The following is a 144179-nucleotide window of genomic DNA, read 5'->3' as shown; positions in this document are numbered from 1 at the left end:
GGATGTGTGTATCACCCTCATTTGCAGGGCATGGTAGAAAGAATTAACGGGACTCTAAAAACCAAACTGAATAAAATTTGTGCGGGTACTAAACTCAACTGGATCAACGCGCTGCCATTAGCGTTAATGAGTTACCGCATGCAAACTAATCAAGTGACGTGTCTAACACCGCATGAAATGCTAACCGGAAGGCCCATGCCAGTGCCCCAGTGGAGAGGACCATACAAAGGGCCTAGCTTGGATCAATTGGAAGTAGAACTAAAACAATACGTGCAGTAACTAACCATGATACATTAGTCTATCTATGCACAGGAAAAACAGAAAGAGCCGGAGATCGTGCAAAGGGAAGGACCAATCAATCCAGGAGATCAGGTCTATGTGCCAGCTTTTCGAAGAAAGTGGAACGAACCAAGAAGGGAAGGACCTTTTACGGTAACCAAGGCGTCACCCACTGCAGTTCAGGTAGAGGGACGCTCCACCTGGTACCATCTCAATCACTGCACCAGAGCAGTCTCACAGGTACAGCCAGGTGTGGAGCCCGAGGTAAGTGGTGAAGAGGAACGGATAGCAGGGGATAGACAAGAAGAACAAGAAGTTGTCACTACACCACAGGAGTGTGATCAGATGATAAGGGAAGTTTTTGGTTTTGAGAACAGGTCAGATGACCCTAAGGATGGGGTTGTGGATAGTAGTATTCCTTCAGACAGTGTGGATGACTTGGGAGCGACCAGTTTTGCCCCTTGGGATGATACACCCACAAACCCCAGTATGGACTTGGAAACCATTAATTTGGCCGATATGGCATAGGAATGTTCGGACTCCGCAAACCTTAAAAGAAAGGAGTAAGCGGAGCGCAACAGTTACCTCTTTGCAGTGACAACAGACACGTACTAGCCAGTGGTACCAATGGGCACAATACACAGCAGGAATGATGGGGAGACAGAATTGTTATCTGTGCTCCAGGGCGAAGCCTGTGCAACACGTAGCCCCCATGCCTTATAACCCCTCCACCTGCACGCAATGGTGAAAGGAGCGGAGGGGGCAGTGTGTGCGGCAGTGTCCAAGTGTAGTCAAGACTTGCAGCATGGGAATTTGTAGCAGGGCAGATCCTTGTTATCAGAAATGTATTGATAACACCCCATATTGCCCTTATTGGTGTATGCTATCCCAAGCCTCCTTGCAATTCGATCGAAATGTGCTCGCCCATAAATATAATTATAGCAGACCTTGGGCCATTAGTGAAAGAAGTCAGACCCCCGTAGTGCGAAAATTGATAATGCAGGATCATTTGAATAATGAATGCTTTACACGGACAGGTGCTTTTGTGGTTGGCCATTTTAGGGGTAACTGCATGCAGACTTGGGATGTAACCCCAGGCCGAAGATACATAGTAGGTACCCCTCCACCCGAAGGTGCGTTGGATGTCCAGAACATTCCATTAGCGGACACTTGGTGGTTGTGCGGAATGGAGGGAGGCCTGAGATCCACACTTCCCCTTAGTTGGGCAGGTACATGTACACGGGTTATGCTGATTCAAGAAGTTGTACTATCCCCTGAAGTACAATTTGATGCTCCGAAGCAGCAGACACTGTGGCGGAAGAGGGGAAAATATGAACCTGACCCAACGATCCGAATCGATAGTATAGGACAGCCGAGAGGTATACCTAACGAGTTTGGCAATAAATGAGATTGCTGCTGGCTGGGAAGCGATTATACCTATAGTAGGGGTTAGCAAAAACGTTGAGTGGATAAATTATATATATTATAATCAACAGAGATTCGTTAACTACACCGATGTTGCGCTGGAGGCACTAGGACAACAGCTGGATGCAACTAGTAGAGTGGTGTGGCAGAATAGACAGGTGTTAGACTGGCTGTTAGCAGAAAAAGGAGGAGTTTGTGTAATGTTTGGAGAACAGTGCTGTACTTTTATACCAAATAACACTAGTCCAGAGGGATCATTTACCAGAGCAATGAACAAATTGAAAAGTCTAAGAAGAGAAGTTAGACAGAATGCAGGGTTTGGACGTCAGTTATTTGACTGGTTAGATAGTAAACTAGGGGGATGGGGAGCATGGCTAACCAAGATAGCGATAACTGTAGGTATTGTGTTGGTAAGCTGTGCGATTGTTTTGTGCTGTTTTCTTCCGTGTCTCAAGTCTCTTATAGTGCGGGCCGCAACAAAATGCTTTCCGATGCTCCTGGAAATTGCTGAATCAAGCCCAGTGGAAAGAGAAACACCGATGATGTATTGTTACAGCTTACACGACATGCAAGATGTACGGGATGGAAATGATAATGTGGCAGTAGACTGTAAAGGCTCCTGGGTCTTTTTTCCTGTCTCAGACATGAAGGGACAGGTTTTTGGCTCAGTGGCCTAGGAAGGTAGAGAACGAACACTTCGAGTTCTAAGCACAAGAAATTATAGTTTGACCCAGATTTAGGAGTAAACTCTGGAGTTTATTTGAGCTTTTGTATGTGGACTTGTAGTTTCCTCTCTCTATGTGAGACTTTGGAAGTCTCAAAGGAGGGATTATATTGGAAAACATTTTAACTCTGTTTTCTAAGTGTTTATTTTAAGTGTGGTTTTATTGCACATCAAGTGTTTATTCAGATGTTGACCATGCCTTTACTATGCATTAAGTGTCTGTTACTGAGTGCGTGCGATTACTATGGTATTTGGGATGTAACCATTGAATGAAACCTGTGTACTTTTAAACCCTCGAGAAAAATGAATGTAGCCAGGTAAGAGAGATAAGAGTAATTGATTTATTAGCTAGATTGAAATTTACAGAGATATGTTAATGCTGTTAACCCAGAAGGGGTGCTATAAAGAATGCTGTGTGAAAACATCGGGCATTCAGTGGCAGACTTACAGAGCCTAGTTCTTTGTCTGTCTCAGCTTTACTTTGCAAATTAAAGTTTAAAATTTCTTGGAGAATCTTCTGCTCTTCCTTGTCATTTATAAAACCAGGACAGTGGCAGAGGAGTGCCAGGAACAGGGGGTGGTGCGGGTGCAGACACACCCAGCCCTGAGACACCAGGCAAGGTCATTTGATTCCAAACACTTGGTTTATTGATCATTACAGAATATCTCTCTGGTGTTCCCCATTCCCTCCCCTCTCCCTTCCCCTTTTCCCAACCATGATTCCCCTCTCAGTCCACAATAGAGACCCATAACAGAATCAGGTTTATCAGCACTCACTTGTGTCATGAAATTTATTTTTGTTTCGTGGCAGCAGTACAGTGCAATACATAAAATTACTACAGTACTGTGCAAATCTCTAGCTATGTATAAATGCCTAAGACTTCTACACACTACTGTAACTCAGTGTGGTCACACGCCCCTACAGTCTCACACTGTCGCCAGTGCAACTCAGTGCGGCCACACGCCCCTACAGCCTCACACTGTCGCCAGTGCAACTCAGTGCGGCCACACGCCCCTACAGTCTCACACTGTCGCCAGTGTAACTCAGTGGGGTCACACGCCCCTACAGTCTCACACTGTCGCCAGTGTAACTCAGTGCGGCCACACACCCCTACAGTCTCACACTGTCGCCAGTGTAACTCAGTGCGGCCACACACCCCTACAGTCTCACACTGTCGCCAGTGTAACTCAGTGCGGCCACACACCCCTACAGTCTCACACTGTCGCCAGTGTAACTCAGTGCGGCCACACACCCCGACAGTCTCACACTGTCGCCAGTGTAACTCAGTGCGGCCACACACCCCTACAGTCTCACACTGTCGCCAGTGTAACTCAGTGCGGCCACACACCCCTACAGTCTCACACTGTCGCCAGTGTAACTCAGTGCGGCCACACACCCCTACAGCCTCACACTGTCGCCAGTGTAACTCAGTGCGGCCACACACCCCTACAGTCTCACACTGTCGCCAGTGTAACTCAGTGCGGCCACACACCCCTACAGTCTCACACTGTCGCCAGTGTAACTCAGTGCGGCCACACACCCCTACAGCCTCACACTGTCGCCAGTGTAACTCAGTGCGGCCACACACCCCTACAGTCTCACACTGTCGCCAGTGTAACTCAGTGCGGCCACACACCCCTACAGTCTCACACTGTCGCCAGTGTAACTCAGTGCGGCCACACACCCCTACAGTCTCACACTGTCGCCAGTGTAACTCAGTGCGGCCACACACCCCTACAGTCTCACACTGTCGCCAGTGTAACTCAGTGCGGCCACACACCCCTACAGTCTCACACTGTCGCCAGTGTAACTCAGTGCGGTCACACACCCCTACAGTCTCACACTGTCGCCAGTGTAACTCAGTGCGGCCACACACCCCTACAGTCTCACACTGTCGCCAGTGTAACTCAGTGCGGTCACACACTTCCACAGTCTCACACTGTCGCCAGTGTAACTCAGTGCGGTCACACACTTCCACAGTCTCACACTGTCGCCAGTGTAACTCAGTGCGGTCACACACTTCCACAGTCTCACACTGTCGCCAGTGTAACTCAGTGCGGCCACACCACCCCTACAGTCTCACACTGTCGCCAGTGTAACTCAGTGCGGCCACACACCCCTACAGTCTCACACTGTCGCCAGTGTAACTCAGTGCGGCCACACACCCCTACAGTCTCACACTGTCGCCAGTGTAACTCAGTGCGGCCACACACCCCTACAGTCTCACACTGTCGCCAGTGTAACTCAGTGCGGCCACACACCCCTACAGTCTCACACTGTCGCCAGTGTAACTCAGTGCGGCCACACACCCCTACAGTCTCACACTGTCGCCAGTGTAACTCAGTGCGGCCACACACCCCTACAGTCTCACACTGTCGCCAGTGTAACTCAGTGCGGCCACACACCCCTACAGTCTCACACTGTCGCCAGTGTAACTCAGTGCGGCCACACACCCCTACAGTCTCACACTGTCGCCAGTGTAACTCAGTGCGGCCACACACCCCTACAGTCTCACACTGTCGCCAGTGTAACTCAGTGCGGCCACACACCCCTACAGTCTCACACTGTCGCCAGTGTAACTCAGTGCGGCCACACACCCCTACAGCCTCACACTGTCGCCAGTGTAACTCAGTGCGGCCACACACCCCTACAGTCTCACACTGTCGCCAGTGTAACTCAGTGCGGCCACACACCCCTACAGCCTCACACTGTCGCCAGTGTAACTCAGTGCGGCCACACACCCCTACAGTCTCACACTGTCGCCAGTGTAACTCAGTGCGGTCACACACTTCCACAGTCTCACACTGTCGCCAGTGTAACTCAGTGCGGTCACACACTTCCACAGTCTCACACTGTCGCCAGTGTAACTCAGTGCGGTCACACACTTCCACAGTCTCACACTGTCGCCAGTGTAACTCAGTGCGGCCACACACCCCTACAGTCTCACACTGTCGCCAGTGTAACTCAGTGCGGCCACACACCCCTACAGTCTCACACTGTCGCCAGTGTAACTCAGTGCGGCCACACACCCCTACAGTCTCACACTGTCGCCAGTGTAACTCAGTGCGGCCACACACCCCTACAGTCTCACACTGTCGCCAGTGTAACTCAGTGCGGCCACACACCCCTACAGTCTCACACTGTCGCCAGTGTAACTCAGTGCGGCCACACACTGCTACAGTCTCACACTGTCGCCAGTGTAACTCAGTGCGGCCACACACCCCGACAGTCTCACACTGTCGCCAGTGTAACTCAGTGCAGTCACACGCCCCTACAGTCTCACACTGTCGCCAGTGTAACTCAGTGTGGTCACACGCCCCTACAGCCTCACACTGTCGCCAGTGTAACTCAGTGCGGTCACACACTTCCACAGTCTCACACTGTCGCCAGTGTAACTCAGTGCGGCCACACACCCCTACAGTCTCACACTGTCGCCAGTGTAACTCAGTGCGGCCACACACTTCCACAGTCTCACACTGTCGCCAGTGTAACTCAGTGCGGCCACACACCCCTACAGTCTCACACTGTCGCCAGTGTAACTCAGTGCGGCCACACACCCCTACAGTCTCACACTGTCGCCAGTGTAACTCAGTGCGGCCACACACCCCTACAGCCTCACACTGTCGCCAGTGTAACTCAGTGCGGCCACACACCCCTACAGTCTCACACTGTCGCCAGTGTAACTCAGTGCGGCCACACACCCCTACAGTCTCACACTGTCGCCAGTGTAACTCAGTGCGGCCACACACCCCTACAGCCTCACACTGTCGCCAGTGTAACTCAGTGCGGCCACACACCCCTACAGTCTCACACTGTCGCCAGTACAACTCAGTGCGGCCACACACCCCTACAGTCTCACACTGTCGCCAGTGTAACTCAGTGCGGCCACACACCCCGACAGTCTCACACTGTCGCCAGTGTAACTCAGTGCGGCCACACACCCCTACAGTCTCACACTGTCGCCAGTGTAACTCAGTGCGGCCACACACCCCGACAGTCTCACACTGTCGCCAGTGTAACTCAGTGCGGCCACACACCCCTACAGTCTCACACTGTCGCCAGTGTAACTCAGTGCGGCCACACACCCCGACAGTCTCACACTGTCGCCAGTGTAACTCAGTGCGGCCACACACCCCTACAGTCTCACACTGTCGCCAGTGTAACTCAGTGCGGCCACACACCCCGACAGTCTCACACTGTCGCCAGTGTAACTCAGTGCGGCCACACACCCCTACAGTCTCACACTGTCGCCAGTGTAACTCAGTGCGGCCACACACCCCGACAGTCTCACACTGTCGCCAGTGTAACTCAGTGCGGCCACACACCCCTACAGTCTCACACTGTCGCCAGTGTAACTCAGTGCGGCCACACACCCCTACAGTCTCACACTGTCGCCAGTGTAACTCAGTGCGGCCACACACCCCTACAGTCTCACACTGTCGCCAGTGTAACTCAGTGCGGCCACACACCCCTACAGTCTCACACTGTCGCCAGTGAAACTCAGTGCGGCCACACACCCCTACAGTCTCACACTGTCGCCAGTGTAACTCAGTGCGGCCACACACCCCTACAGTCTCACACTGTCGCCAGTGTAACTCAGTGCGGCCACACACCCCTACAGCCTCACACTGTCGCCAGTGTAACTCAGTGCGGCCACACACCCCTACAGTCTCACACTGTCGCCAGTGTAACTCAGTGCGGCCACACACCCCTACAGTCTCACACTGTCGCCAGTGTAACTCAGTGCGGCCACACACTTCCACAGTCTCACACTGTCGCCAGTGTAACTCAGTGCGGTCACACACTTCCACAGTCTCACACTGTCGCCAGTGTAACTCAGTGCGGTCACACACTTCCACAGTCTCACACTGTCGCCAGTGTAACTCAGTGCGGTCACACAATTCCACAGTCTCACACTGTCGCCAGTGTAACTCAGTGCGGCCACACCGCCCCTACAGTCTCACACTGTCGCCAGTGTAACTCAGTGCGGCCACACACCCCTACAGTCTCACACTGTCGCCAGTGTAACTCAGTGCGGCCACACACCCCTACAGCCTCACACTGTCGCCAGTGTAACTCAGTGCGGCCACACACCCCTACAGTCTCACACTGTCGCCAGTGTAACTCAGTGCGGCCACACACCCCTACAGTCTCACACTGTCGCCAGTGTAACTCAGTGCGGCCACACACCCCGACAGTCTCACACTGTCGCCAGTGTAACTCAGTGCGGCCACACACCCCGACAGTCTCACACTGTCGCCAGTGTAACTCAGTGCGGCCACACACCCCTACAGTCTCACACTGTCGCCAGTGTAACTCAGTGCGGCCACACACCCCTACAGTCTCACACTGTCGCCAGTGTAACTCAGTGCGGCCACACACCCCTACAGTCTCACACTGTCGCCAGTGTAACTCAGTGCGGCCACACACCCCGACAGTCTCACACTGTCGCCAGTGTAACTCAGTGCGGCCACACACCCCTACAGTCTCACACTGTCGCCAGTGTAACTCAGTGCGGCCACACACCCCTACAGTCTCACACTGTCGCCAGTGTAACTCAGTGCGGCCACACACCCCTACAGTCTCACACTGTCGCCAGTGTAACTCAGTGCGGTCACACACTTCCACAGTCTCACACTGTCGCCAGTGTAACTCAGTGCGGTCACACACTTCCACAGTCTCACACTGTCGCCAGTGTAACTCAGTGCGGTCACACACTTCCACAGTCTCACACTGTCGCCAGTGTAACTCAGTGCGGTCACACAATTCCACAGTCTCACACTGTCGCCAGTGTAACTCAGTGCGGCCACACCGCCCCTACAGTCTCACACTGTCGCCAGTGTAACTCAGTGCGGCCACACACCCCTACAGTCTCACACTGTCGCCAGTGTAACTCAGTGCGGCCACACACCCCTACAGTCTCACACTGTCGCCAGTACAACTCAGTGCGGCCACACACCCCTACAGCCTCACACTGTCGCCAGTGTAACTCAGTGCGGTCACACACCCCTACAGTCTCACACTGTCGCCAGTGTAACTCAGTGCGGCCACACACCCCTACAGTCTCACACTGTCGCCAGTGTAACTCAGTGCGGTCACACACTTCCACAGTCTCACACTGTCGCCAGTGTAACTCAGTGCGGTCACACACTTCCACAGTCTCACACTGTCGCCAGTGTAACTCAGTGCGGTCACACACTTCCACAGTCTCACACTGTCGCCAGTGTAACTCAGTGCGGTCACACACTTCCACAGTCTCACACTGTCGCCAGTGTAACTCAGTGCGGCCACACCGCCCCTACAGTCTCACACTGTCGCCAGTGTAACTCAGTGTGGCCACACACCCCGACAGTCTCACACTGTCGCCAGTGTAACTCAGTGCGGCCACACACCCCTACAGCCTCACACTGTCGCCAGTGTAACTCAGTGCGGCCACACGCCCCTACAGCCTCACACTGTCGCCAGTGTAACTCAGTGTGGCCACACACCCCTACAGCCTCACACTGTCGCCAGTGTAACTCAGTGCGGCCACACGCCCCTACAGTCTCACACTGTCGCCAGTGTAACTCAGTGCGGCCACACGCCCCTACAGCCTCACACTGTCGCCAGTACAACTCAGTGCGGCCACACGCCCCTACAGTCTCACACTGTCGCCAGTGTAACTCAGTGGGGTCACACGCCCCTACAGTCTCACACTGTCACCAGTATAACTCAGTGCGGCCACACACCCCGACAGTCTCACACTGTCGCCAGTGTAACTCAGTGGGGTCACACGCCCCTACAGTCTCACACTGTCGCCAGTGTAACTCAGTGCGGCCACACACCCCGACAGTCTCACACTGTCGCCAGTACAACTCAGTGGGGTCACACGCCCCTACAGTCTCACACTGTCGCCAGTGTAACTCAGTGTGGCCACACACCCCTACAGTCTCACACTGTCACCAGTACAACTCAGTGCGGCCACACGCCCGTACAGTCTCACACTGTCGCCAGTACAACTCAGTGCGGCCACACACCCCTACAGCCTCACACTGTCGCCAGTGTAACTCAGTGCGGCCACACACCCCTACAGTCTCACACTGTCGCCAGTGTAACTCAGTGCGGCCACACGCCCCCACAGTCTCACACTGTCGCCAGTGTAACTCAGTGCGGCCACACACCCCTACAGTCTCACACTGTCACCAGTATAACTCAGTGCGGCCACACACCCCTACAGTCTCACACTGTCGCCAGTGTAACTCAGTGCGGCCACACACCCCTACAGTCTCACACTGTCGCCAGTGTAACTCAGTGCGGCCACACACCCCTACAGTCTCACACTGTCACCAGTATAACTCAGTGCGGCCACACGCCCCTACAGTCTCACACTGTCGCCAGTGTAACTCAGTGCGGCCACACGCCCCTACAGTCTCACACTGTCGCCAGTGTAACTCAGTGCGGCCACACGCCCCTACAGTCTCACACTGTCACCAGTGTAACTCAGTGCGGCCACACACCCCTACAGCCTCACACTGTCGCCAGTATAACTCATTGTCAAATCACACTCCCATCCAGTCTCATACTGTGACTGGTACATCACGATGACCAACTAGGCCGCAGTGTGAGCTCACTCCCACCAGCATAACCCAGCGTCGGTCACCGGTGCGCAGCATTTAAGTTGAAGAAATTTAAATGTTTCAGGTAATTGTACTATAAAGGCAGTCTTGTGTTCTTTATGTTCCTCAGGATGATCTGGAACGTGGAACAGAATGCTGGAAGAATTTAGTGAGTGAGCAGAATCCACGGAGGCAGGAGGTGAAAGTCGACATTTTGGGTCAGATAAAATTACAGTACTGTACAAAAGTCTTAGGTTTCCTGGCTTTGTATAGGTGCCTAAGACTTTTGCACAGTCCTGTATAATACATAGTACATAATTTATTTGTTAAATATAACAGTATATAACATATGATAAAGGATAGTGGAGGATGCATTGCTGAGTAATTTCAAGACATATATAGATACTTGTCTGGATATTGACAATTAAGTAATATATGGTTGAAGTACAGTGCCGCTGACGTAAACAATCAGTTAATATTGACTGGCAGAGGAGGCAAGTGGGACTGAATAACCTTCTCCTGCTTCTATTTTTGATCCACTAAAACTAATGCCTGTAAAAGGAATTAGTGTAGACACCGCAGTGGTGGGGCTCATCACCAACGGCAATACAACGGCCTGCAGAGAGGAGGTGGAAGAGTTTAAGGCCTGGTGCCAGGAAAATAACTTTTTCCTCAACGTCAAAAGGCAAAGGAGATGGTTATTGACTTCAGGAGAAGCCGCACCATTCACACCCCTCTTTACATCAGCATCACAGCAGTGGAAACTGCGAGCAGTTTCCAACTCCTGGGAGTGCTCATCTCGCACAACCTCTCATGTTCCCAGGACACAGCCTACACAATCAGGAAAGCTCACCGACACCTCTACTTTCTGAGGAGACCGAGGAGAGCTGGGCTTTGCACATCTATGCTCACATCATTCTACAGATGCACAGTGGAGAGCATCCCAACAAGCTGCATCACTGCATGGTATGGAAAATGCCCTGCGGCGGGCAGGAAGGCTCCCCAACGGGTAGTCAAAACTGCCCAACACATCACTGGCATCAGTCCATCTGCCATCAGGGACATAAAGATGCCAGAAAAGGGACAGTAACATCATGAACGATCCACCCACCCTGCTCATGGACTGTTTGTCCCACTCCCATCAGGGAGGAGGCTACATACCATCCGTGCCAAGACCACCAGACTCAAAAACAGTTATTTTAAGATAGTAAGGCTGATCAACCTTTGTCCCACTAACCCAGCAAAACCACTAGTTTATCATTTACTGTCAGGGTCATCTTGTGTATAGGCACTCCTGTACCTAGCATCACTTTATGGATGTACAATCAATCTACTTATATAAACTATCATATCTATTTATGTTTTTTATTGCATTTAAAAAAAATTATTTTGTTCTTTATCTTATTGTGGTTTTGTTTTTTGGTACTGTATCATCTGATCCGGCTAACAATTACTTTGTTCTCCTTTACATGTGTGTATTGGCAATGACATTAAATAATCTTGAATCTTTCTCACACACAACATATTAGGTCAAAAACTCTCTTGGATACACTCTTTATGAATTTGCCACCTTTTAATCCTCTCACACTAAGGCACTTCCAGTCAATATTGGGGAAGTTAAAATCCCCAACAACTATAACCTCACTGTTCTAAAATATTTCTTCGTCTTGAAGTGCGAGGTTTTGCACTTTGGTAGTACCAGCCAGGGTAGGTCTTACACAGTGAACAGTAGGGCGCTGAGGAGTGTGGTAGAACAAAGGGATCTGGGAATACAGGTCCATAATTCATTGAAATTAGCGTCACAGGTAGATGGGGTTGTAAAGAAAGCTTTTGACACATTGGCCTTCAAGAATCAATGTATTGAGTACCGGAGATAAGATGTTATGTTGAAGTTGTGTAAGATGTTGGTGAGGTGTAATTTGGAGTGTTGTGTGCAGGACAATCTACAGGAAAGATGTAAAGAAATTTGAAAGAGTACAGAGAAAATTTACAAGGATGTTGCCGGGTCTGGAGGACCTGAACTATAAGGAAAGTTTGAATAGGATAGGACTGTATTGGTTATTATTTAGAAGGTTGAGAGGAGATTTGATGGAGGTATACAAAATTATGAGGGGTATAGATAGGGTAAATGCAAGAAGATTTTTTCTACTGAGGTTGGGAGGGTCTACAACCAGAGGTCACAGGTTAAGTGTGAAAGGTGAAATGTTTAAGAGGACCGTAAGGGGAAACTTCTTCACTCAGAGGGTCGTGAGATTGTGAGATGAGCTGCCAGCACAAGTGGTGCATGTGAGCTCGATTTCAATGTTTAAGAGAAGTTTGGATAGGTACATGGATGGTAGGGGTATGGAGGGCTATGGCCCTGGTGCTGGTTGATAGAATTAGGCAGTTTAAATGGTTTTGGCATGGATTAGATGGGCAGAAGGGCCTGTGTCTGTGCTGTATGCCTCTATGACACTGACTCTATTGTCTGTATCACAAACAGGAGAAAATCTATAGATGCTGGAAATTCAAGCAGTGCACACGCAAATTGCTGGAGGAACTCAGAAGGCCAGGCAGCATCTATGGAAAAGAGTAAACAGTCAACATTTCAGGCCGAGACCCTTCAGCAGGACTGGAGAAAAAAAAGATGAGAAGTCAGGGTAAGAAGGTGGAGCTCTGACTTCTCGTGTTTGTTTCTCCAGTCCTGATGAAGTGTCTTGGCCTAAAACATAGAACATAGAAACCTACAGCACATTACAGGCCCTTCAGCCCACAATGTCTTGCCAACCATGTAACCTACTTTAGAAACTGTCTAGAATTTCCCTAGCACATGGCCCTCTATTTTTCTATGCTCCATGTACCTATCTAAGAGTCTCAAAAGAGAAACAGTGACTCTTTTCCACAGATGCTGTCTGGCCTGCTGAGTTCCTCCAGCATTTTCTGTCTATTCTCTGTATATCTGGCGTCCTGTCCGGGGGTGGGGGGGTGGGGGAGTCTCGTACTCTCAGTCGCTTCATGCCACAGAAACTGGCATAAGCACCGGTGGTTGGCTTGTGCTGTAACCTCTAAACTGCTGTATCTCAGTTCTGCCTCTCAACCCCAGCCAGGCGTGGTCTCATCATTGCCCTATTTAACTGAAGCAGAGCTACCATCCCAGCGATAAACATCCTGTTATCCTCCTTCATTACATGCTGTATCTGCACAGTCCCCTTCTGCAAATCGTGCACATCCCTCTGTATCGCCGGGCTCTGCAGTCTCTTAGTTAGAGAGCACGTTCCTTTCTTATTTTTCTTGTCAAAACGGACAGTATCTTATTTTCCTACATATTTGCCCATTGCAGATCTTTGCCATCGCATTCAATCGCCTTACCCATTTAAAGCTTCCTTTTCACAACTTCAAGATTCAAGATCGCCTATTGTCATTTTTGAGTACACAAGTGTAATGGAGAACAAAATGATTGCTACAACGCAAAAGTACACAATAAGCGTAAAGAACACAATAAAAAGCACAATAATCATAAATACGTAAGATTAATTTATATACATTGATTGTACGTGCATAAAGTGATGCTAGGCACAGGAGTGTCTGTACGTAAGGTACAGGAAATGATTAAGGGATTGATCAGCCTGACAGCTTGGGGGATTTAATTGTTTTCGAGTCTTGTGGTCCTGGCGTGGATGATGTGTAGCCTCCTCCCTGATGGCGGTGGGACAAACAGTCCGTGAGCAGGGAGGGTCAGAGGATCAGGTTGAATATCAGCGGCATACGTCGTAAAATCTGTCTTCGCGGCAGCAGAAGATTGCAATACGTAATAATAATAGAGAAAAAAACTGTGAATTGCAGTAAGTGTATTAAATAGTTAAAGTGAATAAGTAGTGCACAAACAGAAATAAAAAAGTGGTGAGGTAGCGTTCAATGTCCATTCAGAAATCAGACGGCAGAGGGGAAGAAGCTGTTCCTGAATCATTGAGTGTGTGCCTTCGGCTCCTGTACCTCCTTCCCGATGGTAACAATGAGAACAGGGCGTAACCTGGGTGATGGGGGTTCTTAATGATGGACGCCACCTTTTTAAGATATCATTCCTTGAAGATGTCCTGGATATTATGGAGGCGGGTGTCCATAATGGAGCTGACTGAGTTTACAATGTACTCTATCCTGTACAGTAACCCCCCACCCCCAACCCAACCCCATACCAGATGGCCATGCAGCCATTTAGAATGCGTTCCACGGCACACCTGTAGAAATTTTCAAGTGGGATCCTGCATGATATTCCTGGCCCTTTGCCAGAACCTTTCTGTGCGGTATATACTGTATGTCCTTGGCGGTGGGTAGGATGGTGCTGGCGATGTGTTGGACAGTTTTAACTACTTTCCTTCCTATCACAGTGTCTCGGCAAACTTACCAAGTGTGCCTTCGGTGTGTTTATCCCTTCATAAATGTTGTAAAGTGCTTGGGTTCCAGCACCAATCCTGATTTTGATGCACTCATTACATCTTGATAACCAGATTAACAATAATCTTAATTAGTAACACATTAGCTTACGTTAACAACACAATGACCACTTTGAACTAACTCAGAATTTTTTGTTCTAATTGTAAAAATTTGTATTATTTACATTTAATTGATGCTTTTCTCGTATACACTACTTATCCTATGCTTCATGCCTGCAACTAAGTTCTTCACTATAACGCACACAAAATTCCGGCAGAAATCCACAGCTCAGGCAGCTTCTATGGAGAGGAATAAACAGTCAATATTTCATGCCCAGACCCTTCATGATTTCGGATCAAGGGTCTCGGCCTGAAACATCAACTGTTCCTCTCCGCAGGTGCTGCCTGACCTGTTGAGTTCCTCCAGCATTTTGTGTGTGTTGCTCTGGATTTCCAGCACTTGCAGGATCTCTTGTGTGTAACGTTGTCGACAGGCTTGATAACGGGTGCCTCTTGGTGTGCGGAGTGAGTTCAGAAGGGAATAGGTTTGAGCGAGCGAGGGAAGTAGAGAAACCCGGGCAGTTGATGTTCTGTCGGCTGTCAACAATGAATAGGTACTGTGATAGGAAAAGCCCAGAGACAGGGTTCCTGATGGATCAGGTTCACAGTCAGGAATGAACAGGGACAAAGAAGTGGGTAGATTGGTGGATGTGGTGGAAGAAAGTTTCAACGGCTATTCGGCTAACATAAGGATGATGATGTTGCAGCTGAGCCCCTGCTGAGGGTCAGAGAGGCTGACAAACACACATGATGGGGTGGGGGAGCATGGGGAAAGAAGGGACTAGAGATAAGCGAAGGGAAGAAAGATCAGGAGGGCTTCTGGAACTCATTAGCTGCAGAAGTTTCCAACCTCTGACCACAGAAAGGAAGGAAAATGTGTTGGCGTGTTTCAGCTTTAAAAGCAGCAGAGAATAGTGTGGAAGTGCAGACCGCAACAGCTTTCAGTAAGAAATGGAACGGGGTCATGAGCTGTGAGAGTGCGCTGATAGGTGGATGTGAAGAGAACAAGCTGCCTCAGGAAACACCGGAGAGCCCGAACCATTCCTCTGGTCCAGGTGGGAGAATTGTGAAGGGTGAACTTTCAGCAGGCATCCATGCATGATGGGTTGGGGCCCGTAACATTTGCTAGAAAGGGAGGGGGTTGAAGAAGCAAATTTTGGTCTGCAACGTATCAAGGTTGAGAGTGAAACAGAAACCACAAATGTGCATTAAACTCCATTGGAGACCAGAGGGGAAACTAGCAAATCCTTTTGAAAAAAGGAGTAGCACTGATTTGGCAGAGGACACAAATTTTCATATGAAACAAAAATTGTGAAGTTGTGGACAGTGCAGAGGGCTATCAAAGGACACAGCAGAGTATGGATCAGTTACTGATATGGGCAGAGAAATGCCAGGTGGATTTTAATCTGGGCAAGTGTGAGCTGCTGCACTTCGGGAGGTCAGAGGTAAGAGGAAAGTACACAAGGTTGATGTACAGAGGGATTTTGGGAACCAAGTCTATAGCTATCTGATAATGGCAATGCAAGTGTATAGGGTGATAACACAGACATATGGCACGCTTGCACTCATTGGTAGGGACACTGAATAAAGAGTAAGGAAGCCCTGTTGCAACTATATAAAACTTTGGGTTGGAGTATTGTGTGTAATTTTGCTGAGTTGTAGGAAGGATGGGACATCTGTCAGGCCTGTACAGGCAGACACTTCTCTGTCTCCACCCAGCTAACAGGAGTCACTCATTTCCAACTCACCTGCAACCTACTTAAACCCAGCTCTCATTCACAATCCTTGTTCACTCATACGAACCAGCCAGCCTCAACCAGTTGCTCCTAGTCTTCAGATACCTTGTCGTGTTAAGGGTCTGTCCTCTCTTGTTTTGTGGCGTTATTTTGCAGGTTATTAGTAAAATATTGTTTACTGCTAAGTCATCTCCACTGCCCTGCTTTTGTGTCAAGTCTTCTCTACATTTCCTGACAGGAAGATTGAACCAATGATTGACCCAGCAGAATATGCTCAACTAAAGGAAATTGTCCGTTGACAGGAGCACACGATCCCAAAGCTGGAGGAAACCACTGACCAGCTGCTCGCCACTTTCAACCAACTCTCCGTCTCGACACTGCAACCCCAAACTAGTCAACTACTTCCCTCAGAGCCCCAGGTTCCAGTGCTCAAACATTTTGGGGCGCTGCCAGCATCCCCAACCCAATGCCACACCTTCCTGTCTCAGAGTGTCTTTCACTTCAGGCTCCAGCCATCTCCGTATTCTATGGACTGAGTAAAAATTGCCTTCGTCATCTCTCCTTTGAGAGCGTGAGCTCTGATCTGGGCCACCTCTAACTGCGCCAATAAAACCACCATTTGCAATAAGTATGAAGATTTTACTGCTGAGATGCGCCAGGTTTTCAACCATCCGGGAGGTGGATGGGAGGCAGTAGATTGGATACTTCGCCTGCCTGCAGGTTCATAGTCGGTCCAGGATTACACAGGGGAATTCAGGATCCTCAAGGCAGAGTATGGCTGGAATGTGGACCGTTACCATCGCAGCCTCTCAGAGTTTTTGAGAAGATGAGCCGTCTACCTGGGGATGCCCAACGACCTCAAAAGCCTCATCACTCTGACCCTCCGAATTGACAAGTGTTTTATAGAATGACCCTCCAGCCAGAACCCCAGTTCTGTTCCCAGAACCATTTCAGGCTGCAGGACCCTCATTACAAACACCTCCAGAGCCCAGGGAGTTAGGGACACCTGAACACCCCCCCCCCACTCAAGAGCACGGGGGTCGGAGAGTGGAGAAACAACGTGTGCTTACTGTGGAGCTGCCGATCACCCTCCCCATCAACTGCCCACTGCATCTAGGAAAACAGCACCGTCAGGTAGAGACGAGGGGCTTTCTATCTGGTAGGCACCCCAGGTCCCTCGTTCCAGCACCACAGCCTGACTCACTCTCCTTGTCGTCTTTTGCCGCCCCCCCCCCCCCCCACCACGACTGCTCTACGCACACAGGAGGCTCTGGAGGATTCCTTTCTGAATCGGGCTCTGTGTTTGTGTGAGTGTGCGCGGCTTGGACTCCCTATGAGGCCGATGTCACACTCCTTCTGCATCATGGCCATTAATGGGTGGGGTCTGGGATGGTCCGAGCTCGCACACGACAATTGGGGGAGCACCGCAAGCCATCCAATTCCCCCTGATCGACTTGCCCAACTCTCCTCTCCTGGGTTACCCCGGTTCTCCATTGCTGACCCTCACTTCTGGTTCACTGCTGAGTTGGGGACGCACCTACTGGACTGCCTGCCTGCAACCTCAGTCAACTTCACCCGGTAACTCCATGGAAATGGAGGAAACCCGCACCCTCGCCAAACTCCCACATGACATAGTCGTCGCCTTCAGTGAAAGGGAAGCCAGCACCCTCCCACCTCACAGAGTGCATCAATACACGATCGACTGCCTCCGGGCATCACCCTTCCCCAAGGTCGTCTGTTCTCCATCTCCCAAGCCACGAATGACTACGGTACGGCTTCATTGGATTATCCCAGTCTTCATCAAAAAGAAAGATGGAAGTCTTGGTCCTTGCATCGATTACCATGGACTCAGTGTGATCACCATTAAGAATCACTATCCTCTCATCTTGATGGGTGACTTGTTGAAAGCACTCCAGATCTTCACCAAACTGGATCTACAGAGCAGGTGCAACCTGATGTGCATATGCTGGAGGATGAGTGGAGGGCAATGTTCATCACACCCACTGGCCACTACGAATACCTGTTGATGCTTTTTGGACTTTCAAACAGTCCAGCCCTTTTCCAAGCCTTCATCGATGAGATCCTCCGAGATATGCTAGGCAAGTAGGTATTCATCTGTCTCAGTGACATCCTCATCTTCATCATGGACCCCCAGGTCCATTCAGTCCTTTACCATCTCCTCGAAAATCAGCTGCAAGTTAGAAAAATGCCAGTTACTACCTCTTGTGCAAGTTCAACTCTATACAGCACCGTTATGAAGTAGAAGACAGGAAGCTACTCGCCATTAATGGGCCTTGGAGGGATAGAGACACTGGCTGATGGGAAACACCGAGTCCTTTCTAATCCAGACTGACCACTAGAACCTCATATCCACCAACTCAACCCAAGTCAAGTTTGCGGGGCCCTCTTCTTCGAACAGTTCAATTTCACCATCTCCTACCGATCCGGCTTCAAGAACGCTAGGGTGGACTCCCTGTCACAACAGTTCAACCCAGCTGAAACAGAATTTGACCCTCAGCCCATCTTTCCATCCTCCCAGATCCTTGCCCCGATCATCTGGGACCTTGAACCAGACCTGTTAGGCCCTACAGCACGAGCCTGCTCCGGCCGACACATCATACAACTGCCTTGTATGTGCCGGCGGCCGTGCCTCTGAAGCACTCCAGTTGGCCCACTCCTCGCTCTTTTCTGACCCATCTAGGTGCACAATGGACCCTGGATTACCTGCTACACTGAGTCAGGTGGCCCATCATGATCGATGAAGTACATCAATTCATTGCTGCCTACCCTCGATGTGCCCAGTCCAATACCTCCAACCAGTGGCCCTCTGGCCCTTACTGTTCCCTTGACGACCATGGTTCCACATTGCCATGGATTTCCCTAGGGGCTTGCCAGCTTCCGATGGGCCCCTGGTGATCATCACAGCGGAGGACCTGTTCTCCAAGACGGCCCACTTCATTGCCCTCCCCGAGCCTGTCAGCTGTTGAAACAGCAGATCTGGTCCTCCAATATATAGTTTGGCTTCACGATTTCCCTCAGGACATTATGCCAGACCAGTGTCCACAATTCATCTCCTGCTTCTGGTGAGCCTTCTGCTCCATCCTCTGAATCTCAGTGAGTTTGTCCTCTGGATATCATCTGCAGACCAATGGACATTTAGAAAGAGCGAGTCAGAGAGTGGAGAAGCTCCTGCAATGCTTTGCTGCCTCTAACCCTTCCAAATGGAAGAAGCATCAGCTCCTGACAGAGCTGCCCCACAATCTACACACCTCCTCTGCCAACCTCTATCACCCTTTGAAGTGCTTCATAGCTACCAGTCCCCGTTGTTCCCCACACAGGAGCCAATGGTGGAGGTCCTACCCGCCAGGACCCGGATTCACTGAGGCCAGAATGCTTGGAAGAGGGCACAGATGGCCATCCTAGCTGCCAACCACACTTACTGGCACCAGGCTATCCAGCCTGAGAACAGTGCCTGGCTGTCCACTCGAACTCTGCCCCTGCGCACTGACTCCCACAAGCTCTCACCCTGGTTCAGCAGTCTCTTTAGATTAGATTAGATTAGACTATGAGAACACTCAGTCCTTGTTTATTGTCATTTAGAAATGCATGCACGCATTAAGAAATGATACAATGTTCCTCCAGAGTGATATCACAGAAAAGCAGGACAAACCAAAGACTAACACTAACACTGACTAACACTGACTAATCATAACATATAGTTACAGCAGTGCAAAGCAATACCATAATTTGATAAAGAGCGGACCATGGGCATGGTAAAAAAAAAGTCTCAAAGTCCCAATCGACTCCCGAGTCCCCGATAGCAGGCGGCAAAGGGAGAAACTCCCTGCCATAAACCTCCAGGCACCGACAACTGCCGATGCATTGGAAGCACCCGACCACAGCCGACACTGAGTCCGTCCGTCTGAAAACTTTGAGCCTTCATCCAGCCCTTCCGATACAGCCTTCCGAGCGCCATCCTCTGCTGAGCGCCTTCGACCTCGCCCCGGCTGCTGAAATTTGGGGCCTTCTCCTCCGGAGATTCCGGACCACACAGTAGCAGCGGCAGCGAAGTGGGCATTTCAGAAGTTTCTCCAGTTGTTCCTCCGCACTCTCATGTCTGTCTCCATCGAATCAGAATTGTGCACGGTCCCCTCCTTGACAAATAACAGACATCACCACCAGAGTGGCCACTGTGAGCTGTGTCACACCGCCATCTTCTCCTGCTCCCCCAAATTAAGAATACCCATCGCATCAGCCCAGCCACTTACCGTCTCCAGCTGCCGTTGTCCCTCAGGATCAAACCTACTGACCTTCCACATGTTCTGCATCAAGCCCATTGTCCATGGACCACTCAACCCTCCTGACCCGCCATATCTGGAAGCAAGGATGGTGGCAGGTGGTCCAGTGTATACCGTTCACCAGTTGATGGATTCACGTTTTGTAATACATGTGCGCTTCGCTTAAAGTGAACATGAAGTTAGACTCACAGTTCGGACTCCCGTGTCTTCCTTTGAATTACTTTAATGTATAACTTCACCAGGTTTGTATGTTCTGTGCTTTCCGTCATCCAGTGTGCAGGCTTCATTGTATTGTACTGTATTAGAATTGGTTTATTATTGTCACATGTACTGAGTTACAGTGAAAACCTTGTCCTGCATACTGTTCATACAGATCAGATCAAATCATTACACAGTGTCTGTCTGAAGTCTGAGGCCTCCATTGGTCAGGGTCAACCATGGATGTTGTGTCCTAGCTGTCTAGATACGCAAGCCGGGGCAGTACCATATGGAGAGCAAGCTGTTGCCCATGTAGCAACCTCTCCCTCTCCACGCAACTGATGAACCCAAAGGAACAGCAGTGACCAATACAGTTTGATACAGGCAGCATCGCAGGAGTTGCCAGCCAGCATTGAACTCAATGTAGGATTGCCTTAGGGACTCCAGCTCCGGATCTTTCCCTCGGGGTTTACTCCCAAAGCCTTCGCCATGAGTGGGTCTGGCCGCGAGGCAGCAGAGGTTTGAGATCAGAGTTTTCCTTCTCTTAGATGAGCTGCTGACCACGGCTGACGAGCCCCGTCTACCCGAAGTGACTGGTTTTAAGGTGCCTGTAACCTGCCCTTGTCCCTCCTCCTGTCAGTAGAAACGGTCCCACCGGGCTTAGAAGCTAAGCCACACGTGAAGGCCGGGAGCTGGACTTGGTTGTTGGAGGCTATTTGAGGCGCACACCATTGGGAGCATTTAATGGGTAGTGGGAGCTTGTCCCCATTACCACCCCCAGCTATAACAACCTTAAGGAACCAAACATAATGTGTTGATCTAGAAGTAAACCAAAAACAATGCAGAATAAAGTATTAAAGCCACAGAGAATCTGTGGTCCAGGTCAACAATAAAGTGCAAGATCATAGTGAGGTAGATGATTAGGTCAAGAGTCCATCTTATTGTACCAGGGAACCATTCAATAGTCTTATAACAGCAAGATTTAAACAATCTTGTGCCTGGTGGTACATGCTTTCAGGCTTTTGTATCTTCTGCCTGATGGGAAAGGGGCGAGTCGGGTCTTTGATTATACTGACTGCTTTCCTGAGGCCATGAGAAGTGTAAGTGGAGTCTGTGGAGGAGAGGCTGGTCTCGTGTGACGTGCTGAGCCGTGTCCACAACTCGCACAGCAGTTGCGGTACCAAGCCATAATGCATCCAGGTGGGATGCAGGGAAGTTGTGGAAATGCAAGGGTTAACATAATGTCCAGGCAAAGGATAGATTGAATCTAGAGTCCAGACAGTCTAGCCAAGAAAGGTCTTTGAAGAACATAGCTTTCCTTTACACCGTAGGGGATGCTGGAGACAAACGAGTTGGGAATAATGGAAGGACGTGAAATACAATTGCTTTACTAACTGCAAAGTATCATCACTTGCCAGCTTGTCATTTCTATTGACTTTTAACACCTCGATTGTGAATGGCAATTGATCTCACAAATAAGGAATTCAAACATATGTAACACTGCAGGAAATGTTTCACTGCTAACGTTATTATGTTAGTAGCAAAACCTTTCCCAGGGTGTTACATATTCATGCATTACTAAGTGATCAATATCTGTAACTGCTAAGCCAATTCTGTATAAAAATAGCACTTTTCTGTCCTGGTTGCAGAACCGTGACAGGGGCCATGCTGTCCTCCTTGTGCACAAGTGGAATAAAGTAGAATTGAGTCGTATGTGTGTGTGTGTTCTGGGTCCATTTATTAGCAGTGACAATGTTTTCTATCACGCATCAATAAAAATTAGTACGGGTCAGCGGGGACATGCCAAGCTTTTAGGAAGAAGAGCTGCTGGTGGGCTTTCTTGGCTGTAACATCAATATCCTCCTGATTTTCCCTTATGGGAAAATTACGTAGATTGTGGAGTCACAGAGTGGCATGGCAAAGACACTGACACTTTGACCCACCATATCCATCATGTATCCATCTACCGTGATCCTACTTACCAGCACTTGGTCTGTAACCTTGTACACGCTGGCAATTCATGTACTGGGTAAGATGACTTTCAGATATTGTGTGGGTACCTGCCTCCACCTCCTATGCAGCCAGAGCCTTTTAGATTGCAACCACTCTCTGGGTGCAAAAACTTCCTTCCAATCTTCTCGCATCCTCACCTTAAATCTATGTCCTCTGATCTCAGACGTCTCCATGTGCAACATTGTTCTTGTTATTTATGCCTGTCATAACTTTGTACCCTCTCAGCCTCATCAACCCCAAGGAAAACAACCCCAGACTCTCTGGTCTTTCCTTGCAACTGAAACAATAAGACTATAAGATATTGGAGCAGAATTCGCCCATTTGGCTCATCATGGCTGGTCCAATTTTCCTCTCAGCCCCAATCCCCCGCCTTCTCCTCGTATCCCTTCATGCGCTGACCAATCAAGAATCTATTAAACTTTGCCTTAAATATACATAAAGATTTGGCCTCCACAGCTGCCTGTGGCAACGAATTCCACAGATTCACCATTCTCTGGCTAAAGAAATTCCTCCTCATCTCCGTTCTAAAAGATCACTCTTCTATTCTAAAGCTGTGTCCTCTGGTCTTAGGAAATACCCTCTCCACATCTACTCTATCGAGGCCTTTCACCTTTCGATAGGTTTCAATGAGGTCACCCCTCATTCTTCTGAATTCTAGTGAATACTGGCTCATAGCCATCGAACATTCTTCATATGACGTCATTCAGTCCTGGAATCATTTTTGTGAACCTCCTTTGAACCCTCTGCAGTTTCAGAATTCCCTTTCTAGGATAAGGGGCTCAAACCTGCTCACAATACTCCAAGTGAGGCCTCACCAGTGCTTTATAAAGTCTGAACATTACATCCTTCCCTTTATATTCTAGTCCTTTTGAAATGAATGCTAACATTGCATTTGCCTTCCTTCTCCACAGACAGACCCTGCAAATTAACCTTTAGGGAATCCTACACAAGGACTTCCTTTGCATCTCATTTTTTTTGTATTTTCTCTCCATTTGGAAAACAGTCTACCCTTTCATTTCTTCTACCAAAGTGCATGACTATACACTGCCCAACGCTGTATTCCATCTGCCACTTCTTTGTCCATTCTCCTAATCTGTCTAAGTCCTTCTGTAGCCCCTTTACTTCCTCAAAACTACCTGCCCCTCCACCTATCCTCATATCATCTGCAAACTTTGAAACAAAGCCATCAATTCAATCATCCAAATCCTTGACATATAATGCAAAAAGAATCAGTCCCAACACAGACCAATGTGGACCATTAGTCACTGGCAGCCAACCAGAAAAGGCTCCCTTTATTTCCTCGAAATGTTCTGTTCGAGGCAACATTCTGGTAAATGCCATTCATACCCTCTCCAATACACACATCCAGTCCACATAGTGCTTCTGCGCTGGCCTAACCAAAGATTTATAAAGTCATATCATGACATCTATATTCTATATCAGAGCTAATAAAAGCCAACTCCCCCTTTTAAATGTCTTATTTACCTACACTGATACTTTTAGTGATCACACTGCGATCCTTCCATTCTGTCAAACTCCTTGGGGTTCCCTGATTTATTGTGTTTGTCCTACCATCATTAGATCTTCTAAAATGCTTTACCTTGCACTTAGCGAGTTTAAAATTCCAGCTGTAGTTGTTCTGGCCAATTTACCAGCTGATTGATATCCTTCTGTAACCCAAGACTACCTTGCTCGCTGTCAACACCACCACCGATTTGCATGTATCTGCAGGCTGGCCTATCGCATCATTCTTTCCTGATTGTTTAATGGTATAACCATTCCACTAATGATCAAACTCCCTCTGTTACATCACTGAGCACCAACAACCACAAAAGCAGCCATCCACCACCACTCTGTCTCCTACTACCAAGCCGAGTTTCATTTGGTAGTTTCAGCTTGCCCTAGATCATAAGGCATAGGAGTAGAATTAGGCTATTTGGCCCATCGAGTCTGCTCTGTCATTCCGTCATAGCTGACTATCCCTCTCAATCCCATTCTCCCTGTAACCTTTGACACCCTTACCATTATCCCATTTAACATTAGACTTGGGGGCCTGTAATTCTCCGTTTTAAATAAAGTTGCTACATTTGCTGTCCGCCAGTCATCTTGTCCCTCACCTGTAACAAGCAAAGTTGAAAAAACATCTTAATTTTTATATTAACCTGCTCCAGAATATTACTGTCCCTCCCTGAAGTCTGTAGCTAATAAGACCAAGGAGCAGAATTAACCCATTCCACCCCATTGAGTCTGCTCTGCAATTCCATCATGGCTGATTTATTTTCTCTCTCAACCCCATTCTCCCATCCTCTCCCCATAACCTCTAATGTATTTATTAATCAAGAACCTATCAGCCTCTGTTTTAAATATACACATTGACTTGGCCTCCACAGCTGTCCATGGCAGTGATCCACCACCTTCTGGCTAAAGAAATTCCTCCTCATCTCTGCTCTAAAAAGGGACATCCTTGTATTCTAAGGCTGTGCCCACTGGTCCTAGACTCTCCGACAAGAGAAAACATTCTCTCCACATTCACTCTATCTCGGCCTTTCAATACTGAGAAGCACAAGAAGGTTTGCAGAAGCTGGAAATCCAATGCAACACGCACAAAGTGCTGGCGGAACTCAGCAGGTCTGGCAGTGTCTGTGGAAATGAATCAACAGTTGATGTTTCGGGCCGAGACCCTTCTTCAAGGAGTCACGTGTACAGTGTATAGCTGGGGTGCCTAAGACTTTTACACGGTATTGTGTTTGTTACTGCGGAGTGGAGAGCGAGGTTGTCAGTCTGGTGGGAGCAAAGGTTGTTGGGAATGGCAGGAGTGGAGCGCTGAGGGAGGGGTGTGGGACAGGTGGCAGAGAAGGAGTGCCGGGGTTGGGAGCTGTGTGGTGTTGGTGCAGACACCCCCAGCCCTGAGACACCAGGCAAGGTCATTTGATTCCGAACAACTGGTTTATTGATCATTACAGAATGTCTCTCTGGTGCTTCCTGCTCCCTTCCCCTTTTCCCTCTCCCTTCCCTCTTCCCAGTTTCAGTCTACAATAGACTCATAACAGAATCAGCTTTATCATCACTCACGTATGTCATAATTTTGTTTTTGCAGCAGTAGGACTGTGCAGTACATAAAATTATTACAGTACTGTGGAAAAGTCTGAGGTACCCTAGCTATACATATGTGCCAAAGACTTTTGCACAGTGCTATATATTCCAGTCCTCTTGAAATGAATGCAAACTTTGCATTTGACTTCCTTACCACTGACTCAACCTTTAAGGAATCCTGCACAAGGTCTCCCAAGTCGCTTTGCCCCTCCGGTTTCTGAATTTGTCCCACTTGGATGTGCACAGGCATACACTGTATTTCATCTGCCGACCCTCTGCCCATTGTTCTGATCTGTTGAACTCTCCGTTCCCTCGAGACTACAGATGATGAAGTATTCATTTAGGCCCTCACTCGCAGTCTCTGCCTCCTTGAAGAGTTAGAACAATCAAATCTACAGGTGAAAGGTGAACAAATGAGGGATAGTTCTGAATACTGACAGCCCCCATAAGGAGGGGAAGTGACGGCAGGGACGTAGGGGGAGTGTGGGGGGGGGTCGCTTAGGGTCAGGGCTCTCAATGTAGTCCTCAGCATCAAACAATTCTTTGATCGTTGCCTTGCTGCCAATGCAGGGTTCAAAGGTCATCACTATGGCTGCCGATGGCGGCTGCTGATAGACCTGCCTTCATACTGGGGTCTCCCATTCGACTCCGGGCAGGAAGACACCACTCTGACCTGAATCAGCACACTTAGCCGGTTCTCTCGCATATTTCACCTCAACACAAAGGGCCATTTTACTTCTGGCCAGCGATGACTGTGAATCTGATTCCATCAGACTTCAGTCTCTTAGTCCACCACTGGGGAGAGCACTATTCAACTTGACCCTGAGCACTTCCCGTCAGTTGAGACAGCGGCAGGATCTGAGGCGTGTGTGTGTGTGTGTGTGTGTGTGTGAGAATGTTTCTCTGTATGTGTGAGTGTGTGTCTGTGTGCATGTATTTGTATGTATGTGTGTTTGTACTGTATGTGTGAGTGTGTATATATATAGTTGTGTGGGCATGAGTGTGTCAGAGTGTGTATGAGCGAGGGTGTGAGTGTGTGTGTGTGTCTATGAATGTGAGTGTCTGTCAGTGTGTGAGTGTGTGTGTGTCTTTATGAATATGTGTGTCTGTCAGTGTGTGAGTGTGTGTGTGTGTGTCTCTATGAATATGTGTATCTGTTAGTGTGTGAGTGTGTGTGTGTCTTTATGAATATGTGTATCTGTCAGTGTGTGAGTGTGTGTGTGTGTGTGTCTCTATGAGTGTGTGTCTGTATACCGCAGCAGATAAATCAACTTGTATAATTCACCCCTCTCCCCTGCTCCATTCAGCACCCAGCTTGCTTTGTCTGGTTGCGCTTTGCCGCCTGGCCTGCGGTGGGCTGCATCCCGGCAAGTTTCTCCAACAGTCTCGCAGATACATCCTGTGCTCCAGCCCAGAGGAAACCACGGCAGCAGCAACAGGCTGAATACGGGAGGAAGAGATAAGGAAACGGAGCTGTGAGGTGTTAGAGCAGGAGCAGCTATTTTCAATGCCCAGTGAGATCATGGCTGACTTATTTATATTTTTATTTCAAGATACAGTGTAGAACAGGCCCTTCCAGGGCAGTGAGCTGCACTGACCAACACCCGACCAGTTCTACCCTAGCCTAATCACAGGACAATTTACCATGACCATTAACCTACTACCTTGTATGTCTTTGAGTTTGTGGGAGGAAATCAGTGCTCCTGCAGGAAATCACACGTTCACGGGGAGAAGGTACTGACTCTTTACCGATGACGCCGGAACTGAATTCAGAACTCCGGAATGCCCCGAGCTGTAATCGCGTCACGCTAACCGCTACGCCCACTTCCCTCTTTCCTTATAAGGAAAATACTCCAATCCTGGGAGCACAGCAGAGAATACCCTCTGCACGTTCTCCAGAACACTTGTCGATTCCTCAGCGTGGTGACCACCCAATTTTCCAGCTGTGGCGGGCCCAAGCTTTATACTTCTATTCTCTGCCCCAGTTAATAATCTTCCCCACCTTCTTCACCATCTTCAAGGACTCTTGGACTTGTATGCCGCTGTACAATGCATGGTAGAGTAGCGGTTAGCCCAGAGTTTTACCGTGCCAGCTGCAAGATCGGGATTCAGAACCCACTGCTGTCTGTAAGGAGTTTGTACATTCTCCCCGTGAACGCATGGGTCTCCTCTGTGTGCCCTGGTTTCCTCCCACATTCCAAAAACGTACCAGTTGGAGTTAGTGAGTTGTCGGCGTCCTCCGTTGGCACCAGAAGCATGGACACATTTGCAGTCTGCTCGGCATAATCCCTGCTGAGCATAATCCAGCAAGGATTCACTGTATGTTGCAATGTCTTAACGTGCATGCAACAAATAAAGTTAATTTTTAACCTCTTTAATCTTTAATCATTTCTTCTTGCATATGTTCTGTTATTAGTCGTCCAAAACGCATCATCTTGCACTTATCTGGATTAAACTCCATCTGGCCTTGCTCTGCCCATCTTAACAATGGACCATTATCTTCCCATAACCTATTATAGGTCTACAAGACTATTGACCTGCCTGTCAATAACAACACCAGTGATTGTGTTCTCATGGTGACCTCCGCGCCCTCTCCACGTGATTGTTGAGCTTCCTATAGTGGCCAGAACTGCACAGAGTACTCCATCTGTGACCGTACATATCATATAACCACAGGCTTCCAATCACAAGCGCAGCCCTCTGCTCTCTGTTGCCAAACCTACTTCAATAGGTTTCAATGGGTACATTTAATGTCAGAGAAATGTATACAATATACATCCTGCAATTCTTTTTCTTCGCAAACGTCCACGAAAACGGGTGCCCCAAAGAATGAATGACAGTTGAATGTTAGACCCCCAAAGCCCCCCAGCTCCCCCCTCCCACTTATAAGCAGCAGCAAAATGATGACCCCCATCTCTCACCAGCAAAAAAGCATCTGCCCTCTCCACTCAGCACTCAAGCGTGCAGCGAAGCATCAATAAAGACACAGACTCGCAGTACCCCAGAGTCTACTCGTTCACCCGGTAATTCAACATACCACAGGCCCTCTCTCTCTCTCCCTAATAAGGGAGAAAGAGGTGTCCCCGTTTCACAGTGAGAGGGGAGACATAACAAAAACAACTTGCCAATTTATGGTGTTAAAAGTCTGTTGTGTCACTTTTTCCAAGCTCTGTGCCCAAAGAACTGGGGTCTCTGGGCACGCGGCCAGCAGCCAGCTTGCTGCCTTCGATCTTCCATGTACTCTCATGACACATTAGGCGATGGCACCGACCTCGAATCCGCCCACCTCCAGGGCCATGGAAATCCGGCACCCTGAAGGCGCGCTATCGAAATACCTTTGGCATATTGAAAAGCAGCCGGTCGTGAGGCTCTGTGGGCGGGTCCCATTTCAGCAAAGAACAGAAGTCAGTGTGTAACTCCAGGTCAGGGTCTTCAAAAGAACCTTGAAATGGAAAAAAAAGAGATATTAAAGATAGAAATAGAGCAGTTTCCGAAGATGCAAGCAGAGGAGTTGCCATCATCCCAAGCTCTGCCCAGTGCTGAGTTTGCCTTGGATCCTGTGCGCTCAAATGGTTCAGTCGCCCAAGTGAGGCCTTGTCAAAGCCCTGACTGAAGACCACGTAATTAACATCAGCCGCACCGCCCTCTTCAACACACTTCATTACTTCTCCAAAAATTTCATCAAATTAGTCAGACAGGATGTTGAAGTCAGAGTCAAGTTTATTGTCATCTGCACAGGTGCAAAGCCCAAGTTGGTGCAGCCTTTCATTAACTCTATTACGACTCAATAGAGTGTGCCTGCAAGGAAATGAATCTCCGGGTTGTACATGGTGGCATATATGTACTTTGACAGTAAATTTACTTTGAACTTTGAGAAATTAACTTGCAGCAGCATCGCAGTCTCATGCAGCAGATAAGCAGCATTCAACTGAGCACCACACATTGAACATAAATTACACAGTTTTTGACAAGATAGCATAATTAGAGCAATAAAAGAATCAAAGTCCATTTTAGTGAAAAGTGGCTGAACTGTGATGATTCGGGTTCAGCAGCTGGTTGAAGAATCGAATGGTTGGAGGGAAGTAGCTGTTCTTGAACCTGGTGGTGTGGGACCCCAGGCTCCTGTACCTTCTGCCTGAGAGCGGTTCTGAGAAGGTGGCATGGGGACCTTTGGTGATGGATGTTGCTCCTTGAGGCCGTGCCTCCTGTAGGTTCTACCGATGGTGGGAAGGGATGTCCCTGTGATGAACTGAGCAGAATTCACTCCTTTCTGCAGCTCTGATCTTCCTGCATATTTGAGTTGCTGTACCAAACCATGATGCATCCGGTCAGGATTTCTTCGACAGTGCATTGTAGAAATTAGTGTTCAGTAACAAGCTGGACTTCCTTAACCTCCTATGAAAGTTGGTACACTTCCCTTGTGCATCAGGACAGGTCACCCGAAATGAGATTGCACAGGGATTTGAAGCTGCTGACTCTCTCCACCAGCGTTCCCAAATGTAAAATGGTGCATGTTTGCCCTCCTCCTCCTTCCTAAAGTCAACAATCAACTCTGATGTTGAGTGAGAGGTTAGCACTCAACCAGGTGTTCTATCGCGTTCCGGTAGGTTGACTCATCGCCTCCCGTGATTCGTCCATCGACTATGGTGTCATCGATGAATTTGAAGGTAGCATTGGAGCTGTGCTTGGCCACATGGCCATGTGTGTATACAGAGTAGAGTGGGGGGACTAAGGCCGCAGCTTTGAGGTGCACTGGTGTTGGTGGTCAGCGAAGAGGAGATGCTGTTACCAATCTTCACTGATTGAGGTCTGCCGTTGAGGATCCAGTTGCAGAGGGGGGTACAGAGGCCCGGGTCCTGAGGCTCGATGATGAGTTTGGATGGGATGATTGTGTTGAATGCTGAGCTGTAGTCTATGAACATCAGCCTGACGTACAGGTGCCTGTCGTATAGATGGACCAGAGCAGAGTGAAGAGGCAGAGAAACCGCATCCGCTGTTGACTTCTTCTGGCCGGTTGGAATTGATCCAGGTTGTTTCTGATTCACACCATAACCAACCTCTCAAAGCACTTCCCTACTTAAAGCAACACACACACAAAATGTCGCAGCAACTCAGCAGGCCAGGCAGCACCAGTGGGAGAGAGTAAACAGTCGACATTTCTGGCCGAGACTCTTCATTAGGACTGGAAAGAATGAAGTTGGGGCGGAGGGGAGGAAGAAGTACAAGGTGGTAGGTGATAGGTGAAACCAGGAGATGGGGGATTGGGTGAAGTACAGAGCTGGGAAGTGGCCAGTCATTCTACTGTTCTCACTGAGCTCTCGGCTGCTGCTTCTGCCTGAACTCAAAGGGTTGGATTGGCTTGACAACCCTCCCCTGGATGGCCCTCCTCCACATGGATTCCCAGGTCAGTGGGGCTGCTACGCATATTTACAGAAGCTTTGTGAACATCCGGGAATCTTTCCATCAGTCCTCCCGGTAACCTTCCTGTGTTGGAAAATAGATTGCACTTGTCTGTTTGGAAGTCCAGTGACAGGTATGTGACCTGATCTGCCCAAAATAGATAAGTGGGGTTAGCCAGTGCCTCAGTGTTGGCCCAGAGCAAGGACGCTGATATTGGTTTGCTTGGCCTTACAGTGAAAGTGGAGGATTTTGTACAAACTACACAGATAATTCTTTTCCTGTGCCCCATTAATATTTAGTCTGGGCAGATGCAGGAACATTTGGGAGGGCAGGAATCACTACTTCCCAGTAGGTTATCTGTGCCAAGATGAAAATCTTGATCCTCAGTATCCTTGTCCCCAGCTAACGAGAGAATGTGGCAGCACAGGAGGGTATATATGCTGGAATATGGTATACATACTGGGGAGCTCCTGGTTCTTCTGGACCGAGGGAACTCAGCAGGTCAAGCAGCATCTATGGAGAGAAATGGACAGGCCAAATGAAGGGGCTCAGCCTGAGCTGTTGTCTTCCCATTTCCCTCCATAGATGCTGCAGGACCGGCTGAGTTCCTTCAGCCAAGAGGGTTGGTGGAAGTAATGGTGAAAATGCCTTTTATCATTGGAAGGTGACCTTTGAGGGATGGGAAGTGGTCCATCTTTGCAGGGTATTATTGTGAGCCTCTGTTGTCTGCGTGAAATGGGGCCACTTGGTCATTTGTTTGTTATGTGCTGTATCGTACAATGTGGGAAATCATGGTCTTTCCATGACCATGATTGTTCTTGGCAAATTTTTCTACAGAAGTGGTTATCCATGACATTCTTCTGGGCAGTGTCTTTATAAGACAGATGACCCCAGCCATTACCAATACTCTTCGGAGGTTGTCTGCCTGGCGTCAGTGGTCGCATAACCAGGACCTGTGATATGCACCAGCTCCTCATATGACCATCCACCACCTGGGAAGGCTTCACCTTCATAGGGGGGGGGGCTAAGCAGGTGCTACACCTTGCCCAAGGGTGACCTGCAGGCTAGCAGAGGGAAGGAGCACCTTACACCTTCTTTGTTAGAGACATATCTCCACCCTGCCACCCCAAAGTAAGGTAGAAGACATATATTTTATGGGCATTGATTATGAGGGCCATCCTCTGATCTGCTTCAGAATATTCACTAGCACAGGTATATTCTGCATATAGAGGTTCAAGTGACTTTGTTTCTGGAGTATGCTGGCTGTAGATTGAGCAGTGGATTTGAGGTGAAAGTCTTTTGCAGGGTTGTCAATATCTGGAACTTGCTACTAGAGGAGATGGTGGAATTAGATGTAATCATGACATTTGGGGGATGTTTCACAAGCACTTGAGTGGGCAAGGCATAGACAGATATGGTTATACAGGCAAATGGGATTAGAGTAGGTGGGCTAAAAAGTTGGCATGGACATTGTGGGCCGAATGGCCTGTGTCTGAGAGTACAACTCTCACCCTGGAAAGGAGGGTTCAATCTGGTATCATTGTCCATTTACAGTCAGGATCACTCACAGTGTAGAGGAGAAAGATTGCTTTATGAGGGTAAGGGTTACCCATTTTATAAAGATATTGTTTTCTGCTTATTTTTATTACATTTATAGTTTCAATGAGGAACAGGACCTTCCAGCCCTTCAAGCAGTGCTGCCCAGTGACCCCCGATTCAACCCTAGCCTAATCATGGGACAATCTACAACGAGCAGTTAACCTGCTGACCAGTACAGCTTTGGACTATGTGAGAAAACCGGAGGACCCAGAGAAAACCCACACATTCCATGGGGAGGATGTACAGACTCCCTACAGGTGATGTCAGATTTGAACTTCGAACCCTGACGCCCCGAACTGCAATAGCGTCGCACTAACCACCACGCTAAAGTGGCGCCTTTATTAAGGGCAAGAGTCGCACACTTCCTAACTGCAGAGCCATTTCTTTAGTTCAGTGTTGAGGAACTTGCTGCAAAATTTTACAGAAGCGCTACCTGATCCAGAGGAAGGGACATTCACTGTGTAACTGTACAGAATCACAGGTCGTCCAGAGCAAGGCGGCTCGCAAGAGAAGCTGTCCAGGGTCGCTCTTTATACAGGGTAATAAAAACTCCCTGGGTGATGGGTGTTCCATTCCCATTTACGGAGACATGTTTACAAAGAGTCAAGATTCAAGATTGTTTATTGTATCCTTCAGTGCACGAGTGTAAAAATGAACAAAATGGTTCTTACTCCAGATCAGAAGCAGCATTAAAAAACACACAAGGAGCATAAAGAACACAATAAAAAAAAGAAACACAATGAAGATTCAAAGATTTATTTATTATCAAAATATGTATGCAGTGTACAACTCTGAGATTCACCTTCTCCAGATAGCCACGAGACAAAGAAAGCCATGGAAGTCAGTTCAGAGAGAAACAGCAATACCCACCAACACGATCATCCCCATCAAATCTCCCTCCCCCTGCACAAAAAGCTAACAGAATAACAACAAGAACATCGACCCCCAAACCCCCACTCCCTTGCACAAAAAAATCTAACAAAAAAGCGACAAGAATATCAGCACTCAAATCTCCCCCCCCACACAAAAAACTAACAAGAATGCAACAAGAAAGTTGGCCCCCCCCAGCCCCACTTCCCCACACGAAACGCAACAACGAATCTCCCTCCCCAGCACAAAAAACAGTGAAAACACAATAGAAAAACCATAAATATTCTGTAAATATGAAAGCCATCCTACAAAACACAATGTTATGGATGAAGACTGTATGTATGTAAAGTCATGCTAGGTGGTGTGTGTGTGTGTGTAGTGGTGGTGGGATGGGCCAATGGGTGAAGGTGTTGATCAGTCCTGATAGCTTGGGTGAAATAACTACTTTTAAGTCTAGTGGTACTGGCGTGGACACCATGTAGCCTCTTCCCTGATGGGAGTGGGACAAACGGTCCATAAGCAGATTGGGCAGGGTCCTTCATGATATTGCTGGCCTTTTCCCGGCACTTTTCTGGATATATGATAATGGGAAGGCTGGCGTCAGTGATGCGCTGCAAAGAAAGCAAAGGTGAGAACTCAGTACTCAGGAATATTGACTTTTAAGAAGGATGATTGGGAAGGAAAAGATGGAGGTGTAGATCTGACAATAACAAGGAAGATGATGTATAATTGCGAGAGGTTTAGACAATGCTGAGTCGATTAGGTTGAAGGTGATCATAGTGTGATAGGAGCTGTGTGTAAGTCTCTGTAACGAGGAAGAAGTTTCATGGGTCTGGAGAGCAGGACTGAAAACACTGACTATAAATAACTATACTAATCATTTATTTACAAAGAGAAAAAATTTGAACAAACTTTTAATGTTCCACCAAGTTACTCAAACTATAAATCTGAACGTTCAACGGACAGATAATTAGTTAAAAAGTGCGGGCGGAGCATATCTTCCCACTGGTTCTGTGCAGCATGGTTCAAAGCTTAATTTATTATCAAAATATGCATGCCGTATACATCTCTGAGATCCACCTTCTCCAGATAGCTACGTGTTACTCTTTATACACCCAAGGTGTTTGAAACTGGACACTAGGTGCTGTGGTGCACAGGCCAACCAGTGGGAAAAGAGCATCACAATCTTCAGATGAACCAATCGGTGACCAGCACGATAGATGCGGCTTTCGACCGGAAATAAACCATGCCTCCATGCAGATCCCAAACAGAACCCCTAGTGCAGAAAAGGGCAAAATTCAATGTATACAAAATGTATGGAGAAAGTTGATAATGTCTCCATACCAGAGCATTAGTATTAGGCGAACTAACAGGTTGGATGGTGATGAGCCTGAAGTGGTTAGAGTGAAGGTGGAATCTTTCAAAATCTCTAGACTCTAGGGAGGGACTGGAGGATCAAAATCTGCCAATGTAAGACCTGAGGAAACTAACTGAGTTCAGGAAGGGGAATAGCAAGTCTCACAGGCTTATTGGTCTTTGAGGAAGTATCATCATATCATGATGATCTGGCAGGAGATAACCCCGTGGCGTGGTTTTGTGATAACAACTTTTCCCTAAGTGTCTGCAGAATAAAAAAGCTGGTGAAGGGGAAGCAGTTCACATGCTTCTGTTTCTTTTATCAATGGAGTTGAGTTTGTGAGGGTTGAAGTTTCAGGTTCCCAAGAGTGAATCTCACCGGTAGCTTGTCCTGGACCAAGCACATGAACCCATGGCCAAGAAAGCTCACCATTTCCTCTACTTCCTCAGGAGGCTAAAGAAATCTGCCACGACCCCTTTGAGCCTCACCAACTTTTATCAATGCAGAATAGAAAGCATCCTACCTGGAGGTGTAACGGCTTTGGTATGGAAATCGCAAGAAATCTCAGGGAGTTGTGGACACAGCTCAGAACATCGCCGAATTCAGCATCTCCTCTGTGGACACTTTCCACATTTCTCACTGCCTCAGTTAAGCAGCCAGCATAGTCGAAGATCCCACCCACCCCAGACATGTTCTCTTCTCCCCTCTCCCATCATGCAGAGGATACATGCAGAGCAAGTGCCACATCTGCCTCTACACCTCCTCCCTCACTACCATTCAGGGCCCCAAAAGTCCTTGCAGATGAGATGACACTTCCCTGTGAGTTTGTTGGGGTTAACTACCGTATTTCGGTGTGGCCTCCTATATTTCGGTGAGATCCGATGTAAATTGGGAGACCGGTTCACTGAGCACCTATGCTCTGCCAGAAAAAGCAGGATCTCCCAGTGGCCACTTATTTTAATTCTACTTCCCGTTCTCATTCCAACATGTCAGTCCATGGCCTCCTCCACTGCTGCAATGAGGCCACACTCAGGTTGGAAGAGCAACACCTTATATTCTGCCTTGGTGGGCTTCAACCTGATGGCATGAACATCGATTTCTCGGACTTGAAACCACACCCCCCCCCCACCTCCCTTCACCATTTCACATTCCGATTTCTCTCTCTCACCTTATCTCCTTACCTGCCCATCACCTCCCTCAGGCGCTCTTCTCCCTTTTCTTTCTTCCATAGCCTTCTGTCCTCTCCTATTAGATTCCTCCTTCTCCAGCCTTTATAAACAATAGGTGCAGGAGTAGGCCAATCAGCCCTTCGAGCCAGCACCACCATTCACTGTGATCATGGCTGATCATCCACAATCAGTACCCTTTTCCTGACTTCTCCCCACTTTACTCCGCTATCTTTAAGAGCTCTATCTAACTCTTTTTTTGAAAGAATCCAGAGAATTGGCCTCCACTGCCTTCTGAGGCAGAGCATTCCACAGAACTACAACCCTCTGTGTGAAAAAGTTTTCCTCAACTGCGTTCTAAGTTGTCTACCCCTTATTCTTAAACTGTGGCCTCTGTGACCTGTCATCTCTTTCACTAAATGACTTCCCAGCTCTTTACTTCACCGTTCCCCCTTCTCCTGGTTTCACCTATCACCTACCCCCTGTACGTTTTCCCCTCCTCCCCCCCACCTTCTTGTTCTAACTTCTCATCTTTTTGTCCGGTCGTGATGTAGGGTCTCAGACTACAATGTTGACTGTTTACTCTTTTCCATCGTTCTACCTGACCTGCTGAGTTCCTCCAGCATTTGTGTGTGTTGCTTTGATTTCCAGTATCTGCAGATTTTCTCTTGTTTGTAGAAGATACAAAATCCTGAAAGAATGTACCATCAGGCTTAAGGACAGCTTCTAGACCACTGTTATAGCATTATTGAACAGTTCCCTTATACAATAAGAATAGACTATTGGCCTCACAATCTACCTGATATGATCTTGTACATTATTGTCTACCTGCATTGCACTTTCCCTGTGACTGTACTCTGCTATTCCTTTACCTTGTACTATCTCAATGCAGTGTTATAATCTGTATGATTTGTAAGCAAGACAACTTTGCTTTATACCTTGGTACATGAGACAATAATGAACCAATTTACTAATCTACCAAGTATCAGTCAGAGCAGATATTCGGGAAGGAGAGATAGATTTTCAAAAGGCATTTAACAGGGATCTACCCAGGAGATGACTTTGCAAGGTAAGTATTCATGTGGTTAGAGGCACTAAAATAAATGGAGAACTGGCTAACTAGCAGGAAGGTCTTGGCAGGCGGGCAACCGTCTGGTTTAATGAGCAGGCTGGCCTTCTGGTAATACGGTGACTCGCTTGGTTGGGGCTGCTTCTCCTGGTCCAACAAATGGTGCAGCTGTGTGTCCGAAACATTTTTTCTGACCCTGTTGGACACTGGCGATGTAAAATACTGCCTGTCTGGTTCATTGGTTGACTGATGAGGGGGAAACTGTGCGGCCTCGGCTGTTGCGTGGACCTGGCCCTCACTCCGTGATGTCATCTGTTACAGCCACCCAGGGGAGAAAGCGTCGGGGGCAGTGTGGGAGAGAACGGAGGCATGGCAGCAACTCTGGGATTCGTGCTGGGGTTGGGGGCTGGCCCCTGCAGACCAGACCTCCCGTCGACGCTGCCCTCCAGTGCTCGCTCCCTCGTAAACAAGCTAGTTTGGGGCGGCACGGTGAGCGCAGTGGTTAGCGCAACACTTTGCAGTGCAGGCGACCCAGGTTCATTTCTCGCCACTGTCTGTGAGGAGTTTGTACGTTCTCCCCGTGACTGCGTGTGTTTCCTCCGGGTGCTTCGGTTTCCTCCCACAGTCCAAAGACGTACTAGTGGGTAGGTTAATTGGTCATTGTAAATTATCCCGTGATTAGGCTTGGATTAAATTGTGGGGATTGCTGGGCTGGGTGGGTTCAGGGGCCAGGAGGGCCAACTCCGCACTGTATCGCAATAAATAAATAGATTGCCTTCATCTGCGGCTGACCTGGAGTGAGATGAGGAACTGCCGTGTGTTTGCTCTTGCAGAAACATGGCTCCAGGACAACATCCCATGTACCGCTGATCTTCAGACTTTATCAAAGTTGCTGGTGAACGCAGCAGGCCAGGTAGCATCTCTAGGAAGAGGTACAGTCAACGTTTCAGGCCGAGACCCTTCGTCAGGACTAACTGAAGGAAGAGTTAGTAAGTTGCGTTCCACCAGCAACTTTGATAAACTGTGTTGCTTGAATTTCCAGCATCTGCAGAATTCCTCTTGTTTGCGTAGCTGAATACATCTGTATGTATGAATGACAATTGAACGAACTTGAGGAAGCAACAAAACAGGATGAAGGGGGTTCCACAGAGGTCAGTGGTGAGCTGCGGCTGATTGGAGCGATTTAGAGCAAGAACACATATACTTCATGTTTGTCATGTCTGTGGATCATTTCGAACATCAGGGAAGTGCAACATGAAGGGGGAACCTGTGAAAGTGTCCACTTTGAAGGGAAACATGATTAAAGAGCATGATTTAAATGGAGGAAGATGGCAAAACGCTGAGGCCGGTGGGGATTTGTGGGTCCTTGTGCACAAAGCACCAGATGCCATCTTGCCGGTGGCCATGGGGTCTCCGGGGAGTCAGGGGGAGGCTAATAGAATGCAGGCTTTTGGCTCAGAGGAGCTGAAGTGTAAAAGTTACTGCAGGGCTCCAGTGAGACCAGATCCAGAGCACTGGAAAGAGCTTTAATCGTGTTACTTAAAGCAAGATACATTACACTGCACTGGTAATTGGTTTACAATTATCACATGTACCGAGGCACAGCGAAAACCTTTGGTTTTGATCCCATTCAGGCAGATAGTTTCACAACAACAATACTTTGAGGTAGTACAAGGGAGAAGCAGTAGCAGACTGGAGAATGTAGTATTACGGTTACAGAACACAGGAAGTGCAGTGTGGATAGGCCAAAAGGTGCAAGGACCATAACAAGGTAGACTGCGAGGTAAAGCGTTTCTGCTTATCACATAAGAGGTCTGTAAAGCTGTCCTTCAGCGTGGCAGTAGTGCACTTTCAAGCTCCTTTTCATTCTGCCGTCTTCCTTCTTCCTTTCCAGTCCTGAAGAAGAGTCTCGGCCCAAAACGTCGACTGCTTATTCATTTCTGTAGTTGCTACCTGACCTGTTGAGCTCCTCCTGCCTTTTGTGTGTGTGTGTGTGTGTGTGTGTGTGTGTGTGTGTGTGTGTGTGTGTGTTGCTTTGGATTTTCTGCCTGACGGAAGGTGGCAGGAGGGAGAAGAGAGAATGTCTGGGGTGAGTGGGGGGGGGTCTTTGATTATGCTGGCTGCTTTTCCGAAGCAGTAGGAGATGTGGACAGAGCCCACGGCGGGGAGTCCGGTTTCTGTGGTGAGCTGAGTTGTGTCCACGGCTCCGTGAAGTTCCTTGCAGTTGCCATACCAAGCCATCGCACATCAAAATAGGATGCTTTCTATAGGGTATCTGCAAAAACTGGCGCGGGTCAGTAGGAAAATATTGAATTTCCTTAGCCTTCTGAGGAAGCAGAGACACAGGTGTGCTTTCTCAGCTGTTGGTCCTGGTGGCTGGATCAGAGCAAATTGCTTATGTTTACACCATAAGACCAGAAGACGTACGAGCAAAATTAGGCCATTTGGCCCATCGAGTCTACTCCGCCATTTCATCATGGCTAATCCATTTCCCTCTCAGCCCCTACACCTAGGAATCTTGAGTTCTCGACCATCTCCACCTCAGCACCATTGACACGGAGAAGGGCATGTGCTCCACCTCACTTCCTGGTCAATGACCAGCTCTCTTGTTTTGGGGTAAGACATATTGTCTCGACACTGTGCCACTGGCTCTCTATCTCCTTCCGGTACTCTGTCCTGTGCTTATTTCAGATCTGGCCCGGTACAGTGGTATCGTCTGTGAACTTGTAAATGGAGCTGGAACAGAACAGTGAGTGGATGGGAAGTAAATTCAAAGGCCGAGAACACTGTCTTGTGGGGTACCAATGTTGGAGATAATTGTGTTGGAGGTGTTGCTGCCTACCTTTACTGATGGTCTATTGGTCAGAAAGCGAAGGATCCAGTTGCAGAAGGTAATGCTGATGCCAGGTCCAGGAATTTGGGGATCAGTTTATCTGGAATGATAGTTCAAAGTAAATTTTATTATCGAAGTACATATATGTCCCCATATACAACCCTTTGCTTCATTTGCTTGTGGGCATACTCAACAAATCTACAGAATAGTAACTATAACAGAATCAATGAAAGACTGTCCTACTAAGGTGCTCAACCAGAGTGCAGAAGACAACAAGTTGTGCAAATGCAAATATAAATAAAGAGAACATGATAAAAATAAATATCAAGAACATGAGATGAAGAGTCCTTGAAAGTGAGTCCATTGGTTGTGGAAACATTTCAGTGATGGGGCAAGTGAAGTTGAGTGAAGTTGAGTGAAGTTATCACCTCTGGTTCAAGAGCCTGATGGTTTAGGGGTAGTAAATGTTCCTGAACTTGGTGGTGCGAGTCCTGAGGCTCTTGTACCTTCTACCTGATGGCAGCAGCGAGAAGAGAGCCTGGTCTGGGTGATGGGGGGCCCTGATGATCAACGCTAGTTTCCTATGATAATGTTTCATGTAGATGTGCTCAATGGTTGGGAGGGCTTTACCCATGATGGTCTGGGTACAATCCACTACTCTTTTAGAATTGTACTGAAGGCAGAGCTTTAGTCAATAAATAGGAATTTGATGTAGCTCCAGATGTTCCAGAGATGAGTGTAGGGAGGCAGTTCACTGGAGGTTCATTGGGATGTCCTGGGAATAGAGGATTCTCTAATGAAGAAAGGTAGAGGTGGTTGGGTCTGTACTCATCTGAGCTTAGAAGATAGATTGTCTTATTAACATAGGAGGTTCTTCATTTTAAAAATAAACTTCATTCGTAAAAATACATAAGAAATCAGGACTGGGAAGGAAGGGAGAAGAAGCCAGAATAAGAAGGTAGACGTACAAGCTGGAAGGTGATAGGTGAGGGGGAAGGAGGGGGGACGCAGTGCCCACTGGCCTACCGCCCCCCTTCCTTTCCAGTCCTGGTGAAGGGTCTTGGTCTGAAACATCAATTTATCCCTCTCCATAGATGTTGCCTGACCTGTTGAATTTCCTCCATCGTTTTGTGTTGCTGCAGATTTCCAGCACCTGCAGAACCTCTTGTGTTTATGAACGCCGCTCATGGAGCACCTTAGAACAATGCATCCTCCCCCGCCCCCCCCCAAATGTTGTGGGGCAGATTGAGTAGATTGAAAGCAGATTGATTAGAGGATGGGAAGGGATAACAGCTACAGAGAAAGTGCAGTGCAGATAATCAATAAAGTGCAAGATCATAACGAGATAGATTGTGAGATCAAGAGTCCATTTTATCATACCAGGGAGCCCCATCTAATAGGCTTATAACAGAAAGAAAGAAGTGCCTGTGACCCTGGTGGTAGGTGCTTTTGTATCTCCTGCCCAATGGAAGAGGGAGGAAGAAAGAACATCATGGTGGGTGGGGTCTTTGATTATGTTGTTGGCTTTACTGAGGCAGTGAGACGTGTGGACAGATTCCATAAAGGGGAGGCTGCTTCCCATCATGTGCTGAGCGGTGTCCATGGCTCTCTGCAGTTCTTGTGGTCACATGCAGAGCTGTTACCATATCAAGCCGTGATACTTCCAGATAAACCCAGAAGGGATGAGGACCACGGCTTCAGTAGACCTCAGCCCTCCCCTGTGCCAAGGGTCTTGTCCATATCTGGAGTCAACGTTCAGTTGGAGAACAGAGCTGGGCTTCAGCTTTGTGCATGGCAGTGAGATCAGCCGTGGAGATGAAGGGTGAGGTTGGGACTTTCTGCTGGACCCAGGGAGATGTGTCTCACACCTCGTGATGCACTCACTGACCACTAAAAATACGTAGCTGTAAGAATAGCGGTGACTTATTCCTTGTTGCCTCAGTTCCTATTGCCACATCCAACCACATCTATCGCAACAACCACCTGATCTGGTGTTACACTTAGGGAGAAGTGGTCTTATGGGTTTAGGGAGTGCTGGGGAGAAAGAGTGGTCCTTTTCGGGCTGTGCTGTTGGAAGAGGCTTGGGGTGAGCTTGGAGACAAGGGCCTTTGTGGGTTAACACCTTGGGAGTGGTTGGGAGAAGGAGACCATGTAGGTTTAGGGCTTATTGGTCAGTGGTTAGACCGTTTTAGTAAAAATGGTAAATTAATAATTGTCACGTGTACCAACGTACAGTGAAAATCTTGTCTTGCATACTGTTCATGCAGATTAATTCCTTACAACGTTGTATCGAGGTAGTACAAGGATCAAGAAAAGAAGAGTCAAAGCTTCATTTATTATCAAAGAATGTATGCAGTATACAACCTTGAGAATTGTCTTCTCCAGATAGCCACAAAACAAAGAAAACCACGGGAATTCAAAGAAAAACATCAACCTCCCCCCCCCAACACACAAAAAAGCACTTACAAATTGCCCCAAATTACATCACGCAACAAGAGCATTAATCCACACCCCCTTCTCCCACACACACAGGCAAACAATTGGGTGAACTGCGAGAACATCAAATCCCGACCCCAAACCCCTACGCACAAAAAAAACTTATAGATCTGGCAAATTAAATCACTCACACTGCAATAAGAACGCAGCACCTCCCCACACAAAAAAATCAGGTCAAAATTATAAGGAGAGACTGTTTCGATTCGCTCGATCTAAAGGTTTCATTGATTTTTCGGATCTTAAGTTCCGATTCGTGGAAGATTTCAGTAAACCAATCTGGGACCAACGGGTCCGTTACAGATCCGTGATGTCGGAATTCTATAAGATGGATTTAAGACCAGCGCTGCTGTACCCTGCACGTCTAAGGATTCGCATGTTAGATGGAGCCCTTCGTTTTTTTGATTCTCCATCGGATGCCCAGAGTTATCTGGATCAACTTTCATCTTCAACATCTTAATTGCCTTTTTTTAATTATCTCCGTTGATCGGAGGCTGTGAGTTGGTTGGTTTTAACTTTTCTGTGCCCTATTTGGGCAGAAAAGTTTACTTTTGATTTCTTAATATGGCTGCTAAACTTTCTTTTTAACTGCGTCATTTCTTTCTTTTCCCAGGGGATTCTGGGTGGTTACTTCCCTTTTGTCATCTTACGTATTTCCTGTGCGGCCTTAAATTTTGTAGTTTTTTTAAAATTTTATTCTGTTTTGCTTTTTATAATCACTTTATGTTAATAATCCTATTTTTTTTGTTGCTGTGTCTATTCATGAGTTTGAGGTTTATTGTGGTTTTTTTTTAATATATATTTTCCGGCTTTTGTTCTGTTCTGTGTGTATTTTAATTGAGCTAACTTTTTTTTACTTATTTTTTTACTGTTTTACAATTAGCTGATCCTTTTCATATTTATACCTTTTTTTTAGGGAGCGTATACCGGAAGTCATGGGGGTAGTTTTAGCGCTTGCTTCTTTCTGGCGGGTCTGCTTTAGATTTTGCCTTGGGGTCTTGGGGTGGGGGGTGGTGGGAGGGGCTTCACGTTTTAGTTTGTTTCTCTTTGGGCTATATACATTATTGAAGTACTGGTTGCGTCCTTTTCCCCGGTATCTTTTGTATGTTCTGTTTCCTCTCCGGGTTTGTGGGTTGCGCCTATTGTCAATCCTCCTTGTTGTGGGTTGACTTTAGGATTTATGGAGTCTATTATTAATTTTGTCTCCTGGAATACTAATGGTCTTAATCATCCTATTAAAAGGAAAAAAGTTTTTAAAGTGTTCCGGAGACTTAAAGCACAAATTTTATTTTTACAAGAGACCCATGTACGGAGGGGGGACAGACTACGTTTTTTCAAATTCTGGAAGGAACAACAATTTCATTCGAACTCCAATGCTAAGATTCGAGGCGTCTCTATTTTTATAGATTCCTCAGTTACTTTTATACAACAGGATATTATCTCTGATCCGAATGGTAGATTTTTATTGGTTAGTGGTTTACTATTTAATAAAAAAGTAGTTTTGGTTAATGTTTATGCTCCTAATATGGATTGTCCGGAATTTTATAAATCATTGTTTGATCAGTTTCCGAATTTGAACGAGTTTTCATTGATTTGGGGCGGAGATCTTAATACCTGTTTATCTCCAGCTTTGGACCGTTCGGCTCCTTTACGGACTTTACCTAATAAATCTGCAAATTTGATTAATTTTTTCCTTTCTGATTCTGGGTCGACGGACATTTGGCGTTTTCTGCATCCTCAGGAAAAAGATTTTTCCTTCTTTTCACATGTTCAATCCATAAATCTAACACCTGTCCTCCGACGGCCACAAGACAGATCTCTCGAACACAGAGTCACAGCAGTGAGGGGGATAGACAAGGTGAAACCACACCAGATTGTAGAATAAATTGTTACAGTGCAGAGACAGTATAGTGCAGGTAATCAATAAGGTGCAAGATGGGGAGTGAGTGGTCAGTGGGGTAGAGACCCCAATGGGGAACGGGGTAGTGGGGGAGAGACCCCAATGGGGAGTGAGTGGTCAGTGGTGACGAGACCCCATTGGGGTGTCGGGGGGGTCAGTGGGGTAGAGACTCCATTGGGGAGTGAGAGGCAGTGGGGGAGAGGCACCAATGGGTAGTGAGTGGTCAGTGGGGTAGAGACCCCGATGGGGTAGTGGGAGAGAGACCCCACAGGGAGTGGGGCAGTGGGGAAGAGACCCCATTAGGGAGTGGAGTCAGTGGGGTAGAGACTCCAAGGGGGAGTGAGACGCAGTGGGGGAGAGGCACCAATGGGGTGTGGGGGAATCAGTGGGGAGAAACCCCAGTGGGGAGTTGGGGCAATGGGGTACTTGTCAAAAAGGCTCTGAGGTTTAGAAGATGCAGACTCTATCCCTCTTCTCTTCACCCCCATTCGTATCTCTCTGCTTATTCCACCTGCATTTGCCTTTCCTTTTCCATCTCCTCCTCCTCCTCCTGTTCCTGTCTTTCTGAAAGCGGCAGGGAAAGAGCTGCTTGCTTTATTAACTTTTGCCATGTCAGTGGTGGGGAGAGGAAAGGCTGCGATCTGGGGAGAAACTCGCGACGGCTGGAGGAGGCTGTGCTGCTAATGGTGTGTGCCCACTGGGACTCCAATGCCCTCAGCGCCTGCTCGTTCCCACAGCCCGCCCTCTCCAGCAGCCAGCGCTCGCCCGCGGGCTCTGCTGAACCAGCTGGCGGCTGGCATCAACCGCGGTCCTCAGCTGCTCGTACTGAAAGAAAGGGAAGGGTGGAGGGAGAGAGGTGGAGTGGAATGGAGTGAAAGCAGGGATCGGTGAGGGAAGGAGGCAGTTCAGCAGGACAGGGTGGAGAGCGAGGGCCGCCCCTGTGGGTGGGGGTGGGCTCGGAGGAGAGCTCAGCTATGTGCAGGGGACTCACTCATGCCCGGTGTGTGAATGGAGTCAGCGTTAGATCAGACACTGGGGCTGGGTCCTTGCCCTGAGCACAGCAGTGAAATCAGCCACTGAGATGGAGTTTGAGATCGGGTCTTCCTGCTTGGCACAGTGAGTTGTGTCTGACTGACTCGCCCATTTACCCGAAAGCAAAGGTTGGGCACAGTAAACAGAACTGCTGTGGCTTATCTCTGGTTACCTCAGTTTTCCCGTTACCACATATCAACCACACGTATTGCAATAACACGTGCATTTGATGTCTCCATCATTATACATGACCTCAGGAGGAAGGAGGATGCAACACTCACAACACGCTGGAGGAACTCAGCAGGCCGGGCAGCATCTGTGGGAAAGATCGGTTGACGTTTCAGGCCGGAACCCTTCGTCAGGACTGAAGAGGGAAGGGGCAGAGGCCCTGTAAAGAAGGTGGGGGAGGGTGGGAAGGAGAAGGCTGGGAGGTTCCAGGTGAAGAACCAGCAAGGGGAAAGATAAAGGGTGGGGGAGGGGAGGCAGGGAGGTGATGGGCAGGAAAGGTGAAGGAGGAACAGGGGAAAACACAATGGGTAGTAGAAGGAGGCGGAAACAAGAGGGAGGTGGTAGGCAGCTGGGGGAGGGGGCAGAGTGAAATAGGGATAGGTGAAGGGAGGGGGAGGGAATTACCGGAAGCTGGAGAATTCTATGTTCAACCACAGGGCTGGAGACTACCTAGACGGTATATGAGGTGTTGCTCCTCCAACCTGAGTTTAGCCTCATCATGGCAGTACAGGAGGCCATGTATGGACATATCTGAATGGGAGTGGGAAGCAGAATGGTCTGATATCACAGCAGACTGTGCCTCATTGCTCCAAAGACCATAAGAGCAGAATTAGGCCATTCAGCCCGTCAAATCTGCTCCACCATTCCATCATGGCTGATTCATTATCCCTCTCAACCCCACTCTCCTGCCTTCTCCCAGTAACCTTTGATGCCCGAACTAATCGAGAACCTATCAACCTCTACTCAGTTTTGATCTGGGGCCATTGGGGTGGCACAGTAGCACAGTGGTGAGCACAACGCTTTACAGTGCAGGCGAACCAGGTTCAGTTCCCGCTGCTGCCTGTAAGGAGTTTGTACGTTCTCCCCGTAACTGCGTGGATTTCCTCCAGGTGCTCTGGTTTCCTCCCACGGTCCAACGATGCACCGGTCGGTAGGTTAATCGTAAATTAAAAAATTCAAAATACACTTACTTTCGAAGAATATTATACAACCTTGAGATTTGTCTGCTTACAGGCAGCCACAAAGCAAGAAACCTGAAATAACCAAATTTAAAAACAGACCAACACCCGATGCACAGGGAAAAAGGGAAAAAAAACACAAATCATGCAAACAGCAGAAGCAAGCAATAGCATTCTGAACCAAATTGATCTGAATCCTCAGAGCAGGCCGGTGTTGGCCCAAGCCTCCGTCTCAATTCATCATATTGGTGGGGCAAATTATCCCGTGATTAGGGTCAGATTAAATTGGGGGATTGCAGGGAGGCACGGTTCGAAAGGCTGGAAGGGCCTGTTCTGTGCTGTATCTCAATAAATAAGTAAATTAATTAATAGACCCAGTGACTTGGCCTCCACAATAAACTCCACAGACTCACGGCCCTCTGGCTAAAGGGAATCCTGGCACTGGGTGTTGGCTGTGCGGAGTCGCCACATTCTCTCTAGGACAGTGTGGGTTTTCTCTGCATGTCCTTTGCCTTCCATATACCAACCGGTCTATTGGCTGCTGTCACTCACATTTTTGTGTGGGTTAACGGAACAGAGTGTCAGGGGAGGTGAGAGAGAATAGGTCGCAGGGGTAGAGGGCAACCAAGCAATGCTGAATGGGACTGGAGGGATTTTTTGCAGGGGCCGGCACGGTCCCAGTGGGCCGAGTGGTAGTCTTCTGTTGCTGTAGTAACAATAAGAGAGCCTGAAGGATGGAGTACCCCAAGTAATAGAGGAAATAGAGCACAAGGGCAAAATGGAAAACGGAGAGATTAGATTATTAGATGATGAGGATACTCAGTCCTCATTTATTGTCATTTAGAAAGGCTTGCAGTAAAAAATGATACAATGTTCCTCCAGAATGATATCGCAAGAAAGCCAGGACAAACCAAGACTAAAACTGACAAAACCACATAATTATAACATATAGTTACAACAGTGCAAAGCAATACCGTAATTTGATAAAGAACAGACCATGGGCACGGTAAAAAAAAGTCTCAAAGTGCCGATAGCCTCATCATCTCACGCAGACGGCAGAAGGGAGAAACTTTTCCTGCCATGAACCTCCAAGCGCTGCGAACTTGCCGATGGAGCACCATTGGAAGCACCTGACCGCAGCGGACTCTGAGTCCATCTGAAAACTTTGAGCCTCCGACCAGCCCTCCGACACTGAGCACCGAGCGCCAACCTCTGCCGAGCACTTCGACTCCACCCCGGCCGCTGAGCAACAAGCAAAGCCGAGGACTCGGGGCCTTCCCCTCCGGAGATTCTGGATCACACAGTAGCAGCGGCAGCGAAGCAGGCATTTCAGAAGTTTTACCAGATGTTCCTCGGTGCTCTCACGTCTGTCTCCATCAAATCAGGATTGTGCACGGCATCCTACTTGACAAATACCAGACATCACCATCAGAGTGGCCGCTGCGAGCTGCGTTGTGCCACCATCTTCTCCTCCCTCCTAAGAGAAGAGGCAACAGACCAACAGCAAGGCAAAGAGACAGTTCGATAGAGCACTAGGCCAAGTGCAAATCAATCTTAATGTGGGCTATGATCGGGCTGCAGCAGACAACATCCACCAGTGTATCACAGGGAATCCTGGGCCAAAGTGATGTGTTCCTAGGACACCTGCCTACAGTACTGTGCAAACAGCGAGGGTGTCTAAAACCTTTGTTCAGTATGGTATCTGTCGTCGTGGAGCGGAGAGAGAGCTTGTAAGTCTGGTGGGAGCAAAACAAGTTGGGAGTGGCAAGGGTGGAGCTTGGCAGGAGGTGTATGGGACAGGTGGCAAGGAAGGGGAGTGCCAGGGATGGGACTGAGCTGGGCGCAGACGATCTCAGCCTGAGACATTGTGCTGGAGACTTTTGCACAGTGCTGTAGTGATTTTATGTGTTGCTCTGTACTGCTGCTGCAAAAAAAAATCATGACATAGGTGAGTGATGATAAATCTGTTCTGATATGGGTCTCTATTGTTGATGGAGAGTGGGAAAGGGGGATCATAGTTGGGAAAAGGGGAAGGGAGAGGGGAGGGAGCTGGAAGCACCAGAGAGGCATTCTGCAATGATCAATAAACCAAGTGTTTGAAGTCAAATTCGTTTGCCTGGTGTCTCAGGCCTGGTGTGTCTGCACCTGCACCATCCCCCGCCCCGGCACTCCTTCTCTTCCACCTGACCCACACCCATCCCGCGGTGCTCCGCCATCACCATTCTCAACATCCTTTGCTCCTGCCAGATTTACAAACTCACTGTCTGCTCCACGTTGACAAATACGTTACTCTGCAAAAGTCTTAGGCACCCTGGCTATAAATACGTGCCGAAGACTTTTGCACAGTTCTGTATGTACTTGTACCACAATGTCTTCCAGGTCTATGGCACTCTCCAGGGCCCTGACATTCACCAAGCATGTTCAAAGGTTCATTTCATTATCAAAGTATGTACACAGAATACAACTCTGAGATTCATCTTCTCCAGATAGCCATGCACTACAGAAAAACCATGACAGTCATTGAAAGAAGATACACCAACCCCTCCCCCTCGTGAAAAAGAAAAAGAAACAGAGCTTGCAAACCCCGAACCCCCCCAACCCCTCCCTCACAGAAAAGCTAACAGATCACCCACCCAGACTTGGCAGCTAAAACCCCTAACCCTCAAGCACCCTCATACAAAAAACCAGCAACAATAACATCAAACCCCCAACCCCTCTCTCACACACAAAAATCTAACAAATTGCTCACAAGAAAAATCACCAACAAAAACATCAGACCCTAAATTCCCAACCCCTCTATCACCCAAAAAAGGTAACATATCACCCACCCGCCAATCAGCAACAAGAAAGAAAACACAGAAAAAGTGAAGGAGACCAATATAAACTGCAGTCCATACTGATAATCGCATACAGTGTGTCTCCAAATTTCGAAAACATCCTCCATCAGCATTAAAGGGAATGACAGCTCGAACTCAGTCCTTCCGTGGGGAGCGACCACCGACCTCTGGCCTGACATGGCCTCCTGATCCATGAAGAGCAACCACTGACCTGCCCTCCTCTGCATTTGCCTCGATGTTTCAATCTTCAACAACATTTCAATCAGCGATAAGTGGAGTCAATCATGGCTCCGCACCCCGTCTCTGGTCTCCTGCTCGAGACAACTTGCGCTCGCGGTCCTCTCCTGAAATTTCTTTTGGGGACAGCACAGTACTAGATCATTTGATCAAACTGTAAGTTGCAGGCTCCAACAGTTTCTGAAACACAATTAAGATAGAAAGAATAAGTAAAAGATGTAGAAAAAGTGAAATAATTGACTATCTGGAAGATGTCACCTGAAGAATCGTTGTTCGCCATCTTGACCAGAATTCTCCTAATGGGATATCCTGCCTGATTGAAATGACCAAAAATGCAACACCTCACTCTTGACGGAGTTAAACTCCATCTGCCATTCCTTGGCCCATTTTCCCAGTTGATCTAGACTCTGTTGAGATCTTAGATAACTGCCTTCACTGTCTATTGTACCACAAATTTTGGTGAGGATGCAGGTAGAGAGGCTGGTGAAGATGGCACTTGGCACATGTGCCTTCATTGGCTAGGGCATTAGCTGCATGAACTGGGACGTCACCAAGATGCTAGTGAGGCCACAGTTGGAATATATAGTGTGTACTGAGGATAACCTTACAGAAGAATGTAAATCATGAGGGGTGTAGAGAAGATGGACGATCGTGGTCTTTCTTGAAGAGTAGGGGAAGGTATAGATTTAGATAGGGAGGGTAACTTACTTAAAGGGGACCTGAGGGGCGACTTTTTCTCACAGAAATGGTGGGTCTATAGAAGGGGATTCAACAGAGGAAGTAGGTCTTTATAGTGTCCATGTATGTGTGCTCAGGGTATGTGTATGTGTGGATGTCCTTGTCTGCTTGACCCTACTGTTACATACCTCATGGATATCTTGTGACTGTCTTATGAGGATGATGTAATGGTCTTGCAAAGGTCACGTGATGACCTGTTCTCACCAGGTATATAAGTGTAGACCCCTGGTGACACAGTTAGTTTTCAGTTAGATCGTCAGTCAGATACTCCGCTACACTGCATATTAGTCACATGATGCAGTAGAGTTTTAAAACGGAGTTTTACTTTCCATTGTAAGGTACAGAAGTGTTGGGTGGGCAGTTTCACCAATAGCTGCCAGATTTGTTGATGTACCTTTTCAGTGGTATTGCAGAGTGAAGACGGGAACCTGAAGGAGTCATTTGGCGGTTTTGGGGAGGATTGGCTATTATTGAATTCGTTCAAGTAAGAGTGATCTGCATGAGATAACCTCTGCTAAAAGCAGCAGAAAGGTTGTGCAGTACCTAGTTTCTAGAGGAAAAGGTCAGAGCCTTTAAACCGTTTTATTTCCGTTGTCGTGAGTCCTGCGGACAAGGCAGGTTCCGGCTGGGATCGGCAGTGACGTCGTGTCTTCAAGGGATTCTTTACGTCAGGGAAGTCTCTCCTAATTGACTGTATAAATATCTTGGACTTTCAAATTTACCATTCTAAGAACTGTGTTCCAATTTACCACTTTAATACTGTGTTCGCATTTACCGCTTTAAGAACTGGTACTGAGTTTAGCGGTTTGTTAAATGGCCGCATAGCAGTTTACTTCTGGTTAAGGTTTTCGTTTGTTTGTCCTTTTACTAATTTTGAGCAGAGTTTAATAAATGTTTATTTGTTTATAAAACCTGACTCAATTCTATATTCATTGTTGCTGGTCGCATGACACTACCCAGAGCTGAACTGCAGACGTCTTTGCTCTCAGGAACTCTTCGCCATGGCAAGGTGATGGTCCTCAGAGAAGTAAGGTCATGTTGTTAAGATCAAGTGGGAGGTTTCAGACAAACTGCGATCCAATGACGACCTTGATGGTGGAGCAGGTGGAAGATGATGACACGTCAGAATGGCAGTGAGGGCGGAGGAAGACTGCAGCAGCGAAGGGTCCCAGTTGTCTTGTTTTCCGTGTCACCGGACCCTGACTCTGATCTGTAAAGGACTGCGTGGTGGCTGCCCGTGAATTAGCCTCCCCACTTCAAGCAAGGTCAAACTCAGGCATTCTCCATTAAGGGAATCCACCCCAACCTCCCAGAATAAGTCCCTTGGTGATCACTAGGTGGTGAAGGGGGTAGGATCGTGAGGACTGAAAGAAGTCACGAGCTTGCACGTTGGGTGGTGGGTGGTTCATTCAGTCATTGGGCTCTTGGACTGAGGCAGAAGGAGATCTTCAGCAGCTGCATCCATGACTAAGCAGCCCTAATTTGGATCCATTCTGCTCACCCCATTGTGGCGGACGGAGTGGAGGTGAAACCCGATGCAGATTGGGGGACCGCTTCGTCGAGCACCTCCACTCCATCTGCCACAACAGACAGGATCTCCCGGTAGCCACCCACTTCAACTCTGCTTCCCATTCCCATTCAGATATGTCCATACATAGCCTCCTCTACTGCCATGATGAGGCTAAACTCAGGTTGGAGGAGCAACACCTCATATACCGTCTAGGTAGTCTCCAGCCCCTTGGTATGAACATAGAATTCTCCAACTTCCAGTAATTCCCTCCCCCTCCCTTCTTCTATCCCTATTTGACTCTGCCCCCTCCCCCAGCTCCCTCATGGTTCTGCCTCCTTCTTCTACTACCCATTGTTTTCAGGGCTATGACGTCATTGCTTCCCCTCCCCCACTCCTTTGTCTTTCAAATTACTGGTCTTTCAACTGACGCTACAAGCATTCTTCAAATCCTTCCCCATCTTTCATTCTTCAATCCTGACGAAGGGTTCCAGCCCGAAACGTCGACTCATCATTTCTGACTGATGCTGCCCGACCTGCTGAGTTCATCCAGCGTACTGAAAGTGTTGCTTTACTCCTTTTTTTTTGCTATTTTGCGCAATTTTGATCAGGGCACTTTGATGTGGACTGTCTCTGCGGCCTGCAATCAGCGATCGAAACAGAGCTAAATTGAACTGAACTGAACTGAACATTCCCAGGCTGTTTCAAGAACTCTGCGGTTTGATGTTTCTGTGTGTTATTCTCTCTTTCTTTGCTGTTTACATGATTTGTTCTTTTTTTTTGCGCATTGGGTACTTGATGTTTTCTTTGAACGAGTCAAATGTTTCAGTACTGTGCAAAAGTCTTAGCTTCTTTTGTGTTGCGTTTGAAGCTTGATGTTTTTCTTCGAACGGGCGGGTTCCATGGATTTTCTTTCTTCATGGCTGTCTGTGGGGAAGGTGAATTTCAGGGCCGTAAACTTTGACTATAAATTTACTTCTGAATCTTTAGATATTTCTGAACGATCCTTGAAGACTTCCTCATTATTCTTTTGCAGTATTTTATTTTCTGATATTTATAGGAATGTTATACCTTTGCACTTTACTGTTGCCTCAAAAACACCCTGCCATTGAGAGTAAACCTAATTCTAATTGTGATATTATTCTGGTCAGTTTCCTTCCTATAAGCATCCAGAACTGTTGCCACATCTTTGCGCCGGTTATCTTGGTATCGTCTGCAAATTTGTCAGAAAGCCATCAATTCCGCCATCCAGATCGTTGATACATAACCAGAAAAGAAGCGGTCCCAACACGGACCCCTGTGGAACACCCCTGCATTCTACCAGAAAACACCCCCTTAATTTCAAGTCTTGCCTCCTTGCCAGTCAGACAATGTTCAATCTATGCTAGTATCTAGGTAAATCTAGAAAGTCTAAATAAACTATATCCACTGTCTCTTCTTTGTCCATCCTGCCTGTTATTTCTTCAAAGAATTCCAACAGATTTGTCAGGAAAGATTTTCCCTTCAGGAAACCATGCTGACTTCGGGCTTTTTTTTTATCACGCACCTCCAAGTATCCCGAAGCCACATTCTTAGTAATAGAAACATAGAAACATAGAAAATAGGTGCAGGAGTAGGCCATTCGGCCCTTCGAGCCTGCACCGCCATTTATTATGATCATGGCTGATCATCCAACTCAGAACCCAGCCTTCCCTCCATACCCCCTGACCCCTGTAGCCACAAGGGCCATATCTAACTTCCTTTTAAACATAGCTAATGAACTGGCCTCAACAGTTTGCTGTGGCAGAGAATTCCACAGACTCACCACTCTCTGTGTGAAGAAGTTTTTCCTAATCTCGGTCCTAAAAGGCTTCCCCTCTATCCTCAAACTGTGACCCCTCGTTCTGGACCTCCCCAACATCGGAAACAATCTTCCCGCATCTAGCCTGTCCAATCCCTTTAGGATCTTATACGTTTCAATCAGATCCCCCCTCAATCTTCTAAATTCCAACGAGTACAAGCCCAGTTCATCCAGTCTTTCTTCATATGAAAGACCTGCCATCCCAGGAATCAATCTGGTGAACCTTCTTTGTACTCCCTCTATGGCAAAGATGTCTTTCCTCAGATTAGGGGACCAAAACTGCACACAATACTCCAGGTGTGGTCTCACCAAGGCCTTGTACAACTGCAGTAGTACCTCCCTGCTCCTGTACTCGAATCCTCTCGCTATAAATGCCAGCATACCATTCGCCTTTTTCACCGCCTGCTGTACCTGCATGCCCACTTTCAATGACTGGTGTATAATGACACCCAGGTCTCGTTGCACCTCCCCTTTTCCTAATCGGCCACCATTCAGATAATAATCTGTTTTTCTATTTTTGCCACCAAAGTGGATAACTTCACATTTATCCACATTAAATTGCATCTGCCATGAGTTTGCCCACTCACCCAACCTATCCAAGTCACCCTGCATCCTCTTAGCATCCTCCTCACTGCTAACACTGCCACCCAGCTTCGTGTCATCCGCAAACTTGGAGATGCTGCATTTAATTCCCTCATCCAAGTCATTAATATATATTGTAAACAACTGGGGTCCCAGCACTGAGCCTTGCGGTACCCCACTAGTCACCGCCTGCCATTCTGAAAAGGTCCCGTTTATTCCCACTCTTTGCTTCCTGTCTGCTAACCAATTCTCCACCCACACCAATACCTTACCCCCAATACCGTGTGCTTTAAGTTTGCACACTAATCTCCTGTGTGGGACCTTGTCAAAAGCCTTTTGAAAATCCAAATATACCGCATCCACTGGTTCTCCCCTATCCACTCTACTAGTTACATCCTCAAAAAATTCTATGAGATTCGTCAGACATGATTTTCCTTTCACAAATCCATGCTGACTTTGTCCAATCATTCCACCGTTTTCCAAATATGCTGTTATCACATCCTTGATAACTGACTCCAGCAGTTTCCCCACCACCGACGTTAGGCTAACCGGCCTATAATTCCCCGGTTTCTCTCTCCCTCCTTTTTAAAAAAGTGGGGTTACATTAGCCACCCTCCAATCCTCAGGAACTAGTCCAGAATCTAACGAGTTTTGAAAAATTATCACTAATGCATCCACTATTTCTTGGGCTACTTCCTTAAGCACTCTGGGATGCAGACCATCTGGCCCTGGGGATTTATCTGCCTTCAATCCCTTCAATTTACCTAACACCACTTCCCTACTAACATGTATTTCGCTCAGTTCCTCCATCTCACTGGACCCTCTGTCCCTTACTATTTCTGGAAGATTATTTATGTCCTCCTTAGTGAAGACAGAACCAAAGTAATTATTCAATTGGTCTGCCATGTCCTTGCTCCCCATAATCAATTCACCTGTTTCTGTTTGCAGGGGACCTACATTTGTCTTTATCAGTCTTTTCCTTTTTACATATCTATAAAAGCTTTTACAGTCCGTTTTTATGTTCTCTGCCAGTTTTCTCTCATAATCTTTTTTCCCCTTCCTAATTAAGCCCTTTGTCCTCCTCTGCTGAACTCTGAATTTCTCCCAGTCCTCAGGTGAGCCACTTTCTCTGGCTAATTTGTATGCTACTTCTTTGGAATTGATACTATCCCTAATTTCTCTTGTCAGCCACGGGTGCACTACCTTCCTTGATTTATTCTTTTGCCAAACTGGGATGAACAATTGTTGTAGTTCATCCATGCAACCTTTAAATGCCTGCCATTGCATATCCACCGTCAATCCTTTAAGTGTCATTTGCCAGTCTATCTTAGCTAATTCACGACTCATACCTTCAAAGTTACCCCTCTTTAAGTTCAGAACCTTTGTTTCTGAATTAACTACGTCACTCTCCATGTTAATGAAGAATTCCACCATATTATGGTCACTCTTACCCAAGGGGCCTCTCACGACAAGATCGCTAATTAACCCTTCCTCATTGCTCAAAACCCAGTCCAGAATAGCCTGCTCTCTAGTCGGTTCCTCGACATGTTGGTTCAAAAAACCATCCCGCATACATTCCAAGAAATCCTCTTCCTCAGCACCTTTACCAATTTGGTTCACCCAGTCTACATGTAGATTGAAGTCACCCATTATAACTGCTGTTCCTTTATTGCACACATTTCTAATTTCCTGTTTAATACCATCTCCGACCTCACTACTACTGTTAGGTGGCCTGTACACAACTCCCACCAGCGTCTTCTGCCCCTTAGTGTTACGCAGCTCTACCCATATCGATTCCACATCTTCCCGGTTTATGTCCTTCCTTTCTATTGCGTTAATCTCTTTTTTAACCAGCAACGCCACCCCACCTCCCCTTCCTTCATGTCTATCCCTCCTGAATATTGAATATCCCTGAACGTTGAGCTCCCATCCCTGGTCACCCTGGAGCCATGTCTCTGTGATCCCAACTATATCATAATCATTAATAACAATCTGCACTTTCAATTCATCCACCTTATTACAAATGCTCCTTGCATTGACACATAAAGCCTTCAGGCGCTCTTTTACAACTCTCTTAGCCCTTTTTAATGCTTGCCCTGGATTTGTCGGCCTGCCACTTTTACTTTTCCCCTTTGTACTTTTTGCTTCTACGCTCACTTTACACCCCTCTGTCTCTCTGCACTGGTTCCCATCCCTCTGTTGTGAACTAACCTCCTCACACCTAGCCTCTTTAATTTGATTCCCACCCCCCAACCATTCTAGTTTAAAGTCACCTCAGTAGCCCCCGCTAATCTCCCTGCCAGGATATTGGTCCCCCTAGGATTTAAGTGTAACCCGTCCTTTTTGTACAGGTCACACCTGCGCCAAAAGAGGTCCCAATGATCCAAAAACTTGAATCCCTGCCCCCTGCTCCAATCCCTCAGCCACGCATTTATCCTCCACCTCATCGCATTCCTACTCTCACTGTCGCGTGGCACAGGCAGTAATCCCGAGATTACTACCTTTGCGGTCCTTTTTCTCAACTCCCTTCCTAGCTCCCTATATTCTTCTTTCAGGACCTCATCCCTTTTCCTACCTATGTCATTGGTACCTATATGTACCAGGACCTCTGGCTCCTCACCCTCCCACTTCAGGATATCTTGGACACGATCAGAAATATCCCGGACCCTGGCACCAGGGAGGCAAACTACCATCCGAGTCTCTGGACTGCGTCCACAGAATCGCCTATCTGACCCCCTTACTATCGAGTCCCCTATCACAACTTCCCTCCTCTTCCTTGCCCTACCCTTCTGAGCTACAGGGCCAGACTCTGTGCCGGAGGCAGGGCCACTGTCGCTTCCCCCGGGTAAGCTGTCCCCCCCAACAGTACTCAAACAGGAGTACCTGTTGTTAAGGGGCACAGCCGCCGGGGTACTCCCCATCACCTGCCTTTTCCCCTTCCCCCTCCTAACCGTGACCCACTTGTCTGCCTCCCGTGGCCCCAGCGTGACCACCTGCCTTCCACTCCTCTCTATCACCTCCTCGCTCTCCCTGACCAGACGAAGGTCATCGAGCTGCAGCTCCAGTTCCGTAACGCGGTCCCTTAGGAGCTGCATCTCGATGCACTTGGCGCAGATGTAGACGTCCGGGAGGCTTGGAGACTCCAGGGCCTCCCACATCCGACACCGAGAACAGCAAACTGCCCTCACAGTCATAATGCCCCTCTCCTCAAATAGCAACAGAAAATGAATGTCAAACCTTCCTCGCCTCGCCCGCTTCCACCTAATAAACTTCAACATCTTCCCAACCACTAAAAGTCAGGTGAACTGGCCTATAATTTCTTGTCTTTTGCCTCCCCTCCTTCTCAAAGAGTGGCGTGACATTTGCAATTTTCCAGTTCTCTGGAACCATTCCAGAACTAGTGATTCTTGGAGAAGGGAAGTGACAGGTGAGGCCAGACGAGGAGGAAAGTGGGTGGGTAGGGGAGGTGGGAGGTGATAAAGGGTTGAAGAAGAATGAATTGGATAGGAGAGGACGGTAGACCAAGGTATAAAGGGGAGGAGGTGATGGGCAAGTCATGAGGATAGTCAAGCCATCAGGTTGGAGGTCCCCCTGACAGAATATGAGGAATTGTTCCTCTAACCTGCGTTTGGCCTCATTGTGGCAGTAGAGGAGGCCGTGGGCCGATATAAGAATGAGAAGGTTAATGGGTGCCGCTGAAATATCCGTGTTGCCGCGGCGACCAGAGTGCAAAGGCTCGTCTTACGCGCCCTCCTGCAGCCACCGACCGCCCCGGACTCCCGTCTCAGACCCTGCTCCTCTCCCCTCGGTGTTGGCTGCCTCCCATCTCCACTCCAGGCCTGACGCAGGACCTTGGCCCGTATCGTTGACAGCTCCTTGCCTCCCACAGATGCCGCCCGACCCGCTGGGAGCTCCTCCCGCACACTGCAACTCAGCGACGTCCCGCTGTGTGAGCCACCCTCCGGCAGCATCGCCGCAGATGCTCACCCTCTACTCTGTGTCCTGCCTGGCTCGTGGGGGTGGGGGGTTGGGGGGCATCGTCTATCCTCCTCGGGAATATTGTCACTCGCTGCACACGTACAGGGGACGCGGGTATGCCGGCTTTCCGAGTTTACCAGCAGTCACGCTCACGGCCCCGCTTCTGAAAAATTCCTGCTTCATCTTGTACATCTGCCCTGCGACTGCCTCCGGAAGAAAGTGCCACGCCTAGCGCGAATGCCCCCAGGGTTTCTGCTCCTGACAGATGGGCTAGGGAGCATCGGCAGGACAGACCCGCCTTTGGGGCAGGCAGTACCTCAAAAGGCACTTCCTACTTTCGTATTCAGTCCCTAAAGGCGCCCCTGTTCTCAGTGCATATTGGGGAGTGTGGAATTACAAGTTGAATATTTGCCGAAGAGCAAGTCACAGATGGAAACGATTTAGATAAGAGGAACGATGAGGAGAAAGCATCCCCCCCCCACCCCCCGCAGATGTGGCCGTTCCCCCACCACCTCTGTACATCTTCCCTTTCCTGAGTCAGTGCACCGGAGCCGTGTCAACCTCTCACCTGCTCAGTTAGAGATGTGGGAGGCATTTTAGCCTCCTCCACAGGCATTACGGAGCAAATGCTGTAGTGTGTGGGTCTGACCGTCCGGAGGGACAGACAGCACTATTCGTCCCACAACACAGCACCCCACTCACTGGGGGGGGGGGTACTTTTGAGGGAATTATCCCCATATCTCCACTTTCTACCTTGACAGTATTTTTTTCATAATTGAAAAAGCGGTGTCTTCTTTATAATTTGTGGAGCGCCGTGTGTGAGAGAATTGCTGTACTGCAGAAATCTACTCGGATGGACAAGTGTGCAAATCTGACCGACAGAAGGAATAATTGACTCAGAAACGAGAGGGGATCTGCAGACGCTGGAAATCCAAAGCAATACACACACAAAATGCTGGAGGAACTCAGCGGGCCAGGCAGCATCAATGGAAAAGAGTACCGTCGACGTTTCAGGCCAAGACCCTTCAGCAGGACTAATTAACAAGTGTGTGTGTGTGTGTGTGTGTGTGTGTGTGTGTGTGTGTGTGTATGTGTGTGTCTTAATGTCTGCTGGTATAACATTTCAGTCTCCCATGGGGATATTCATTTAACACACTTGCACCGCTCTCCCAGACGTATGGATAGAGAAGAGACAAGGAGAAACTGAACTAAGTGAATTATAAATCAGAGTCTGGTGGGGGCAGGGTAAAGCAGAGGTCAACATACAAAATGCATCGAGGAATTCAAAATCTCATAGCTAAACGCTGACTGAAGGCTGAAAGACACAGGAGATGGCTAACAGCAGATACGTAAAGTTTAACAGGCGGAGAGGATTTGCCAGACAGAGCCAGAAAGAGACAGTTGGAGAGGAACCCCTTGGCAGTGGGCGGAGAGAGAAATTAAGTATAAACGAGAAGCAAAACAGGAACCGGGTAAAACAGAGGACAGAACTACGAGAGGGTGTGAGTGAGAAAGGGAGGGGGCAAAGGAGGGACAGACGGGAGGGGAGGTAATCGAGGCAGGTCCCAGGTGAAGAGGGGCACAGCAGGACACAAAGCGCAACAGGATAAAGCCCAGCAGGTCTGCTTGTGGCGCGGAAGGTTTGCGTTGCTCGGAAACATGTTGGAGAGGATAACCCCAGCACCAGCAACGATCCCGCTCATCTGGACCATCCTGACCTTTGCCGAATTAAGCAGGAGCGAGCAGCCAGCGGCCCAGGACATCAGCAAAGGAGTGGTAAGCGTTTTGGGTGCGTTCCCACGGAACCTGGAGGGGGAAGCCGCGTCGCTCTCCGCGGGGCAGAGGTTGGGAATGAGCGAGGGGCTAGTGCTTGCGGGTGGCAGGGGGTTCAACAGTCAGACGGCACAGGCTTACGATGGAAAGAGAGAGAGAAATAAAGAGTATGTGAGAAAGAGAGAGGGAGGGGAGAGGGGAGAGAGAACGAGAGGGAAAGGGGGAGAGAGAGTGAGAAATAGAGAGTGAGGAAGTGAGAGAGAGAAAGATAGTTCGATAGATAGATAGAGAACCTTGTGGATTGTGCTAATCGAAATAGGGAGCTGAGATGGCAGTAAAAACAGATTCAGTCGGAGCTTTCAAAGACGGAGAGGTGGATCATGAATGATAGATGTCGGGGATGTGATCGGATGACTTTTGCACAGTCTATAGCTACAAACTGTATTGCAAGCAATCTTTCCAGTTCTAACATCGTCCCCATCGGTGCCTTTTCTCTGGACATTTCAAATTCCCAAACGATCATCGACGAGTCGGCGGGGCAATGCTCACCTCCATCTGTGCTAGTGAAGTCGGTTAACGTGCCCAGCACAAGGGCGTTGGGTGCGGTTAGCGGCTTCTCTGCTCTCTGCTGCGGGCAATCAACTATCACAACGGCTCAAAGATTTTATCAGCTTGTTCAGTAGTGATGAGTTTCCGCCCGAAACGCCGACTGCTACTCTTTTCAGTAGATGCTGCCTGGCCTGCTGAGTTCCTCCAGCATGTTGTCTGTGTTGCTCGGATTTCCAGCGTCTGCAGATTTGCTCTTGTTTGTGATTGAAAGTGCAGAGTGTTGAGATTGAAGGTGGTAACTCCGTGTGGTAGGTCACGGTTGAATGTAGTAAGTGAGCAACAGCAGGTCGCCCTCCTATACTGTACCGCCATGCCTGTTTCCCATTCCCATGCCGTAACTCTGTTTCAGACTCCTTATTCACTGCAGTCTCAGTAAATGAGAAATCAGTGCGCGCCAGGAGCCTCATCAGGTAATGAAATGAAATGTCACGCTGCAGGATAGCATGGAGCGGCACGTAGCGCAGTGATTAGGACATCGCTTTGCAGTATCAATTCCCGCAGCGGCCTGTAAGGAGTTTGTACGTTCTCCCCAGGACCGCATGGGTTTCCTCCGGGAGCTCCGGTTTCCTCCCGCAGTCTAGAGACGTACTGGTTGTTAGCTTAATCGGTCGTTGTTAATTGCCCTGTGTTTAGGCTAGGGAATTGCTGGGCTGCCCGGAAAGATTGCCTGTAACTCAATAAATAAGTGACTAGGTCAGTCCCCAGCACCTGGAGTCTTCATTACACACGTACTCGAGTCAGCGGAAGAGGTAATTCAGGCGGGAAGCTGACAGAAGTATCTGAAAGCAGAGGATGTAGGTTATCATCTCATCTCGTGTCCTATTTCTCTGAGTTCGGCCTGAATCTGCTGAGTGAGGTTAAACACAGAGGATCACAGCCCTGTAGCTTTGTAACAGGTTACATATGCTAAATCATTAGCATCATTGTCATTGTGTGCCGTGTCGTATGGCATGGGTGATCATGGTCTTTCCATGACCGTGATTGTTCCTGGCAAATTTTTTCTACAGAAGTGCTTTGCCATTGCTTTCTTCTGGGCAGAGTCTTTCAAAGACGGACGACCCCAGCCGTTGTCAGTACTCTTCAGTGATGTCAAACAGGACTAGTGATATGCACCAGCTGCTCATACGACCATCCACCGCCTGCTCCCATGGCTTTTCGTGACCCCGAATGGGGGCTAAGCAGGTGCTACACCTTGCCCGAGGGTGACCTGCAGGCTAGCGGAGGGAAGGGGCGCCTTAATACAGACATATCTCCAACCATCCCCCCCACCCAAAAGTAAAGGTGGAAGACCTTTATTTTGTGGATGTTGATTATAAGGGTCATCCTTTGCTCGGTTTCAGAGTGTGCACTAGTGCAGGTATATTCTGCATGTAGCGGTTCAGGTGGCCTTGCTTCTGGAGTATGCTGGCCGTAGATTCTCCATCCCTCCATCCTGCCTCCCCTTATGCTAAGTCTGAGTCTGAGTGAGGCCTCCGTTGGTCAAAGTTGACCATGGATGTTGTGTCCTTGCTGTCTAGATATGCAAGCCTGGGCAGTACGATATGGAGAGCAAGCTGTTGCCAGTGTAGCAACCTCTCCCACTCTCCATGCAACTGATGAACCCAAAGGAATGGCAGAGACTGATGCAGTTTGGTATCAGCAGCGTCGCAGGAGTTGCCAGTCAGCGTTGAACTCAACGTCGGACTCCCCTAGGGACTCCAGCTCCGGATTTCTCCCCCCCCCCGCCGGGCTTTACTCCCAAAGCCTTCCCCATGAGTGGGTATAGCTGCCAGGCAGTGGGGATTTGAGATCGGAGTTTTCCTTCTCCTTGATGAGCTGCCAACCATGGCTGACGAGCCCTATCGAAGCGACTGGTTTTAAGGTGCCAGTAACCCACCTTTGCCCCTTCTCCTGTCAGTAGAAACGGTTCTGCCGGGCTTAGTGGCTAAGCCACACGTGAAGGCCAGGAGCTGGAATTGGTTGTTAGAGGCTATTTGAGGTGCACACCATTGGGAGCATTTAATTGGTAGTGGGAGCTTGTCCCCAATACCATCTCCAGCTATAACAACTTTAAGGAACTATATGCTAAGTAACCATTACTGTTATGGTGGCATAAGGACTAAAAATATTATTGATATCACAAGGTATGATTAAATATTATATAGGTAACTGCAAAATCCCATTCACTCTGATGACACTATACTCTAATAACTTTCCAACACTTTAAACTTTAACTGTGACTACTTTCACCTTACTATACATTTGCTTAACCCTGCTCCCAAATGCAAAGTATTCTGATCTTTTGAAGGAGCCACCTCTATCTATACGTGCTATTTACTATTTCATTTGATTTTCATTTTAGCTTTCAAGATGACTCACAGCTGAGGCTGCTTAACAGGTTAAGAGTTCATCGTATTACAAGAAATCAAAGATAGAGCTTGAATAGAAGATTGGCTGACTGGCGGGGGTAAAGAGTGGAAATAAAGAGGGCCTTTTCTGGTTGGCTGCCGGTGATGAATGGTGCCCTGCAGGGGTTGATGTTGGGACCATTTCTTTTCGTGTTATATGTCAATGTTTTGGATGAAGAAATTGGCGATTTTGTGGCCAGGTTTGTGAACGATATGAGGATAGGTTGAGGGCCAGGTAGTGCTGAGGAAGCAGGGTGTCTGCAGAAGGACTTAGACAGATTGGGAGAATGAGCAAAGAAGTGGCAGATGGAGGTGTATGGTCATGCACTTTGGTGGAAGGAATAAAGGCCTGGACTATTTTCTAAACTGGGAGAAAATTCAAAAATCAGAGTTGCAAAGGGACGTGCAGGATTTCCTGAAGGTTAGCTTGCAGGTTGAGTTGGTGGTAAGGAAGGCAAATGCAACGTTAGCATTCAATTTGAGGAGACCAGCATATAAAAGCAAGGATGCAATGCTGGGGCTTTATAAGGCAATGGTCAGACTGAACTTGGAGTATTGTGAACTGATCTGGGCCCCTTATCTAAGAAATGATGTACGTGTTTGCATTGGAGAGGGTCTAAAGGAAGTTCATTAGAATGATCCCAGGAATGAACTTTGACAAACTTTTGTAGATGAGTGGTGGAGAGTATATTGACTGGCTGAATTACAGCCTGGTATGGAAACACCAAAGCCTTTGAATGGAAAATAATACAAAAAAATAATGGATACAGTCCAATCCATGACGGGTAAAAGCCCTCCATCGTTGAGCACATTTGCATGAAGCGTTGTCACAGGAAACCAGCATCCATCATCAAGAACACCCACCACACACAACATGCTCTCTTCTCGCTACTGCCATCAGGAAGAAAGTACAGGAGCCTCAGGACTCACATCACCAGGAACAGTTATTACCCCTCCGCTATCAGGGTCTTGAACCACAGGGGTAACTTCACTTGCTTCATCATGAAAATGTTTCCTCAACCTATAGATGCATTTTCAAGCACTCTTCATCTCAGGTTCTTGATATTTAATGCTTATTTATTTATTATTATTATTATTATTTCTTTCTTTTTGCATTTGCAGTTTGTTGTCTTTTGTACTCCGGTTGAACACCCAAGTTGGGACAGTCTTTCATTGATTTTATTATGGTTATTATTCTATTATGGATTTATTGAGTATGCCCACAAGGAAATGAATCTCAGGGTTGTATATGGTGACATAAACTGTATGTACTTTGATAATAAATTTACTTTGAACTTTGAATGAAGGGGTTAATGTATGAGGAGCATTTGATGGCTTTGGGCTTGTATTTGCTAGAGTTTAGAAGAATGGTGGGGGGGGAAATCTCATTGAAACCTATCGAATGTTGAAAGGCCTTGATAGAGTTTCCTATAGTTGGGGAGTCTAGGACCAGAGGGCAGCACCTCAGCATAGAAGGACGTCCCTTTAGAACAGTGATGAGGAGGAATTTCATTAGCCAAAGGGTGCTGAATCTGCGGAATTCATTGCCACAGATGGATGTGGAGGACAAGGCACTGGGTATATTCAAAGAAAGGTTCTGGATTAGTCAGGGTGTCAAGGGTTACAAGAAGGCAGGAGAACAGGGTTGAGAGGGATATTGAATCATCCAGGATAGAATAGCCTCAGTCTGTTCCTATGTTTTAATAGTCTTATTGTCTTAAGTCCTGATAATTTTGAACATGTCCAACCAAACACTCAGAGGAATTTATTTCCATGTAGTGGATCAGTGCTCTTCACAGATTCCTTCCAAGCTGCTCAACCTGCCTTGATTCTGCCTTATTTTATTCTCAGAGATCAAATTTTATTGACCCAGTCCAACCCCACTTCGCTTGTGCCTTCTTGATCTTAATCGGTTCAATTTGCTGTGTCTGTGGAAAGGTTCCCTCTCTCTCCTGCCGTTGAATTAATCCACAGTCTTCCCAAGGGAAGGGCCTCCTGTTGGATGTTGTGAGCAGAATCAATGCCAAGCAGTTTTGATGGGAAGAGTTCTAGAACTACCAGCACTTTATCCAGCAGTGATTTAACATTTCCTAGGCTTTGGAGGCTGAATAGGCAACACTTGGAACTAATTTGTGCGTGTGTGAATCTTGTGGACAACGAAACCACAATCATTGAAAAGGAACCGGGGCTTCCTCACGATTGGGTTTGAATTGTGGAGTTTGAAGTACGGTCCGTTATTGCAAAATGACCCAAAATGTCACCCTACGCCCTCTGCCTCCGCTGTCTCTGCTCACCCGCTAAATTCATCCAACATTCAACAGTTCCATTTAATATCAGAGAGTGTCTACAATATACAACCTGAGATTCTTGCTCTTTGCAGACATCCACACAAAGAGTACCCCAAAGAACGAATGAATGATAGTAAAAATGCTAGAACCCCAAAGCCCCCTTCTCTCCCTTCCCACGCACAAGCATCAGCAAAGCATCAACCCTCCCCCTCCCCCTCGCCCTCGCCCACTTCAGCAAAAAAAGCATCAACACTCACCACCCGCCAAGCAAGCAACAACGAAGCCCCCAGCAGAGACCAGGATCTGCAGTACAGAAAAACTGATCATTCACCCGACAACTTGGCATGGCACGGGCTCTTTTTCTCCCTATTAAAGGGGCAGAGCGGTGTCACACAGCAAGAGGGGAGACCAACAACTTACTGATTTACAGTGTTAAAGTCTGCCAGATTTCTTTTCCTGAGTTCTCTGACTCGAGAATCGCCAGCAAACTCCTCCCCACCAATGAGAGAAAGAGAGAGAATGATTTGCTGAGTACAAAACCCTCCGACAGCGGGTCCGCTGTTCCCGATATTTCGTTTTCTCCCACAATGCACCAGAATAGGATGGGCTCATCCATGGGGCCAGGAAGCCTCAGGCCCTTGGGATATCGAGAAATGGCCGGTCGGTGAGCCCTGACAGCAGGGTCCCATCGCCGCAAGGAACCACGGTTTGAGTTCAGCTGCAGGTCAAGGGCACTGGCAGAACCCCGTCCACCTTGGAAAGGGGAAAAAAGAGACATTAAAGGTAGAAATTAATCTGTTTCTGCAGATGAGTTGAAGAAGCGGCTCTCCAGTGCCATTGCTGCTCCGCCCACGTTCCAGATCATCCTGAAGAACATAAAGACCACAAGACTGCCTTCACAGTACAACTACCGGAAACCTTCAAACTTCTTCAACTTAAATGCTGCGTGCCGGTCACCGACGCTGGGTTCTGCTGGTGGGAGTGAGCTCACACTGTGGCCTAGTTGGTCACTGTGATATACTGGTCTCAGCTCACTTTGAACTTTATTATCACCTTTGTACCTTCCTGCCATTCACGTCCAGTCTCACACTGTTACCCACACAAAATGCCGGAGAAAGTCAGCAGGTCCAGCAACACCTACGGAGGGAATAAACAGTTGATATTTCAGGCCGAGCCCTTCGCCAGAAAGGAAGGGGGGCAGAAGCAAGAATAAGATTGTTGGGGAAGGAGGAGGAGGAGTAACACTCAGAGCACGCTGGAGGAACTCAGCAGGTCGGGCAGCATCCGTGGAAACGATCAGTCAACGTTTCCACAGATGCTGCCCGACCTGCTGAGTTCCTCCAGCGTGCTGTGAGCGTTGCTCGGATTTCCAGCATCTGCAGAGTATTTTGTGCTGAGGAGGAGGAGTACGAGCTGGGGGGTGACAGGTGAAACCAGGCGAGAGGGAAGGTGGGTGGGTGGGGGTGGAGGAATGAAGTAAGACGATGGCAGCTGATAGGTGGAAGAGATAAAGGGCTGAAGAAGAGGGAATCTGATAGGAGAGGAGAGTGGACCATGGAAGGAAGGGAAGGAGGAGGGAAACCAGAGGGAGGAGATGGGCAGGCGAGGAGAAGAGAAGGTCTAAGAGGGCAATCAATGGGGAATGGAAAAAGAGAGAAGGTGGAAGTGGGGAGAAATTATCAGAACTGACATTAACTGAATTGAACTTGCCTGGAGTGTTTCGATGATTTCTGGGTTGATGCTTGTATTTTTTGTTGTTGACACTTTTTTTGCCACTATGCATGATTTTCTGCATGTTCTTTCTCTTTCCTGTTGGGGTTTTGGTGTTTTTTCTTTGAATGAGTTCCACGGTTTTCTGTCTGTTTTGTGGCTGTCTGCAGGAAGAGGAATCTCAGGGCTGTGTACTGCATACTTGCCTTGATAATAAAATGTACTTTGAATCTTTGAAGTTAGAGAAATCAACGATAATACTATCAGGTTGGAGGCTACCCAGATGGACTTGCTCCTCCAACCTGAGTGTGGCGTCATCGTGGCAGTAGTGGAGGCCAACATGTAGGAAAGATGCCACCAAATTATAGGAAAGCTGTCAGTAAAATAGAGAGAGTACAGAGAAATTTACTAAAATGTTACCTGGGTTTGATCACCTAAGTTACAGAGAAAGATTGAACAAGTTGGGTCTTTATTCTTTGGAATGTAGAAAGTTGATGGGGGGACTTGATAGAGGTATTTAAAATTATGAGGGGGATAGATAGGGTTAACGTGGATAGGCTTTTTCCATTGAGAGTGGGGGAGATTCAAACAAGAGGACATGAGTTGAGAGTTAAAGGGCAAAAGTTTAGGGGTAACATGAGGGGGAACTTCTTTACAGAGAGTGGTAGCTGTGTGGAACGAGCTTCCAGCAGAAGTGGTTGAGGCAGGTTCGATGTTGTCGTTTAAAGTTAAATTGGATCGATATATGGACAGGAAAGGAATGGAGGGTTATGGGCTGAGTGCAGGTCGGTGGGACTAGGTGAGAGTAAGAGTTCAGCACAGACTAGAAGGGCCAAGATGGCCTGTTTCTGTGCTGTAATTGTTATGTGGTTATATGTCAGAATGGGAATGGGAAGCCAAATTGAAATGGGTAACCACTGGGAGATCCTGCCTTTTGCAAGGGACAGAGAGAAGGTGCTCAGCAAAGCAGTTCCCCAATTTGTAAGCGGTCTCACACATGTAGAAGTCACAGTGGGAGTACCGGATACGATAGATAACTCGGCAGACTCGCAGGTGAAGTGTCACCACACATGGAAGAGCTGCTTGGGTCCCTGAATGGTGGCGAGGGTGAAGTTGTGGGGCAGGTGTAGCACTTGCAGGGGTAGGTGCCAGGAGGGTGATCGGTGCGGAGGGACGAGTGGCCAAGGGATACAGGCAGAGAGCAACCCTCATGGAAAGCAGAGAAGAGGTGGGGGGGTAAGATGTGCTTGGCAGTAGGATTCCATTGGAGAACTTGGAAGTCCGTCACACAGTTACCAATGTAATTTAATACTGGTAATACTTACTGACTCACACAGTCGCCAATGTAACTCAGTGTCAGTCATACTCCCACAGTTTCACGCTGTGACCGGTATAACCCGGTGTGGTCACACACTCACCTATCTCACAGTGACCAACACACTGTGCAAAAGTCTTAGGCACATGTATATAGCTAGGGTGCCTAAGACATTTGCACAGCACTGTATATGTCAATATGGAGCAAAGAGCAAGTTTGTAAATTTGACAGGAAGAAAGGATGTTGGGACTGGCGAGGGTGGAGTGCCACGGGAGGGGTATGGGACAGGTGGCAGAGAAGGAGTACCAGTGGCAGGGGTAGGGGGTGACATGGGTGCAGACACACCCAGCTCTGAAACACCAGGCAAGGTCATTTGATTACAAACAATTGGTTTATTGATCATTACAGAATGTCTCTCTGGTGCTTCCAGCTCCCTCCTCTCTCCCCTCCCATTTTCCCAACCATGATTCCCCTCTCCCTGCCCCCTTCCCACTCTCAATCCACAACAGAGACCCATATCGGAATCAGGTTTATCATCACTCACATATGTCATGAAATTTGTTTTTTTTTGCAGCAGTACAGTGCAATATATAAAATTACTACAGTACTGTGCAAGAATCTTTGGCACCATAGCTATATATAAAGTTAAAGTCTGTCCTGAGCCTTGTGGCCCATCAGACCGGTGCTTATGCCAGTTTCTGTGGCGTGAAGCGACTGGGAGCGCGAGTACAGTGCCTATAAAAGGAATTCACCCCCCTTCGAAGTCTTCATGTTTTATTGTTTTACAACATTGAATCACAGTGGATTTAATCTGGCTTTTTCTGACACTGGTCAACAGAAAAAGGCTTTTTTTGGGTTAAAGTGAAAACCAATATCTACTAAGTGATCGAAATTAATTTACAAATATAAAACACTAAATAATTTATTGCATAATTATTCACCCCCCCATTTAGTATGACATCATTGGTGCAGCTATTTGGTTTTAGAAGTCACATAATTAGTTAAATGGAGATCACCCGTGTGCAGTCAAGGTGATTCAATCGATTGTAGTAAAAATACACCTGTATCTGGAAGGTCCAACCGCTGGTGAGTCAGTATCCTGGCAACAAGTATGCCATGAAAACAAAAGAAACACTCCAAGCAACTCTGTGAAAAGGTTATTGAAAAGCATAAGTCAGAAGATGGATACAAGAAAATTTCCAAGTCACTGAATACAGTTGGGAGTACAGTTAAGTCAATCATCAAGAAATGGAAAGAATATGGCACAGCTGTAAATCTGCCTAGAGCTGGTTGTTCTCAAAAACTGAGTGACAGTTCAAGAAGGGGTCTAGTGAGAAAGGCCACCAAAAGACCTATGACAGCTCTGGAGGAGTTACAAGCTTCAGTGGCTGAGATGGGAGAGACTGTACATACAACAAAGGTTGCCCGGTTTCTTCACCAGTTGCAGCTTTTTGGGAGAGTGGCAAAGAGAAAGCCACTGTTGAAAAAACACATGAAATCTCTGCTAGAGTTTAACAGAAAGCATGTTGGAGACTCTGAAGTCAGCTGGAAGAAAGTTCTATGATCTGATGAAACCAAAATTGAGCCTTCTGGCCATCAGACTAAATGTTATGTTTGGCATAAGACAAACACTGCACATCATCAAAAACACAGCATTCCTACTGTGAAGCCTGGTGGTGGCTGCATCATGCTGTGGGGATGCTTCACTGCAGCAGGCCCTGGAAGGCTTGTGAAGGTAGAGGGTAAAATGAATGCAGCAAAATACAGGGAAATCCTGGAGGAAAACCTGATGCAGTCTGCAAGAGAACTGCGACTTGGGAGAAGATTTGTTTTCCAGCAAGTCAATCACGCCAAGCGTAAAGCCAAAGCTCCATGAGAACGGCATAAAAATAGCAAAGTTAATATCCTGGAGTGGCCAAGTCAGAGTCCAGACCCCAACCCAACTGATAATTTGTGGCTGGACTTGAAAAGGGCTGTTCGCTCATGATCCCCATGCAATCTGACAGAGCTTGAGCAGTTTCGTAAAGAAGAATGGGGAAAAATTGCAGAGTCCAGATGTGCAAAGCTGATAGAGACCTTTCCACACAGACTCAAAGCAGTAATTGCTGCCAGGGGTGCATCTACTAAATACTGACTTGAAGGGGGTGAGTAACTCTGTAATCAATTATTTTGTATTTAATAATAGTAATAAATTTAGATCAATTTTGTAACACAATAAAACATGAAAAGTTCTCGGGGTGGGGGGGTTGAATACTTTTTATAGGCATGTTATGTGTCTAAGACCTTTGCACAGTTCTATACGTACATTGACAATAAGTGTACTTTGAACTGTGTGAGACTGGGAATGAGTGGGACTGACAGAGTTACAACTATCGCCACTTCTTGTCACCCTCTTTCAGGACTGGCTGACCCGTTATGGTTACCTGCCGCGCCCGGACCCTATGACGAACCAGCTCCGGACCCTGGGGAGCTTGACCAGTGCCATCAAATCCATGCAGAGATTTGCTGGGATTGAGGAGACTGGAATTCTCGGTGAGATCTTGGTGGCATTGGCTGATCAATATCCATGTGGTGAAAAGCGAGCAAGAGCTGGGAATTTCGGAGAATTGATGGGACGAGGAAGGGGGGAAGGGAAAAGCTGAGGAGACAAAAAAGGAAAGTGTAAGATGGTCAGCTATATTGACTCTAACAGAAGCTCTGTACCATTCCACAACACCAAGTTCTTTTCAAACAGTGTGCTCTCCTTCTCCTGTCCCAGGGCAGGGCAGTGCTGCCCTCCTGTACACTATGCAGCCATGGACAACCCACGGTGGGCAACTTTAAGATTAACCAAACTGGATTCTGGGCAAAATTGGTAATCAATGGCCATTTCCCAGCTTTGAGGCTTTAATCCCACTCTAGCAACTCTAGTGGGCAGGCCACACCCGGCAATGCACCAGAAATGAGATCCTTCCCAGTGCAAGAGTGGAGATTCCTGGCCTCCGGCTGCCCCGAACAGTTGGAGAAGGTGCATTAGAAAGGCACTGACATCCTCATGACTCCACACCAGGGACATGTTAGACCATTCAGTTCTGGTTGCCTCATTATGGGAAGGATGTGGAGCCTTTAGAGAGGGTGCAGAGGAGATTTATCAGGATGTTGCCTGGATTATCCCATGTCTTATGGGGATTGGATGAGTGAGCTAGGGCTTTTTTCTCTGGAGTGAAGGAAGATGAGAAGTGACGGGGTAGGGGCTTAATAAAATGATAAGTGGGCAGCTGGAGACATTTTCCCAGGGAGTAGCTGACATGAGGGGGCATCATTGTAAGGTGATTGGAGGGAAGTACGGGGGGGGGGCGGGGGGATGTCAGAGGTAAGTCATTTACACAGAGTGGAGAGTCTGAGGAAGGCCCTGCCTAGTGTTTGTCTTTCTATCTCTTTCTATCTATCTGTCTCTATTTACCTTTCTCTCTCTCTCTCTATTGGTCTGTCTATCTGTAATTTTCTCTCTTCCCCTCTCTCTATCTACCCCTCTCTTCTTTTCCCCATTCTATCTGTCTGTGTTTTTCTCTCTCTCTCTCTCTTCCCCTCTCAAGCTATTTCTCCGTCTGTCCCTCTCTCTTTATCTGTCTCTCTTTCCCTGTCTCCATCTATATCTCTGCTTTTCCCTTCTCTATGTGTCCTCGTCTCTATCTTTCTGTATCTCAATGGATATATATTCTCAGGGATCTGGTGACACAATGCTTCTATTTCCTTCCCTTACAGACATTTGTGAAATCAATATAATTTAACTACAACTCATTAGTGTTACGATTGCCTCAAATGATTTGAACTTCATTTCCTAACTGCCTTGGTGAAATGTGAATTCAAGTTTCCAGATGTGTAGGCCATTTGTTAGAGAACGGATAGAGGGGGGTGAACGGTAGATTTTAGAGACCAGCACGACTGTTCATTTGTGGTCAAGCTGAGAAGCAAAATGTTCAGGTTCCACAGTCGCCCATACCACTATATGCCCAGGTTCTACCTGTCGTCCTGGCTACGAAGGATGGGTCTGGCCCCACTCCCGCGCAACGCCCCAGTCAGCTGGTTGTTGCCGGCATACCTGTCCTTCGTGGAGAAGTTCTTCCAGGAGAACGCCTTTGACCACAGGGCCATCAGGCAGTGGTCGGCACGTAGTGTCCTGCAGGCACTGCAGGAGAAGGACGTGATGGACACAGGGGGGTGGTTCCCGGAGCAGACTGTCCAGTTCATCTGGCAAAATGCCTCATCGCCAGACCTCACCAACAGGCACCAAGACCTCGCCTGGCTGGCGGTGAGAGGGGCCCTCCCAGTCAGAGCCCTCCTGTACACCCGGAACATCGTCTCCGCACCCCACTGCCCACGGGAGGACTGCAGTGAGGAGCAGTCTGTGACCCACCTCTTTGCACACTGTCAGTTCGCAAAGAGGGTGTGGAGGAGGATGGATGGGCTAGTGTCACGGTTTATCCCCAACAGCTGCCTAACAGAGGACTCTCTGATCTACGGGCTGTTCCCGAGGACGCACACGGAGACCAACGTCCGGTGCTGCTGGCAGATCATCAACTCGGCGAAAGACGCCCTTTGGTTGACCCGAGACTTGATGGTCTACCAGCACGTAGATCAGAGGTTCCCAAGCTGGGGTTCACGGACTCCTCGGTTGATGGTAGGGTCCATGGCATAAGAAAGAGTGGGAACCCTTGCTGTAGGGGAATGCTTTTGCCTGGCACGTTCCAGGCTATGGGAGTACATGCTGAGGTACGCACTGAAGCTCAGCGCAGCCAGCGGGAAGAGTCGGAGGGGAAGAACAACAGCATAGTGTTCTTCCGTAACCACACATAGAGGAGCTCAGCTGGGTGCGGAAGCCCCTCCAACTACAAAAAGGTGTGGGGGGGGCGGGTCTAGAGTTTAAAAAGATAAGTTAACACTGCCAAATATACAATATTGACCAACTGACACTAAGAATGTTGAAAGAGGTTTTTTATCCCATTGATTTTGCTTGTGTATATATTTTATTATGAATACAGTTACTGTCAACCAGGCAGGGAAAGGGTGTCAGACAAGGAAATCTGATGCTTTAACCAATTTCTCCCGGGATCAATAAAGTATAACTATGTCTCTTCCCTCTCTCCATAATACTCTTTCTCCACCTTCACCCTGTCTCTAAATCTCCCTAACAGATCAGAGAACGCTGGAAATGATGAAGAAGCCGAGGTGCTCGCTCCCCGACATTATCGGCACCTCGGAGATGATGAGGAGGAGGAGGAGGAGGAGGAGGAGGAGGCGGTATGCGCTGTCTGGAAACACCTGGGGGAAGAAGGTTCTCACCTGGAGGTGGGTGCGACACTTTTTTAAATGAAGAGGTGTCGAGGGGAAGGGAGGGCTGGGCCTCTCATAGGCTTAGGGTGGAGTTCACTGATCTGCTCTGGTGTGGGGCGAGGGTCGGTCGTCCACGTACAAGATGCCTCGAGGACTGGCCAGTGGGGAATGGGAAGTTATTATTCTTGACAGGAAACTAAGGCCGATAGATGTTGAGATCTTGCAAAGCTCTGGGGAGCAGTGGGGACTTATGAGGCCCTACATGGGTCACAGAGGCTGGTATGTAAATACATAGGAGAGTACAGCACATGGACAGGCCATTCTGCCCACAATATTGTGCCAAACCAGTTAAAAATACCTAAACGCTCATCCCTCTTACCTACACCATGTCCTTATCCCTCCATCTTCCTTATATCCATGTGCCTATCCAAACATCTCTTAAAAGCCTCTAATGTATTTGCCTCTACAACCACACCAGGCATCCACCACTCTCTGAGTAAGAAAACTTACCCCTCACATCCCCTTTGAACCTACCCCCTCTCACCTTCAAAGCATGCCCCCTGGTATTAGACATTTGAACCCTGGGTAACAGATACTCACTGTCCACTCTATCTATGCCTCTCATTATCTTATAAACCTCTATCAGATCTCCCCTCAGCCTCCAACGCTTCAGAGAAAACTATCTACATTTGTCCAGCCTCTCGTGATAGCACACGCCCTCTAAACCAGGCAGCATCCTGATAAACTTCTTCTTCACCCTCTCCAAAGCCTCAACATCCTTCCTGTAGTGGGGTGACCAGAACTGTGTGCAATACTCCAGATGTGGCCTCACCAGAGTTCTATAAAGTTGCAACATAACCTCCAGACGTTTTGAACGTACTTACTGTAAGTAATTATGAAGGTTAGAATGTCCCTGTTTATGGGAAGAGGAACTCAAAGTCAAGATCAGTTTTACTTGTCACACGTAATTATAACAACTGCGAAACTTTTGAATCAGTGGCTGACACAGTTCGAACATGTGCAGGAAGCAGCCGCTATAACGTGCTCACAACTTATTAACCCGCACCGTAGAACTTGGGAATGTGGGAGGAATCCGGAGCACCCGGAGGAAATCCATGCAGTCGCAGGGAGAACAGAGACTACAGGCAGAGGTGGGAACTGAACCCCTCGAATTAGGCACCTTAGGCACAAGTATAAAGCTGGCGGGGTGGGGGCTAGGCCTTTTGCACAGTACTGGAACATTTGACCCATTCAAAGAAAACATCAAGTACCCAATGCGTGAAAAAACAAATCATGTAAACAGCAAAGAAAGAGCGAATAACACACAGACTCCTTGAAACAGTCTGGGAATGTTCAGTTCAGTTCAGTTTAGCTCTGTTTTGATCGCTGACTGCGGGCCACAGAGACAGTCCACGTCAAAGTCCACAGAAAAATGTGTAATATGAACCACAGAGTCCTCTAAAAACAAGTTCAATCCACCAGCTGTGCAAATCAAACCTCACCCAAGACCCAAGGTCTCTGCATCGGCGGTGCAGAGGAGGTTCACCAGGTTGATTTCAAAGATGAAGGGGTTTAGACTATGAGGAGAGATAGAGTCACCTGGGACTGTCTTTGCAGGAATTCAAAAGAATGAGAGGAGATCTTATAGAAACATATAAAATTATGAAAGGGATGGATAAGATAGAGGCAGGAAAGTTTTTTTTATTGGTAGGCGAGACTAGACCTAGGGGACGTAGCCTCAAGATTCGGGGGAGTAGATTTAGGACGGAGATGAGGAGGAACTGCTTTTTCCAGAGAGTGGTGAATCTGTGGAATTCTCTGCCCAATGAAACAGTGGAGGTTACTTCAGTAAATATACTTAAGACAAGGTTGGATAGATTTTTGCACAGTAGGGGAATTAAGGGTTATGGGGAAAGGCAGGTAGGTGGAGATGAGTCCATGGCCAGATCAGCCATGATCTTATTGAATGGTGGCGCTGGCTTGAGGGACCAGATGGCTGACTCCTGCTCCTATTCCTTATGATCTTATGTTGCTGATTGACTGCTAGGCTACTGTGTTGCCCTTAAGATTGTGCTTCATTAGTAAAGCCACATGTGGAGCGCCGGACAGTCTTGCAGTAACAAAACAGACCCTTCAGCCCATTTTGTCCATGCTGACCATCAATTACTGATTTGGACCGATCCTATTTTATTCCCCCAACAACTCCCCCAGATTCTACCACTGCACCAGGGGCCATTTACAGAAACCGTCCACCCCTGTTAGGAATGTGGGAGGAAACTGGAGCCCCAGGAGGAAACGCGCACGGTCGCGACGGAAACGTGCAAACTCCACATGGATGAATCCCAGGTCCGGACCGAACTTGTGTGTCTGGTGCGGCGCCCGTCCTCGTTTAAGGGCGGATGTTGCTGATTGGTAGGTGGGTGCGCCTTTCAGGGTTCGCGCAACGCTGGCACTTTTCCGCAGCACGGTCCCCGTCGTGTAGGAGACACACCTGATCTCAGGTACAGCACAGCTGCAGCTGGAACAATGCAGTTTTATTGTGGGTGGGCAGCATGGCTCCGTGTGGGCAGGTCACCTCTTACAAACCTGATGGAGATGATTGATGAGGTTCAGGGTGCTGTCTGCATTTGATATATTTATTTATTATTTATTCAGATAGAGAGTGGAATAGGCCATTCCGGCCCTTTGAGCCATGCCTCCCAGTGACCCTCCTAATCAACCCTACCCTAACCACAGGGCAATTTACAATGACCAACACTAACCTACCAACACGGTAGGTCTTTGGACTGAGGGAGGAAATCGGAGCACCCGGAGGAAACCCGCGCAGTCACAGGGAGAATGTAGAAACTCCTTACAGGAGGCGGCGAGAATGAGGCAAATGGAAAATGTTTGACTGGGTCCCTCGTGGTTGGCTAATCCGGTGGATTAAGTTACCTGGTGACTTGATGGATGGGATTCAAGACTGGCTTGGCCCACTTGCTACTCAAAGTAGCGAGTAACGTAGCTCAAAATAGCAAGCAAACGTTCAAAAATAGTGAGTAACATAATTCAAAATAGCGAGCAAACGTTCAAAAATAGTGAGTAACATAATTCAAAATAGCGAGCAAACGTTCAAAAATAGTGAGTAACATAATTCAAAATAGTGAACAAAGAAGCATATTTACTCCGAAAAATAACAGATGTGTGCAATCCAGCCTGTCATCCCACTGCTCGAACATGGGACAGCAGCCCTGTGAGGCCCCAGCCAAGCTCACCACACTGTAGCACTTTTGCATCTCTCACCTGGTCTGCAGCAGCAGGCAAGGCCGAGGTTTGAGGACTAGACCTTGCTACAAACCTCCCATGTCATCTGTCCCTCCATCAGACGAGAGCAACAGGCCTGAGGCAACGTGCATTATCACTGTTCAACAGAACCCCACGGGTATACTGCACCAACTTTGATGCTTCCGAGTAGCGGGAAGCAACTTGGGGAACTTGTGGTCAGGGTGGTAAAGAAGCCACAGGACGCGCTGACCTTAATCAGTCGGGGCATTGAGTACAACAACTGGGAAGTCGTGTTGTAGCTGTATAAAACTTTGTTTTGCCACGCTTGGAGCATTATGTGCAATTCTGGTCCCAGCATGACAAGAAGGATGTGAAGTCTTCGGACAAGGTGCAGTAGAGGTTCAGTGGGATGTTTTCTGGGTTAGCGTGTGTTTACTGTCGGGGGAGGTTGGACAAACTTCCATCGTTTCCTCTCGAGTGGTGGACACTGAAGAGTGACCAGATAGAAGCTTCTGAAATTACGATAGGGTTGGCATAGTCTTTCCCCCACAGTGGAAATGTCAGGTCCCAGAAGGCAGAGCTTTAGGGAGGGAGGGGCAATGTGCAACTCAAGTTTGTTTTGTTACACAGAGTGGTGGGTGCCAACGAGAGGAGGTGGTGGAGGCAGATACAATAGCTACGTTTAATAGACATTTAGTCTGGAAGATGAATAGGCAGGGGAGTGGAGGGATGTGTGCAGGCAGACTGGGGACTAGTTTATTTTGGCACAATGGTGCTGTACCATTCTGTGTTCAGTGACCAGGATGCTGCAGACACAAATGGCCGGACAAGGCTAGGGAGCTGTTACGTTCCCAACGGACTGAGAGGCTCTGATAGATTTTCTTCTGTTTTTTTTTTCTAGATGTGCAGAACAAGCTCTCACAGGCAGCATATCCTGCCTGTCTGCTGCCCGGTACCCCTCTGTGTATGTTGTACCCCCTTATGCTTTATCCAGTTCCCCGACAACTGAGTCTGCCTCCCAGCCGCAGGCTCCATGGCCTGAGGGAGAGGTCAGGACGCATCATATGGTGACAGATGGCCACTACATCTGGGTCCTTGGCCTCCTTCCTCACTGCGGTACTATCAGCTGCACTTAGGCCCTAATAGGATGGCCTCAGTAGATCCGCCCGCCCTGTGGTTGCCGTGGAAGCGGCCCTACCTGGGAATCTAAGGTCATCTGTCCTAAACGTACAGAACTGTGCAAAGGTCTTAGGTGCTTATATATAGCCAGGGTGCCTAAGACTTCTGCTCAGTACTGTATTTGTTGACGTGGGGCGGAGAGAGAGTTTGTAAATCTGGCAGGAGCAAAGGCTGTTGGGAACGGTGAAGGTGGAGTGCCTCGGGAGGGCTGTGGAACAGGTGGCAGAGAGGGAGTTTGGCGGGGGGGTGCGCGGGAGAGGAATTGGTGCTGGTGCAGACACACCCAACCATGAGAGTCCAGGCAAGGTCATTTGATTCCAAACAATTGGTTTATTGATCATTACAGAATGTCTCTCTGGTGCTTCCTGCTCCCTCCCCCCTTCACAACCATGAGTCCCCTCTCCCTGCCCCCTTCCCACTCTCAGTCCACAATACAGACCCATATCAGAATTAGGTTTCTCATTACTCACATGACATGAAATTTGTTTTTTGTTTGTAGTAGTAGTACAGTGCCAAACATATAATTATGACAGTACTGTACAAAAGCCTTGGGCACATGTATATGGTAGGCAGCCTGATTATTTTGCACAGTACTGTAGAATACTGCAAAACTAAGACACTGGTGAGGCTACACAGGAAGTACTGTGTACAGTTTTTTTTTTCTCCCTGTTATAGGAGAGAAACCATTTCACTGAAAAAAGTGCAAAGAAGATTTACAAGGATGTCGTTCGAACTCAGGACTGAGTTATAGGGAGTCTGGACAGGCTAGGATTGGAGCACAGGAAACTCGTGGGTGACCTTATACAAGTCTATAGGGCCATGAGGGGCATAGATGTGGTGGATGGACGCTATCTTTTTCTAGAGAAGGCCAAAAATAGATACGAACGGTAAGTTTAAGGTGAGAATGGGAGCATTTAAAAAAGACCTGAGGAGGCAAGGTTTTCACACAGAGGATGGTGTGAATATGGAGTGAGGTGCTAGAGGAAGTGGTTAAGGCAGGTGAAATGACAGCATTTAGATGATTGCACGGACTGGAAATATTTGGAGGAGTACAGAACAAAGGAGGGGAAATGGATCCAGCATAGATTGCCACTCGAGACAACACTGACAGGATGCCAGTATCCATGCTGTATGACCCTTTGACACTAACCAGAAGACACGGAGCGACTCACCAAACTTAAGTTAAGGATTTTTTTTTGCAACAGTACAAAGCTAACCATGGCAAAAGCCCTCAAGACCTCAAACTCCTCCGTTAAAGCTACCCCAACCTTGACTGCTTTCAGGGTTTATCCACGCCTCCCGATCCTCTACATCACTCGCTCTGCTGTGCCACCACGTCATTCCCTCACATCTTCTCTCAATCCTCCTCTGCAGAAGCCCAAATTTAAACACAAGGTCATAGGAGCAACACCTCTAGGTAGCCTCCAATCTGATGGCATGAAACATCGATATCTCCTTCTTCATTTCTCACTCTGGGCCCCTTTTTAACTCTTGTCCTCACCTGCCTATCACTTCCTCTTGGTGCCCCTCCTCCTTCCCTTTCTCCCGTGGTCCACTCTCCTCTCCTATTGGATTCCTTTTTCCCCAGCCCTTTACCTGAACAGAAAAGCCTACAAACAGTAGTGGATACAGCCCAGTCCATCGCGGATAAAACCCTCCCCACCATTGAGCACATCTACAAGGAGCGTTGTCATAGGAACGCAGCATCCATCATCAGGGACCCCATCATCCAAGTCGTGCTCTCTTCTCCCTGCTGCCATCAGGAAGGAGGGACAGCAGCCTCAGGACTCACACCACCAGGTTCAGGAATGGTTATTACCCCTCCTAACATCAGACCCTTGAACTAGTGGGGATAACTTCACGTGCCCCAGCACTGAACTGTTCCCACACTTTCAAGGACTCTTCACCTCATGTTCTCAATGTTCATTGCTTCTTTATTTATTATTATTATTATTGTTTGATCTTTTTTTGTCTTTTGCACACTGGTTGTCCGCCCTGTTGGTACGGTCTTTCTTGGATTCTATTATGGTTCTTGAGATTTATTGAATGAATAAATGAAGAAATGAATGAAAAAATGAATCTCGGGGTTGAATATAGTGACATATATGAACTTTGAACCTCCCAGCTTCTTCCTTCATCCCTTCCTCCACCCACCTGGCTTCATCTATCACCTTCTAGCTTGAACTCTTTTCCCCCTCCCCATCTGGAATCTTCCCCCTTCCTTACTAGTTCTGATAAAGGGCCTCGGCCCAAAATGTCGATTCTTTACTCTTATCCGCAGATGCTGCTTGACCTGCTGTGTTCCTCTGGCGCTTTGAGTGAATTAAACACAGCTAGTTAGGTGAAAACGGCTACTCCTGTTCTCAATTCTTCGTCCTGTATGTGCATCTCCAGGTCACTGCTCTTGCCTTTAAAACTGCCTATCCCAACTCTTCGTCCTCTCTCCCACAGGATCAATAAGTATCCACAAGTAGCTGACCTGCGTCAGGAGGTAATTACTAATCTGCTACACTACGCCTTCTGGGTGTGGAGCAACGCCTCACCTTTGGAGTTCCAACAATCGAGTGGGGATGTAGACATCCTCATTGAGTTTGGGAGATCTCAACATGGTGATGCATACCCATTTGATGGAGCGGGGGGCACTTTGGCGCATGCCTTCTTCCCAGGGGATTATCCGATATCTGGAGATACCCACTTTGATGAAGACGAGACCTGGACCTACAACAGTAAGTATCATCCCAGCGTAAGCATGTGCACAGAGGGCGGTCCATGCATCACTGCCCAGTCAAAAAAACTCTGTCAGGGGTTCCCAACCTTTTTTTACGCCATTAACCCAGGGGTCCATGGCTCCCAGGTTGGGACCCCCGGCCTCGTTGTCCCATCAAACACTCTGTGGGTAACCAAGGCACATGTTACATGTAGAATAGGAAAGGAAAGGTACGTCGCATCCGGTATTTCTCCAGTTAGCGGACGACTTCCTCCCACGCCGCTCTGACGTAGTGATGTAGTGGGAAATCGCGTACGAGGCAAGTTACAGCAGTGGTTTGCCATTGCCTTCTGCCGGGTGATTTTTTTTTTCAAAGAGATCACCAGCTCTTAACCCAGCACGGATAAAAAGTGTGCAGGGGAACCGGCTGGATTCGAACTCGGGCCCTCCCACCCCACAGTCCAGCGCTGATGCCACTACAGTAGATTTCTGTAAACCATAAGATGGTCCACTGTCTCCTTCACCACCAGGTCCAACTACCCGAAAGGGCTAGGAACTATAGCAGAGTGGTCAGGTCCTTTCACTACAGAAGACTTTAAGATATACTGTAGGAGCAGAAGTAGACCACTTAGCCAATCGACTCTGCTCTGCCATTTCATCATGGCTGATCCATTTTTTTCCTCTCAGCCCCAGTCTCCCCGTAACCCTTCATGCCCTGACTAATCAAGAACCTATCAATCACTGCCTTAGATATACGTAAAGACCTGGCCTCCACAGCCGTCTGTGACAATGAATGCACAGATCCGCCACTCTCTGAAATCCCTCCTCATCTCTGTTCTAAAAGGGCGCCCCTCTATTCTGAGTGAGGACTGTATTGATTATAAATCAAGCACATCCCCTCTACATCATCCTGTAATTGCACTTCATCAGGCACGGTTGACTACCCTTGTGCAGAAGGGGATAGGAGGTTCTGCAAGGCAACTCCAAGTGGATGTGGAGCTGGAGCAGATGCCAGAAGTCACAAACCATCAGGGAGGGTAGTGGAAGTGCCCAGCTGGTCAAGTGGTATCGGGGGGGGGGGGGGGAAGTTGAGCCAGCCTTTCAGTTTAAGGACCCTTCATCAGTACGGGAGAAATGGGGGAGCAGACCCTGCCAGCTGCAGGGTGGCAGGACGGCAAGAGCAAAGGGAAGATTTGTAAGGCTCAAGCTATCGGTATTGGAACAAAAGGATAACACCCAAATCGAAACAAAGATATAGCTACGGTATTCTGTGGGAAATAGTAACAGACCTTTCATCCCATCCTATCCATGCTGACTATCAAGTACTTATTAAATCACATTTACTAGTATGTTGTCTGTAGCCTACAGTGCCTTGGGGATTCGCGTGCTCGTCCAAATGTTTTTTAAATGCTGTGAGAGTTTCTGCCTCCACTACTTGCTCAGGCAGTGCATTCCAGAAAAGGTACTTCCTTGGATCTCCTCTTAAACTCCCTCTTTCTCACATCGAACCGACGCTCTCTCGTCTTGGACAACTCTGTCGAGGGAAAAGGTTTCCGTCAATGCTCTCTGTGCCACTCATAATTGTGTGAACCTCTATCAGCCTCCTCTGCTCCAATGAAAACTAACTCAGTCTGTTCATCCTCTCCTCATAATGGAAACAATCCATCCCAGATCCCAGTCTACATCCTGGTGACTCTCCTCGGCACCTTTTCTTTCCAGATTAGATTAGATTATGAGGACACTCAGTCCTCGTTTATTGTCATTTAGAAATGCATGCATTTAAAAATGATACAATGTTCCTCCAGAAAGATATCACAGAAACACAGGACAAACCAAGACTAAAACTGACAAAACCACATAGTTACAACAGTGCAAAGCAGTACCATAATTATATAAAGAGCAGACCATGGGCACGGTAAAAAAAAGTCTCAAGTCCCGATAGCCCCATCATCTCACGCAGACGGTAGAAGGGAGAAACTCCCCCTGCCATGAACCCCCAAGCACCGCCAACTTGCCGATGTATTGGAAGCACCCGACCGCAGCCGACTCTGAGTCCGTCCGAAAGCTTCGAGCCTCCGACCAGCCCTCCGACACTGAGCACTGAGCACCATCTCTGCCGAGCACTTTGACCCCAGCCCGGCTGCTGAGCAACAGGCAAAGCCGAGGATTCGCGGCCTTCCCCTCCGGAGATTCTGGATCACATAGTAGCAGCGGCAGTGAAACAGGCATTTCATTAGCTATTATTATTAGATATTATTAGATATTAGATATACTTTAATCCCGAGGGAAATTTGGTTTCGTTACAGCCGCACCAACCAAGAATAGAGCGTAAATATAGCAATAAAAAAAACCCCAACAATCAAGCAACAAAATGCAAACTATGCCAGATGGAAAATAAGTCCAGGACCAGTCTATTGGCTCAGGGTGTCTGACCCTCCACGGGAGGAGCTGCAAGTTCGATGGCCACAGGCAGGAACGACCTCCCGTGCCGCCAGTGTTGTATCACGCTGGAATGTGGCCGAAGTCCAACAGTAAAAAGTTCAATATCCAGTCTGCAAACACGTTCCTCGATCATAATATACCCCGGATTGCACCATCCGTTGTTAGCCAGAACAGTAAGAACAAAACTCCTTTACGCTTACCACTCTCAGTACACTTCCGGTCAGCTGGAACAGTATTACCGACCGAACTCCTCTTCTCCAAAAGTCTCTATTGTCTCGACCCGGTCCTCTTTCCTCGGCTTTGAGATCCCCCTCTGCATCCTCTGTGTGTTTTCCTCCGGATTTCAGCAGAGGTGTCCGCCGCTCTGTTAGCTAAGCCGGCCGGGATTTGCTGGTCCGTGAAATACACAGTGTGACCTTGCTTCTGTCCCGCGTGTCGGCATGTAACCATTTCCAGCGCTAAAGAAAACCCAAATAAAACTCTCTCTACCAGCATGTTAGAGAGGGTGCAGCTTCGACGTGTTACCGTGAGAAAAAAACGTGTTACCGTGTTACATTATCTTTTAACGTAAATTAAAAAGTAAGAAGAAGAAAGTAAAAGAATAGATCGGAACGGCTGTACCAGGCTGCATGCACGACTGGCGCATGCGCACTAAGCACTATCTAATATCTAATAATATCCAATTATACCTTCTCCTGTGTATTCACACCCTTCCTGTGATGACCAGAACTGGACATCGTGTCCCAGCGTTTTACAAAATTGCACCACAGTCTCTCTACTTGAATGTTCTCTGCCTGGATAGTGAAGGCAGGGTATTCCTCGTTACCTTATCTACCTCTGCTTTCACTATCAGGACTCGTACACATAGGTCCTTCTGTTCCTTAGTAATTCCAAGAAGCCTGCTGTTCATTGGATATATCCTTCCCTTTTAGAATGCCCAAAATGTATAATCTCTTCCGAACCTGGATTAAATTCCACCTGCCCAACATACACAGTGATCAGTTCAGATAATAATTTCCACCTGTCCTCACCACTAATTATCATGTCATCAGCGCACCTACTAACCACGGCTCTGACATCCATATCTAACTGGTTAATATGTGTGACAAGCAGGAAGAGTCTCTGTCCCACTGCTGGTGTTGGGTATAAAAGCAACTCGACTGGTATCCAGCTAACTTTGAGTCCACTTTAACAAATTACCTTGAATCTAACCTTTTTAGACCAGCCATGCAGGTTCGTACGTAAAGTTGTATAGCACAGTAACAGGTTCATGCTAACTAACTTGCTACCGAGGCTAATTCCATCTGCCTACGTTTGATCCAAATCCCACTAAACCTTTCTGATATGTGCAACTGTCCAAATCAACATCTCCTCTAATTTTTTATACAGTTGCGTGGACCAGCATGTTTTTACATGGCCTGAAAACTGTGTGGCACTTGAATAAAACACTACATAAAAGACAATTCCAGCTGCATGGCAATGAAGGCTATGTGCGTGGGAGCATTTCAGTTACCACATGGTCACACAGATGCGCAACTTAGAGGGAATAGTGATCCAAATGTCTTTTAAGCATTTGAACTGTCCCCTCCTCTACCACTTTCTCTTTCCCATCACTGATATCAGCTCACTGAGCTCCCTGTCTTGGCTCTGCAGCCCTCCTTAAATAATGGTATGGTGTTAACCACTCTCTCAGTTACCTTATCTGTAGCTAACAATGATGCAAATGTCTCTGCCAGGGCCCCAGCAATTACTTCTCTTACTTCCCACAATGTCCTGGGATGCACTTGGTCAGATCCCAGGAATTTATCCACCTTTATATGCTTTAAGTCTGCCCGCATCTCCTCTTTTGTATGTTTCAGTATTTGCTTCCCTGAATTCCCTAGGTTCCATGACTTTCTCCACAGTAAACACTGACAAGAAGTATTCATTTTAAGGCCTGCCTGTCTCTCGTGGCTCCACACATAGACAACCACACTGATCCTTAAGAAGGCTTGTTCCCTCCTTTGTTACCCATTTGCTATTGTTACCCATTTGGTGGGGTGGAAACACGTCTCTACCAAAGGAGGTGCAAGGCGCTCTTTCCCTCTGCCAGCCGGCAGGTCACCCTTGGGCAAGGTGTAGCACCTGTTTAGCTCGCCCCCCCCGCCCAGATCGGGGTCACGTGAAGCCATGGGAGCAGGTGGTGGATGGTCGTATGAGCAGCTGGTGCACATCACAAGTCCTGGTTCTGTGACCACTGACATCAGGCAGACAATCTCTGAAGAATATTGATAATAGCTGGGGTCACCCATTTTGTAAAGATGCTGCTCAGAAAAAGGCAATGGCAAACCACTTCTGTAGAAAAATTTGCCAAGAACAATCATGGTTATGGAAAGACGATGATCGTCCATGTGATATGGCACGGCACATAATGAATGAATACCTTATAGCATGCCCCTTTACCTCATCTGCCAAAGCTATTTCATGCCCTCATTTTGCCCTCCTAGGTTCATTCTTACAGTATATGTACCTGTAAACCTCATACACCTCAAAGCATTCACAATCTCTACTTCCTACACCTAATACAGACCTCCTCCTTTTCCCTGACCAGAGTCTCATTACATAGAAACATAGAAAATAGGTGCAGGAGTAGGCCATTCAGTATGATCATGGCTGATCATCCAACTCATTATCCCTACTCCCTCACTCGGAAAGGAATACGTCAGCCCTGAACTCCCCCACCTCGTTTTTAAAAGCCTCCCACTAGCCAGATGTTTCTATGCCTGCAAACAGCCTCCCCCAGTCAACCTTTACAAGCTCCTCTCCAAAAGCAGCAGAAGTAGCCTTTGCTCAACTTTGGACTAACTTCTGGACCAGTCAAAACGTGTTCCATCACTATTTAGAAACTAACAGAATTATGGACGGTCAACCCAAACTGCATCCCCCACTGACACATCAGTCACATGTCCTGCCTTATTTCCTAAGAGGGAGTCAAGTGTTTCCCTCCTCTCTGGTAGATCCGTTACATAGCACAGCTGGTTAAAACTTTTGCGAATGTGCTTAACAAAATCCACCCCATCCAAGTCCTAAAGCCAGTCGATTTTGGGGAAATTAACATCAACTACTACTGAAACACTATTATTGCACACCTATCAGAGATCTCCCTACGTATTTGCTTCTCTGATTTGTGCTGTTTATTGGGGATCCTATTGTACAATCCTAAGAAAATGACACCCCCCTCATCTTATTTCTGTATTCCATTCATATAAGCCTCACTAGATGAACTTCCAGGAATATCCCCTCTAAGTACTACTGCCGTGATAACCTCCTTAATTAAAAATGCAATTCTCCTTCCACTTCCACCCTGCTGGTAGCATCCGTATCCCAGAACACTGAGCTGCCAGTCCTGCCCATCTCCGAACCAGCAATAATATCCCAGTCCCATGTCCCGAATTCATCCGCCTCACCTGTCAGGCTTCCTGCATGAAAATAAATGCTGTTTATTCCCTCAACCTCTCTCGCTCCTGTCCTGTCCCCGCTGGCTTGTTCACTTTAGTGTTTTACTTTACTTTACTTTGCCTCAATTTCCTCACCTACCACACTACTGCTCTGGGTACCCCCTCTCCCCAGCCCCCTGCCACACTAGCTTAAATCCTCCTGCATATACCGAGTAATTCTCCTCATCTGGGATATCGGTTCCCTTCCAGCTCAGGTGCAACCTGACCCTCTGGACCCCTGCCCGAGGAGAGATCCCAATGACTCAAGAACCTGAACTGTTCCCTCCTGCCCCAGCTCCTCAGGAACACATACATTGATCTCCCACCTCTCCCTGATCCTTAGAGACACATACATCCACCTCCTACCTACCCCAGCTCCTCAGAGACACATACCCCTACCTCCCTGCTGCTCCAGCTCCTCAGGGAAACATACGTCTACCTCCCACCTCTCCCAGCTCCCCAGGGACACATTCAGTGACCTCCCTCCTCCCGCAGCTCTTCAGGAACACGTTCGCCTTCCCTAGTCTAGCCATACTCTCACTACCAAGTGGTACCAGGAGCCATCGTTATGTGCCATGTCATATGATGCGGGCGATCGTGGCTCTGACCGTGATTGTTCTCGGCAAATCTTTCTACAGAACTGGTTTGCCATTGTGGCCTTCTGGGCAGGTGCCAGGAGAAAACCAGAGTTCACATCCTGCTTTTGAACCTTCTGCCTAATTCCCCTATTTCCATTCTGCAGGACCGTTATTTTCTCTGCTAGTGTCATTGACACCAATTTGTATAAAAGTCTTCAGCTGGAGACTGCATCAGCTGCGCTGAGCTGAGCATTATACAGTATTTTGTTACTACTTTGAAAAATTTGATCAAATTGATCAGTATGGGTCTCCCAGTGGAAAAGTAAAAACCATACTGACCTTCTTTGATCTAACCCTTACCTTCCCAAGCGTTGAACAGTCCTGTCCCTCTAAATCTTTTCCACTGATTGAGGGCTGAGGATTAAGGAGAGAGGAAAAACATTTAATAGGAAGCTGGTGGTGCTTATATGGAATGAGGTGTCAGAAGAAGCCTGGACGGGCATGGATGAGCTTGCTTTCGTATGACTCCATGACTTCCCTACCACTGATCTCCCTGGGTATCTGCTGAGGAAGTCCATGAGGCCGGGTTGGAGAGTTGGCAAGGGTTGTGGACAAAGGTCAGCACTTGGCTGGAGCTTTGGACGGGACTATGCTGTGTACTTCCTGTCAGATGTCTTAAACCAGTTGCAGGCCTCCATGATGTCTACCTAGCTTTTGCCACCAAGATCCAGAGGAGGTTTGTTGATTTCCTCCGCAGCAGGAGGTTCCGATTTTCCTGGAATGTGACAGGTCCGTCTGTGCCAATCACTAAGCTGTGACTCGCTCTCTTATAGAGATACCTGTAACGTAAATCTCACCCACCCCTGGGGCGTGCCCTCATGAGATTTCTCTCTGGCGGGGGGAGCTGCCTTCAGGGTGACAGGCGACTCCCAACAGCAAGCGTTGGCTGTGCGAGGGGCACGGTTACCTCCTGTGATACTGCCCCCAGTGGGTGGAGGGGATGGTTCTGACTGTGGGAAGGATGTGAATGGTGGAGGTGTAAGCCAGGTGATGTTCACTTTGGGAAGCCCACCAGGTTGGCTGTCATGTATGGAGTTGTACCAACCGAGGAAATGTCAGGGTTAAGTTTTTTATGTGAGTGAGTGGAATGGGTTGCCGGCAACGGTGGTGGAGGTGGATACGATAATGTCTTTTAAGAGACTCCTGGATAGGTACATGGAGCTTAGAAAAATAGAGGGCTACGGTAACCCTAGGTAATTTCTAAAGTAAGTACGTGTTCGGCACAGCATTGTGGGCCGAAGGGCCTACATTGTGCTGTAGGTTTTCTCTGTTTCTAACCTTCCCTTGGTCAGCCTGTTCTCCTGCCCGCCCTGCTCGGGAGCCGGTCACACGACTTAAACTTGCTTGGAAATTCCATAGCGTACAGTAAATGGCTTCCGGCATGAGTCCAGACGCGTGATGATTCTGTTCAGTTACCTGGTGAGGAAGGGGGGCCACGACTGGAGCCCTCCCACTTTCTGGGTTAGCTAATTGACATCCTGTCTGCTGTAGTTTCGTGAGCCTAGGCGGACCCATCTACCAAAGCAGATGAGAAGTTGTCTCTGCTCTTTGAGCCCTTGAAATGGCTGCTTCTCATGATTTGACTGGCGTTTGGTCTCCAGTGAAAAGGAAGGGTGGATCTGACGGGGAATTTCATGGTCTGTCTACTCTTAGGCTCAGCCAGGATGGCCATTCCCAGTTCTGGGCAGCGGGTCATTTCTGGGGTGTCTGACTGCAAGGTCTCCCTGGACAGCCATTGTGTTACATTCACTGCAGGGTAGGAAACTACCAGGACTGGTAGCCATCGTGGCAAATGGGATGTATAGTGGGCAGGGAGGACAATACCTTCATTTAATAGTTGGGGTCAATGAGTCATACAGCACAGAAACAGGCCTTTCGGCCCAACTCTTCAATACTAGCCATTCTTCCCATCTAAGCCTGCATTTCACTTTAAACCATTCCCATCCATTTACCTGTCCGAGTGCCTTTTACATGTTGATGCTGTACCTGAGTAAATAAGCTCCCCCGAGGTCCATTTTAAATTTCTCACCACTCACCTTAAACTTACGACCTTTTAGATTTTTGGTTCTCGTCCCCTGGGAAAATGTCTGTGCGCATTCACCCTAGCTCTGCCCCTCGCGATTTTATACACATCGATAAGTTTGCCCCTCCATCTCTGACATTCACAACCTCTCCCTGTAACTCGGGCAACATTCCCGTAAATCTTCATCGCATGCTTTCCAGCTGCTGTGTAGGATGACGGCCAAAACTGTACACACGGTGCAGCCTCACCAACATCTCGTCCAGGTGAAACATCCCAGTCTGTATTGTTCAATTCCCTGACGGATGCAGGACAGGGTTCTGAACCTCTCCTTAACTGCCTTGTCCACCTGTGTATGGTTGTCTACCTATCTGATTTCTTCCAACATAAAACAACATATGCTTGGTAAAGAGTAAATTCCTTGTGGGATCATAGAACCCAGGTACAGGTATGAAGATGGTCACATTGATTCAGGGTGAAACCTCCATTCTGATTTGTGTATCCCTTGGTCCTTGTAACCCAGGTGAAAAAGGTACAGACCTGTTTGCTGTTGCCATCCATGAGTTCGGACACGCAGTTGGCCTCAGCCACTCCTCTGCAGGACAATCGATAATGAAGCCTTACTACCAGGGTCCCGCCGGAGATGTACGGAATTATCAACTACCTCAAGATGACGTCTATGGGATTGAACAACTGTATGGTTAGTGCCCTCTTGCAACAGAAATAATCCTCCCTACTTCCCAAATTTCCCTCTTGTTTGTCTCCAGTCTCTCCTCCTCAAACAACTGTCTCTCAACGTCTCTCACCTCATCTAAAATCTTTCCTTCCCTCTATCTCTTGTCACTCAGTTTCTCTGTCTCCATATGTAGTGTTGCTTCCCAATATCCCAGTGAGTCCCTTGTGCATCTCTCTCCTGCCATTTCATCATTCCTTGTGGAAAAAATATGTCCCACAAATCTTCTTTCAACTTTCCTCCCCTCACCTTAGATTCATGGCCTCCAGTATTAGACATTCAAACCTGGGAAAAAGATACCCGTTTTCTATCTTGCCTACTATGTACCTTTAAATTTTTATCACGTCTCACTGACAGAGTGACTGGTGGACCACTCTTAGTCTGGCCTCTACCCTTTGACCTGTTTGGCATGGGTAACCCTACCATGAGCCAATGCTTAAAGCCTTGACTCCGGCCAACGTAGCTCTCCGGGTTATTGAGTCATAGTCATACTTTATTGATCCCGGGGGAAATTGGTTTTTGTTACAGTTGCACCATTTAATAATAAATACTAATAGAATCATAAATAGTTAAATAGTAATGTGTAAATGATGCCAGTAAATTATGAAATAAGTCCAGGACCAGCCTATTGGCTCAGGGTATCTGACCCTCCAAGGGAGGAGTTGTAAAGTTTGATGGCCACAGGCAGGAATGACTTCCTATGACGCTCAGTGTTGCATCTCGGTGGAATGAGCCTCTGGCTGAATGTACTCCTGTGCCCACCCAGTACATTATGTAGTGGATGGGAGACATTGACCAAGATGGAATGCAACTTAGACAGCATCCTCTTTTCAGACACCACCGTGAGAGTCTGTTCCATCCCCACAACATCACTGGCCTTATGAATGAGTTTGTTGATTCTGTTGGTGTCTGCTACCCTCAGCCTGCTGCCCCAGCACACAACAGCAAACATGATAGCACTGGCCACCACAGACTCGTAGAACATCCTCAGCATCGTCCGGCCGATGTTAAAGGACCTCAGTCTCCGCAGGAAATAGAGACGGCTCTGACCCTTCTTGTAGACAGCCTCAGTGTTCTTTGACCAGTCCAGTTTATTGTCAATTCGTATCCCCAGGTATTTGTAATCCTCCACCATGTCCACACTGACCCCCTGGATGGAAACAGGGATCACCGGTACCTTAGCTCTCCTCAGGTCTACCACCAGCTCCTTAGTCTTTTTCACATTAAGCTGCACATAATTCTGCTCACACCATGTGACAAAATTTCCTACAGTGGCCCTGTACTCAACCTCATCTCCCTTGCTGATGCATTCAACTATGGAAGAGTCATCTGAAAACTTCTGAAGATGACAAGACTCTGTGCAGTAGTTGAAGTCCGAGGTGTAAATGGTGAAGAGAAAGAGAGACAAGACAGTCCCCTGTGGAGCCCCAGTGCTGCTGGTCACTCTGTTGGACACACAGTGTTGCAAGCACACGTACTGTGGTCTGCCAGTCAGGTAATCAAGAATCCATGACACCAGGAAAGCATCCACCTGCATCGCTGTCAGCTTCTCCCCCAGCAGAGCAGGGCGGATGGTGTTGAACGCACTGGAGGAAGTCAAAAAACGTGACCCTCACAGTGCTCGCTGGCTTGTCCAGGTGGGCGTAGACACGGTTCTGCAGGTAGACAATGGCATCCTCAACTCCTAGTCGGGGCTGGTAGGCGAACTGGAGGGGATCTAAGTGTGGCCTGACCATAGGCCGAAGCAGCTCCAGAACAAGTCTCTCCAGGGTCTTCATGATGTGGGAGGTCAATGCCACCAGTCTGTAGTCATTGAGGCCGCTGGGGCGCGGCGTCTTCGGCACAGGGACGAGGCAGGACGTCTTCCACAGCACAGGAACCCTCCGGAGCCTCAGGCTCAGGTTGAATATGTGGTGAAGTACTCCACATCGCTGAGGGCCACAGGCTTTGAGCACCCTGGTACTGACACCATCCGGTCCTGCAGCCTTGCTTGGGTTGAGACGTTTCAGCTGTCTTCTCACCTGTTCAGCCTGTGAAGCCCACTGTGGTGGTTTCGTGTAGGGGAGGGGTATAGTCATGAGAGCAGGGTGGGGGACTGTGAGGAGGGGTAGGAGGGGAGAGTGGAATATGTGCTGGTTGGGAGCCGACAACAGATGGCTCATGTGGGGGATGGACAGGGGTCACAATGTCAAATCTGTTAAAGAACAGGTTAAGTTCATTGGCCCTGCCCACACTGCCCTCAGCTCCTCTGTTGCTAGTTTGCCGGAATCCAGCGATGGTCCTCATCCCCCTCCAGACCTCTCTCATGTTGTTCCGCTGGAGTTTCCACTCAAGCTTCCTCCTGTATCTGTCTTTAGCCTCCCTGATCCTGGCTTTCAGGTCCCTCTGTATTGCCCTCAGCTCCTCCCTATTTCCATCTCTAAATGCCCTCTTTTTAGCGTTCAGGATGTCCTTAATATGATATAGTTGGGATCACAGAGACATGGCTTCAGGGTGACCAAGGATGGGAGCTCAACAATCAGGGATATTCAATATTCAGGAGGGATAGACATGAAAGAAAAGGAGGTGGGGTAGCATTGCTGGTTAGAGAGGAGGTTAACGCAATAGAAAGGAAGGACATTAGCCGGGAGGATGTGGAATCGATATGGGTAGAGCTGCATAACACTAAGGGGCAGAAAACGCTGGTGGGAGTTGTGTACAGGCCACCTAACAGTAGTAGTGAGGTCGGAGATGGTATTAAACAGGAAATTAGAAATGAGTGCAATAAAGGAACAGCAGTTATAATGGGTGACTTCAATCTACATATAGATTGGGTGAACCAAATTGGTAAGGGTGCTGAGGAAGAGGATTTCTTGGAAAGTATGCGGGATGGTTTTTTGAACCAACATGTCGAGGAACCAACTAGAGAGCAGGCTATTCTGGACTGGGTATTGAGCAATGAGGAAGGGTTAATTAGCAATCTTGTCGTGAGAGGCCCCTTGGGTAAGAGTGACCATAATATGGTGGAATTCTTCATTAAGATGGAGAGTGACATAGTTAATTCAGAAACAAAGGTTCTGAACTTAAAGAAGGGTAACTTTGAAGGTATGAGACGTGAATTAGCTAAGATAGACAGACAAATGACACATAAAGGGTTGATGGTGGATATGCAATGGCAAGCATTTAAAGATCGCATGGATGATCTACAACAATTGTTCATCCCAGTTTGGCAAAAGAATAAATCAAGGAAGGTAGTGCACCCGTGGCTGACAAGGGAAATTAGGGATAGTATCAATTCCAAAGAAGAAGCATACAAATTAGCCAGAAAAAGTGGCTCACCTGAGGACTGGGAGAAATTCAGAGTCCAGCAGAGGAGGACAAAGGGCTTAATTAGGAAGGGGAAAAAAGATTATGAGAGAAAACTGGCAGGGAACATAAAAACTGACTGTAAAATCTTTTATAGATATGTGAAAAGAAAAAGAATGGTTAAGACAAATGTGGGTCCCCTACAGACAGAAACAGGTGAATTGATTATGGGGAGCAAGGACATGGCAGACCAATTGAATAATTACTTTGGTTCTGTCTTCACTAAGAAGGACATAAATAATCTTCCGGAAATAGTAGGGGGCAGAGGGTCCAGTGAGATGGAGGAACTGAGGGAAATACATGTTAGTAAGGAAGTGATGTTAGGTAAATTGAAGGGATTAAAGGCAGATAAATCCCCAGGGCCAGATGGTCTGCATCCCAGCGTGCTTAAGGAAGTAGCCCAAGAAATAGTGGATGCATTAGTGATAATTTTTCAAAACTCGTTAGATTCTGGACTAGTTCCTGAGGATTGGAGGGTGGCTAATGTAACCCCACTTTTTAAAAAAGGAGGGAGAGAGAAACTGAGGAATTATAGACCGGTTAGCCTAATGTCGGTGGTGGGGAAACTGCTGGAGTCAGTTATCAAAGATGTGATAACAGCACATTTGGAAAGCGGTGAAATCATCGGACAAAGTCAGCATGGATTTGTGAAAGGAAAATCATGTCTGACGAATCTCATAGAATTTTTTGAGGATGTAACTAGTAGAGTGGATTAGGGAGAACCAGTGGATGTGGTATATTTGGATTTTCAAAAGGCTTTTGACAAGGTCCCACACAGGAGATTAGTGTGCAAACTTAAAGCACTCGGTATTGGGGGTAAGGTATTGATGTGGATAGAGAATTGGTTGGCAGACAGGAAGCAAAAAGTGGGAATAAACGGGACCTTTTCAGAATGGCAGGCAGTGACTAGTGGGGTACCGCAAGGCTCAGTGCTGGGACCCCAGTTGTTTACAATATATATTAATGACTTAGATGAGGGAATTAAATGCAGCATCTCCAAGTTTGCAGATGACACAAAGCTGGGCGGCAGTGTTAGCTGTGAGGAGGATGCTAAGAGGATGCAGGGTGACTTGGATAGGTTAGGTGAGTGGGTAAATTCATGGCAGATGCAATTTAATATGGATAAATGTGAGGTTATCCACTTTGGTGGCAAAAACAGGAAAACAGATTATTATCTGAATGGTGGACGATTAGGAAAAGGGGAGGTGCAACGAAACTTGGGTGTCATTATACACCAGTCATTGAAAGTGGGCATGCAGGTACAGCAGGCGATGAAAAAGGCAAATGGTATGCTGGAATTCATAGCAAGAGGATTCGAGTACAGGAGCAGGGAGGTACTACTGCAGTTGTACAAGGCCTTGGTGAGACCACACCTGGAGTATTGTGTGCAGTTTCGGTCCCCAAATCTGAGGAAAGACATCCTTGCCATGGAGGGAGTACAAAGAAGGTTCACCAGATTGATTCCTGGGATGACAGAACTTTCATATGATGAAAGACTGGATGAACTGGGCTTATACTCGTTGGAATTTAGAAGATTGAGGGGGGATCTGATTGAAACGTGTAAAATCCTAAAGGGATTGGACAGGCTAGATGCAGGAAGATTGTTCCCGATGTTGGGGAAGTCCAGAACGAGGGGTCACAGTTTGAGGATAAACGGGAAGCCTTTTAGGACTGAGACTAGGAAAAACTTCTTCACACAGAGAGTGGTGAATCTGTGGAATTCTCTGCCATAGGAAACAGTTGAGGCCAGTTCATTGGCTATATTTAAGAGGGAGTTCGATATGGCCCTTGTGGCTAAAGGGATCGGGGGTATGGAGGGAAGGCAGGTACAGGGTTCTGAGTTGGATGATCAGCCATGTTCATACTGAATGGCGGTGCAGGCTCGAAGGGCCGAATGGGTTATTCCTGCACCTATTTTCTATGTTTCTATGTTTAATGTCCTTTGTCACCCATGGCTTTTTATTTGAATAACAAAGGACAGTTCTTGTCGGAACATTGCAGTCCACACAGAAGTTGATGTAATCAGTGATGCATTCTGTGAGCCCATCAATATCCTCTCCATGTGGCTCACAGAGTCATGTGAGACATGTGAGCCTCCAAACCATGACAAGGCTGTGGTCCTGTTGGAGTATCCAACAGAAGATCCTTCACAATTTCTGCCTCCGTCTCTCCAGAGAAAAATGACCCAAGTTTGTCCAACCTATGAAAGCAGGCATGCAGGTACAGCAGGAGTGAAGAAAGCTAATGGCACGCTGGCTGTCATAACAAGGGGAATTGAGTGTAGGAGCAAAGAGGTCCTTCTGCAGCTGTACAGGGCCCTGGTGAGACCACACCTGGAGTACTGTGTGCAGTTTTGGTCTCCAAATTTGAGGAAAGACATTCTTGCTGTTGAGGAAGTGCAGCGTAGGTTCACAAGGTTAATTCCCAGGATGGTGGGACTGTCATATGTTGAAAGATTGGAGTGACTGGGCTTGTATACACTGGAATTTAAAAGGATGAGAGGGGATCTGACTGAAACATATAAGATTATTAAGGGATTGGACACGCTAGAGGCAGGAAACATGTTCCCGATGTTGGGGGAGTCCAGAACCAGAGACCACAGTTTAAGAATAAGGGGTAGACAATTTAGAACGGAGTTGAGGAAAAACTTTTTCACCCAGAGAGTGGTGGATATGTGGAATGCTCTGCCTCAGAAGGCAGTGGGGGCCAAGTCTCTGGATGTTTTCAAGAAAGAGATAGGTAGAGCTCTTAAAGATAGAGGAATCAAAGGTTATGGGGAGAAGGCAGGAACTGGATACTGATTGTGGATGATCAGCCATGATCACAGTGAATGGCGGTGCTGGCTCAAAGGGCCGAATGGCCTACTCCTGCACCTATTGTCTATTGTCTATGCTTTTAGGTTCTGTTTGACCAGTCAGGGTTGTCAGTCCTAAGTAAACCCCTGAACCTGAGAGGACCAGTGAACCACTCTTAGTCTGGCCTCTACCCTTTGACCTGATTGGCAAGGGTGACCCTACCAAGAGCCAAGGCATAAAACCCTGACTCCAGGCAACGTAGCTCTCTGGAGTCTGGATCATTGAGGCATGGAAGCCTTCAAACCCAACGACAAGGTTGTGGTCCTCTTGGAGGGTCCAACAGGTGATCCATCAGCATCTCTCCCACTGTCAATGAAGTTCTACCACAAGACAAAACTTCCATTTCCTCCCCCTTTCAACACTTCACACAGATTGTTCCCTTGATGCCTGCTGGTTTGTTCTTCCATCTCCAGCAACATCCTTCTTCTAAAGCCCATGCCACTTCAGAAGATGCCACACTGGGCTTCATACCTCTTTGCACCACCCAGGGACCAAAACAGTCCTTCCGGGTAAACCCGTGATTCCTTTCCTGTCCAGGGCACAGTATTCAGTGTTCACAATGTGGACACTCTCTACACCAGAGAAGCCAAACCGAGGGTGGGTAGACTCTTTGCAGAACACTTCCATTCCGTGTGAAGCGGGAACCCAGAGCTTCCCGTTTTCCAACACTTTAATTCTCCAGGGCACTTCCGCTCTGACCTTCCTGCCTGGGGCCTCCTCCAGTATGGGCCGATGTAACTTGAGGAAATTTGCAGCCTCTGAACTCAAAGTCCATAACTTTGTCTTCTCAGTCTGATCCGGAACTGGCCAATCCACCAGTTAGTCACTCCATCAACACCCACTGGACAAGTCCAACAGGTCTGCGCATTGCAGGTTTTACACCCTTTACGTTCTGGCAACTTAACAGCCCTCAGATTGAAAAACTTCCAACGTCTTTCTCTCTCTCCAACTTATTGCCCCAACACCGGGTGGCCACATTAACAGCCTATCCTGTGACAACTGTACCCAATCAGAGGTATCTCTGTTGTTCCACCCAGCTCTCCCTCACCTATTCTAAAAAACTTAAAGCCAACTAGCCTTCTCTCTTTCCCAGTTTTGCCTGGAAACGTCTTCTCTGTACCTCTCTCTACAAATGCTGCCTGACCTGTTAGGCGAATCCATTGTTTCCCATGTTTAGAGCATTTGTTTTGGTTGTTCGGTGTCAGATACGCGAATAATATTTTGTTTTTGATTTCTGTGCATCTCAGTGAAGTCTCCATCAAATTGGAATTGGTTTATTATTGTCACACATAACCCAAAAAACTTGTCTTGTATACCGTTTGACAGATCGATCTGATCACTACACTGTGCATTAAGGTAGAGCAAGTTAACAGAATAACAGTATAAAGTTTACAGCTACTGAGAAACCAGTGCAGGTAGACAATAAGGTGCGAGATCATAATGAGGTAGAATGTGAGGTAAACAGTCCATTGTATCATCCTAGGGAGCCATTTAATAGGCTTATAACAACGGGAAAGAAGGTGTCCGCGAACCTTTCGGGCTTTTGTTCCCCCTGCCTAATGGGAGAGGGGTCTTTGATTATGACGCAGCAGAAGTGTAGACAGTCCATAGAGGGGAGTGCTCCCCAACTCTTCCTTCGCTGCATTGATGACTGCATCGGTGCTGCTTTGTGCACCCATGCTGAGTGCAGCAATGTCATCACCTTTGCCTCCAACTTCCACCCTGCCCTTAACTTCACTTGGCCCATTTCTGACACCTTCCTCCGCTTTCTTGATCTCTCTGTCTCCATCTCCGGAGACAAACTGTCTACCGACATCTTTTATAAACCAGCTGATCCCCACAGTTATCTTGACCGCTTTTCCCACCTGGTCTCCTGTAAAAATGCTATTCCCTTTCCTCAGTTCCTTTGTCTCTGCCACGTCTGTTCCCAGGACATTGCAGCTGTCCTCCTCCTTCAAGAAAACAGGGTTTCCCTTCTTCCACCTTTGATGCTGCCCTTACCTGCATCCCCTCCAATTCCCAGATATCTGCGTTGACTCCATTTTCCTGCTACCTTAACAGGGATAGAGTCCCTCTTGTCCTAATGTGACACCAAATGAGCCTCCACCAACACATCATACTCCACAACTTCTGCCATCTCCAAAGGGATCTTACCACCAGACACATCTTTACCTCACCCCGCTTCTCTCCACTTTCCAGAGGGATCACACTCTCCATGATTCCCTTGTCCATTCATCCCTCCCCATTAATATCCCTCCTAGCACTTACTTCTGCAAGTGGCCTATGTGCTACACCTGCCATTCACCTCCTCCCTCACCTCCCGTCAGGGCCCCAAACAGTCCTTCCAAGTGAAGCAACACTTCACCTGCTGATCTGCTGGGGTTGTCTACTCTAACCGGTGCTCCCAGTGCAGCCTCCTCCACTCTGATGAAACCCATCGTATATTGGGGACTGCTTTGTCGAGCACCTCCACTCCGTCTGCCAAAAGGGGAATTTCCTGGTGGCCAACCGTTGTAATTCCACTTCACGTTCCCCTTCCGCCATGTTGGTCCATGGCCTCCTCTTTTGTCATGATGAAGCCACTCTTAGGGTGGAGGGGTAACACCTCCTGTAGCTTCCAACCTGATGGCAAGAACATTAATTTCTCCTTCCAGTTAAAAGTTAAAAAAAAAGCTTTTTCCCTCCCCCTTTCCTCTTCTTCTCTTCCCTACTCTGGCCTCTTACCTATTCTCACCTGCCTATCACCTCCCTCCCCTCCTCCTATGATCCACTCTCCTCTCCTATCAGATTCCTTCTTCTCCAGCCCTTTACCTTTCCCACCCACCTGGCTTCACCCATCACCTTCTGGCTGTCCTCCTTCCCCTCCCCTCACCTTCTTATTGTGGTGCCTTCCCCCTTCCTTTCCAGTGTCGGCCCGAGACGTTTATTCATTTCCACAGATGCTGAGCTAATGCAGTATTTTGTGAGTGTGGCTTTGGATTTCCTGCATCTGCAGAATCTCTTGTGTTCCACAGAGGGAGTCTGGTTTCTGTGATGTGCTGAGCTGCGTCCGTTACCCTCTGCTGTTTCTTGTGGTTCCATATAGAGCAGCTGCCAAACCAAGTCGTTATGGATCGAGACTGGATATTTGCATTGATAAAAATTGTTAAGAGACAGTGGGGCATGCCAAATTTCTTTAGCCTCCTAAAGAATTGGAGGAGTCAGTGAGATTTCTTGGCCGTGCTGTCTACGTGGTTGAACTGGGACAGGTGGTTTCTCTCCTATAGGAAGTTGAAGCTTTTAACCTCAACACCACTGATGTAAACAGGAGCATGTGGACCGCCTCCCTTTGTGAAGTCAATGACCAGCTCTTTTGGTTCTGCTGACAACGAGGGAAAGGTTGTTGTCGTGACGATGTGCTGCTTAACTCTTTGTCTCTGGCCTATCGCTGTTTGAGTTGCGGCCAATTGTGGTGGCGTCATCTGGCTGTAGATGAAGTTAGAGAAGAACCTGGCCACGTAGTGACAAGTGTACAGGGAGCAGAACCGTGGGCTGAGACCACAACCTTGTGCACCACCAGTGTTTAGAATAATTGAGACTGCTTCCCGCTGTGCTTCTTGGTGCTGGACTAGAGTATTGGAAGATGTTAGAGACCAGGGGTCCACGGACCCCTGGCTTAATGTTTTTAGTCCATGGCGTTAAAAAGGTTGGGAATCCCTGCTTTAGCTCGATAGATTATAGATTCATAGAGACAACTGGAGCAGGTATCAGACATTGGTGACGGCGATAGGACACCCCACAGTGACAGTCTCACTCCTGACGCCCCAATCCCTTTTCCCCCTCTACAAGGCACACAATAGGAATGTGATAGAATGCTCTCCCACCTGCCTGACAAATGCAGTGCCAACACCTCTCAATAGCATCAAGGAAAATCCCAATTTATCCATGCCAACCAATATACCTACCTGAGCTAGTTCCAGGTATGTGGATCATACTTTTCCTATCCTTCAATCTTCCAAATGTTTGTTTAACCTTATAAACGTGCCTCCACCACTTCCTCTGGCAGCTCGTTCCACATACCCACCACGCGTTGGGTGAAAGACTTACCCCTCAGCTCATTCTGTAAACACACCATTCTCTGCAAGAAGAAGTCCCCTTTAAACTGTTTTGCTCCTCCTTAAACCTGTGGCCTGTGGGAGCCTCAGTAAGCCCTCTGAAGACAGCCACGGTGCACCGGCGGTGGAGGGAGTGACTGGAGTGCCGATAGCTGCCTGTCAAGCGAGCGGCTTTGCCTTGGATGCTATCGAGGGGTGTTGGCGCCCCCATTGCCACATAACCAGCACCAGCCTACCCATCACCAAGGACATAAATAAAAGGCGCTGGAAAAGGGCCGGTAATGTCGCGAAGGATCTCACCCACCCTGCTCATGGACTCTTTGTCCCACTCCCATCAGGGTGGAGGCCACGTAGCATCCACGCCAGGACCACCAGACACAAAAAGCTGTTACTTACCCCAAGCAGAAAGTCTGATCAACACCTCCACCCACTAACCCATCTCCAACCATGACTTCATCACTTCCTATCAGAGTCACCTTAATAATAAACATTCCTGTGCCTGGTGTTACTTTATGGACATACATCAACCTATTTATATAAGCTATCTTATATTTATTGCTTTTTATTATTGTGTTCTTTATCTTATTGTGTTTTTTCTGCTGCATCATATCCAGAGTAACAATTATTTTGTTCTCCTTTAGATTTGTGTACTGGAAATGACATTAAACAATCATGAGTCTTGATTTGTCAGGCAGGCAGGGTGTGATCTGTCACTTGCCTGCGTATGGGGCAAAGGTCTGAGGGGGGTGGTATGGCAGTCAGTGGCAAGTCCTCCTCAAGAGGGGGGATCTTATTGAAATGTATAAAATCCTAAAGGGATTGGACAGGCTAGATGCAGGAAGATTGATCCCGATGTTGGGGACGTCCAGAACGAGGGGTCACAGTTTGAGGATAAAGGGGAAGCCTTTTAGGACCGAGATGAGGAAAAACTTTTTCACACGGAGAGTAGTGAATCTGTGGAATTCTCTGCCACAGGAGACAGTTGAGGCCAGTTCATTGGCTATATTTAAGAGGGAGTTAGATATGGCCCTTGTGGCTAAAGGGATCAGGGGGTATGGAGGGAAGGCTGGTACAGGGTTCTGAGTTGGATGATCAGCCATGATCATACTGAATGGCGGTGCAGGCTCGAGGGGCTGAATGGCCTACTCCTGCACCTATTTCCTATGTTTCAACAGGGGATCAGGCTGTTGTTGCCACTGAACTTGTGGCTGCCCCAGTCAGGATATCAGCTCTGCCTTCAGCTTTATCACAAAGATCATTTATTTATTCCCAAGCAGCCTCACATCCCCAACTTAGATGCCTGAACCGGTTTCTGAATTCCCTTTTATACTAATTGCCATTTCCTCCTCACACTGACTCTTTGTCCAAGTTTCATTTTCAATTCCCGTATCAGCCTCCTATCTTCAGGCTGGTTCTCACTGCAGTGATCACCTGATAGGCTCCACAAAGACGTCTTTTGTCCTTTCAATGTCGTCTTTCTCCCCTCTGTCACCCAACAAGAATTTCTAACTCTTAAATGTAAGAGTCAGCAAGTCACGTTGCAGCTGTGGAAAAGTCTGGTTAGGTCACACTTGAGGAAGGTTCTCAAAGCTTGCAGCGGGATCTGGACTGTCTAAAAAGAGAAACAGCGGAAGGAATTTAATGCAGACAAGTGTGAGGTTGTTCCACTTTGGAAGGACAAACCAGGGTAGGACTTGCACAATGAACGCAGGCCTCTGAGGAGCGTGGTAGAACAGGAGGATCTGGGAATATAGGTCCATAATTCCTTGAAAGTGGTGTCACAGGTAGATTGGGTCATATAGAAAGCTTTTGGCACACCGGCCTTTATAAATCAAAGTATTGTGTGCAGGAATTGGGATGCTATGTTGGTGAGGGCTAATTTGGAGTATTGCGTGCAGTTCTGGTCACCAACCTACAGGAAAGCTATCAATATGATCGCAAGAGTGCAGAGGAAATTTGTTGCTGGAGTTGAGGATCTGAGTTATAAGGAAAGGTTGAATAGGTTACAACTTCATTCCTTGGACTGTAGGAGAATGAGGGGAGATTTCACAGAGGTGTACAAAATTGAGGGGTTGCAAGCAGGTTTTCTCCACTGCAGTTACTTGAATCTAGAGCTAGATGTCATGGGTTAAGGGCAAAAGGTGAAATATTTAATGGGAACCTGAGGGGGTAACTTCTTCACAGAGGTTGGTGAGAGGGTGAAATGAGCTGCCAGTGAGATGTGGGTTCAATTTCAATATTTAAAAGCAATTTTGATAAGCACATGGATGGGAGGGGTATGGAAGACTAGGGTCCAGCTGTGGGTCAATGGGACTAGGCAGAACAACAATTTGGCATGGGCTAGATGGGCTGAAGGGCCTGTTTCTATGCTGTAGTGCTCTTTGACTCTATGGATGCTTTGGCTCTGCCTCCACCAGCACCCCTGTCATTCACCACAGTCCCCAGCCACTCGCTGACTGGTCATTTGGTCCTTTTGCTAATTATCTTCTTTCTATGGCCGTTAGATCTTCATGAGTTGGCCCACAGTACTGTGCAAAGGACTTTGGCACCCTAAATATTTTATGTGATTTTAGATGGCATGATCTCCACAGAGCCTTGGTTATCGAGGCTCTCTGGGATTACCTGGAGAGATAGATGCAAGTGAGGCAGCCAAAGTCTGTAGAAGAACTGTGGCAAATTCTCCAAGATGCTCAGAACAATCTACCAGCCAATCTTCTTATAAAACTGCACGATAGGGAACATCAGAGAACTGATGCAGTTTTAAAGGTGGTCACACCAAATACAAATTTGATTTAGTATTTTTACTGTTACGGCTCTTTGTAGTAATTTTTTTGATATTTAGAAACTTTTCATTTCATCATTGGACTCCCAAGCGGGTCCAATATCCTTGTGGGCAGGTTTGCTAGAGTTGTTTGAGGGGAGGGGGTGGTTTAAACTAATTTGGCTGGGGCGTGGGAACCGGAATGATGAGGATGAGGTAGCTGGTTTACAAACAGAGGGAATGTGTAGGGAGACTCCTAACAAGGACAAAACTGCAGTCAACAGGATGGTTTGTAATGTAAAAGGCAGACAAAATCAAAAAGTGTGAATACAGGACAGAAGGTGTTCTATTTGAATGTGCACAGTATATGGAATAAGCTACATAAACTTGTAGCACAGTTACAGATCGTCAAGTATGATGTTGTAGGCATCACTGAATCGTGGCTAAAAGAAGATTATAGCTGGGAGCTTAACATCCAAGGATACACATTGTATCAAAAGGACAGGCAGGAAGGCAAATGAGGTGGTGTGGCTCTGTTGTTAAAAAAATAAATTAAATCATTAGAAAGAGGTGACATTGGGTTGGAAGGTGCTGAATTGTTCTGGGTAGAGCTAAGGAACTGCAAGAGTAAAAAGTTACCCTGATGGGAGTTGTACACAGACCCCCAAACAGTAGTAAGGATGTGGTCTACAAATTACTTCAGGAGATAGAATATGCATGCCACAAGGGCAATGTTACAATAGTCTTGGAGGATTCCAATATGCAGGATGATTGGGAAAACCAGGCTGGTGCTGGATCCCAAGAGGGGAAATTTCTAGAACGCTTAAGAGGTGTCTTTTTAGAGCAGCTCATGGTTGATCCCACTAGGGGATCTGCTACTCTGGATTGGGTGTTGTGCAATGAATTGGAATTGATTAGAGAGCTTAGGGTAAAAGAAGCCTTAGGGGAAAGTGATCATAATATGATCAAATTCACCCAGAAATTTAGAAGGCACAAGATATATACATCCCGAAGTTTAAGAAGTATTCTAAAGGCAAGATGACACAATTGTGGCTGATAAGAGAAGTCAAAGCCAACATAAAAACCAAAGAGAGGGCATATAATAGTCTAAAATTAGTGGGAATTTAGAGGATTGGGAAGCTTTTAAAAACCAACAAAAGGCAAGTAAAGCCATTCAGAATGAAAAGATGGGATACAAAAGTAAGCTAGCTAATAATATTAAAGAGGATACCTAAAGCTGCTTCAGATACATAAAGTGTAAAAGAGAGACGAAAGTCGATATTGGACCGCTGGAAAACGATGCCTCAGAAGTAGCAATGGGGGACAAGGAAATGGCGGACAAACTGAACACGTATTTTGCATCAGTCTTCACTGTAGAAGACACTAGCGGTATGGTGGAAGTTCCAGGTGTCAGGGGTCAGAAATGTGTGAAGTTGCCATTACTAGGGAGAAGGTTCTTGGGCATCTGAAAGGTCTGAAGGTAGATAAGCACCTGGACCAGAGGGTGCACACATCAAAGTTCGGAAAGAGGTGGCTGAAGAGATTGTGGAGGCATTAGTAATGATCTTTCAAGAATTACTAGATTCTGGAATGGTTCTGGAAGACTAGAAAATTGCATATATCACTCCATTCTTCAAGAAGGGAGAGAGGCAGAAGAAAGGAAATTATAAGCCAGTTAGTCTAACTCAGTGGCTGGGCTGATGTTGGAGTCAATTGTTAAGGATGTGGTTTTGGGGTACTTGATAAAGTAGGCTGTAATCAGTATGGTTTCCTCAAGCGAAAATCTTACCTGACAAATCCGTTGGAATTCTTTGAAGAAATAACAAACAGAATAGATAAAAGAGAATTTGTTGATGTTGTTTACTTGGACAAGCTCTTCGACAAGGTGCTACACATGAAGCTATTTAACAAGTAGTATTATTAATAAATGGTATTACAAGTAAGATTCCAGCATGGATAAACCAGTGGCCAATTGACAGGAGGCAAAGAGTGGGAAAAAGAGAGCCTTTTCTGGTTGGCTGCCAGTGACTAGTGGTGTTCCACAGGAATCTGTGTTGGGACCGATTCTTTCAATGTTATATGTCAATGATTTGGATGATGGAATTGATGGCTTTGTTGCAAAGTTTGCAGATGATACGAAGAGAGGTGGAGGGGCATGTAGTTTTGAGGAAGTAGAGGGGCTACAGTAGGACTTAGAAGAATAGGCAAGGAAGTGGCAGATGGAATACAGTGTCAAGAAGTGTACGGTCACGCACTTTGGTAGAAGAAATAAAAGGGTAGATTATTTCCTGAGTGGAAAGATAATTCAAAAATCTGAGGTGCAAGAATTCTTTGCCACAGACAGCTGTGGAGGCCAAGTCTTTATGTATATTTAAGGAAGTCCTTGTGCAAGGTTCCCCAAAGGTTAATTTGCAGGTTGAGTCATTGGTGAGGAAGGCAAATGTGATATTAGCATTCATTTCAAGGGGACTAGAATATAAAAGCAAGGATGTAATGTTGAGGCTTTATAAGCACTGGTGAGGCCTCACTTGGGGTATTGTGAGCAGTTTTGGGCCCCATAGCTTAGAAAGGATGTGCTGACACTGGAGAAGGTTCAAAGGAACTTCATGAAAATAATTCCACGATTGAACGATTTGTCATATGAAGAGCATTTGCTGGCTCTGGGCCTGGTTTCACTAGAGTACAGAAGAATGAGGGGTGAACTCATTGAAACCTATTGATTGCTGAAAGGTCTTGAGAGAGTGGATGTAGAGAAGATGTTTCCTATGGTGGGAGAGTCTAAGACCAGAGGACATGGCCTTAGAAAAGAGGGGCATCCTTTTAGAATGGAGATGAAGAGGAATTTCTTTAGCAGAATAGTGGTGAATCTGTGGAATTCTTTGCCACAGACAGCTGTGGAGGCCGAGTCTTTATGTATATTTAAGGTAGAGGTTGATAGGTTCTTAGTTGGTCAGGGCATGAAGGGATACAGAGAGAAGGCAGGAGATTGGGCCTGAAAGGAAGAATTGATCAGCATGGTGAAATGGCGGAGCAGACACAATGGGACAAATGGCCTAATTCTGCTCCTATATCTTATAGGTTTGTTACTTTTGAAAGCATCTTCACTTTACAGATTTTTTTTGTATATGCCTGAGACTTTTGCACAGTACTGTATCTCTTTAAACTCCATCAATTTGTGATTTTTAAATCAAATCCTCTCACAGCCTCCTCTGTTTCAAATCGAACAACCACAACTTCTTCAGTCTCACCACGTCACTGGAGTCTCTCGAATCATGTTAGTAAGATTATTCTGCAACCCCTCCAAAACCTTCACACTTTCCTATGGCACGTTGACCAGTTCTGGGCCCAACAGTCCAGTTCTTCTGAATTAGTCTTTTATAAAGGTTCGTGGTGACCTGGTTGCCCTCCTATTCTTTCTGCCTCTGTTTATCAAGCTCAGGACTGTGTGGGTCTTTTAACCATTTTGTTTCGCCGCTCTGCAACTTTCAACAAGACATACACATACCGTACGTTGGTTCTCCAGTCTTGTACTGCCTTTGATCATGAGAAGGAAGAAGTTATGCTGCAGTTATATAAAACTTTTGTCAGAATGGACAAAGTATTGTGTGCATTTCTGGTTACCCCATTAGAGGAAGGATGTGGAGGCTGTGGAAGAGGTTACTGTATGGATTAGAGAGTGTGGGGTACAGGGAAAGTTTGGACAAACTTGTGTTGTTCTCGCTAAAGTGTTGGAGGCTGAGGGGAGATCTGATGGAAGTTTTTAAAATTATGAGACATGTTGGTGGAGTTTATGAGGCGCTTAGATAGATGTATGAATATGAATAAACTCATCAAAAAGGTTGGATCCGTCCTTGGCTACAACCCGGACTCTTTTGAGTTGGTGGTGGAGAGGAGGTCATTAAACAAACTGTTATCCATTATGGACAATCAGGCACATCCTCTCCATGAGCTACTGAGTAAGTAGTGGAGCACCCTTTCAAACAGACTCATTCAGCTCCACCGTCACAAGGATCGGTACAGAAAATCTTTCCTATCAAATGCAATAAGCATATACAACAGTTCATCTCTGTGCACCAGGAGAGCACACATTATAGTACAATAGATTCTGCTTTATTATTTTGTACATTATTATTGCACATTAATAGAACTTATAAAAATATATCAAATTATGAAAGGAATAGATAACATAAGAGGCTGGAAAGTTGTTTCCACTGGTAGGTGAGATTAGAACTAGGAGACATAGTCTCAAGATTCGGGGGGGGAGTAGATTTAGGACGGAGGTGAGGAGGAACTGCTTTTTCCCAGAGAGTGGTGAATCTGTGGAATTCTCTGCCCAATGAAGCAGTGAAGGCTACCTCAGTAATTATATTTAAGACAAGGTTTGAATAGATTTTTGCAAAGTAGGGGAATTAAGGGTTATGGGGAAAAGGCAGGTAGTTGGAGATGACTCCATGGCCAGATCAGCCACGATCTTATTGAATGGCGGGGCAGGCTCGATGGGCCGGATGGCCGACTCCTGCTCCTATTTCTTATCTTCTTATATTATTGTACATTGGTACATTATTACTGTGTGTATTATTATTCTGTACTTTATTGTTAGTTAAGTCTGCACACTTTTTAAATGTTTTTAAACGTTGCTGCTGTAACGAAAGAATTTCCCCCTCGGCACCAATAAAGTATTATTATTATGATGGTGATGAGGAGGAAGGGTTTTGGATGATACACAGGAGGACGCTATTTAGTATAAACTGGCATCAAGGTCGGCACAAATTCATGGACTGAATGGCCTGCCCTTTGCTGTAACGTTCTATCTACCCTTTAAAATTGTGCTGTTATCTAATTCTCCAATGAAAATGTAAGCCATCATATTCCTAGTGTGTTATTAGCTTTGAAGAAGAAACATGTCTTTGATGCAATTTCATTTGCTTGGGATAGAGTTGTCAGTGAGTGTAAAGGTCGCCTCAGACAGAGTGTAATGTTCAGCTGCGAATCCTCATAATGACTTATCAAAGTGTCAGTGGTTAAGACAAATAAGAGTGGGAAGAGACTTGGACAAAAACACGTTGCTAACTCTGGCTGTTGTACTGGGTCGCCCAGGCCACAGAGTTGGGTGCTAATGTTACCACTATACCAGGTGTGCTGCCGGACGCTGGCTCAGCAGCCCGCGGTTGCCGGGGCTGGGGTACGGATTCCGTGGAAGCTTGGCGGGCAGTGGATCAGAAACTCAGCAAACGGGCTTCAGTCGGAGCCTGACAGCTGACTGAGAAGAAAAGCTCATGAATTCTGGGAGCGACTGTCTGGGAGACTACAGAGATTCTTTCATCCTACACAAAACTTAACCACTTCAATTAGCTGTCGACCTTTCCCATGGACTTCCCATTTTTCAACATAATGTACATTGATTGAGTACAGTGATATTGCTTTTTATCCACATACACACACTCACATATGCACTCATTCTCCTGCGTGCAAACATTATTTCTCTCCCTCACATACACTTACACATTCTGTCTCTCACATACACTTTTATCTCACTCTTTCTGTGTCTCTCTTTTTCTCTCTCTCTCTCTCGCTCTCTCACATCTCAAGGATTCATGCTTAGCCCACTGCCCTGCTCTCTCTGCACCCATGACTAGGGACAGCTCACACACCATCTATAAATTTGCTGATGACACAACTCTTGTTGGCAGAATTTCAGATGGTGATGAGGAGGTGTACAGGAGCGAGATAGATCAGCTGGTCAAGTGGTGTTGTAGTAACAACCTTGCACTCAGTGTCAGTAAGACCAAGGAACTGATGGTGGACTTCGGGTAGGTGAAGTTGAGGGAACACACACAAGTCTTCAGCAAGGGATCAGAAGTGGAAAGGGTGAACAGTTTCAAGTTCCTAGGTGTCAACATCTCTGAGGATCTATCCTGGGCCCAACATGATGATGATTATGAAGACATGTAGTCCTCTTTTATTGTCATTTAGTAATGCATGCATTAAGAAATGAGATATTATTTCCTCTGGTGTGATATCACAAAACACAGGACAGACCAAGCCTGAAAAAACTGACAAAACCACATAATTATAACATATAGTTACAAACAGTGTAACAATACCATAACTTGATGAAGAAGTCCATGAGCACAGTAAAGTTCAAAGTTTCTCAAATGTCTCACATCTCACACAGACGGGAGAAGGAAGAAAATCTCTCCCTGCCATGCCAACCACAATCCGACTCTGAGTCATCCGAAAACTTCGAGCCTCCGATTCAGCTCTCCGACACCGAGGACTGAGCGCCATCTCTGCCCAAACGATTCGACCTCCTTCTCGGTCGCCAAAAGCAGGCAAGGCCAGGGATTTTGAGGCCTACCTTCCAAAAGATTCCTGACCACACAGTAACAACAGCAGCGAACGAGCGTTTCAGAAATTTCTCCAGATGTTCCTCTGTGCTTTCACGTCCATTCTCCATCAACATATTGATGCAATTACAAAGAAGGCACAACAGTGACAATATTTCATTAGGAGTTTGAGGAGAATTGGTATGTCACCAAAGACACTCACAAATTTCCACAGATGTACCACGGGAAGCATTCTAACTGATTGTATCACCATTTGGTACAGAGTGGCCACAGCACAGGATCGGAAAAAGCTGCAGAAAGTTGTGAACTCAGTCAGCTCCCTCACGGGCATGAATCTCTGTAGCATCCAGGACATTTTCAAAAGGCAGTGCCTCAGAAAGGCAACATCCATCATTAAGGACCCCCAACACCCAGGACATGCCCTCTTCCTCCTCATCAAATAAGAGATATGGGACCTTCAAGACACACACTCAATGTTTCAGGAATAGCTTCTTCCCCTCTGCCAACAGATTTATAAATGGGCAATGAATCCATGAACACTACCTCACTATTTGTTCCTGACGTCCTGACGAAGGGTCTCGGCCTGAAACGTCGACTGCACCTCTTCCTAGAGATGCTGCCTGGCCTGCTGCGTTCACCAGCAACTTTTATGTGTGTCACTATTTGTTCCTCTTTTTTTGCACTATTTATTAAACTTTATATATTCGTAGTTCTTGTTGTAATTCACAGTTTTTATTATTATGTGTTGCAAAGTACCACTGCGGCAAAACAACAAATTTCACGACATATGCCAGTGATATTAAACCTGATTCGTTCTGTCTGTCTGAACTTCCTCTTCTTGAAGTTCACAATTAATTCCCTGGATCTACACATAGAAATTCTCAGAGAAAACCAAAATCAGAATGATATTTTTATACTTTCTCTTTTATTAATAGGCAAGAAGCAATCAGCTGGGAATACACCCGACGACGATCCAGCTCTCAGTCCACGAATCCCCGACGTTCCTTACCCACACCCTAGTAGCAAGTATGTACCACCGATCGAGAACATCTTGCAGCCTACACCCGTCCTCACCATCAACGCCGCTACCAATGCTCACTGACCTGTCAAAAAGTCCTAATTCTAGCTGCTACATTCGCGTCCGGATCAGTCATCTCCAAAACGAGCTGTAGGAGTCCCGGCTCTGATTGCTGTGGTGCCCTGGGTGGGATTCTGACTGTGACCCCTTCACTCTTAATGGTGTACTGTTGGCTCATCTGTCAAGTACAGTCATCGCCTGCCCAAATCTGTACTTTCTCTCGTACTGAGCCGAATTACTGATGTGACAACACCTTGCCAGTGGGGTGTAGAAGGTGCCAATGGTGAACAATATTTGATTGGTGTTGTTGAAAGTTGGGAGGGAACTAAATTGGGTGTGTTGGACACTTGGATTGGGGGAAAGACAGGTGAGATGCTGCCTTCCTTATAAATATTATTTTTTCTTTTGTGTTTTTAGGCCTGGGTATGAATCCCCTGATCGCTGTGCGGTAACATTTGATGCTGTTGCTAATATCCGAGGAGAATCCTTCTTTTTTAAAGGTGAGAGGTCATAGGCTAAGGGGTGGGGGTTGGTTTATCAATCGGGATGTGTTTGCATCTGTGGATGTGAACTTCCCACTATTCAGGATACTTACAAAGACAGGTGTGTAAAAAGGATCACTGGGGATCCGAGTCACCCCAACTGCAAACTGTTCCAGCTGCAACCATGCAGAAAATGGTACCACAGCATTAAAGCCAGGACCAACAGGCTCCAGGACAGCTTCTTCCACCAGACCATCAGACTGATTAATTCATGCTGACACAACTGTATTTCTATGTTATATTGACTACCCTGTTGTGCATAATATTTATTACAAATGATTATAATTGCACATTCCACATTTGAACGGAGACGTAACATAAAGATTTTTACTCCTTATGTACTTGAAGGAGGAAGTAATAAAGTCAATTCAATTCAAAGCACTTCGCCCCAGCTGAGGAGCAGAGGGGACATCCTGATGGGGATAATGGCTAGGAGGGTCTGAGTGGTGAGCGAGGAGGAGCTGTTGCTCCGTAATACCTTCGCTAAGCCCTCTTCTATTGAGGACTTCTTCCTACACCGTGTGAAACTTAGGGGCTTCCCAGGATTCGGTGATTCAGCAGCATCTGGCCAACAATGGCCTCCATCTGTCAGGCTGAGTGATTCATCAGTAGGGTGTCCCATGAGGGTAACACCTGGGTGAGAGAGTACATCTATGTTGGACTTGCTCGGGGGGGGGTTACAGTGTGGGGAGAACTGTTCTCTGTATTTAAGCTGTGATACTTCTCCTCTGAGGATGTTTATAGGGATGGCGTGGACTTAGAACAACTTACTATCTGTACCATGCCGAACCCAGCCACTCACCTTCAGCTTAGACTCCTTCCCCTCCCCGTACCTCCTTATTCTGGCTTCTTCCCTCTTCCTTTCCAGCCCCGGTGAAGGGTTTCGGCCCAAAATGTCAATTGATTATTCACCTCTATAGACGCTGCCTGAGCTGCTGAGTTCCTCCAGCATGTTGTGTGTGTTTTCATTGGCCCAGTTGTCGCTCGCTGGGATGATGGACAGGGAGCTCGCCTTTATATCAGGAACTCTGGATGACGAGAGATATAGTACATTTTGTCAAAAAGTAAGGATTAAGAAGCTGAAATCAGACGAGGCCCGTGAAGAATATCAGGAAAAAAGTTCTTCGGGATGTTCACTAGATTGGAGCATATTAGTTATAAGCAACGGTTGGACAAACCTGAATTGTTTCCTCCAGAGCGGCAGAGGTTGAGGGGAGACTTGATAGAAATTTACAAGATTATGGGAGGATAGACAATCAGAGGGCTGAAAAGTTATATGTTGAGAGGGGAAAGTTTAGAGAAGACGGTTAGGGTAAGATTTTTACTCAGAGAGTGCTGGGCACCTGGAGTGTGCTGCCAGGGCTGGTGGTGAAAGCAGATCGAACAGGAGTGTTCAAGAGGCACTTGAACGGGCAGAGAATGGAGGGACCGAGGCCAAGGTGCAGGCAGGTGGCATTTGTTACGAACACAAGAAACTCTGCAGATGCTGGAAATCCAGAGTAACACCCACAAAATGCTGGAGGAACTCAGCAGGCCAGGCAGCGTCTGTAGAGGGAAAAAAACAGTTGACAGCTGGGGCTGAGAGCCTTCATCCGGTTGGACTGGTATCATGGTTAGCAGAGACATGGAGGGCCGAATGGCCGATTCCTGCACTGTACCGCTCCATCTTCTAACCTGGTTTTCCTTCATTATGAAGACCATTACTTCTGGCGCATACAACGTGCCGGCAACCTTGTCTCCCTGAATGCGGCACAGATCAAGAATTTCTGGCAAGGGTTACCGGCGGACTTGAAGAGAGTTGACAGCGTCTACGAGAGGATGACGGACCACAAGATCATCTTCTTCATAGGTGAGGCACTAAGCGCTGTGAGACCGAGATCCCCACACATGCAGTAAATCGGATTATTGTTGTCAAATGTCCCGAGGTTTGTTTTGCAGGCCATCTATACAGATCATCTCATTACAACAGTATAGCCAGGTAGTACAGTGAAAAGCAATAAGAGAATGCAAAATAAAGTGTTACAGTTGTAGAGAAAGTGTCATGGTTCAGTGGTTCAATCTAATATGCAGTTGCTGCATGGGACCCATACACAAACAAAAACACTACTTCCATCGAGCGAGTCCAAAGGCAGGCAGCCCGATTTGTCACAAATACCTATGAGAGAGAAGCAAGTGTTACTCAACTTTTAAATTCAATGAAGTGGAACTCTCTCCAAGACAGACGTGAGGCACACTGCCTGACCTGTTTTTACAAAATGCTCGACATCGACTACCAATCCCACATCAAACCCAAACCTATTAGGAGCAGACGAGGGCACTCAATTCAATTTGAAATACTAACTACCAAGTCAGATGTGTACAGCAATTCATTCCCCCCCCCCCCGTACAATTAAAACGTGGAATAATCTTAATCCTAACACAGTCACACAACCAAACCCAATTAAATTTAAGGCAGCTTTTCTTCTTCAAAAATCTCCTTCTTAAGCCCACCCTCCGCCACCTCCAGTTTAAATTCCATGCAGAATATTTTGGTCTCCTTATTTAAGAAAGGATGTGCTGACATTGGAGAGGGTACAGAGAAGATTCACTAGAATGATTCCGGGAATGAGAGGGTTAACATATGAGGAACGTTTGTCCGCTCTTGGACTGTATTCCTTGGAGTTTAGAAGAATGAGGGGAGACCTCATAGAAACATTTCGAATGTTGAAAGGCATGGACAGAGTGGATGTGGCAAAGTTGTTTCCCATGATGGGGGAGTCTAGTACGAGAGGGCATGACTTAAGGATTGAAGGGCGCCCATTCAGAACAGAGATGCGAAGAAATTTTTTTAGCCAGAGGGTGGTGAATCTGTGGAATTTGTTGCCACGGGCGTCAGCGGAGGTCAAGTCATTGGGTGTATTTAAGGCAGAGATTGAAAGGTATCTGAGTAGCCAGGGCACCAAAGGTTATGGTGAGAAGGCGGGGGAGTGGGACTAAATGGGAGAATGGATCAGCTCATGATGAAATGGCGGAGCAGAGTTGATGGGCCAAATGGTCGACTTCTGCTCCTTTGTCTTATGGTCTTATGGTCTAATATTTTGGAGGATCAAGAACCAAGAATGCATACAGTACACCGCCCGGTTTTGCAGACATCCACGAAACAGAGAGGAAAAAGAATCCCCGAAAAATGAATAACAGGAAAGCATAGCACTCCAAAGCCCCACCTCCCCCCCTACAAGCAGCAGCGAAAGCATCAACTCTCCCCCCACTTACTCCAGCAGGAGCATCAGCCCCCATCACCCATCATGTAAGCAACAGCAGGCCCCCAGGCACCATGATCTCAAGTCTATCGAAAACTACTGTCCATCCCAACACTTTGACATCTCAACAGGCTCTCTCTCTCTCTCTCTCTCTCACTAATGAGGGAGGGAGAGATATCACTCCTGCCACAGCGACAGGGGAGGCCAGCAGCTCACCGTTTCGATGTTACAGCGTTGCTTATTTGAGTTCCCCCGACTCGAGAATCAACAAACTCTCTCTCACCATCAGGGGATGGAGACGGAGACTATAAGACCATAAGACCAAGGAGTAGAATTAGGCCATTTGGCCCATTGAGTCTGCTCCATCATTCAATCATGGCTGATCCTCTTTTCCCCTCCTCAGCCCCACTACCCGGCCTTCTCTCTGTAACCTTTGATGCCGTGTCCAATCAAGAACCTATCAAGCTCTGCCTTAAGTATACCCAACGACCTGGCCTCCGCAGTTGCCTGTGGCAATAAATTCCACAAATTCACCACTCTCTGGCTAAAGAAATTTCTCCGCGTCTCTGTTTTAAATGGATGCCCCTCTATCCTGAGGCTGTGCCCTCTTGTCTTAGACTCCCCAATCAAGGGAAACATCCTTTCCACATTTACTCTGTCTAGGCCTTTCATCAGTCACGAGGTTTCAATGAGATCCGCCCCCCACCCCAACTCATCCTTCTAAATTCCAGCGAGTGCAGGAGACGGGGAGATATCACCCAAGTACAGAGGCCTTTGACAGCTGCGCCTGCTGTCTTGATGGTTCTATCTCCTGTGACACTTTAGTCAGTGACATCAGTGAGGAATCAGGTAGACAATAAGGTACTAGGCCATAAAGAGGTAGATTGTGAGGGCAAGAATCGGTCTTATCATAATAGGGAACCATTGAATAGTCTCACAACTCAAGCTTCCTTGAGATTGGTGGTACATGCTTTTGTACCTTCTACCCAACTGGGTGAGGGTGAAGAGAGAATATCTGGGGTGGGTGGGGTCTTTGATTACGTTGGCTACTCTACCAAGGCTGTGCATAGTAATGTCCCGGCCCCTGAGTTAGCTGATGTTGTCTGGTGTGACCACTTAACGGGGAGGAAACCTTGAGACAAAGTGCATGGCATAGGTGAGAGGGCAGGGAAGGTTGCAGATTTCCCTAGTAGCTCATCCACCATTAGGGAACATGGGCTGGAATTTAGACCATCATAAAGTGGGTTAGTATTACCCCCTGTGTCGTAGTCTGCTCAATATGGAGAAGCCACAGGATTCAACATTTGGTGTACGTGCTTGAATAAGGAGCCAATGGTGTAAGGTCACCATCTGCAGGATTATCTATGAACGGCTCCAAGTCAGAATTCCATCCAAATTCAGAGTTCAAAGTCAATTTATTATCAGAGTACATACCTGTATATGTCACCAGGTTTGCTTTTTGTAGGCATTTACAGGAAAATAACAAAATACAACAGCATTTATGAGAACGATAGATAACAAAGGCTGACAAATGCTCCATGAGCAAAAAAAGACAAACTGTGCATATAATGAATAAAGTAAATAATATTGAGTTGTAGAGCTCTTGACAGTGAGTCCATAGGTTGTGGAATCAGTTCAGTGTTGAGATGAGTGAAGTTATTCACGCAGCCTGATGGTTGAAGGATAATAATTGTTCCTGAATCTGGTGGTGTGGGATCTAAGGTAGCTCCTGCCCGAGTGGTCGTGGCGAGAGGAGAGCATGGCCTGGATGATAGGGGTCCCTGATGATGGATGCAGCTTTCTTGTGACAGTGCTCCTTGTAGATGTGCCCAGCGGTGGGGAGGGCTTTTCCTGTGATGGACTGGGCTGTATCCATCACTTTTTGTAGGCCTTTCCATTAGGGTTTTGGTGTTTCCATGCCAGACCGTCATGCAACCAGTTGGGAATGTTGGGTTGGTTGACCTAGACTGAACAATAGAGGTAAGAACTGTCCCGCAGACTATGACCACCTGAGGAACAAGTGATCCATTGCTAACTCCATTCTCTGTCCTCTCCCAGGGTCTCAGTATTGGGTCTTCACCAACACACAGGTGGAGCGTGGCTATCCACGGTCCATTAGGGACTTTGGCCTGCCAGTAGACAGCGTGGATGCGGTCTTTGTCTGGGCCCACAACGGCAAAACCTACTTCTTCAAAGACGACATGTTCTGGAGATTTGATGACCAGCAGCAAAGAATGGACGTGGGTTACCCCAAGAAAACGAGTCTTTGGAAAGGTGTGCCTTCTCAGCTGGATGACATCATGGGCTTCTCTAATGGTCAGTACGTGAGTGGTCGTCTTGGTGTCACTTAACCTGTACGTCAGTGGGTACACAAGTGTTCGCGCACGCGTGTGTGTGTGTGTGTGTGTGTGTGTGTGTGTAAATAAGCATCTCCTCACATCCAGCTTGCTTATGATTATAACAGTCGGCACTTGGCAAGGCTCCAACACCGATTCCACCACCCCTTCCAGGCTTCCAAGCGCAAAAGCATCCCCAAAAGTCTCAAAGTATGTTTATTATCAAACACAAATCATGCAAACAATTGAAGTGAGTACTGACATTCCCAACCAAAATGAGTCCTTAGATCCAAATCCCGGAGCAGCCCGGAATAGGCCCGAAGCCTTGGTATCAGTTCGTCATATCTTATCCCCCGTCACTGACTTCATTGTGAAAGTGGCCCTTCAATGTCACTCTCCGCCTCCCATCTCCAAGCCAATTTCCAATCCCATTTTCCACCTTGCCCTGAATTCCTGTGTTACCTTCTGGAATAGCCCTGAAAGCAGGACCTTGTCAAAGGCCTTAGTGAAGACTATAGAGACTATCGTCAGCTACACTTCCCTCATCAGCACACAGTTCGTCACCTCCCCTTAATAAAACATGTTAATCCTCCCTGAACAATCCCAGCCCTTCTATATACATTCGTCCTCCGCTTCAACCTTTTATCTTATTGAGATTCAGCACGGAATAGGCCCTTACAGACCTCCGAGCCGCACTGCCCAGCACACCCCCTGATTTAATCACAGGACAATTTACAATGACCAATTAGCCTACCAACTGGTCCATCTTTGGACTGTGGGGGGAATCCCGCGCAGTCATGGGGAGAACGTACAAACTCCTTACAGACAGCAGCGGGAATTGAACCCCAGTCGCCGGTTCTGTAAAGCGTTGGGCTAACCATTACGCTACTATGACTTTTATCAAAAACTGCCACCACCCCACCCCCCGACCCACCACTGCCATTAGATGGAATAAATTGACTTACCCTTGCTGCCCTTCTTGAACAAAAGATGGAATACGTGCCAACCTTCCATCACCTGGCATCTCATCTGTGCCCATAGAAGTTTTGAACACTTTTCTCAGTCTAAGCAATCCCTGTTTCCCACAGCAGATTGGGATATACAGGCCCTGTGGACTTATCCACATTTAAGTTCGCCTGTACCTCCAGAGTTCTGCAGTTCCCCTCCCTGAGCATTAGGCCAAATAGGCTGCATGGTAACAGTTAGTGTAATGCTGTTAAAGTTCAAAGTTCAAAGTACGTTTATTATCTGAGAATGTAGAATTTATGCAACCTTGAGGTTTGTTTGCTCACAGGTCGCCACAAAGCAAGAAGCCTGAAAGAAACCAGTTAAAGAAACAATAATAATAAAAGACCAACTCTCGATGTGCAAGAAAAAAAAAACACAAATCATGCAAACAATTGAAATGAACAGCAACAATCTGAACCGAAATTGAGCCCTCAGATCCGAACCCCGGAGCTGCCCAGCGTAGGCCCAAAGCCTGAGTTATCAGTTCATCATATTAGCGGGCATGGAGCACAGCAGCTGGGGGAGTCTTCATAGTCTCAGTGCTGTTGAGGAGAGAGGAGTAACCATTGCAGATAATGACTGAAATCAGCTCTCCCACCATCCTGCACCCCCGCCACCCTGGATCCCAAAACCCTGTCTTTTCAGTCTGTCTGGGCCGGTGTTTAAATTGACCAAACAACGGAACAACGAAAGGCTCCAGCGCCCTGGATAGAGGAAAGAATATCACGGAGAGCGAGGGAAGTCAACTCTCGCCTCCGATTTGGGCTAACGTTTAAATTGCCTAAACAGCGTACCATACCTCGCACTAGGAACCAGGCACTGCTGCTGCAAAAGGCTCTGGGCCTAGGCCACTAGCGCTATGGGTGATCATCTCCCTGTGACTGTGTGGGTTTCCTCTGGGTGCTCTGGTTTCCTCCCACATTCCAAAAATGTGCGGGTTAGGGTTAGTAAGTTGTGGGCACGCTATATTGGTGCCAGAAACATGGCAATACTTGCAGGCTGCCCTCAGCGCATATTTGGACTGTGTTGCTTGTTTACACAAATAACACATTTCATTGTATATTTTGTGTTTCAACGTACAATATCTACAACAAATTTAGGCAATCTTTAATCTTTAATTTCTCCCCCTCAGGTACAACATACTTCTTCAAAGGGCAGACCTACTGGAGGATGAAAGCTGGTGAAATTGAGGCAGAATCTAAGGGTTCGACACATCGTGACTGGATGCACTGTGACTTCCCAGAAGAACCTCCTGCACCTAAAGACCCCAGGGCCGAGGGCTGCAGCTGCATGCAGGATTCGAATGCAGGCTGGGTCCCGAGACCCAGTAGGGCCCTGCCACTGGCTGTTCTGGTGGCCCACCTCTGCAGGCAGTACCTCCTGTTGAACTGAACTCTGAGATGATGCTGTCCCATCGTCTCCAACTGGCACCCCCTTGGAAAACCTTTGTCACAGGGCTCGAAAAGAACACAGAGAAAGTGCACACCTTAGGCTTCATCTCCAATGTCCAAGGAGAGAAGTCTGGAGGTTTTCTGAGGAGGGTGTTTTGTGAAAATTAATTAAAATCACTCTCGGCTCTCTATCTGCATTTTTCTGTCTGGTGCTGATTGCACTTCTGTCTGTGTACATGGGCACGTACCTGGTCAACCCAGGCAGTGGGATGATGGGATTAGTTTGATGGGCAAAAGCCAGCTGAAAGAACAAGGTGATGGTCACCTTCTCCTGGAGATAGAATGGGGTCCTTGTAGTTGGATGCATCATCAGTGCCTGCTGCCACAGTGGCACCCCCCTTAGGGAAAGTGAACATCTCATGACTCAACCAGGCACTCGATGCACCAACACACTCGAATGAAAAATTCATCTCTCACTTTGCACAGTCTTTGACCAATGGAAACCAATTGATTCTCCTTGGCAGCTTCAACACCTGAATTGGAAAGGCTGTCAGCCACTGTTACAGCAGTGCTCAGGCAGGACAGATTAGAGGGCTTGTCTACTGAGTCCTTATGGGTGGAGCTGAGAAACAGGAAAGGTATAGCCACATTAGTGGGGTTGTATTATAGACCACCCAATAGTCAGCGAGAATTAGAAGAGCAAATCTGCAGAGAGATAGCAGGCAACTGCAGGAAACATAAAGTTGTGGTGGTAGGGGATTTTAATTTTCCATATATAGATTGGGACTCCCATACTGTTAGGGGTCTAGATGGTTTAGAGTTTGTAAAACGTGTTCAGGAAAGTTTTCTAAATCAATATATAGAGGTACCAACTAGAGGGGATGCAATATTGGATCTCCTGTTAGGAAACTAGTTAGGACAAGTGACAGAAGTATGTGTAGGGGAGCACTTTGGTTCCAGTGATCATAACACCATTAGTTTCAACTTGATCATGGACAAGGATAGATCTGGTCCTAGGATTGAGGTTCTGAACTGGAAGAAGGCCAAATTTGAAGAAATGAGAAAGGATCTAAAAAGCATGGATTGGGACAGGTTGTTCTCTGGCAAGGATGTGATCGGTAAGTGGGAAGCCTTCAAAGGAGAAATTTTGAGAGTGCAGAGCTTGTATGTTCCTGTCAGGATTAAAGGCAAAGTGAATAGGAATAAGGAACCTTGGTTCTCAAGGGATATTGCAACTCTGAAAAAGAAGAAGAGAGAGTTGTATGACATGTATAGGAAACAGGGAGTAAATAAGCTCCTTGAGGAGTATAAAAAGTGCAAGAAAATATTTAAGAAAGAAATCAGGAGGGCTAAAAGAAGACATGAGGTTGCCTTGGCAGTCAAAGTGAAGGATAATCCAAAGAGCTTTTACAGGTATGTTAAGAGTAAAAGGATTGTGAGGGATAAAGTTGGTCCTCTTGAAGATCAGAGTGGTCGGCTATGTGCGGAACCAAAAGAAATGGGGGAGATCTTAAATGGTTTTTTTGTGTCTGTATTTACTAAGGAAACTGGCATGAAGTCTATGGAATTAAGGGAGACAAGTAGTGAGATCATGGAAACTGTACAGATTGAAAAGGAGGAGGTGCTTGCTATCTTGAGGCAAATTAAAGTGGGATAAATCCCCAGGACCTGACAGGGTATTCCATCGGACCTTGAAGGAGACTAGTGTTGAAATTGCAAGGGCTCTGGCAGATATATTTAAAATGTCGGTGTCTACGGGTGAGGTGCTGGAGGATTGGGGAGTAGCTCATGTTGTTCCGTTGTTTAAAAAAGGATCGAAAAGTAATCCGGGAAATTATAGGCCGGTAAGTTTGACGTCGGTAGTGGGTAAGTTGTTGGAGGGAGTACTAAGAGTCAGAATCTACAAGCATTTGGATAGACAGGGACTTGTTAGGGACAGTCAACATGGCTTTGTGCGTGGTAGGTCATGTTTGACCAATCTATTGGAGTTTTTTGAGAAGGTTACCAGGAAAGTGGATGAAGGGAAGGCAGTGGATGTTGTCTACATGGACTTCAGTAAGGCCTTTGACAAGGTCCCGCATGGGAGGTTAGTTAGGAAAATTCAGTCGCTAGCTATACATGGAGAGGTGGTAAATTGGATTAGACATTGGCTCAATGGAAGAAGCCAAAGAGTGGTGGTAGAGAATTGCTTCTCAGAGTGGAGGCCTGTGACTAGTGGTGTGCCACAGGGATCAGTGCTGGGTCCATTGTTATTTGTCATCTATATCAATGATCTGGATGATAATGTGGTAAACTGGATCAGCAAGTTTGCTGATGATACAAAGATTGGAGGTGTAGTGGATAGTGAGGAAGGTTTTCAGAGCCTGCAGAGGGACTTGGACCAGCTGGAAAAATGGGCTGAAAAATGGCAGATGGAGTTTAATACAGACAAGTGTGAGGTATTGCACTTTGGAAGGACAAACCAAGGTAGAACATACAGGGTAAATGGTAAGGCACTGAGGAGGGATCTGGGAGTACAGATACAAGATTCCCTAAAAGTGGTGTCACAGGTAGATAGGGTCGTAAAGAGAGCTTTTGGTACATTGGCCTTTATTAATCAAAGTATTGAGTATAAGAGCTGGAATGTTATGATGAGGTTGTATAAGGCATTGGTGAGGCCGAATCTGGAGTATTGGGTTCAGTTTTGGTCACCAAATTACAGGAAGGATATTAATAAGGTTGAAAGAGTGCAGAGAAGGTTTACAAGGATGTTGCTGGGACTTGAGAAACTCAGTTACAGAGAAAGGTTGAATAGGTTAGGACTTTATTCCCTAGAGCGTAGAAGAATGAGGGGAGATTTGACAGAGGTATATAAAATTATGATGGGTATAGATAGAGTGAATGCAAGCAGGCTTTTTCCACCAAGGCAAGGGGAGAAAAAAAACAGAGGACATGGGTTAAGGGTGAGGGGGGAAAAGTTTAAAGGGAACATTAGGGGGGGTTCTTCACACAGAGAGTGGTGGGAGTATGGAATGAGCTGCCAGACGAGGTGGTAAATGCGGGTTCTTTTTTAAGATTTAAGAATAAATTGGACAGATACATGGATGAGAGGTGTATGGAGGGATATGGTCCGTGTGCAGGTCAGTGGGACTAGGCAGAAAATAGTTCAGCACAGCCAAGAAGGGCCAAAAGGCCTGTTTCTGTGCTGTAGTTTTTCTATGCTTTCTATTGGACAGGTAGGACTGGCAAAATGAAGGAATGGGAAAAGAATGGCATAGAAACCAGAAGCTTTTCACTGTATCTCGGTAAATGTGATAACAATAAACCAATACCAGTGATCTTTTACTGATAAGATCATTGGAACAGAGTCTCGACACAAGCAATGCCCAGTTTCACCAGAGAGATGAGCGTGGTTAAGGTTGTTCTCCCTGCCCGAGGTGTTCCACCACTGACCAATAATGTTGGCTTCTGTCAGCTATCAGGCGCGGAATTGCAAGGAACGCTGCCCAAGACAAGCGCTGATGCTTGCTGGGCTGACCACCAACTAACCCAAGGCCAGGAATCACCTTGATCCTTTAACAGTGATGGTGCCAGAAACCAATATCGAAAGACTCGATGATTACCCAGTAAGTGCTCAATCAGATCTCCAGGCAACCTGACAACCGAAGCAGTGGAGACATAGTGTGGCTTCATTGCCCAGTGCGTCTGGAAATTTAGTATCTCTAAAGAAACATAATATATGTAATGCCCTGGTTCACGGCTTTACTGTTATGCTGTAGATATTTCATTTAGCAGTTCTGTACGAGCAGTCGGTTCTGCTTTCAGCCTGTTTGGGTTATTGTTGAAGATGAGGGATGCTGAGGAATGTGTGCAATCCAATCAGGATGGTGGAAGTGGGGGGAGGTTTTTTTTGGTGAGGGACACTAAGGTTGGTCTTGGGGCTTTGGTTCGATGGGAGATGAAGAGAGAAGACACTGGGGAGAACTGGTCGTTGGATACCCAAGATGGATTGTGAACGATGTTCGGAAGGTGGTGCATGCTTCCACGGAGACCGAGGGCCCAGCGCATGAGTGACAAAGAAGTTCAAGATGAGCTCCGACCTGTGCACATGGTAGTGACATACTGCACTAGGGAGATAGTCACACACATAGGAGTGGACCAAGATGCCATATTAAATTAATCCCATTTGCCTACATGTAGTTTACACCCATCCATTCCCTGCCCATTTACGTGTCTTGAATGCCACTTTGTACCTGCCTCAAACACTCCAGACAAAAGAATTGAAGTTTGTCCAACTACTTTTAGTTTATACTTTCTAATCCGGGTGACATCCTGATAAACCTCTTCTGAACCCCTCTCCAAAACCTTCACATGTGGTGACCAGGACTTTACACAGCGCTCCAAATGTGACTTAACCTAAGTTTTATACAGTTGCAATGTGACTTCCCAGCTTTTATACCAATGAAGGCAAGTATGCCACATACCTTCTTTTCCACCCCGTCTCCTTCTGTTGCCACCTTTAGGGAGTTATAGACTTGTACCCAAGATCCCTCTGTTTATCAGTGTTCCTCAGGGTCAGAATCAGGTTTACTATCCACTGACATATGTCATAAGTGTGTTTTGGCAGCAGACAGTACAAGTCATAAAAATTACCATAACTTACAAAATAAATAAATAGTTCAAGAGAGGACTAGTGAGAAACTGTTATTGGGTTCATGGGCCATTCAGAAATCTGATGGCGCAAAGAAAGAAAACCTACCTAAAATGTTCAGTGTGCGTCTTTGAGCTCCTGATGGCAACAATGAGAAGAGGGCATGCCCTGGGTGATGGAGATCCTTAATGATGGATGCCACCTTCTTGAGGTATCACCTTTTGAAGAGGTCCTCAGTGCTGGGGAGGCTAGTGGCGACTGTTTGCAAGTTTCTGCAGTTCTTTTCCCGATCCTGTGCAGTGGCCCCTCCATACGAGACATTGATGTTAGAATGCTCTCCATGGTACATCTGTAGAAATTTGTGACTTTTTTTTGATGGGAAAATACCAAAAATTTAAAAGGAATTAAATGGCTAGTGTAAAAAAGAAAACTAAAAATATTACTGAAGAAGTGTACATGGGTTCAATGTCCATTCAAAAGTCTGATGGCAGATGGGAAGAAGCTGTTCCTAAAACATTGGGTGTGGGTCTTTAGGTTCCTGTACCTCCACCTTGATGGCAGTGAAGAGAAGAGGGCAAGTCCTGGATGGTGAGGGTCTTCAATGATGGATGATGTCTCTTGAAGATGTGCTGCCATTTAATGTATGCTTTCCTCTTACATTTGTCCTCCAAAGTCCAATACCTCACACTTTCCAAAATAAACTTTATCTTCCAATTTTCAGCTTGTGGTGTGATACTGTTTACTCTTCAAAGTTCAAAGTAAATTTATTATCGAAGTACATATATGTCACCATATACAATCCCGAGAGTTATTTTCTTGTGGGCATACTCATTAAATCTATAGAATAGTAACTATAACGGAATCAGTGAAAAACCACCCAAATTGGTTGTTCATCCAGCATGCAGAAGACAACAAACTATTCAAGTACAGAAGGAAATAATAAATAAATAAATAAATATTGAGAACTTGAGATGAAGTGTCCTTTGGTTGTAGGAACATTTCAATGATGGGGCAAGAAAAGTTATCAGGAGTTTGATGACTGAGGGGTGGTAAATGTTCCTGAACCTGGTGGTGTGAGTCCTGAGGTTCCTGTACCTTCTTCCTGATGACAGCAGTGAGAAGAGAGCATGACCTGGGAGGTGGGGGTCCCCCATGGTGAATGCTGCTTTCCTGCGACAACACTTTACGTAGGTGTGTTCAACGGAGGAGAGGGCTTTACCTGTGATGGACTGGGCCGTATCCGCTACTTTTTGTAGGATTTTCTGTTCGAGGGTATTGGTGTTTCCATACCAGGCTGTGATGCAGCCAGTCAATATACTCTCCGCCACGCATCTATAGAAGTTTGTCAAAGTTATACATGTCATGTTGAATCTCTGCTAACTCCTAAGGAAGTAGAGGTACTGCCGTGCTTTCTTCGTAATTGCACTTACATGCTGGGCCTAGATCAGGTCCTCTGAAATAATAACACCGAGGAATTTAAAGTTGCTAACCCTCTCCACCTCTGATGAGGTCTGGCTCACGGACCTCTGAATTCCTTCTTCTGAAGTCAATAATCAGCTACTTGGTCTTGCTGGCATTAAGAGGTTGTTGTTGTGGCACCTCTCAACCAGATTTTCAATCTCCCTCCTGTAGGCTGATTCATCACCACCTTTGATTCGGCCAACGACAATGGTGTTGTCAGCAACTTGAATATGGCATTGGAGCTGTGCTTAGCCACACAGTCTTAACTGTAAAGCAAGAAGAGCAGGGGACTAAGCACACACACCTGTGCTGATGGAGATTGTGGAGGAGATGTTGTTGGCAATCCAAACAGTCTGCAAGGGAGGAAACTGAGGATCCAATTGCACTGAGACCAAGGTTTTGAAGATTATTGATTAATTTTGGAGGGATGATGATACTGGATGCTGAGCTATAGTCAATAAACAGCATCCTGATCCTTGCATCTTTGCTGTCCAGATGTTCCAGAGTTGAGTGCAGAGCCAATGAGCTGGCATCTCCTGTGGATCTGTTGCTCCTATAGGCAAATCAGAGCTGATCCAAGTTGCTTCTCAGGCAGGAGTTGATACATTTCAACACTAACCTTTCAAAACACTTCATCACTGTGGCTACAAGTGCTACTGGATGATTGCCATTGGGGCAGGTCGCCTCTCTCTTCTTGGGCACCGGTATAATTGAAGCCTGCTTGAAGCAGGTGAGTGCCACACGCTGCCAAAGTGAAAAGTTAAAGATCTCAGTGAACGTACCAGACAGTTGATCAGCATGGATCTTTAGTATGTGTCCAGGTACTCCATTCGGGTTGGGTGCTTTTCGTGGGTTCACCCTCTTGAAGGCAGATCGCACGTCAGCCTCAGAGACTGAAATCAGGGGATCATCAGGAAATGTGGGAGTTTGTGATGGTTCCTCCGTGTTTTGATGGTCAAAGCGAGCAGAGAAGGCATTGAGCTCATCTGGAAGCAAAGCCCTGTTGTCTCCCATGTCGCTTGATTTAACTTTATAACAGGTGATGGTATTCAAGCCCTGCCACAATTGTTGAGCATCCTTCATGGATTGAGGTTTGGTCCAGAATTTCCACTTCATCTGTGTTACTTGTACTACCTAAGTGGACGCCTGATTAGTACTAATCTCAGGGTCCTAGTTTTGAGAATGTTAATTTACGCGTATCTCTTGGCCGAGCCACTGATGTTCTTTTGGGATTATTATGAATAAACTCTCATCACCGGCTCTATATTGGAGTCTGTCTTTCCTCTGCACTTGGATTCCAATATTGCTAGCACACATCAAGACTATAGGTTCACAGAATACATGAAGATTGGAGGAGTCGTTGACAGTGTGGAGGGTCATCTGAAGTTATTGATATATTGGTGTTCAAAGTAAATTTATTATCAATAATACTAACTATAATCACCATATACGACCTGAGATGTGTTTTCTTGTGGGCATATCAATAAATCCAACAACCATAATAGAATCAATGAAAGACCACACCCAATAGAGCAGACACCTAGTGTGCAAAAGACAACAAACTGTGCAAATACAAAAGGCGAGAGAGAAAAAGAAATAATAATAATTAATAAATAAGCGATAAATATCGAGAACATGAGATGAAGAGTCCTTGAAAATGAGTCTGTAGATCGTGGGAACAGCTCAGCGATGGGGTGGGTGAAGTTGAGTGAGCCAGGAAAACTTCTATGAAGTTTAATCCTGATTGTAGGAATCCTGATTACTAATGAGGCTGGACTACTCGTGAATCTTCAGGAGCATCGAGGAATGGGAGGATCTTGCTGTATAAGTCCAAAGATCCATGAAAGAGGCAGTCCAGGTAGATAATATGACTAAGAAGGCATTCCTTAGATGGGACAAAGAATAATTAAATCAGTAAATTGATATATTATGGTCACATGTGGTGACATACGGTTAAAAACATGTCTTGCACAACATTCAAACAGATCAGATTACAACAGTGCTTTGAGGTAGTACAGGGTAAAACAATTACAAAGTGCAGAATGATGTGTTAGGAAATGCAGTGCAGATGGACAATAAAGTACAAGGTCACAATGAGGTAGATTGTGAGGTCGAGAGTCCATTGCATTAGACCATAAGACCACAAGACATAGGAGCAGTATTAGGACATTCAGCCCATTGAATTCTCTCCACCATTCCATCGTAGTTGGTTTAAAATCCTCCTCAACCCCTTTCTCCTGTCTTCTCTCCATAACCTTTGATGCCTAGGTTAATCAAGAAACTATCAGCCTCTCTCTTAAATATATCCAATGACTTGGCCTGCACAGCCATCTTTGGCAATGAATTCTACAGTTTCACCACCCTCTGGCTAAAAATCTCCTCCTCATCTCTGCTCAGATTGATGCCTCTCTATTCTGAGGCTGTGCCCTCTGGTGCTAGACTCCCCCAGTGTAGGAAACATCCTCTCCATATCCGCTCTATCTAGGCCTTTTGATATTCAATGGTTTCAATCAGATCCCCTCCTCATTCTTCTAAGCTCCAGTGAGTACAGGCCCAGAGCCATCAAAGGTCCCTCATATGTTAACACTTCCAGTCCTGGGGTCATTCTTGTGAATCTCCTCTGGACCCTCTGCAAAGCCAGCACATCTTTTCTTAGGTAAGGAGCCTAAAACTGCTCACAATACTCCAAGTGCAATCTGACCAATGCGTTATAAAGTTCTGCATTACATCCTTGCTTTTGTATTCTATTCCTCTCAAAATGAATGCTAACATTGCATTTGCCTTCCTTACCACCGACTCAACCTGCAAGTTAACCTTTAGGGAATTCCTGTACAAGGAATCCCAAGTCCCTTTGCACTTCTGAATTTTGAATTTTCTCTCAATTTAGAAAATAGTCTATGCCTTTATTCATTCTATCAAAATGCATGACCATACACTTCCCTGCACTGTATTCCAACTGCCACTTCTTTGTCCATTCTCCCAATCTGTCTAAGTCCTTCTGCAGACATCCTGCTTCCTCAGCACTGCCTGTCCCTCAACTTACTTTCATATCGTCCACAAACTTGGCCACAAAGCCATCAATTCATTCATTCAAGTCATTGACATATAACGTGAAAAGAAATGGTTCCAACCCAAACTCCTGTGGAAAGGACCCACTAGTCACTGGCATCAAACCAGAAAAGGCTCCCTTTATTCCCACCCTTTACCTCCTGCCAGTCAGCTAATTTTCTATCCATGCCAGAATCAGTCCTGTAATACTGTAGGGTAACATAATTGTAAAAAATGTACATAATTTACAATCACCAACATTGAATTGGTGTTTGACTTTAAGAGGTTGGCATGATGACATTGTTATGTACGGATTTTTCATGCACTTTAGTGTTTAGGTTTTGGACTTCCATAAAATGTGTTATGGGTTACTTCAAACGTAAACCACTCACTTCATTTGATTTGCGATAACCTACTTTGGTGACCCCAATACTCTAGGGCGATTCCAGTGTTACTGAATATGTCGGCCAATGCAGTCACTTTGAAACTACTGGAGTTTTGGGAGCGAAATGCTATCACTTGGTTTGCGTAAGCTGAGGCCCGGTTCACTCTGCGAGAAATCACTATCCTTGTTTTACTTTTAAAGAGCTCTCCAAGCAGCAAATTTCCTGATCCAGTTTGCGTAGCCCTCACCAATGCACCCAAGAATGGCTTCGCTAAAATGGCTGATAGTCTACACTCGGCTAGGCAGTGGTCCATCATTGGTCCCTTTTCTCTACCTCAATAAGCCCGGTCAGCAAGGCCCTCAACAGAAAGACACCCCTAACGCCGGCAGCACACCCACGTCACACAAGAAGCGCCACCCTGAAAGGGTGTCCTTAATGAACAGTAGGTGACCCTGGCAGCTGGAACCCGGGGTGTTCACAAACCTTTGATGTCCTGAGACACTGGCACTGTCGAAGCTGCAAGGTGGTTGGCACTTCCTGGTGTTCATACCAAAGCGAGTGTGGTAGAAACACAGGCCCAGTGTTGTCTGCTTGGCAGCTGCAGGCATCCTTATGTTGGGGGCCTTGCTGAATGGACTTCCTGAGGCAGAGAAGGGAGGAGCCATAACACACCACTGCCTAGCTGAATGTAGACTATCAGCTATTTTAGCGAGTTCGCCATAGTCACTTCCGGATGCATTAGTGAAGGCTTTACGAACTGGATCAGGCACTTGCTGCATGAAAAGTTCTTTAAAAATTATACAAGGAAGGTGATTTCCCAGGGGAAGTGTGGTCCTTTAGCTCTGAAGGCCTAGCATTGCCAAGACCGGGCAAGGACAGCAACTGCCTGGTGCGTTCAGACTCCGATAGTTCAAAAGTCTCTAAAAGGTGAGTTTACAGTGATCGACATTTATCACGGACAGCCGGGTGTTCAAGCAGACTCACCACTCTCACAGCCATGGAGTTGTTGAGCAACCCAGCCACATAGTAGAATTTGGTACAGTCAGAGAAAATTTCTTGCAGAACAAACCAGGCCTCAGCTTGTACGAACCAAGCGACGGTATTTTGCTCCCAAAACTCCGGCAGTTTCAAAGCGACTGCATTAGCCAACATGTTCAATACCTCTGGAATTCTTCTAAAGTATTAGGGTCTCTAATGTAGGTTTTCACAAGTAAAACAAAATGAGGCATTTTATGTTCAATGAAACTCGGAACACATTTTATGGAACTTCAAAACCTAACCACAAACGTGCAATAAAATCCTTACATAACAATGTCACTAGCCTCTTAAAGTGAAACCCCAACATGAATTATGTACATTTCTCCCAATTATGTTACCCTACAAGCTTACCTTCATATTTCACCTTTTCTCTCTTTATTGCTTTTTTTTTGTTGCCTTCTACTGGTTTAAAAAATTTCCCAATCCTCTAACTTCTCACTAATTTTTGCTATTTTATATGCCCTCTCTTTCACTTTTATGCTGTCTTTGACTTCCCTTGTCAGCCATAGTTGTCTCATTCTCCCTTTAGAATACTTCCTCATTTTTGGGATGTATCTTTCCTGCACCTTCCAAATTTTCCCCAGAAACACCAGCCACTGCTGTTCTGCCATTATCCCTGTTAGTGTTCCCTTCTAATCAACTCTCTCGTGCCTCTGTAATGCTCTGTAATGCTAATACATCTGATTTTAGCTTCTCCTTCTCAGACTTCAGGGTGAATTCTATCATGATTACTGTCTCCTCAGGGTTCTTTTACCTTAAGCTCCCTAATTAAATTTGGGTAATGACATAACACACAATCCAGAATTTCTGTTCTCCTAGACGATTCAACCACAAGCTGCTCTAAAAAGACAACTCGTAGGTATTCTACAATTTCCCTTTCTTGGGATCCAACACCAACCCAATTTTTCCAATCTACCTGCATATTCAAATGCCCCCATACTATCACAAAACTGTCCTTTTTGCATGCCTTTTCTATCTCCCATTGTAATTTGTAGTCTACATCCTGACCACTGTATTCAACTCCCATCAGGGTCTTCTTACCCTTGCAGTTCCACAAGGATTCTGCATCTTCCAATCCTATGTCACCTCTTTCTAAGGATTTCATTTCATTTTTTTTTACCAACAGAGCCACCCCACCCCCTCTGCCTACCTGTCTGTCCTTTCAATACAATGTGTATCTTTGGATGTTAAGCTCCCAACTATGATCTTCTTTCAGCCATGACTCAGAGATGCCCAAACATCATACCTGCCAATCTCTAACTGCGCCACAAGATCATCTACCTTATTCGATATACTGTGTGCATTCAGATATAACACCTTCAGTCCTGTATTCATCACCCTTTAGATTTTGGCCCCTGGTTACACTTTAACTCATCCCACTGACTGCAATTTTGTCTTATCATTTGCCTGTCCATCCTCACAGTCTCACTATACACTGCATTGACTTGTATACCAACTGCCCAATCCTCAGCCTTATCACTCCGATTCCCATCCCTGTCAAGTTAGTTTAAACCCTTCCCAGCAGCTCTAGTAAACCTGTCCACAAAGATATTGGTCTCCCCTCAGTTCAGGCGTAACCCGTCCCTTTTGTACAGATCACACCTTCCCCAGAGGAGATCCCAATGATCCGGAAATCTGAAACCCTCCCCCTGCACCAGTTCCTCAGCCACACATTCGTCTGCCTATCATCCTATTCTTACCCTCACTGGCGCGTGGCACAGGCAGCAATCCAGAGATTACTACCCTGAAGGTCCTGCTTTTTAGCTTTCTACCTAAATCCCTATATTCTCTCTTTTGGATCTCCTCCCTTTTCTTGCCTATGTCATCGGTACCAAAATGTACCATGACTTCTGGCTGTTGACCTTTGCTCTTTAGAATGCTGTAGACCCAATCCAAGATGCCCCTGACTCTGTCACCTGGGAGGCAACATGCCATCCGAGTGTTTCTTTCATGTCCTCAGAGTCTGCTGACTGCTTCTCTAACTATGGAATCCCATATCACTACAGCACTCCTCTTCTCCACCTTCTGAGCCACTGAACCAGACCCAGTATCAGTGATCAGGTCATTGAGGCTTCCAGCTGTTAGGTCATCTTCCCCAAAAGTAGAACGGCCACGGGGTTACTCTGTGTTGGCTGCCTATTCCCTTTCCCTCTATTGACAGTCACCCAGGTACTTGCCTCTTGTAACTTAGGGGTGACCATCTCCCTGTAGCTCCTATCACCTCCTCATTTTCTCCCGTGACCCATAGGCCATCTAGCTGCAGCTCCAGTTCCTTAACACGGCCTCTAAGGAGTTGCAGCTCGGTGCATTTCATGCAGATAGAGTTATCAGGGAGACTGAAAGTCTCCCAAAGTTCCCACATCTTACACAAGGAACATACCACCAACCCTGGGCCCATTCTCAGTGCACTAGCTATGTACTAACAAGAATAAACTTAATAGAAACTTACTTAGAACCTCCGTCTGTGTTTGCCCAAGCCTGTTCTCATCTAAGTCTGTTGAGCCAAATCCTGACTACTCTAACACTGTCCACTCCAACAATATCCACTCCAGCAATGTCCGCTCCTACAAAGGCCGCTCTGCTTACATCTCACTTCTTTTTTTTTGGCCACTGCTGAGTTCCTAGTAACTTGTTTTAATTGCAGCGCTCTGAAAAGTCCCAGGAGTTCCTGAGCTCTTTTTAAACCTTGCACTGCATCTCCAATGATCTAACTTGTGTTGATTGCAGCCCACTGAAAAGTCCCTATTATATCAGGGGACTGTTCAATTGTCTAATTACAGCAGGGTAAAGGATGTCCTTGAGCCTTGCAGAACATGTTTTTAGGCTTTGGTATCTTCTGCATGATTTGAGGGGGCAAAAGAGAGAATGTCCAGATTATAAGCAACGCACACAAAATGCTGGAAGACCTCTGCAGGCCAGGCAATATCTGTGGAAAAGAGTACAGTCGACATTTTGAGCTGAGTCCCTTCTTCAGGACTGCAAAGGAAGGAGAAAAGTCAGCGTAAGAAGGTAGTGGGAGGGGAGGAAGAAGTACAAGGTGGCAGGTGAAAGGTGAAACTCGCAGAGGGGGAAGGGGTGAAGTAAAGAGCTGAGAAGTCGATTGGCGGAAGAGATACAGGGCTGGAGAAGGGAGAATCTGATAGGACAGGATGGAAGACCGTGGAAGAAAGGGAAGGGGGAGAAGCACCAGAGGGAGGTGATCGGCGGGTAAAGAGATAAGGTGAGAGAGGGAAACAGGAATGGGGAATGGCAGGGGGGGTTGCGATTACTGGAAGTTAAAGAAATCGATGTTCACCAGGTTGGAGGCTACCCAGATGGAATATAAGGTGTTGCTCCTCCAACCTGAGGGTGACCTCAGCATGGCATATCGGAATGGGAACGGAAAGTAGAATTGAAATGGGTGGCCACTGGGAGATCCCGTTTTTCCTGGTGGATGGAGTGTAGGTGCTCGGCGAAGAGGTCTCCCAATCTACGCCAGGTCTCACTGATATCTTTGATTATGCTGGCTGCTTTACTAGGGCGGTGTCGATAGAGTCCATGGAGTGGAGGCATATTTTCTGCAATGTGCTGAGCTTGTGGGAAGCACTGTTGCATTTCCAAGCTGTGATGCATCCAGACAGGATGCTCTCTAATGTGCATCTATAAATATTGGTGAGTGTCACAGGGGACATATCAGATGTCTTCAGCATACAGGAGCAGGGAGGTTATGATCCAGTTTTATAAAACTTTGATGAGACCTTGGCTGGAGAACGATGTGCAGTTCCAGTCACTACTCTATAGGATGGATGTGATGATGCTGGAGAGAGCGCAGAGGAGAATCACCAGGATGTTCCCTGGGATGGAGTGTTTCAGTTATGAGTGGCATGTTGGGTGTTAAGAGGTGCCATTACTGAGGTATATAACAATATCAGGGATATAGATGGGTTAATAAGCTAGCCGGTGGTGTCGTGGCAACCCCACTGGGCTTTGAAGCAAGTGCTCCTGGGTTCGAATCCGACTGCCTCCCGGCACGCTTTCCACCTGCGTTGGGTTGACCGATGAGCCAGGATCTCGGCCTCGTGAAAAACAGACAGAAATGCTAAAAAAGCTGGCAAGGTTGCCGCCCGATGCGCCACAAGGCGCGGGGAGGGAAAGCAAGAACAACAACATAGAAGCAGGGTCGTTGACAGAGTGCAAGAAGTGTCCACAGGGCTTTGGCTCAAGTTCTGGACGATGAGACCAATATGGATGGATGCCCAGTGCTAGCATGGGTGATAAACACAAAATAATCTGCAGATGCTGGGATCAGAGCAACACTCACAACACACTGGAGGAACTCAGCAGGTCGGGCAGCATCAGTGGAAAGGATGAGTCGACGTTTCGGGCCGGAACCCTTCGTCGGGACTGAAGAAAGAAGGTGCTGGAGGGTTGGAAACTACGAGCCTTCTTCCAACTCTCCCCCACCTTCTTTCTTCAGTCCTGACGAAGAGTTCTGGCCCGAAACATCGACTCATCATTTCCACTGATGCTGCCTGACCTTCTGAGTTCCTCCAGCGTATTGTGAGTGTTGCTAGCATGGATGAAGTGGTCCGAGTGGCCAGCTTCCGTGCCGCATGCCTCTGTGACTTCACGGCAGATCAAGGTGGACAAATCAACCCACCGAGAGGGCAGCCAGATCACAGAATGATACGGAGTTGTCCTTTTGTCAGGGCAGAAGCCTTCAGGCTGCCTGACACTGTATCTCCACTTGGACGTTCCAAAGGTCAACAAGAAGCACTTCCTGAAACACGTGTCCAACCTTGGAAAGTGGCGCTGAAGTGAACGCATTCTACTGATGGAGCGTGTGCTGTACAGATGAGATGGAAGCTGTTGGTGAAAGATGAATCAAAATCAGACAATGAGAACAGATGGAGATCAAATCCTGGAACTGGTGACTGTTCAAAAAGTTACAGAAGGTCCTGCTAAGAGAACACAGTTCTAAAGTTCTCCCGCAGTTGTGGAAAAGCAGACTGTGAGGAATAGTTCAGAGGATGTGAATGCTCTCAGAAAGCCTTCAAGGCAAAACTGTTACTTAAGATGTTTATTTATCCAATAGTGATATGTTTCATTATAACTATCTTGTTATCTGTATTAACCATTCAAAGTTCAAAGTACGTTTATTATCTAACTATGCACAGTATACAACCTTGAGATTCGTCTTCTTGCGGGCAGCCACAAAACAAGGAGACACCCCAGAACATGTAGCTCTTCTGCAGAACAAGAATTGGTTTAGTATAGACACAAGAGGTACTGCAGACGCTGGAAACCTAGAGCGATACACATAATGTGCTGGAGGAGCTCAGCAGGTCAGGCAGCATCTATGGATGGGAACAAACAGTTGAAGTTTCAGACCAGGATTTTAGTTTTAGTATGTTACACACCTTAGAAGATGTAACAGAGGGCATCAAGGGGCTCCAAAATAGAATATAAATATGACAAAGCGATTATGATGGCAAGAACTTTGTATTTGGGTTAGAATAGTGATTCCATACATGTTATTGAGTCATTAAATCTTTGTGACATGTATAATTAATATTGTCACTAAAATATTGGTATGGAATGTTAATGTCTCAAGAATCTGCAAACACCTTGAATAAAGTTGGTTGCCATGGTGATTTGTTATATGCGCCACGTAACAGGAACTTGCCTGATCATGAGGAAGATGAGGGATAGAAAGGGAAAACAAATCAGCCGTAGTCGAGCGGCAGGGCTGACTCGATGGACCTAATAACATTGTTCTGCTCCTACAGGACTGTGCAAAAGTCTTAAGCACATATATACTGCACAACCAGGGTGCCTAAGATCTTTGCACGGTACTGTATTTGTCAACGTGGAGCAGAGAGAGAGTTTGTAAATCTGGTGGGAGTAAAGGATGTTGGGAATGGTGAAGGTGGAGTGCCACAGGAGGGGTGTGTGGGACAGATAGCAGAAGAGTGTCAGGGTTGGGAGATGGCGTGGGTGCAGACACACCGAGCCCTGAGACACCAGGTAAGGTCATTTGATTCCAAACAACTGGTTTATTAATCATTGCAGAAAGTCTCTCTGGTGCTTCCCACTCCTTCCCTTCTCCCTTCCCCTTTTCCCATGATTCACCTCTCCCTGCCCCCTTCCACAATAGGGACCCATATCAGAATCAGGTTTATCATCACTCACACATGTCATGAAACTTGTCTTTGTTTTAGGAGGCAGTACAGTGCAATAGGTAAGATCACTACAGTACCACGCAAAAGCCTTTGGCACCCTAGCCTAAGACTTTTGAACTGTACTGTATGTCTTATGGACTTAAAAAGAGATTTTTCTACCTGAGTAGGCAGACTTCCCCTTTGGTCTGCTATTGAGAGTGGTGTCAAGGGCCATAATCAGAGATGATATCTGCTATTGCATCCAGGGGTCCTTAACAAAAGGGGAAATATGAAAGCATTGTTTTTCTTGAGAGTTGTTTATTTCCTGAATTAACTGCGTACATTTCCTTTCATAACCATGGCAATAAGTGGTGTAAAGGGCTATTGTAGTCTTCATTCGCTGTTGCCCAGCGCCCTCGCTAACAAAAGGGATGTATTAAGACATATTAATTTAATAGGAAAACTTGCCCTTTTAGGAGAAAGAACAGTTGTTCCTTAATATTTATTAAATGACACTGTTCTCACACATATTGATTAGATCAGAAATATACAGTGGTAAACGGATGTTTTGTTTTGCAGTAAGTGGAAGTAACTTCATGAGAATTGCAGACAGCTGAGAGGCCTTTGAATAATATTGTCAGAATCAGCTTTACTATCCCTGACGTATGTTGTGAAATTTGTTGCTTTGCAGCAGCAGTATGGAGCAAGACATAAAAATTACCGTAAGTTACAAAAGAAACAGTCCAAAGATGAACAACAATGTAGTGTTCAAGTTCACGTTGTCATTCAACCAAACATGAATACCATGAATACAAACAAAACAGCATTCCTCCAGGGCCAAGATACAAAACATAGTACTAACAGTCACACACAGCACAAAGGACATACAGCACATATAATTATAACAGCAGTAAATGTATAGTCATAAAGAAAAAGGTCCAAATTGCTGACATGTACTGTATATTGATAGGTCATGGGATGTTGTTGGCAAGAACAAGCCGGCAGCAGTCCAGCTGCAGACACACGCGATCCAGCTTGTTTTCCAATGAGTGAACACTGGAGGGCATCACTGATGGGAGGAGCAGCTCCCAAACCAGCATGGATGCCCGCAGTGCCACTCTGCCACACACATGGGTTTATGGATTATTCAGCTGTTCTTAAAGCACTGAGTGTAGGTCTTTCGGCTCCTGTACCTCCTCCCTGATGGTATTTATGTGGAGGGGGCTTGGTGAAAGCTTTATTGTGAGACTAGGTGTTGAGGATCCATAATGATGCATGCCATCTTCTTGAGAAGCCATCGCTTGAAGATGTCCTTAATAGTGGGGAGGGTTTTGCCCATGAAGGGGCTGGCGGAGCCTACAACCCTCTCCATAGCTTCTTGTGGTCATGTGCATTGGAGGTTCAGTACCAGTCTGTGATGCAATCAATCAGAAGGTTCTCCATCATACGTCTATATTGCTAGTCTTTGGTGAATCCCAAATCTCCTTAAACTTCTAATGAAGTACAGTACAGCCACTGGTGTGCCTTCTTCATGATTGCATCAATATCTTGGGCCAAGATTGGATCCTCTGAGATGCTGATGCCCAGGAACTTGAATCTGTTCACCTATTCTGCTGATGACCCCTCAATGAGGACTGGTATGTTCTCCCAACTTCCCCTCCCTGAGGTCCACAATCAATTCCTTGGTCTTGCACGGCTGTTTTTGCGACAACTCTCAACCAGCCGATCCATCTTACTGTTAAACACCTCCTAATCACCATTGGCGCACACCTTCCCTCTAGTAGCCTGCAGGTCACCCTTGTGCAAAGTGTACACTTTCTTAGCTCCCCGGAACAGGCTCACGGGTAGCCATGGAGCAGGTGCTGGATGGTCATATGAGCAGCTGGAGCATTTCACTAGCCCTGGTTATGTGACCACTGATGCCAGAGAGACAATCACTGAAGAATATTGATAATGGTTGGGATCACCCGTCTTGTAAAGGCACTGCCCAGAAAAAGGCGATGGCAAACCACTTCTGTAGAAAAAATTGCCAAGAACAATCATGGTCATGGAAAGACGATGATCGCCCATGTCATAAGACATGGCACATAACGATGATGTTATACGACATGTCACATAATGATGATGTCATATGACACAGCACATAATGATGATGAAGAATCACCATTCGAGATTCCGTCAGTAAGACTGGTGTTACTGCAATGGTTATTGTTTAATCAAATATAATTCTTAAGATTAGATAAATCTTAAGAACATGTTATCCTTGGTATATGAACACCACAATAATTTAAATCAAAAGATCAATATACATACATGTGTTCGCTCCTGTGAATGACAGAACTAGTTTCCCCTCTCTCTTTCTCCACTTTCAGTCATTCTTTCTCATCAGTCCTGTGTGATTTTGATACCACTCATTGCAATAACGTGGAAGTTTGGTTATAATATCTAAAACCATAAGACATAGGAGCAAAATTAGGCCCATTGAGTCTGTTCCTCCATTCCATCATGGCTGATTTATTATGCCTCTCAACTTCATTCTCCTATCTTCTCCTCGTAACCTTTGAGGCCCTGATTACTCAAGAATCTATCAATCTCTGCCTCAAATATACCCAATGACTTGGCCTCCACAGACGTCTGTGGCAACAAATGCCACAGATTCTCCACTCTCTGACTAAGTAGATTTTTCCTCATCTCTGTTCTAAGTGGATGTCCCTGTATTCTGAGGCTGTGCCCTCTGGTCTAGACTCCCCCACTGTAAGAGACAGCCCCTCCACATCCACTCTACCCAGGCCTTTCAATATTCGAGAGGTTTCACTGATATCCACCTCCTTCTTCTAAACTCCAATCAGTACAGGCCCACGGTCATCAAATGCTTCTCATATATTAAGCCTTTCATTCCTGAGGTCCTTCTTATGAATCTCCTCTGGATGGACCCTTTCAAATGCAAGCACATCTTCTCTTTTTTAAGGGGCCCAAAACTGCATGCAATACTCCAAGTGCAGTCTGGCCAATGCCTTACAAAGCCTCATCAACATATCCTTGCTTTTATATTCTAGTCCTTTTGAAATGAATGCTAATATTGCATTTGCCTTCCTTACTACCGACTCAAACTGCAAGTTAACCTTTAGGAAATTCTGCAGGAGGATTTCCAAATCCCTTTGCAGTTCTGATTTTTGAATTTCCTCCCAATTTAGAAAATAGTCCACGCCTTTATTCCTTCTCTCAAAGTCCATGACCATAACCTTCCCTACACTATATTACATCTGCCACTTCTTTGCCCATTCTCCCAATCTAAGTCCTTCTGCAGACACCCTGCTTACTCAAAACTAATTACCTGTCCCTCCAGAAACTTGGCCACAAAGCCATCAATTCCTTCATTCAAATCATTGACATATAACATGAAAAGAAGCAGTCCCAACACAGATCACTGCAGATCACCACTAGTCACTGGCATCCAACCAGAAAAGGCCCTCTTTATTCCCACTCTTTACCTCCTGACAGTCTGTCAGTTTTCTATCCATCTTGTATCTTTCCTGTAATACCATGGGCTCTTACCTTGTTTAGCAGCTTCTTGTGTGGCACCTTGTCAAAGGCCTATTGAAAATCGAAGTAGACAACATCCACTGACTCCTTTGTCTATACTGCCTGTTATTTCTTTAACAAATTCCGACAGATTTGTCAGACGAGACTTACCCTGATGGAAACCATGCTGATTTTGGTCTATTTTGTTATGTGCCTCCAAGCACCCCAATACCTCTTCCTTCATAATAGACTCCTGATGTCAAGCTATAACTTCTTTTCTTCTGCCTCCCTTCCTTCTTAAAGAGTGGAATGACTTTTGCAATTTTCCATTCCTCCAGAACCATTCCAAAATATAGTGATTCTTGAAAAATCATTACTAATGTCTCCAAAAGATCTTCAGCTACCTCTTTCAGAACCTTGAAATGTAGATCATCTGGTCCAGGTGACTTATCTACCTTCAGACTTTTCAGCTTCCCAAGCACCTTCTCCTTAATAATTGAATGAAACTCACTTCTTCTCCTGACATTCTTGCATCCCTAGAATACTGCTAGTGCTTTTCACAGTGGAGAGTGATGCAAAATACTTATTAAGTTCAATTTCTTTGCCACCACCTCCGCAGGGCTTGATTTGCAAGTTTCAGACGACACAAAACTGGGAGGGGTTGTTGATATAAACTGCACACAAAATGTTGTCACTTTCCACCTCGTTGGCACGTTAAGTATATTTCACAATCGTACACAGTCACATTTCCTTTTCCGGTTTCTGATGCGGACGGTGTTTTCAAAGTGGTGTTTGTGATGATTTGTCTGCAGATTTTAGAACTGGCTTATCTAAATTGTTTTTATTGAAGAAATTATTCAATGGGCGCATGTTGTTGTCACTGGGCATAAAAATGCATGGCACAAGATTTCTGCGCATACTGGTCTTTACAAATTAAAGGGAACATTGCCTGTGACCGGATTTCCTCCCACAGTTCAAAGACGTACCAGTTGGTACATTAATTGGTCATTGTATATTGCTCCATTTTAGGCTAGGATTAAATCGGGGGATTGCTGAGCAGCATTGCTAAAAGTCCAGAAGGGTCCACTGTCACGTACCCTGTGATGGGTTAAAGATCCAGCAGAAATGGAAAACACTTTGGAGGCCAGTATTGCTATTAGCTTATGGTATTTATTAGTAACTACGCAATACAGTAATATAAATGCAGATAAATCAAACAAGTTAGCAATGATTTTATATATATATATATGTGTGTGGAAATATAGGAAAACCAAGCTCTTCAAGTCTAGGGGTAAATGGATACAGTCTTACAGTGATGAGTAAAGTTCAGTTCAGTTCGTGGTATTGAGTTGAGTAGTGATGGAGAGAGAGAGAGAGATTTGAGTCTTCAGGTCAGCTGACGCCATTGATCTTCCTGTTGTCCTCCAAAATCCTCAAAATCCTTCAGAAGTCACTGACTGTGACCATAACAAAGGGGACCATTCTTCTGTGGTGGAATTATCAACCCAGGCGAAGGTTGGACACACAAATGACTCCCCACCAGTCACCGGCTAGAGCCACTGATTGACCCACCTGATCAATCCTCCAAAACCCACCTTTTTGCAGGCACAACCAAGCTCACTCAGTGTCCAAAACCATGTGTCTGTAGGTCTAACAGTTGACTTTCTATTTATCTCACCATGCTGAATACCAACTTTTGATCAAGCAGCTCCTCCCTTCTCTCTCTGTTAGAACTTGGAAGCTGCTAGTGTCCTTGCAAAAATGTAAACATGCTGCTGAAAAGCCATAACACCATCTCAAAGCAGTCTTCGCCTCTCTCTCTCTTTCTTTCTCTCTCTTTTAACAAGGTGTCTGTGTTGGACACTTCTCTCTCTCTCTTTCCAAAAGCACAGTTCATAGGGGTAATTCAGGACCCCGTCACACCACCTTCCTCTTAGAAAAAATTTTGACGCAGGCAAAATTTTAGTTTAAAAGTAAATTACAGAGTTTTAAACAATACATGTATAATCATCAGATAACAGAGCAAAAATATGTACAATTTCTAACAACATCTAGATAAACAATCAGCTATATTATTGTCAGTACCTTTCACATGTTTGATTGTCAGGTCATATTCTTGCAATACCAGACTCCAATTTAATAACCTTCTATTTTTATCCTTCATCTTAGTTAGAAACACGAACGGATTGTGATCCGTGTAAACCACAAGTGGTCTCTGGGCAGGACAAACATAAACTTCAAAATGTTGTAAAGCCAGAATAAGTGCTAGTAATTCCTTTTCAACAGTGGAATAATTTTCCTGGTGCCCATTAAATTTCTTTGAGAAATAGGCTACTGGGTGTTCAATGTCATCCACACCCTTCTGTAACAGTACTGCCCCATCAGCTTCATCACTAGCGTCTGTTGCTATAGAAAATGGCTTGGAAAAATCAGGTGCTTTGAGCACAGGATGGTTTTCAGACGTCCAAATGCCTCCTGGCAAAGATCACTCCATACAAATCTTTCACTCTTCCCCAGGAGCTTCGTTAGGAGGAAAGCAATGTCAGCAAAGTTCTTACAAAACGTTCGGTAATACCCAACCATTCCCAAAAACCTTCTTAATGCTTTCTTGCCCGTTGGAACGGGAAGCTCAGCAATAGCTTAAATCATGGCCTGTACAGGAGCCGGTTGTCCCTGGCCTACTACATAGCCAAGATATGTAACTGGGGCATGGCCAAGATCACTCTTAGTGAGGTTCACAGTAAGATTAGCATTGGACAGCCTGTCAAATAGTTTTTCTACCACTGCAACATGTTCTTCCCACGTGTCGTTCAAGACCACTAAATCATCAATGTAAGACCCTGTGTTTTCTAACCCTCTAGTCACAGAATTGATCATTCTTTGAAATGTCCCTGGAGCATTTTCTCATCCCGAAGGGTAAAACATTGTACTCATACAGTCTAGATGGTGTCACAAATGCTGATATCTCTTTAGCCCTCTCCTTAACACACCAATATCCTTTTAGCAGGTCAATCCTTGTAAGGTATTTAGCCTTTCCCACTTTATCAATACAATCATCCACTCTCTTTCCTTGTTCCTTCTTGTTTCCAATTTCTTGTTCAACCATTTTACTTTTCTCTAAATTCATTCTGTAAGGATGCTCTTTGATCAGCTGGGCTGAATTTACAACGACGTCATGCCCTGCAGCCGTACACCGTCTTGGAATGTCAGAAAATAAATCTTTATGCTTGCTAATTAATTCCTTCAATTGATTTTGCGGTGTAGATTCCAACTGACGGACCTTGTCAGTAATCTTTTTCAAAATAATAGAATTCTTAAATCTTGTTGATACTAGATTCAGTGGGTTAAAATGATTTTGCACCTCATTCCCAGCCTTCACGACTCCATTTGTTTTCATTACAGTCCTCCCAGGTGCCATCCTATCAAACAAGTGTTTTATTTTAATTTGAACATTCTGCAAACTTTCCTTTGCAAGGTCACAAGCGTTGGCAAGTCTCCCCTGGAACTTTAAAACATAATTAAGCACACTGACACATATTTCCAAATCAGACCACAGTTCTTTGAGTAGGGTCAAAGGTCCTTTTGGCCTGTGACCGAACACAGGTTCAAATAGACTATATTCCAATGATTTTTGAATCGAATCTCCAACAGCAAATAAGAGTAGGGGAACCCCCTCATCCCAGTTTTTCCCATTTTTCACACAATATGTTTTAATCATTGTCTTAAGAGTGGAGTTGAACCGTTCCAAGGCTCCCTCGGACTCTGTGTGATATGCAGATGACACAATGGGCTTAGCTCCCAGTTCTCCAACTATCCCCTGGAATGTTCTCGAAGTAAAGTTACTACCCTGGTCAAATTGAATTTCTTTGGGCAGACCTACCAGTGTGAAAAACTTACTGAGTGCTTTTACCATAATCTTGGGCTGGTTGTTTCCGAGAGGCACCGCTTCAGGGAACCTAGATGCAGCACACATAACAGTTAGCACATACTGATGACCAGCTGCAGTCTTTGGCAAAGGGCTAACACAATCCACTATGATCCTAGGAGAAGGTTCACCAAAAGCAGGTATTGGTTTAAGTGGTGCCACTTGAATAATCTGATTAAGTTTCCCCTCAACCTGGCAGGTATGGCAATTCCTGCAAAAATTCACAACACCTTTTCTTAAACTAGGCCAGTAGAATTACTTCATAATCCTGTTCACTGTCTTTCTCACTCCATAATGTCCACCTATAGGCATCTTGTGGGCCAAGTTTTAAATTTCAGCCCTGTAAACCTTTGGAACCACTACCTGATGTTCTGTGGCCCAGTCCTCACTAGCAGGCACAGTGGCTGGTCTCCACTTCCTCATCAACATACCAACTTTAAGATAATATCCTGTTGACTCTCTCTGAACCTCCTCTTCTGTGAGAGCTGTCTCCTTTAAAGCCACCATTTCTGAATCTTTATTCTGTTCCTCTATAAATTCCTCCTGGACAAGGACAAACCTTTCTCATACACCTTACTCTCCAAATTCTGTTGTAACATGGAAGGTAGAGAAGTCTGTGACACATCATCATACTTTAAACCCCTGGTTTTGCTCTCATGAGCCTCAGCAGACTTTCTAAACATGCTTCGGGTCACTACACAGGCAGGGTAAGCATTATCCTCT

General features: G+C 46.7%; 1 protein-coding gene and 1 long non-coding RNA gene across 3 annotated transcripts; one reads left to right on the top strand and one right to left on the bottom strand.

Moving 5' to 3' along the window:
* Positions 1-33944: 33944 nt before the first annotated feature.
* Positions 33945-84082, bottom strand: LOC134353980 (uncharacterized). 2 transcript variants are annotated; one of them, XR_010019705.1, is made up of 4 exons: positions 83644-84082; positions 49786-49991; positions 40135-40225; positions 33945-34976 (listed from the first exon to the last, which is right to left on the bottom strand). It is a non-coding gene; the product is annotated as an uncharacterized LOC134353980 (long non-coding RNA). The 2 variants fall into 2 exon arrangements; XR_010019706.1 differs by lacking the exon at positions 83644-84082 and adding an exon at positions 60779-60902.
* Positions 59956-119485, top strand: LOC134353979 (matrix metalloproteinase-17-like). Its single transcript, XM_063062597.1, has 10 exons — positions 59956-60232; positions 70938-71070; positions 73713-73866; positions 80746-81020; positions 90101-90277; positions 110648-110738; positions 111208-111290; positions 113029-113181; positions 116630-116887; positions 119048-119485. The coding sequence occupies exons 1-10, from the start codon at positions 60116-60118 to the stop codon at positions 119305-119307; spliced, it is 1701 nt and encodes a 566-aa protein (XP_062918667.1). The 5' UTR covers positions 59956-60115; the 3' UTR covers positions 119308-119485.
* The last annotated feature ends 24694 nt before the right edge of the window (positions 119486-144179 follow it).

The sequence above is a fragment of the Mobula hypostoma genome, chromosome 11 (genome assembly GCF_963921235.1).
Source record: "Mobula hypostoma chromosome 11, sMobHyp1.1, whole genome shotgun sequence".
Classification (NCBI taxonomy): Eukaryota; Metazoa; Chordata; class Chondrichthyes; order Myliobatiformes; family Myliobatidae; genus Mobula; species Mobula hypostoma.
Note: the sequence above shows the minus strand (reverse complement) of the source record. Positions and strands in the feature narration are given on the sequence as shown.

Excerpts from the sequence above, each read along its gene's own strand:
- LOC134353979 (XM_063062597.1), top strand. The coding sequence starts at position 60,116 with ATGTTGGAGAGGATAACCCCAGCACCAGCAACGATCCCGCTCATCTGG. Across the intron at positions 73,867-80,745 it reads AAGAAGGTTCTCACCTGGAG|GATCAATAAGTATCCACAAG; the intron begins GTGGGTGCGACA and ends TCTCTCCCACAG. Across the intron at positions 81,021-90,100 it reads CGAGACCTGGACCTACAACA|GTGAAAAAGGTACAGACCTG; the intron begins GTAAGTATCATC and ends CTTGTAACCCAG.